Source organism: Uloborus diversus, chromosome 1 (genome assembly GCF_026930045.1).
Source record: "Uloborus diversus isolate 005 chromosome 1, Udiv.v.3.1, whole genome shotgun sequence".
Classification (NCBI taxonomy): Eukaryota; Metazoa; Arthropoda; class Arachnida; order Araneae; family Uloboridae; genus Uloborus; species Uloborus diversus.
In genome coordinates, this window is record NC_072731.1 from 52,111,108 (window position 1) to 52,244,988 (window position 133,881).

General features: G+C 32.2%; 2 protein-coding genes across 5 annotated transcripts in view; both read right to left on the bottom strand.

Annotated features, from left to right (window-relative positions):
• The window catches only part of LOC129234568 (retinol dehydrogenase 14-like), a gene marked incomplete at its 3' end in the record, with an annotated part of 60,670 nt that extends 55,051 nt beyond the window's left edge, over positions 1 to 5,619 (bottom strand). The window contains 1 exon segment of the mRNA XM_054868591.1: positions 5,519 to 5,619.
• Positions 5,620 to 30,812: 25,193 nt separating this feature from the next.
• On the bottom strand, positions 30,813 to 104,111 carry LOC129229607 (spectrin beta chain-like). 4 transcript variants are annotated; one of them, XM_054863951.1, is made up of 50 exons: positions 103,851 to 104,111; positions 98,817 to 98,965; positions 96,849 to 97,000; positions 93,420 to 93,593; positions 92,033 to 92,205; positions 90,533 to 90,648; positions 88,722 to 88,834; positions 88,402 to 88,589; positions 85,236 to 85,418; positions 82,709 to 82,966; positions 82,334 to 82,472; positions 81,620 to 81,776; positions 80,836 to 81,080; positions 79,422 to 79,622; positions 79,213 to 79,329; positions 79,052 to 79,129; positions 75,592 to 75,756; positions 75,120 to 75,322; positions 74,388 to 74,484; positions 73,481 to 73,609; positions 72,568 to 72,618; positions 69,752 to 69,817; positions 68,022 to 68,297; positions 65,521 to 65,688; positions 65,190 to 65,362; positions 61,379 to 61,469; positions 60,698 to 60,844; positions 59,745 to 60,017; positions 56,576 to 56,706; positions 55,218 to 55,404; positions 54,246 to 54,446; positions 53,960 to 54,168; positions 53,203 to 53,407; positions 51,518 to 51,781; positions 51,328 to 51,438; positions 48,533 to 48,777; positions 47,416 to 47,554; positions 46,628 to 46,712; positions 46,393 to 46,484; positions 45,864 to 45,968; positions 45,653 to 45,765; positions 44,778 to 44,851; positions 43,255 to 43,311; positions 41,527 to 41,580; positions 40,684 to 40,794; positions 36,525 to 36,630; positions 36,345 to 36,420; positions 36,151 to 36,254; positions 35,170 to 35,212; positions 30,813 to 31,936 (listed from the first exon to the last, which is right to left on the bottom strand). In XM_054863951.1, exons 2-50 carry the CDS (start codon positions 98,944 to 98,946, stop codon positions 31,778 to 31,780), a joined length of 7,134 nt encoding a protein of 2,377 aa, XP_054719926.1. In that variant the 5' UTR covers positions 98,947 to 98,965; positions 103,851 to 104,111; the 3' UTR covers positions 30,813 to 31,777. The 4 variants fall into 4 exon arrangements, with proteins under 4 accessions (XP_054719926.1, XP_054719935.1, XP_054719943.1 ...); XM_054863960.1 differs by lacking the exon at positions 43,255 to 43,311; XM_054863968.1 differs by lacking the exon at positions 40,684 to 40,794.
• Between the last annotated feature and the right edge of the window lie 29,770 nt (positions 104,112 to 133,881).

A 133,881-nucleotide genomic window follows, 5' to 3' on the forward strand; every position in this document is an offset into this window, starting at 1 on the left:
TCGCCTTTTTCTAGTTCTCAGAAAGTAAGAAATTCTTCTAAATGCTACACTGTCGAAGCCTCCCCTTTCCTCCGAAATTATTACAGAGCACCTCAAATTTTGTTTTCAAGGCTCCAATTCCCTGAAAATTGCCGGAAGAGAGTCCCTGGATACCTTGCCCTCCAATAACATGGGAGATTATGTAATGTTCCGTTTTTGGGACTTCAATTTAAAAAAATTGCTGGGCCCCTAACGCCAACGAATATGATCCACAGTCGCGTGTTTTAGCGACTACAATTTCGAAAAAATTAACGAGAAGGAACCTCTGAACCTTTTCTGATAACATCATTGAAAAACGCTCTCTAGTAGGACTTCAAGTTTAAAAGTTTCCAAAGTAGAGCCCTAGTACAATCTTTTCCTCTGACATCATTGAAGGTTGTCTACAATTATGTTTAAGACTTCAAAATCGAAATATTGGGCGGGAGATGTAAATCGATTCGAAAAATCGATCGACAATCCTTCGAGTCATATTTTCACTAAAGTCAACAAATATGGTATACAATCGCGTTTTTAAGACATTAATTTCGAAAAATTTTCAGGGAAGGTATTAAACCTTTTCTCCCCTTAACATTGCCAAAGATCGCCTAAAAATTCGTTTTTAGAACAAGAATTCTGAAAATTTTCCGGGGGAGGATCCCCAAAACTCCTATATTTCTACGTGCTCATCATCGAGTACTGACTGACCATCTTTCAAAACCAGAAGTTCTATCACCTCATTCTCTCCACAAATAATTGATACAAGAAAAAAAAGAGATGGAAGCTTCGAAGCTAATTTCATATGTGGAAAAAAAAATTAAAGTCCCCCCCCCCACCAATTATTTAAAGGGGCCACTGCTTCTGCCCCTTACATAGCAGACACTTCTCATAATGTGTCCCAGCTCCCCCTACTTCTACAAAGTTCCTACGCCTCTGACGTTTAGCCTGTAGAACGCCACATAGAAACGGACATACATACATGCGTCGCGCACGCGCAGTCGGGTAAAAAGATCTTCTTGAAAAGGACTACGAGCATAGCTGTTTGATAAGGATATACTGCGCAAATTAATCGTTTGATTGATCGAGAATTTTCTTGTAATTATGCTATAAGTGCGGAGTAAAATGCGTATATTAAAAAATAACAGAACCTTCTGTTTTCAATATACGCATTAATATACGCATTAACAAATATTTTTAAGCTCACTTACTACAAAAGAGAAATTTTCTTCACAAATTTCATAAATTCCTTATTTACATATAGCGCAAATTAAGTTGCATATGATTAAATTCCGTTTTTTTTTTTTTTTTTTTTTTTTTTTTTTACTGCTTGAACCTCACACTGCCAAATTTTCACCCACGAAAGTTTTCTAAAGTAATTTATTTTTCGTGAAAATTATAGCAACAAACAACAGCGTGATCTCACTTCTATGCATTTTGGACTCAACACAAGAGAAGGGCTCTTCGTCGGCATCAAATGGTAAAGGAACAAAACATCAAAATATTTGAGACACTCGCATATGCCCCATGTAATGTTTTCATGCTAAGAGTATCGAATGTGCGAAAGACAAATGAAGAAGAAAGGAGCAAAATTTGCTTGAAACCGTTTGAACATTAGACTTCATCAGAAACAGGCATGTTAAAACTCCACCATTACAATATTTTTTTTTCGCAAAACCCCCAGGGGTTCGCGAACCACCGGTTGGGAACAGCTGAATGTAAAGTAATGAGCATGCATAAATAGAAAAATCATTATATTGCAAAGTTTTTAAAGTTATATATTAGGAATATTTTGCTATGGTAATTTAAAGTGACGGATTTACAGGTTCGAGGCTCTTTACATTGCATTTTTGGAAACCGCTTAGAGATGAACATAACTGCGTAAAAAACTTTCATCCGCCTTTTTGAACCGTCTTCGGGGCCCCTCGCAATTGTGACATGGTAAATCAGACACTCGTAATTTAAGATCAATTTGTAAACTGTTTAAAAGCATTTTACAAATCGCGGGTGAGCCAAACTCTCTCTCTCTGTCTACTAAATGGATAATTTAAGCAACAATTTGTAAAATAGGAATTTTTACACAGTATACTCCACTTAATGTGATCACGATTAATGCTGTCAATCGCTTATTGTTATCCAAGTCACTCAGTTCTCATTTTTTACCCGACTGCGCGTGCGTGACGCAAAGGAACGTATTGTGTTTATGAGTCTATATGTATGTTGGTTCCTATGTGGCGTTCTAGAGGCTAAACGCCTTGGCCAATTTCGATAATTTTTACGTCAATAGATTTGTTTTAACCTTGGGAGTGTCACTAAACACATGACAGTAATCAAAATTCACCATGATAAATATTCCACCGTATCAATAACCAGTCGCCATTAAGTCAGTTCGGGATCGTGTCGCACGCTACCTGCGTGCCACACAGCGTGCGACAAATGCAGGTACCGTTTTCTAAATCTCATAATTTGTTTAAATGTCTTTTGTTTTCTAAATCTACGAATTCGATTTTCATCTCTAACATTTTTCATTTGCTTTTGTCGTTATTCAGGGGACTGAGTTTCGAAAGGTGTACTTTCTTGACGGGCTTTTTTAGTTCTGTATCTTAGTTCTATATCTGACAAGCGAGAAAGATTTGACTGACGACGTTTCCGAGCCAGGCTGTTTATATAGCTGGGCTGTGGTTGATTTAAGTTCGCGCATTTTTGCTAAAGGTCAGCATATGTAAAGGGTGTTTTTTTTATAGGTATAGAACTTTAAGTTGGCAATACTGTTTGATATGTGTGCCATTTTGATAGCTGTCACTTGGGGCCGTGGTAGCCCGATCGGTAGAGTGTCGGATTCGGGGCCAGAGGGTCCTGGGTTTGAACCTCGATGGTCGAAGACCCACCGTCGTCATTAAAGGGAACTGGGCGACGTTAAATATGCTCGTGGTCTCAATGTCCTCCAAGTGAAACGATACCTCTGGGGGTGCTAGCACCAGGTTGCTATTAGCTCCTGGACTAGTTCTAAATTCTCATTAACTGTTCGATCCGGTGATGGTGCTGCCAACTATCGGTATATAAAATAATGGAGGCAAGGCACTTAGTATGCAGTCCTCGACATAAATACAGTTGTAGTCAGTTGTGACTCTGAATAGGAATAGGAATAGCTGTCACTTGTTTGTGTTCAGTTCGGTTTGCTATTTCATCATGAATAGACAATAAGGCGGTGCAACATGGCACACATCGCGCGTCACAATTGATTTATTGAAAGAAACGTTCGGTGAACGAATAATTTTGCGTAATGGGTCCGTGCATTGGCCTGCAAGATCATGCGATTTAACACCGCTGGACTACTTTTTGTGGGGTTATGTGGAGTCTCTGGTCTACACCGATAAGCCACAGACGATTGACGTCTTGGAAGAGAACATTCGCCACCTTATTACAGTGAAACCTGTGTAAGTTGACCACTTGCGGTGCAGTACTTTGGTGGTCAACTTAGACAGGTGGTCAACTTATAAAGGGGGTAGTGATTTTTTATTTTATTTTATTTCTTTTTGTCACTTCTTGCACCATGTATTCATTTTTTGACTAATTGACACTTACTCTTTCCGTTCAACTCACTTTCATTGTTTAACATTACTTTGAAACAACAATTTAAAATGTTATTCAAATATTTTTAGAGGTTATTTTCTCAGAATGACTTATAATGTGCCATATAAATTTAAAATTTCAGTAAATTGATCAAAAAAAAATTGTTTATAAAAAGTTATTTGATATTAATAGTTCCTAAAAATTCATAGCTAATCAAAAATAATATATTTTTCGCTTATTTTTTTTTCTCATATACATTTAATACATTTATAACCATGATGATCTACTTTTCAACAAAATAACTCCTTATTGAAGTTTGGCGCACTTATTAGACAATAGTTTTGGAAGTTCCATATGTGTCAGCTAATTTTCTCTGGATTTCTCCCTTTCCAGTTAATTTTAATATTTCATACTTTTCATCAATCTCAAGTTCAACCAACTTTCTTTTTGAAGCCATTTTATGTAAAACTATAACACAAAGAACAACAAGCTGGACTCTCATATTTCTAAAAGGCAGTTAAAAATGAAAATGTCCTATTTCTAAATCCCTTGCACCAGAAATACTGCAACGCAAGTAACTTTTAATCTAGCACAATTCCAGTGTTGCCACAAAATATTGCAACCGGAAAAAAATACTTTGTACTTTTCTACAAAAAAAATGTTTTCATTGAACAGAGAGTACAAAAGGTAATTTCAAATAGAACAACAAAAGAAAAACAAGTTTGGAGAATAAAAGGGTTCTTAGTAGTTTTTTAATGTGGTTAAACTTACAAGGAGGTTTAGTATGCTACTGTTTTATTTAGTTGGTAAAATGCTGGTCTGGCATCAAAAATATTCTTGGAAAGCTATAAAAAAAATAATAAAAAAATAAAATAATTTGCTAAATTAAGTTTTAAAAAATAAACCAAGTGGTCAACTTACAAAGGGTTTTTTACAATACTCCAAACCAAATTTGGGGTACATTATTGGTCAAGATAGAAAGGTGGTAAAGTTACAGAGGTTTTCCTTCATTATACAAGATAGGAATAATTCCGTTCCTGACAAAAGCGGTCAACATAAGACAGGTGGTCAACTTACAAAGGTGGTCAACTTTACAGGTTTTACTGTACTGACATAGGGCCTCTATTGTTGCAAAAAGTGAGAAAATAGGACTTTCAGATTAGACTTTCTCCGAGCCATCATCATCTCCGAGCCATGGCCTCTAGGTGGCCATATGCCAGAAATCATATTTAAATAAAAATGGCAAAGAATCATCTTTCGAATAAAGCAACTTTCATGGCAATTAACAACATTTAACTGTGTTTTATTTGAACCTAAAGTTCTCTACTTCTAAAAAAAAAACACTCTTAAGCTTTAAGCCCAGTTAGGTCCCTAGAGAGACTAATAATCACTATTTAGACCACCGCAAATTATTTAATTAATATCATCATCTCGCAATGAAATGACAATAATGCGAAATTTACCGTCTTATAATCTTAATAACTAAGTCAATGAAAATTAAGTAAAAAGCGTAAAATAAAAAATAATTATTAAATAAAAGTAAAAAACCCGACTGCGTGAAACCAAAAAAAAAAAAAAATAATAATAAATAAATAAAATAAAAAGAAAAAAAATATATAAGCCCAGTAGTTAAGAACGTTATAAAGTTTTTCTGAATAACTACACCATTGAAATACTTTTATAATCTCTCGATATATATATATGCACACATAAGAGAAATCATAAATTCAAAAGCAGAATGTGATAAATTAGTGCAGGAAAACGCATTAAGGATATATTTGGATTGTGTTTATCTGTTCAAATCTACCATTACTAGGTGAATTGACAAATTTTTAGCTCTTCGTCTATATAACAATTCGGATAATAATCAGTAAACCTAAATAGCGCAAATAAAATATCATATGACATAAATAAAAATCTGTTCTAAACATACCACAAGATATTTACAGATGGATGTAGCAGTGCTTCTTACAGAAGTGTTTAAAAGCCATTTCATAGAGCCACATAAGAGCTTAGACGTTATTTTTATCTTTTCAATTACAAAGCAGAATTAAGGACCGTGATTGATAAGAAAACTTCAGATAAGAAAAAGAATAAGCTTTATGAAAGATAAAGCGTCCCCCCCCCCCCATGTTATCTTGCAAAGTTCATTTAAAGAGAGAGAAAAAACAAGAAGCATAAAGCCAAACTGTCAGATTCACCTTTACTAATAATAAAACTGTATGTCTCCGGTCTATGTCTCCGGATTTATGTTACGCACATAGGGACACATAGGCTAATTTTCATGAAATTTGGCACAGAATTAGTTCGTAGCATAGGGGTGAGCACCTCGAAGCGATTTTTCAAAAATTCGATTTTGTTCTTTTCTGTTCCATTTTTAAGCCTATTTTACCGTGCGAATTACCATAACTTGGACGAGCAAATTAACATAGCATACTGGCGAGAAATTCTTCATCCATTATTTGTAATTCTACAGGTAAGCCAAATGACCTTTTAATTTTCTACTACGAGCAAAGCCGTGCGGGTACCACTAGTCAGTGCATAAAATTTTAATTCAAAGACGTCATGAACAAAAATCAAAATGAATTTATGTGTTCAGATACTTTTCTGGTAGAAAATACTGACATTAAACACTCGCTGAAAGATTTTTATTTACTTATTTACTGATGCGCTACATACCCCTACTCGCTGCCGCTCGCCAACCCCCAGAAATGCTGACAGTTTCCATTGAATCACTTCGCGTAAGGAGCTGCAGAGATGGGCAGATTCGTATTCATAAATCCGAATCCGAATCTGATTCACAGCACTTTAACGTGTCAATCCGAATGCGAATACATTCGTATTCACAAGTTTGAATTCGAATAGATTCACATTTGCAAGTGTAAATCCGAATACGAAATTCGGATTCATACCTATGAATCCGAATCCGAATCTATTCAGATTCAGACCTATGAATCCAAATTATTTCTGATTCACATCTGTGAATACGAATCTATTTGGATTCACACTTGGATTCACTGAAAAATTCAATTCAAAAGCTGAATATAAATAAATAAATGTCTGTCTGTACCTTGCTGCAGGTCTAGTTTTGGGTGTAAGTGAATTTCTGAAGAAAAATGACGATATTATTATGGGTCCAAAAATTTTAAAAGTGGAATTCTACCAAAGTAATGTAAATTGAAACTTTGATTTGTTTATATAATTTTACCACAGATATATACACTTAGTCACAAAAGTAAGTATGCAGAGTGTATGTGATAATGTCCTATGAAAAAAAAACCAGACCTACAATATTAGAGTTTTCAAATTAACGATTTATTTCGTTTACAGCAAAATCGAGCTTAATAACAAAATAAAAAATATTTTAAAAATACAAATATTTAATTAACAAGAAAAGTTTAACTTAAAATAAGATGAAATTTACATCATAAAAGTAAGTATGCAAACAAAAACAAAGAAATTAATATTGCAAATTTTACAATTTTTCAAAAATAATTAGTAAATATTTCTTTGTTGGATAGCCTTTGGCTTTAATAAGAGCTCTCAGCCTGGATGGCACTGATTTTACTAAATTTTGAGTGACAGAAGATGGTATTTTCTGCCACTCCTTCAAAAGGGCTTTTTTTTTTTAGATCATTCTTAATTTTGATCTCTTGCTTTCTAATTTGGCGATCGAGATAATCCCACAAGTGTTTAATGGGATTAAGATCAGGTGACTGCGGTGGGTTTTTTAGCTGTTTTCGCACGTTATATAGCAGTCATTCCCGAACAACCCGAGCAATATGTTTGGGATCATTATCTTGTTGGAAAGTGAAAGATACATCGAGTAACAATTTAGAAGCACTTTGGTTTAGATTATTCTTTAAAATATTCAAATAACTATATTGATTCATTATTCGTTCGATTATAATTAAATTTCCTATTCCAGTTGCTACCATGCAACCCCAAACTATAACCGAACCATCACCGTGTTTCTCAGTTCCTCGCATATTCTTTGGTTCTAGAGCTGTATTTGCTTTCCTCCAAACTTTTTGGTATCCATCTGACCCGTGGATGTTAAATTTACTTTCATCCGAAAAAATCACGAAATTCCCAAAATTTCTATCCTGCTTTTCATTTTCTTTCGCAAAATCTATTGTCTTTTTGCGATTCACTTTGCTAAAAAATGGTTTTCTTCGCATGTTTCGACCATGGTATCCTGTCTTCCATAACACTCGGCAAATTGTTTCAGAATTGCATGACTTCGCAAAATTGTTTTTCACATCAGTTGTCAATTTTGGTGCGCTAATCTTCGGATTTTTTTCACATTTCCAACAATAATTCGCATTTCTCGATCCGTGAAAATAGGCGGTCGTCCTGTTCTTAGCTTGTTTAGAGTATTTCCCTCAGCCTGGACCTTTTCAATGATTTCTTGCACTGTTGCAGGACTTTTGCCTATGATTTTAGCGATTAGTCTTTTGGGACTTGCTTTCCCCTTATACAGCTTTATTATTGCATCCTTTAGATCTTTTGATAACACTTTTCCACGTGGAGGCATTAGTGAATTGTTAATTTAATTTAAGCTCAAACTTACAAGCTTTGTAGCAGAACTTCTAAACTTATCACTGAAATACGAACAATCACTCAAGAAGTTTCATTCAGCCTATTTAAAAGTCAAAAATTCAGAGTGCATACATACTTTTGTGATTTTAATTCCTATTAGTAGTTAATAAAATTACTCTTAATGTTTTTTGAAAATATAATGATTTGGTTTATTTTTCATTACTTTATGACTTGAATCAGAAGCGATGAACAACACTCTCCAAAATAATTTTTTTCTTATATTTATTACAGAACTAGAGCTTTTTCACTTAAGCTTTGAGTTGCATACTTACTTTTGTGAGCAAGTGTATGTAAAAGCTAAAAACGAACAGTGACACAATCATAGGTAAAACATTTAATGACCGTTCTAAAAAATAGTGAAAAGACCCGCGGATAGCTCGAATTGCGGATAAAACAACCGCCGATAATCGGGAGTTTACTGTATTTGTCATTAAATTGCTAATTAAATGGAATTCATTATAGAGCAGCCTAATTATTGATAACTGTTAATTATTATTTGTTATTGTAAAATACAATACACTCCTATTTGTGATTCTGAGTATTTTTAAAGAGAATAAATGACCTCAGAATTTATGCATGAGTTACTCGATTCATTTATTTTTTTTATTAGGAAAAGAATAAGTAATGTGTTTCACCACCAATTGTGTCAATAATTCACATAAATTTACATCGAAAAAAGTTTTTAATTTTTTAGTTAATTATAAATCAGACTTTGTTTTCACTGTGTGTTGACATTGGAATCACACACAGCTAGAACAGTTAGACGCTCTTGACTAGTACTGCCGTGCTAAGCACAAAAGTCGTATCTGCAGTCGAGCTCAAACTGCTTTTCAAAGTTTTACGAACATTTTGAGCTCAAAATAAGAAACTGCTTTTCAAAGTTTTACGAACAATTGATTAAAGTTCCACTTTTCCAGGATTTTTTTAAAAATATTTCTCATCCACAAATAATCCCAAAGCATTGTACGTAGGTAAAATAAGTTTGCGAACCACGTCGTGACAATAACTCAGTTTTGATAAAAAGTAGATATGACTTTTGTGCTTATCACGACAGAGTACTGCTTCTTAAACTGGTCCTCACTCGTTAAATATTGAAATTGTCCTTTCAACTACCGTCATAAATACTGAGAGAGTATAGCTAGCATGAAAAGCAGAAAATTTGAAACTGACGTAAAAACCGTAATTTTAGGCAATATTTTGTAATGTTGTAGGGAAGGGAGTTTGGGATGCCCTCCCGAAACTTTTTTAACATTGAAGTCACTATTAAACTGTCTGTTGTGATGTTCATGAGTCAACAGCTTCATCCGGTATTTTTCTCAAAACTAAAGTTTTTAAAACGCATTTTTAGGTTACTTTTGAAGCCATGAGGTGAGAAGTGCTGAGTAATAATGCTTGGATTAGTATACCAAAGGAAAAAGGAATTTATTTTCAAGTTTGAAAAGGCATTATTTTTATCTATTTTTTAAGTTAAAAACTTTAAATGTATGAAAAAATAACATTCAAGTCTCATGGACCCCCTGAGAGACCTCCGTGGAACCCTGGTGTTCCAAGGAACACAATTTAAGAAACGCTGTGTTACAGAATAAATTAATAGTTTTCTTATGAGGCTTTGTGAGTTGAACTTTGATAAATCAGTTTTATGGGTTATTTTTATAAGTTTGAAAATTTCAAAAAAAAAAAAAAAAAAATGCCATTTTTAAGTATGGACATAATTTTGGTTACCTACCCAAACTGAGCAGCATTAGTTTGAATTCGTTTCACAATTCATCTCGACTATGTAGCTGTGTCTCTTATGGGCAAATTCATTTGCACCCAACTAATTCAGTTGAACTTATTTATTCATAAATTTGAGAAATTGCAAATATCTTCCACACTTGGGACACTGTTCCAAGTTAAGGCATTAAACCATAAAGAGTGTCTATAAAGAATATTGAGGAAAAAACTGTATAATTGTATTAATAAAAGCGTGTGGATACAAAATTGTATAAATTCAGTGATATTTTGATGACCATAAATATGTCATACCATAACAAGACAGAACAGTTGTCACTGGTAAAAAAAATTAAACTATTCATGAACAAAAGATGTTTCGTCAAAAAAATACATTTGTTACTTCTAGAAATGAAAATGAGTCTCCTAGCACAGATCAGGCTAATTCATTTGAAGTGAATTTAACGTTACTATGAAGGAATGAGAAGGAATGTGAAATGATGTGAAATAAGGAGCATTAAAAGCTAAAAATAAGCTGTGCTAATAATTATTTGGGTTTATCAATTGATTTTATTTTTCCAAGAGGGGAAAGCAGAAATATTAAATTCAAAAGAATTAAGAAGGCAGGGGAGATCTTCAATGTTTTCAGAGGCAAGTGTACATTCTGATCATCGTTAAAAGTTAACAAGATCATACTATTTCTATCTAATGATATTTTTTTCTTTATTGAGTTGTAAAATAAACTTCTTTAAAATGACAGTCGGTGTCCCTAACTATTATCTTTTGCTGAATACATGAAAGAAAGATCAAAATAAAAAGTGTCCCAAGTTAGGGAGGGAAGTCCCTAACTTGGGACAATCAACATTTTTTGTTTTATTTTTTAAAGGGACAAATCTACACACTTATACCTTGTCTTAAAGGGACGTAGTAAGGCACATCCTGAAAATAGAATACTTCGTTCGAATGGAAAACGTATGATTAATATGCTATTGGAGGTAAAAGTTCAAAACTGTCCTAAGTTTGGGCACTTGACTGTACAAAAAATTAGCTGAAATTTTTAGCGTTTATGACCATAAAATCATGATTTTTAACTTTTTATGGACTTCTAAAACCTGGATCCAGTCATATTCGACTTGGGGCTCCAAATAGTAGGAAGTTCATTTTCAGGTCAATTACTTAGTTTGACGCCAATAAATATATATCAAAAAACTCGCTAACACCCAAAACTCGAACTGTAGCGAAGTACAAACAAACATTTATTTATTTATATTGGCCTTTCAAATTGAATTTTTCAGTGAATCTAAATGGATTCGTATTCATAGATGTGAATTAGAAATGATTTGGATTCATAAATCTGAATCCGAATAGATTCAGATTCGGATTCATAGGTATGAATCCGAATTTCGTATTCCGATTTACACTTGCAAATGTGAATCTATTCGAAAACAGACTTGTGAATACGAATGTATTCGTATTCGTATTAACACGTTAAAGTGCTGTGAATGTGAATCATATTCGGATTCGGATTTACGAATACGAATCTGCCCATCTCTGAGGAGCTGCTCACTCCGCTAGGTCATCAGATACTAAAATCAAGGATGCCCATTGTCCCCCCCCCCCCCTTCCGAGCATTTACATGTAAATACATTACTTTCTCAAAGCCGGCGGCGTGGCAATTAACCTCCTTAATAATGTGCCTGGTGTTGTGTAATACAATTTGAATCTTTATTCAACTGCTTCCTGTTTAGTTCGAATGAAGCAGAATGTTAAGAGAAGATGGAATTCCTTTGTTTTCTTACTAGGCAATTTATCTGAAATTTTAACTTTTAGTTACAGGAACACTAATTTGAAACTTAAACAATGCTCCGAGGTGCACCCCCCCCCCCTTCCCGGGGTCCAAAATAATTTGATACCAAACTTCAAGGCTGTAAATGCGATGGGGTTTCAAGTCTTTGTGATCGGTAAAGATTGCAAGTCAGAGGCGCACAGAACTTAAATTTTTAAGAAGAGGGAAATCCTAAATTCACTGAACGAAGCTCCGAATTTTACGAAATGATAAAATCCCAACATGCATACATAATGCTATCTAATGGGAAGAGACTTTAGACATCATTACATGTTTCAAAAATTGCAATATTATATCAGTATTGTCTCAGATTTTCCAAATAAAGAAATTTTTTGGGAGGGACGCCTCTGAGCAAATCACGTGACCCTTTTCTCGCCTTGTGATTGGTAGATAGTGATCTGCTGATCTGATACTTTTTAATGCGACGTACCTTGTCCTGTGTTGAGGCACGGTAAGTGCGAGAGAATGAGAATTCTTTAACTCATATATAACTTGGGAATTTCGTATACCAAATACTTGTGCCAACCATAGATATAGGAACCGGTTCGCTCCACTAGCGAACCGGTTCCCAATATGGTGCCAACCTAATTTGTGCTTTTTCAACGTTGTGCTTTCCTACTGTTACAACCCTAATACCTAGCAAACACATTTTTTAAAGATGTGATATAGCACACTGTAAATATGTTGTCAAACACTGAAATTGTATTTCTGGTCTAGTATTGCAATCACTATTCTTAAGTCGATACTAGAGTCGATACTAAAGTATTTGAGCGGCAATCAGGTCGAAGCTTTTCAATGCAATTTTATCAGTCTTCAATAAAGTTTTAGTAGTCCCCTCAGTCTTACTTAAATATGTTTAAAAGTGCATTCACTGCCATAAGACAAATTCATGCAACTTAAACTAACATTCAAAGTGAAAAATGCTGTTATGCCTGCTTATAATATCAGGAACGCCCCGATGGGAGATAACTGGGTGACCTCCCAAAAATTTCCTTATTCGGCACATTTTGTCCAACGCTTAGATAAAAATTTAATTAGGCGAATTCGAAGTTCCATACAGCAAATTGAGAATTTGAGTCCTCCCGAAAATTTGTGTTCAGGGGCCCTTAATCCTGTGCAACAATATTGGTGTTGAGACGGAGGAGGGATAAGACTTTCTCAAGATGACTCCATGGTTGTTCCGTGTTTCGGCAGTGTGGTTGCCAATTTAATATACTTAGTAAGATCTTTGTGGCAGAGGTTCCCAAACTTCTAACCTCCACGGAACCCTTCCGAAAAAATTACGAACTTCGCGGCATCCCCCTGGCGCGCTCCGAAAAAAAAAAGTTATGACACAATTAAATTTTTTTCTTTCTAATATATTTTTACAAATTTTTTTTTCCTTTAAACAATTTTTTTTTCCTTATTTCGAAACTAAACACTAGTTCAAACACAGGGGAAAAGTTTCATTGCTTTAGTTCAAATATTGAAAAAGTTATGAGTGGTTTTAGGTCATGCTCGCTATGTGTTCTTATGCAAAAAGAAAACTTTAACTTGATTTTTTCTCGATGATCTTTTTTTTTTTTGTGTGTGTATGTGTGTGTGTGTTTTTGTGTCATAAAAATCCCTAAAGATTTTTTTTCTATTAAAGATACAGCTTTAAAAAGTAATACTTTTTGCAATTAGGATAATGTATTTAACAAAACTGTGCATTCGAAAAGCATTTTATAAATTACTCAAATGTTTAGAGCATGTTATATCTTTAAAAACCAGATTTTTTTGGAAAAAATTACGATTTTATACGTAATTAATCACAGAAAATTTCTAGTAAACACAAAAGCAAATGAATGCACAGATTTTTAGAGATGATGATTGTGATCGTTTAGCAAAAAGCTTTTTTTTATATTAGTTTAAAAACAAAAAAGCCTTAAAGATTTTTAAAAATTGAAATTTTTCCAAATGTTTTGAATTTTTAAAAAAATTAAGCAATATTTAAAAAATTTTAAAATAAATTATTGATTACAAAGTAAGTAAGCATGTTATGGTTTCAATGAAAAATGTAATTTACTTAAATTGAAAAAAATTGCTTGAAAGATACTGTGACCCCTTAAATTGGTAAATTCATTGTTCTCTGTTCTGTATATTTTTCAGAGCTTTTGTCAGATTTTCATTTCTTACATTATTATTTTGAGTAATGTAAGTAAAATTCTATTTGAAATTCAAATACGAATGAAAATGTTATCACCAAATTTCTACAAGTTTATTAATAAAAATGAACTTATGAAGATAGTGAACAAAGCACTGTTAGCCTAGTTTTAGTGTGTTGATTTTTCGTATGAGTTGTATTTTTATGGCATATGAGGATTTTAATAATTGACTATGATTCGGGCAAATCTCAATTAAATTTAATGTTTTTGCTGGATAGCGCGACGGACCCCCGGGGGTCCGCGAACCACAGTTTGGGAAACTCTGCAAATGGCCCTAGCGATATTCAAGCTACTTCCCTCTCAGATTTTGAGTGGTATGTTAAAGATGGGCAAAGAACTCAAAATTTTATAACATGAACTTATTTTTGTACTCCAGGTGCCGCTCAACCTATGGCCAACGAATCTGATCTATGAGGCCCTTTATTATGTTTGTTGTTACGAATCCAAAACTGTCAGGTGTAAGAGTATGAAATGCAGATTTCTTCTTTCCTAAAAAAAAAGTGTTAAATTCGGAAGAAGGATAATAGCCCAGTAAATTTAGGCCGAAAATAGGGTCGATGCACCAAATTTATAATTAAGAAATATTTTCAGAATCAGTTCCTCATAGAATGTAGAGTAAATCCTAAAAAGTCCCCTAAGATCCCATGTGAGCTTCCATCCAAAATGGCGCATCAAAGATGGCCGCCTAGTACTTTTTGTTTTCCTTATAACTCGGTCAAAAATAAAAAAAATTCCGTTGTGAAAAAAAAAACTGTAGGTTCTAGAAGCAATATTGTTTCGATACAAAAAAATTCCGAGTCACAACTGACTACAACTGAATTTATGTCGAGGACTGCATACTAGGTGCCTTGCCTCCATTATTTTTCATACCGGTAGATGGCAGCACCATCACCGGATCGAACAGTTAATGAGAATTTAGAACTAGTCCAGGAGCTAATAGCTACCTGGTGCTAGCACCCACAGAGGTATCGTTTCACTTGGAGGACATTGAGACCACGAGCATATTTAACGTCGCCCAGTCCCCTTTAATGACGACGGTGGATCTTCGACCATCGAGGTTCGAACTCAGGACCCTCCGGCCCCGAATCCGACACTCTACCGATCGGGCTACCACGGCCCACATAACTTAAAATGAAAAATTTCTAATATTTGTTTTGTCTCCAAAACTGAAATTTCTATGTTCTATGTAACATGCAGCAGAACACACTAGCTACTAAAATAAATAATATTTTACATTTTTTGGGTCACTTTTTTAAAAATATTTTCCCTCATGCATTAGACAATAGTTATTTTTCAGTTTTAAAATATGCTATGTGTGTTTGAATTTGTGCTTGTGTTTTATTGACATTTCCCCATAAAAGGCTCTAAACATATATGATCTGCATATTGTGTTTTTTGTCTGAATTGCAAAACTTTTGGGGTGTGAAAATTCAATGCTGATCTGTTCAGCTCTTTGTGAATTGAAAAAAAAAAAAAAAAAAAACCTCACTGCAACGATAGAAATTCGTCAAAAATCGTTCAAATCTTTTTTTCTTAATAAAATGATCATTGTTATCTCAAAATGGTATTTTTTGTGCATTTTAGGTAGCAAATAAAACTCAAGAATGTTTCTTTTTTTTTTTTTTTTTTTGTAATATGTTTCCATATAATTAAGTGAGAATGGAAAAAATATCGGTGAAAGATCACTGCCTTCAACTTTAGGAAGTACTTTTGGGGAAGTTAAACTTCAGAAGAAAAAAGGGGTTATTGTTAAGAAACAAGCGTTGTGTTTAGTCTTCCACAGTTTTTGACCAGGATGCTGTTGTTTTCAAATCAAACGATAATTTACGAGCTATCTCAAATATGAATTAGCCCCTCAACTACCCTCGCTTTTTGGTTGAGTTTCTCTGAGGCAGGATAAAATCACAAGCGTGGCAGCTAGCATTGAATCAGTAGAGCCTTTTGTTAGCTACACTACCCACCACCAATCTCTTTGCCCATTAAAGATGAAGGATTTATTATGCACGCATTGGCATGGGACGAATCAGACATATAATAAAAAGACATATGCCTCAAATACTTCAGGTGACTTCAGAAAAACTTCTTTTTATGTGAAGCAGTGGTTTTTAATGGCTACACTGGTGCATTATCAACTAACATTGGGAAGAAACAAAGAAGGGTGAAGATGTGGAAAATGTTTGAGACTGCTGCTTTTTGAAGAAAATGTAGTGGGAACTACTACATAGACTAACTTTTTGCGGAATTCTGAGAACAAATCAAGATAAATTTAAATTATAATGGAACACTACCGATTTGGAGGAATGAGTTGTACAATGGATTGGAAAGCCAATGTATTAATTTGTTCAATTGCAATAAAAACATGCCAGAAAAGCTCCAGACCAATTGCAGTAATAGGTACTGATACAGATCTGCTCTCGATTCTAAGTGAAAGAGGTATGTATGGAACATCACGGTATTTTTTACCCCTAAACCAATTTAATACAAAGAAAAATGTTACAGACCCCGAAGTCATTTTTTGGGGGGGGGGGAGTAGGAAATAAGGAATAAAAAAAATGAAAAAGTAGGGAAAAAAATCACTTAAAAAAGTATGAAAAAATAGGAAGAGATGGGACTATACACACGTAAAGAGGAAACAAATTTAGAGTAAATTTTATTTCTAATGTAAAATAAACTAACAGTATTTTTGATTTAAAACTGTCCCAAAAATAAACTAACAGTATTTTTGAAGTATTAAATGGATGTAATGAAAGGCCGAGACGCAAAAACAAAACGAAAGAAACAAGCTGACAATCATCAATATGAAAAATAAATTGGTGAAAACAAAGATATATGAAAATAAAATCTAAACAAAGAAACACTTTTCCACAATACAGTAATAAAATTTTTAAGTGTAAAAGAATAAAATGCAATATAGCGATTGGAAAAAAAATAATAAAACTCATACTTTGGTGCAATAAAACCATTTTTGTCCAAGATTTGTTTTGTCAAAAACAAAAACATTCCTTCTAGAGCATCCATTTATCATTTGAAAATACTAACACTTTCAGCTCCTGTTGTCATAAACTATGCTACAAAAAGCAAAGCGAATATTAAATTAGTTTTAGTTAAAAATAATCAGCAGCTGACATGCATTCTTGCATAAACAGGGGCAGAAGTTTGAATTTGAAGAAAAGGAAAAAGGCTGAAAATGCAGAACTAAAACATAAATTTGTTCTTAAATAGGGGACATAAAATTTATAATAAAGTATAAAGTATTTAAACTAAATAAATAACGAAATAAGTAAACTATAGGTTTGTATTGTGTACTTTTAGCATTCAACATAAATTTTTGTTTCAAGCATGTCATTTATGGGGGGTCAGTGGGGTCAATTTCTCCCCTCACTGACTTTGGCAAATTAAGTTTAACTAAAAAAAAAAAAAAAAAAAAAAAACGGTTTTTGTTGTTTTCAGATAATATATGCATTCAGTATACATCCTTTGCTACCCACCCTCGGGGGAAAATCAGAATGACGGGCCAGTTTTTATTTGAATCAAGCAATAAAAACGAATATTGTTTTATTGGTTTGATGATTTTTTACCTCTTTCTTGTTCCAAAATTTGTCACTGAAAAAAAAAAAAGAAAAATACTTGCATGGTAAACATAAAATTTTTATCAAACCCAAAGATCAGTTACTAATGTTCTCTACGCAGAAGACATGTAGTTTCGTTCGATCCTCATCATACGACAAAATATTCATTCAGACATTGTTCACGAAATTGAGAGTGAGGGGGAGCACCTGGTATAAATGCCAGCATGTATCTCTTCCACTCCGCCCCCCCCCTTGATCAAGCGGCCTGAGTACAATAACTTACAGTAGATACGCCACATTGGTGTAATTGCCGCACCCCGAAAAGAGTAAGAGTCTGTCAAAAAAGTTTTATATGTTCCGAAATGCCGCATTGCCATAAATGCAGCATATAAAAATTATGAGCAACTTCTCGATATTGATGATATATCAGAGTAGAAAATACGCAGCAAAAAGAGAAAAAAATACAGTAAATATTTGCTTGTGGCTCTTTCCCCCAACTTTTAAAAATGTAAAGAAATAAAAACGGAATCTCGCATTTAAATTGATTTCCGGTTTTTCTCCAAAAATTGGAAACGTTTTGCCCATCTAGGTTTTGCCGTTTTTTTTTTTTTTTTTTCAAATACTCTTTGCAAGGAAAGAAAATGAAATTTTATAAATAATTTTATAATCATGTTTACGATTTAGAATGAACAATAATCATATTTATGTATGAAAAAGTTTGTTTCCGCGATTATTTTTGAAGTGATCCGTTTTTGCGAATTTCTGTTATCAGTGCCTTTTATTTTGTACTAAGATCAATAAAATATGTACCGTGTACAGGTTTTCATTTTTTGCTTCCTTACGTTCCTTTTATGGTTTTTCATTGCTTTTCTGTTTAAATAGAGCTCCGTTTCACTTGTAATCAACCAAGGGCGCACCCAGGATTATTTCCTGGGAGGGGCTAGAAGTTTCGCGAGGAGCTCCGATAAGTGAAGTCAAAGACAAAATCAATGAAGCTTCAAAAGGCCCTCCCCCGTAATAAAAGTTAAAAGTCTACAAAACACTAAAAGTACCGAAAAAAACCTAATTTCCGGGAGTTCTTAGTGACTTCAGAGAATAGACAGAGAGGTGGGCGTTTCGTGAGAACTGCCCCGAAAATTTTCTGAAGTGAAGAATTAAGAATGAAATTTTAGGGACATTAAGGGGAGATGAGAAAGCTTTCCCCCTCAAGAACATTGCTAATTTGAAATTTCTAAATTCCAAAATTTATTTGAAAATTGAAGATTTATGAAATTGTGGTGACGTGAAAGTGAGGTTAGGGGGCTCTCAACCGGAAATTTTTTGAAATTCATGTCTTAAAAATGCTTTTTTTCTACTGCTCAGAAATGTTTTCAAATTGAAGTTATATAGAAACGCAAATGTAGACTATTTGCTGATATATTAAAAGATTGATGAGGGGGGGGGGGACTGTCGGTAATGCTTCAAAATTGAAGCCCAAAAAATATTTTCATTCTATGTTTGGTGATTTCAAGGGTTCTCCTAGAAACATTTTCGACATAGAGGGTCTAGAAACACAATTTTCAACTATCTTCAGTATACCAAGGGATATAGCATGGAATATACGAGAGTTCTCCGAATTAAAGCAGATTTTGCAGCTATCTTTTGGAGATGATACACAAAGGAGGGAAATGCGGAAGTTCCATACTGGAAATACTTTGAAAATAAAGTTTCCAAAACTCACTTTAGGCTATATTTGTACCAGTTAGAGGAGAAGGAGAGGGAAAGTAGCTCTCTCTCAGAAATTTTTCGAATTTAAAGTCTTTAAAAAAAAATTGAAGTTATCTTTGGTGAAATTATGATGAGAATTGGAAAATGAGTGCTCTCTCCCGGAAAATTTCTAAAACTCAAGGCTAAAAAACGCAATTTTAGGCTCTCTTTGGTCAAGGGGGTTCGTCTTCCTGCTTCTGGGAGGGGCTTAAGCCCCTTAGCTTCCCCCGTGCGTGCGCCACTGTAATCAACTATACAAAAAATTGGCAAATAGGAAATTCGGCTTTTCGCGCACTTTTTGGACAGTCGGCCGTTTACTTTAATTAAAGCTTCTAATTGAGGGGTAAATAATATATAATTGCATCAGAATGGGTCAGTATCTGTTTTTTATTGTTTCGTTAAAACAGTAGGACTGAAGTCGGGGCGATAAAAAGGTCGATCATAAACGCTGCAACGGCATATAAGTGACTTACGAATATTTAACTTTGAAACACGCAGACGCCGCAGTGTTCCTTCCAGAAACTACTTTAGTCAGTGAATTAAAATCTTAGGATTCGCTTGTTTCTTTTGTTTTTTAAAATTGAAACATGCAGAAAATTATCGATGCGGCATTGTAAAAAAAATGCACAATTAGAAGTGCTATACTAAAGAAAGAAAAAGTAGGGAAAAAAAAAGAAAAAAGTAGGAAAATAAGGAGAGAACTCTAAAAAGTAGGAAAAATAGGAACTCTTCGGGGTCTGATGTTACAACAGTGGCGGATGGGGCAACATGAACCGGCCCTGGCATTTACAGGCCAGCCGGTCCCCTTAAGACTTGCTCCTTGAGGAGGAGACGCTCCCACCGTCCTTATTTATTTATTTTTTTCAGCTATAAAAGATAGAGCGGATACATCTTCTAGTTTTAGTAGGGAGTCACCATTAGAATTTGAGTATTCAAATTAGGAGAACTGCGTTTACGAATGTGGAGAAAAAGAATCAATAATAAGAACACCTGCATAGTAAAAATTAATATTCTTGCTGATGATGGGAGGTTCGGGGGCACTCCCCCGGAAAATTTTCAAAATTATAGCTTCAAAAACGCATTGTTAGACTTTTTAAATGATTTTGGGCAATGTTTGCGGGAGGGGGTATTTGGAGAATTCCCCCAAAACTTTTTCAAAATCAGAGCTTTAAAACGTATGCGTAAGCATTGTTTTGAAACACTAGGGGGGGGGGAGGCGTTCAGGAATTCTTTCAGGGCAAAATTTCTCAACTGAAGTTCCCAAAACGCCAATTTAGGTGACAATTGACGATCTCTGGGGGGAGAACTATGGTTTTTGAAATTGAAGTTCTTCAAAAAGTTTGTTACCTATCAATTGCCTACCCCCCCCCTCTCCTAAAGTCAGTATCTAAAGGTCTTATGTGCAATAACGATTGATGAGGAACTTTTCACGCGATATCGCGTGAAAAGAGAACGTATAATTTTGATGAACGTCTTTAAACTATCTTTGACAATGTTAATGAGAGCAAAGATCCGGTGTCCTCCCCTCCCCTCCGGGAATTTTTTTTCAATTAGTTGTCTTAAAAAATGCATTCTAGGTGATCTTAGGTAATGTTTGGGAGAGAAGAGGCTCGAAGGTGCTCTCCAAGAATTTTTTCGTAATTGAAATCTAAAGAAAGGGATTGTAGGTCTTCTTTGATAACGTAAAGGGGACCGACAATTCTGGGAAACTGAAGCTTAAAAAACGTTATTTCATCGACTTTCAATGACGTGAGGGCGAGGAATTTTCGGGACATATTTTGGAATTGAATCCCATAAAACGAAATTTGAGAGGACCTTTAGTGATGCTGGCGAGCGTGTAGGGAACAAAAAATTTTCTAAGTTAGCTTTTAAAACGCAGTTTTTGACGATCTTCGGTAATGTTAGTGGGTGAAGATGTTCGGGGACATTCATTCGGTAATTTTTCGAAATTTGAATTCTAAAACGCAGTCGTAGATGATATTTGCTGATGTTACCAAGGGTTCAGGGGCTCTTCTCAGAAATCTTTTCGGGATTGAAGTCCTAAAAAAGAAATTTCACACTACCTTTGGTGATACAAGAGGGAGGAGAGATTCGATGACCTCTGAAAAATTTCTTAATTGTAGTCCTAAAAAGTAAATTTTAAATGATCCTTAAAGATGGGGTGGAGGCACTTCTGCAGGATTTGGGTGATCACTCTCCTGGAAGCTTTTCGAATTTGAAGTCCTAAATACGAATTGTAGGCCATCTTTGATAACGATAGGCGATATGAGATGGGACTGGGTTCCGATTTAGAAACTTCCCCTGCACTCTTTCAAAATAGAAGTTTTAAACACGTTTCTAATCTACCTTGGAGGTGTAAAATGAAGGGTAAGGCTAAAGGATGTCTCTCCCTTCCGTATTCTTTGCTAAGTCTCTATCTTTTTATTAAATTATTGATACAAATGTTATGGAAAAACCTCCCTCAGTATATCTTTTCCGAGATCATTTTAGTTCTTTGGTTTTTTTCATAGTGAAATTTTCAATTTCCAACCTGATGTTTGAAGTTGTTTGAAAATAAAGAGTTTGAGATTCGTTAAAATATTTTTTAACATTTTGGACTGATGTGGTACTTTTCAGGGACACCAGATCTTCTTCCAACTTAATTTTACTTTAAATATCCTCCAGCTAGAATATCTTAATAAAGTTTTATTTTACTTTCGTCTTATACATTCAAACACTTAGTATTCATTACGTTGCAATGCTTTAAATCTCCCTTACTGCATTTTAACTTTTTTTCTATTTAAAACATGCTTCGGCGGCCCCTATGAAACCGCCATTATTATCCAGCTATTCATTCATTGTATTAAATTAAAACTTGTCACAGGGTTTTACTGTGTACTGAATACTTTTTTGGTTGATTTTTTTTTTTAAATTTGTCAGAATGTCTCGAAAACTTTTAGCTGCCTTTAGTTAGGTAAATTATAATAAAGAACCGTGGATGTTCCTAAATAATATTTAAAGGTTTAATATTCAAGGGTTGCATTTTCTTTCAAAATTTTGTTGAGAAAATATTTTTTGTCACGGGAATTCCACTTGGTATTTTGTTACTTCTATTTATTTTTTTTAAATATTGAGAAGGTTTTCTTTCTTTTTTACTTTGTTCATCCCTAAATTAAAATTGGCAGCCACGGTTCTACGCCACCCCTGCCTTTACGTGTTCATTGTCCCCTACAGACTATTATTACAGGCAGCTGTTAGGGCCTTAGAAGGTCCGGGACAGTTATGCAACAAAGTTATCTTATCGGCCGATCGATGAGTTTACAGACACACAGTAAAGCATCTTATTACTCACAGCAGAGCTTTTTTAAAGGAATTTTTACTAGGCGACACAAGTTTATCATAAGAGTAAAAATTATTGAGAAGGTTACAGCCTTTTTCTCAACAAATGTATGCATAATCGTCGTCTCAAAGTGGTATTTCTCTAAGTACTGTTTGTTCTGTGGCAGCTGTATGGGATTTCTGATTTAAAAGGAAGCCGATATGAGGAGGCAAGGCACTTAGTATGCAGTCCTCGACATAAATACAGTTGAAGTCAGTTGTGACTCTTGAATAGAATAGAATAGAAGCCGATATGAACAAACCTTAAGCATAGTATTAACTCCGCCCCGGAAATTTTTCGAAATTTTTAGTTTTGAAAACGCATTTTAGACGATCTTTGGTAATGTTAGGATTGAAGAGGTTCGGTGTCGCTCACCTGTCTATTTTTCGAACTTGTAGCTCTAATGCAGTTTTAGGCGATCTTTTTGATGATGTTAGAGTGAGGAGAGATTTGACGGTCCATATCCCAAGAAATTTTTCTTGATTTGTAATCTTAGAAATGCATTCTAACTGTCTTTCGTAATATTATGCGCTCGGGTGCGACTCCCTCCCCACGCCCGTTTTTTCGAAATTGAAACGTTCAAAACGCAAACATTATGTCCAAAAATGTTCAGAGCAGGGTGGTTCGGGGGTTGTCCGGCGGATTTTTTTCTGCAATTATAGTGCTAAAAACGGAATTCAATGCGCTCTTTTTGTGATGTGACGTGGAGGAGTGATTCTAGGGGCCGCAACAAGAAATTTTTCTAATTTGCACTCTTAAAGATGCATTCTACTTGTCTTTTATAACGGTAGGGGAGAAGAGGTTTGGAGCACTCCCTCGGAAATTGTAGCTCTAAAAAATAAAAGATTAAAAAACTGAAACCCGACTACGGCAAAAAAAAAAAAAAACCCTAAAAGATAAGAAACAAGGTAGGTGCTGTCTAAGATCATCGTCCTATTGAGTAAAACCAGTAACTTGATAGGTTAGATATTCCTATTTATTTTGTTCTATTGAAATCCTCTGTCACTTTCACATTAATAATATTATAATTCAATTCAAATGCCGTTGTCGTGCGTTCTCAACTATAGTTCTACTATACCGCACGACTACGGACTACCGCACTACCGGATAACTTGGTTTTTTCATATTGGCACTAGTATATACAAATTTAAAAAAAAAAAATCTTTGACTCCATTTTTTGTAAGCCAAGCCCGTTTTCTTCTACCTATTGACTGGACTAATCTTCAATTTCGAAGATATTTTTAAAAGAATTAGGACTGTAAGTTTCAAATGTAGCCTATTTTAGGCAGGTTACAATTAAAAAACAAAATAGGATGAATAGTTTTGACGCTGCGGTGAAACAACTGTAAATACAAACATACATAGACTGCTAAAATCATAACCCTTTCTTTTGACTTTGCCGTAGTCGGGTGAAAACGAATAATACAATAGCTTGAGCACTATATACCTGCAAGCAAGCATCTTAGTTTGAAACACATGAAAGATAAATTAAATTAGTGTTATTACCTTAAACTGGTAGACAACTTAGTTTACAAAAGATTGCTCTTACTTAATAAGAATATAATAATAATCAACACCTAAATTGTTCTTTACCTAATAATGTTTTTTCAGTAGAATGGTTACAGATTTTGTTATATTTATTTGAAACCCGTGCTAAAAAGAGAAAGGAATGAAATTGGTTAAAATTAGGATGTATAAGTTTAAATCAAATTTTCCTATTGCTGAAGTCTGCAAAAATATAGCCTATGTTACCCGGGTCTTAATTACGAAACGAATGACACCTTATTTATCAAAATCGGCCAATCTTGAACGATGCTGGCGAAAAGGAGAGGTGGGGGACCCTCCCCTGGAAACTTTTAGAAGTTTTTTTTTAACTCAGTTTGTAGACGATCTTTGGTAATATTAACAAGAGGAGTGGTTTGGAAGATCCCATATTAAAAAGAATAATTACATAGACTAGCATATAAAGCCAGTTTTGTTACTATTTCTAAAACATTTATGATCAGGGTTGAATTTAGACTTGACGGAGCCTTAAGTTATTTCAGGTATGGGGCCCTTTTTGTAATCCGGACCACTTTGTCGGTGGCGAAAAAGGAAATGCTAAAGTGTTAAAGTGTTTTTTTTTTTTTTTTTTTTTTTTAATGAATATTATTACTTTTTTTTGCTCTATATTTGCCTTTTCCCCTGAGACACCATAAAGTTATGCATTATTTTCTTTCTTCCTTCCTTTCTTTTTTTCTTTCTTTTTTTTGTGTTTGTTTTTTTAATGTGTGTTTGCCTGCCTTTTTGGATTTCCCTTAAGAAGGGGAATAGCATCGAGAGAATGATGCAGGGCTCCCAATTTAGGGGTTCCCCCAGAGGGAATTTTGAAAAAAAAAATATATAGTAAAATTCTGCAGTTTGAAGCCATAGAAAGGAAGATTGGAATCAAAAATACTCGGGGGAAAAGTAGGCAAACAAAACTTTTTTAAATTATGTACTCTTGCAAGTTGAGATAAAACACAGTAAAATTTTTTTAGGGGTCGACACATCGATGAGGCAGTCGACAGAGAAATAGAGCGAGGGAGGAGAAAGGATAATGTAGTTACTTGCGCTCATGGACTTTCGATACAGCTAGTTTTTAATCATCTCTGCAACCTATCTACAAATTGCTTTAAAAGAAATAGGGTACAACACTAAGAGAATAGGTAGCAAGAGAGTAATATACTGCCCATTTGAACAATTCATAATTTATACTCTTAGTAAGAAATAAAATTGAAGCATACTTTGACGAACATACATTGAAGCACACACTGAATTTAACATATTTTGGCACTCCTCCCCCTTATCAACTCCAATTTGTTAGAAATTTTAAAATTCAAGGCTTGTAGCCACATTTTTGCAAAATTTCAAGCATTTGAAAATGAAATTGATTTTTTTCAAGTATATTTCCATTTTTTTTAGGAACGACAATACACAACTTTTCGTTATAAGCAATAGCTTTCAACTAAAATGTAAATCCGGCCCTGGAAATGATAGTATAAATAACAAAGTCTCCAAAACATTTTTACAAATTAAAAGCGGTAACGGATAACTAAAGTAAAAGTTTTAGAAATAAGTAAATTCTTTTACGAACCAAACTTGCTCTCAAAATCCTTTGTTTGAATCATCAAAATGAATTTAAATTTCATTATAACTTTAAAAGGATTTTTAATGATAGCTAAAACGTGTTGCAAATGACTCCATCATTTTTCAGTCCTGTTGCCTCGAAACTGGAGAAAAAATAAATAGATTGCCTGTGCCTAGTGCCTACAAGTTACAACGCGCGAATCCCTTTTATTCACAAAGCCATAAAAAAAGGAAGTGGTAGGTGTGGTATAATCCTCAGTTACCCTAAAGCAAAAATTACGGAAAAGAATTCCAGGAAACAATCCCGACCCTTCAGCCTTAGGCTTCACTCTCGGAAAAATACCTCTCTCTTTGCATCTTCGAATGAAAAACAGCTGTTTCCGTTCGGAAAACTCCTTTTGCCGTCCCGTCCCAAGTAGTGTTCCTGTACTGGTCCCTGTCCCGTCGTACCCTGTACACAGATGGCCGTGAAATGGTTATCGGCTATCATCAATGAAAGGGCTAATGAGGTGGGGTGCTAATCGATTGCTTAGTCTGGCGCCGAGTGCGTGGTCGGCCGGTCCACAAGGGAAGAAAAAGAAGGCTTTCGTCATGTATCAGTCGACAGTTTTTTTTTAAAAGAAGGCAAGGGTCTTCCTAAGATTTTTACGAAGATTTGAAGTCTGTTTACAAAAATGAGTGAACCAATTTTAGATTTTCTAGTGTCGCAAAGTGGTTTGATTTCACATCTTCTAGGCGACAGATTTTTTTCACTAGTTTTTTTAAGGAAAAAAAAATTTTTTTTTTTTTTTTGTACTATTCAATTGAAAGATTTAATGCGGCCCACCGGGCATTTGCCCGGCTGCCCGCCGGCCCCATCCGCCACTGTGTTACAATATATTGAAAGTACAAGAAGCCTTGGGTACCTTGAAGGATAATCTTCTTATGCTCCACGCACCCACAGGATGCGACTCTGACTCCACGTCAGTTATATTCAGAAAGAGTAAACTTGAGATTTCAAGTTGCTAAAGGAAAACCTCAAACTGCTTTCTCTGATCTCACAGCTCAGTAGTTTTCAGCTTGATCCATCCAGAAAAGCTCGCCCAGATTGTAGAAGTGTTGCTGAACTATTTTTTGGTGGGAGTAACACTTAATTCTCTAGACATCTTATGATACAACCGCTATAATAATTAACCAAAACTTCTTCAAAATTTAAAGCTTGGCAACTCTTCCACACAAGAGCAGTTGCTTCACAGCATCCATTTCATGTTTATTCAAAAGTACACCAGCGGCTTAAGAAATATATGAATCCAATTAAATGGGGATGTGTTATGAAAAAAGGTGGACTGTTTACAACGCTTTTGTCCCTTCCCGAAGCTTCTGAAGGAATTCCGCATTTAATGTTTTGTGACTACAAATTAACAGTAATTATGTGAGACTGATCTAGATGCCAATGAAAACGCACACCTTTGACATTCCAAGTTTTGCATGCAGTTTAGGTGAAACATGTAAAAATTCAATTTCTGAGCACAGTTTCTAAGATGAGGATATTGAATGTTTATGCTTGTTTTTTTCTAGATTTTTACTGACATTACTATCTTATCTTTATATATTTCACATACTTTTCAAAACTATATTATGCTTGTTTTGAAAGTACTAAATAAATGATACTTGGCAATTTTTTTGAAAATTCATTATAAGTTCACCTTTTTTCTCTTATCCTATTCTTGTTCTAAAGCTAGAAATAGCAAGATTTCTTTCAAAAATGGAATGAAAGTTACTTAATTATTCAATAAATGGAATATCAATAATTTTGCGACTCATATTTCTAAAAGAATACCATAAAAAATTCTTTATTTCAGTAGCTTATTTGTTCTGCTGCATATTACATAGAAAAAAGAAACTTCAGCTTTTAATGCCAAAAAAAAAAAAATTGTTTGAACATTGTTATTGCTTATTTTAGGGTATATATCAAAACAGTATTACTTTTAGAGCATACAGGTTTTTTTAGAACTGAAAAATCTTCATTTTTGACAGAGTTATAAAGAAAACAAAAAGTACTAGGCGGCCATCTTTGATCCGCCATTTTGGATGGAAGCTCACATGGGATCTTAGGGGACCTTTTAGGATTTACTCTACCTGCAATGAGAAACTAATTCTGAAAATATTTCTTGATTATAAATTTGTGGTGCAAAAAATCCTAAATTTACTGAGCTATAAGGAGTTTGTTATCCAAAATATGCTTCTTGGCTTGTTATACATTTTCTTCAATCATCAACATTTTTTGAATACCACGCAAGCAAAAATCCTGTTTTGCTGTGAACTGTTCAAGCTATTTTTTCACAATTTCATATGAAACTAAGCACTGCTCAGCAAGTGCATGACCAAGATTAATACAAACAAGTGGTAATCAAAAAGAGCCAAGTCTGGTGAGTAAGCCTCCATAGGGTAAATGTGGAGAGCTTCAACGGTGTCGTGAACTTGTTTTCCCACATGTGATGGAGCATTTCACAGAGAAAATCGGCTTCATGCAGCCTTTTCCGATTAGTGAACGATTTCAATTGGTATTGTTGTAACGTTTTATTATTAATAAGTTTCCCCAGGTTTTAACAGCTCATCACAGGCCATGTCCCTCTAACCCAATCAAACCCGGATCATAGTCTTTCTACCAAATTCATCACCTTTGAGATGTTGATATAACAACATTCACACTTATCTTTTAATTAAGCATGTTCATCATAAGCTTCTCAAAGAAAGTGGTGTGATTCGGGAGGCAGTTTTCTTCAAATGAATACAAAGAAATTAATGCTGTCCGCAAATGCTCTTTGTTTGGTGTAAACTTCAATATAGTGACCATAACGACAACACTATGCATACACTTTTCCAATTTATCAGCTGTGCATATCTAACACTTGCTGGTTACACAACAAAATGGCACAGTATAAAATCTTAATAACAAACTGAATTAATGCAGCATTTGTAGTCTGAAATCGGCATTTCATCCTTGTACAACTGGTCTGCTCTCTAACCATCCAAAACAACCGATCACATTCATTCCATATTAAAAATGATAATTTCAAATTTAGAACCTAATTCTCAGAAAGTGGTGTTACAAATGGTGATGAAAAAGTGGTGAAGGGAACAAATTATAATTAAATTTAAGTTTTACGTGTGTTCTGGTCCACAATACCAATCTAAATATGAGGTGCTGTCCTCAAGTTAAACAAGAAGTTCTGCCTAGAACTAGACGAGCCTACTTTCCCGTATACCCATACTACTTTCTAGTACCTGATCAATATTCTCAAAAATAGCTAAAATTGCAAATTTTTTCAAACATACTTTTAAAATACTTTAAGCTGATTTCTAGGAATAAAATATTCCTCACTCATAAAAAAAAAAAAAAAAAAAAAAAAAAAAAAAAAAAAAAAAAAACACGAACAAATAAAATAGCAGCAACTTTTAAACAAAGCAGCTAATACACTTTTTTAGATTAAAAAAAATCTTTAATAGCTTTCAAAATGAAAAATTAATAAGTAAAATTAATAAGCTCATTAAAATAAATACATCATGTCAAAAAAAATCGTTTCTTTTTGCCCTGTTGCCAAAAACATTTTTTAAAATGAATTAATGCAATTACTAAAAAAAAATAAAATAAATAAAATAAAATAAAATGTCAACTTAAAGAAATAATTTTCTTTGTCAAAAAAAAAAAATCGTCTGCGCATATCTTATGTAGAAACATAAATGACTTCGAGTTGATTCGCCGGTAACTGAATACCTAAATTTAAACTTTAGCGTGAAAATAAAAACAAGTCATATCAACAATAAGTATTTCACAGTTAAAACCATAGCTGAGGAGTCGGAGTCAATCTCATTTTGAGATAAAGGAGTCGGAGTCGAATATCCAAGAATCGGAGTTAGTCATTTGTCCATAAATTTTTGCCAAAGCTACGAAGTCAGAGTTGAAGTCGGGGAGTCGGAGTCCAATTAATTGTCGGGCACAGGAATCTGAGTCGGAGTCAGGTGCCCCTAAATTCTCGGAGTCGGAGTCTGGAATTTGTGGCGTCAAGAGCTATTTCTAACAAAATTTGTTTGAAGTAAATCCGCCTTCAAGTACGGAATCTACATTGACTTTCAGTTTCCCCGTAGGCGCTAATGTTAAGGGATTTGAACAGTTCAAAATTGAACGGAAAATTGTTCAAATCAAAAAGATATTCTATATACAAGTTTTTCATCAAAAGCTTTTTCCTACAAAGTTTGTTTGAAGCAAATTCACAGTTCGGAATTACCTTGAATTTCCCCGTAGGCGCTAATGTTAAGTTTTTTTGAACTGTTCAAAATTGAACAAAAAATAGTTCAAATCAAAAAGTGAAATATGGGAATGAGGTGTCCTCGCCGAGATCTTTCGAACAAAAAAAAGTTTGTTCGAATCGGACTATTCATTCAAAAGTTATTAGGGGGGGACAGACAGACAGACAGACCGACATTTTTCCCCATCTCAATACCCTACTTTCCAATTTTTAATTTTTCGATATTTATTTAATTATTTTATTTATTTTTGAGTTTTTTTTTTTTTGTTTTTCGGGATATTTTTAAGATGCATTAAGCCTTCTTTCATGCTTTTTTCTTCTTTTTCTGACTTTTACTGGGAAAGTAGGCTAAAAAGGGGTTGGGCATCACTGCTGTAAACCATAAAAAGAAGTTCACATTTTCTAGAGCAATCGCAGTCGAGTTTTTCTCTGAAGAAGACTATTAGCTGAATTCAGAGACATTAACAGCAACACACATTAACTTTAGTCTATTTTTACTTTGGGTGATGTGACAGTTTGAGCTTTATGTATGCAATCTGAGCATGTAGTAGAGCTGTGAGCTGAATTTTATATATGCAACCTATGGTTGTTAATAGCTGGGGTATACTTTCAAAATTTAAAACTTTTTTGAATTAGGAGTTATCCATTATGAGCAAAATTCTCATGAACGATATGGCCTACTTATATGTTTTATTTTTCCTTAATTTCGCATTTTAATTTCCCAAAGTCAATATGCAAAAAGAGGGGCATATTTATACTACACAAATATGCAAAAATGTGTATTTCAAACATCACAAAAAATAAAACAAAATGTCAAGTTGTATAATGCATTTAATTTTTATTTTCTTAAAGTATGTATACAATAAAATACTGTAAGCTGCCAGAAGCATTTAAGATAATCCTATTTTAATATAGTTTTAAATAAACTTTAAAGCTTAATATCCATTTAAAAGGCAGTAATTCAAAATATACAAAGATCATAGCAAAATGAAATGGACAAACACACAATTTTTAAAAGGTCAGTGCAACAAAAATTACACTAAGGAACATAGCGATAAAACGAAAATATAATTTTCTAGTCAGACTTTACATTCTTTACTCGTTCAAACTTTAATGAGAAAAAAGAAAAGAATATAGAGGGATAAAACTCTTTTCAAAGAAATTCTGACAAGGACACCGAGTTTAAATTCAACTAGAAATAACAATTAAAGGAATAAACTACAAAATCACTAACTATTCATAAATTTTTCTTAACTTAATGATCCAGTGTCATTACAGATTTCAGAGTGTAAACTATTCCAAGAAAAAAAATTCCACATCTTTTCCCCCGATTGCAATTATTTACACTTACAACAGCACTTTCGTACTGAGGATACCACAGTGCAGACAACTAAACCTCCAATGATTTAATGATTTAACAACAAACATGAGGTGAAACAGATTAAATGCAATAAGCAATTGGAATGACAGTCAAGTTACGATTCGGAACACTATCATACACGAAGTGAGATCTGTTGCTTAGAAGCAGGAAAAAAAAAGGAATATTTTAAGAGTCAACAACACTCTTCTCCATGCTACTTGTACAGTTTTTTGTAAACCAGCAGAGAGAAAAAATTGGACCGCCTAGAAAGAAGGAATGATTGCAGATGAGAGAGCTTTTTTTCCTGCACTGATGCAGTTCTTGTGGAAGATGTCGGTACAGTAAGCTGATTGGTGTATTTTCTCCAACGATTGTAGGGGTTAGATGACGCCTTAAGAAAGTTCATGGTCAGGGAAATTTATTTCTTTTTCAGCGTGAAAAAGCCTCGTTTTTTATGTTCATCTTTTCTTTCTCCGGCAGGCAGGGTTTGTGAACGAGAGGGTCCAGCAGAGCCCTCGATCCTCTCCGCAGAAGTGATAGCAGCTTGCAACTTCTGTAGCCATAAATTCATTTCATCCTGAAAGATGAACAGCCAATTTTTAAAAAATACTTATACCAGAAACATCATAATAAAGCAGTGTTTGAAGATAGCATAATATTATCCAAAACATCAAAAATATCCAATATTTTGATACACCTCAGATATTTTCAATCACAAACACAAATCTGTAAAGCAACTGCATGCTCAAATTACAGTTGCTTATTTTCCTACATAGTTATTATAGTTATAGATTTAATGAATACTTATCTCATTATTTAACTATGTATTCCATACATAAAAATATAGATTTTGAATGGTATTTATATATGGATGATTTTTATAGTTACTTGTGAAATGTAAAAAGTTTGAGTTCTGAAAATAAAATGTAAAAATTAAATTTGACTATTATATACATGTATTCTTTAAATGATCATCATACATGTGTTGGTTATTTCAAATACATATTATATTGGATGTTTTAAAAAATCATGTGTATATATATATGTATACAAGGTACGATCCAAAAGTAATGAGCCTCACGTCATACTAACGCATGCACACCCTGCAGCTAGCTCCGCTTGACAGCTATGGTGGTAGGAGTTGTTGGCTTTACAGTACAACGCAGGTCAGTTGCCTCACAGCTTTCGGAGCAGTATCATCAGCTTCAACAGTAACCCCTATACGGTGGTGGGCGACACAGTGATATGGAAAGTTCGTCAAAGCAACGCAAAGAGATCAAATTTTGCTTTCGGTTTCCTTCCCAAATGTTTGCAATGCTTCAACAGGCATTTGGGATTGAGTATCTGTACTATTTGTTTGTAAGGCCGGGAAGTGGTTACTGACGAACCCCAGTCTGAACGCTCGTCCGCGGTCCTTACTGACATAAATGTGCAACAATTGTGTTAATTTTTGAACACAGACTTGTGTTTGATTCTCTACAAGTAGCAAATGCCCTGGACTTATCGGAAACAAAGGTCCAACACATTGTTATGGAAAATTTGCACATGCAGAAAGTCTGCGCCAAACTTGTGCCGACAGTTCTGACTAAAGAAGGTCAAAGTCAACGCTCCCGTGTTGCTGTAGCCTTCCTACAGTCAGGGCTTGTGGCCTCTTGACTTCTTGTTTCCACTATTAAAATCAGCCCTGAAAGGGAAACTTTTAGTCTCCATCAAGGACATCCAAGCACATGTCAAGGAATCCCTTGCAGATATCTCGAAAAAGTACTTCAGGGATGCCTTTGAGTCATGGAAAAGCCGCCTACAGAAGTACATTGTTTCAGGAGGTGCCTATTTTTTAAGATTATTAGGCCGTTGTACCGATCAGCTCAATAAATATTTTTTCAAACAAAGGCTCATTACTTTTGGATTGCACGACGTATATATATATATGCCCCCACCCACCCTAATAATTCACAGGATAATTATGAGTAAGCGGTTAACTTGAAACCAACCTAATTATTTTTTTGAGCTGGTTAGACACTTGTTTTTCTCCCTAAATTAGTTGATTATATCATGATATGTATCAACCGAAATCTATCAGGGAACCCTGCATTATACTATCCAAAAATCTTAAGTGTTTAATGCATAGCTGAAATAGAGCAATGGAGTGTAAAGTTAGGAACAGGAATCTAAAGAATTGAATTGAACAGGTGATTTTTTTCGGTCAATTCTGAAATATTGGTTTTGCACTCTGCATAACTTAGATAAAAGTTTTTTTTTTTCAGAGAAACATTGCTAAAAAACCTTATGTGGTCATCCTATGACTTTCTAGTGTGCCTAATTCATGACTGTTTTCAATACCTGAAAAGAAATAGATGCATGTACACATGCAGGCACATTAAGAGCAATACTTCTTATGTGCATAATTTTTACCTGAATTTTTAGTTCTTATAATTAGTCCTTAGACATGTTTCTACACTTATAATAAACTAGAAAATCACCCGTCAAGGTATGACAGGTGAAAATTGCTTCTACATTTGAATGCATCAATTGCCCGTTTGGTGAGATTTTGAAAGTTGAAATTTTAACCCTAACTCAAGTGGATTAATCCTAAACTCCAGTAGATAGTGTAAAATAGTTAAGTTACCGGATCCAGTTCAGCCCTGTCAAAAAAAAAAAATTCCTGCATGTCAAACATTGCCAAAAAATATTATCAAATTATCATACCACGGCGCAAGTTTAGTTGTTGATGACGTCAGCGTTACTTGATCATTCGCTATAATATATATGAGGATTGTGGCAAATATAAAGTATAACTTGTTTCAAATTTGAAGAAGTGTTTGATATTTTTGTTGGTATTTTTATTTGCAATAAATAAGATCTCATCTTTTCCCCATTGAGTTTAGAACCTAAATGTCAAAAAATTTCACAAGAGAGTTCCAGGATCCTTTTACTTTTCTAACGTCACCAACGATGCACACCCTTAATGCTTCAATATGAAGTCTAAAAAATTTAATGCCAAAACATTTGTGTGGGACGCCCCCCCCCCCCCCCCCCCCCCCCCCCCCCCCCCCCCGAATTCCTGTACTGCAATGTCTTCAAAGATATCCTAAAGTAATATTAGGCCTTCAATTCCAAAAACTCTTCATAGAAGGTCTCTTTCTCCAACATTATTACTAAAGATAATCTATAATTGGGTCTTTACAATTTTTCAATATGTGAGGAATATCCCTAAATCTCAGCTTTAACTCTCACTTAACATGTCCAAACAAAGGCAAAAACTATTAATTATTTGGAAATTAAATAAAATACTTTCACTAAAAAAACAAATAGCTCAAGAAAGTACTTTAATAAACAATATCAAGATGTGCTTTCCGAACGTTCCTCAGCATTCAAATATAATAGCACAAAATCTTTAAACCTGATAACTGTAGCAAAATAGATTAATATGTCTACATTCTGTACATGTATCCCAACTTCATCATTCCATGCAAACAGTCCCAAAGAAACAAAACCAGTCAAAGCTGCAGAAATTATTTTTTGCACAATTGGGATGAATTCATGTATATTTGAACCTATTTGTCTTCCAAACAGTGAAAAATAATTTTCAACAGTGAGACTATTCAAAAGATCTGCTTTAATGAGCTGTTCAGTATTCGCTTCAAATTCTGCTTCAGCGACAGGTATGGAGCTGTTATTAGTAGCTTTGTTTTCATAATGATTTCCATACAAACATAACTTGTGACTTCGAGACTAGTAAAAATCATTATGTATCATTCATCACACACTAAGTGCTTTTCAACAATTAAATGAAAACCGAACAATACTCACATCATCTTTAGCTTGAAATAAATAATCGGCTCCATTAGATAACCTGCAAACAATAACTCACTTTAGTTACAACTCATTATTTTAAACTAAGCTATAAAAATCAAATAGTTGGTCACTAAAAAATATTTTAAGTAAGAAACAACCAAAATTATTCAGTTTTCAACACATGGTTTTTAGCAGCAAGGAAAAAAATTGCTTATTGATATTTTACATTCAAAGGTGCAAAATATCGTTGAGAAATAACTTTTCCTTGTGAGTGAGAAGATTCTTAATGCTCAATCAATAAGGAAAATTTCCCAAGTTTACTAATTTTGCAATGAAAATAAAAGAATAAATGTAGTTATATATTACATCTAGGAATGACAACTTAATTTCTTTTTTGAGAAACAATATAGTAAAGAACAAAATAAATAAAATGAAATGATGAAAATACATATTTAAAAAATGACAAGAAATATGGGTTAAAAAATAAATTAAAAATCTGTCCCATTTAAGAAAGAGAAAAAAACCACGCAAGTACGTTTTATTAACGGAATTCTAATTTATTCTACAGTTCAATTATGAGTGATGTAACCCCTTGTTACATTACTCATTCGGATATATGGCACTTTTCTTTTGTCTCTCAAAAGTTTTTTTTATTTGCATTTGACATCAAAGGAAAAAAAAATTTTCTTTTTCCCTTTTTGAATCAATGAACAAACCTCATCTGATTTCCATACTATTCATTTGTTGAAGTTTAAACAGTAACTTTTTATTAGCATTCCGCTATAAAACAATAGAAATATACAGAGCGCTTTTTTGTTGTCTCCTGAGAAACACGATACAAGAGGTTACTGTACTTGATACGCAATATCAAAATTTCATGCTTCTACTAACTATTAAAAGTTATTAAAATTTGTTAAAAGTATCACTCTCATATTTCGCACAAATATACAAGTTCTATTCTACTGACAAAATTCAAAATAAGAAAAGAACACTCACGTAAAGCGGAATACATGCTTCTTTTTGGTGTAGTCGGATGCAATTTGTGCTTTAGCGCCCCTCAGTTCATTAGGGACTTCATTACGATAATAGTTTTCAGGTTCCTATTTTTTTTAAAAAAAAGCCAAAATTTTATTTCCACATACTTACATCTCAGAAATTGGTTAAGAGTTTCCACAACTGAACATATTTACCTGTTTGTAATGTCTTTGATCTTTGTAGGCAAATAATTTATTGCCCTGAAGAACAATATATACTTTATCCCAAGATCTGAAAGGAAATGGAAAATGAAGTATAGTAAAGGGAAAATAACTTTTTGGTTTAAGAATTTAAAATATGTTGAAAATGCAAAGTTTCTTAAAATGCAAACTTACCGACTTGATGCCTTCTTAGTTGTAGACTCCCATTCATGCTTTCGTCCTAACAAGCCTTCACATTGAACCTCCTCATCAGGGGAGGTAGCTGTTGGACTACCTTTCTCTAAAAATAAAATTTATAAGAAAGTTGCGTAATATTCATATTTTGATTGGAAAAATACACTGATGCTTTTAACAAATTCGAAAATCACATACATTATAGCAGCAGAATATTAAAAATTTGGATATAGGGTAATGCCCCTTTATAGGCAAGCCAAATATAATGAATTTATGGCTATATAGGCCAGTGCCAATACCTTTGAAAATGGTAAAAGGTTTTAAAAAATTAGAACAGGTTGAAACCCATCGGAAAAGTAAGAAAATATAAAATTAATAAGAAAAATAATTTACGGGCGATCTGAGTTCGGGAAGGGGGGGACGAGGGGGGTTTAAGGGGGAAATAGGTTTATCCCAATTTCCGGCAAAACTACGAGTCCTATCGAAAAAAAGTAAATGACTAAGTTGTTGGTAATAAAAAAACTACAACTTTTGTATTTGCACTTTTTTCACAAAACCTCAAAATTTATGCGAAAAATTCAAAAAACCAACTTTTTGGTTTTTTATTTTTATCTCCCATAAAAAAACGATTTTTTTCATGAAATTTAGTGAAAAGTTACCTTTTTATGTCTCAAATACACAGCAATTTTTTTTACTTAAAATAATTATTTTTTCTTCTATTTTTGGTTAAGTAAAAAAAAAGCATTGTAATTTTCAATCCTAAAATCTCACATAATTTTTTTTTTTTAATCGGAGTGTGTCAAGTTTGAAAAACTCATTTTTTTAATGGAGAAATCGACTTCAAAAATATTTAATAGGATAAGTAATTTAATCCCCTTGGGCCACAAAAGGTTCCTGCCCCCTCCCACACAAATATGTAGTTAGTGTGATATAGTTATCACATAATTTTTGCATTGGTTTGCATTTTTTTCTTTTTAAATTTGTTTTTTCCGATTTTGATATGTAATGGCATTTCCCATGATTTTGGTGGCCATGTTTTGCGATCATGTTTTGCGTTCTTCTCCCCGCTACGTTGTTGTTTTGCCGCCTTTCCCCCCATTGGCTGTAGGAGTGTCCACTGTTTAGTGACATTATTTTTCCGGTCTCCCATTGGCTGTACATAGGACACAGCAGACTAATACGTTTGTTTTCATGCGACCGCGTCGTTTTTGCTACTGCGTGTAGGAGATTTTTGCAATTAGTTGGAGTCTAGATCGAGGGATGAACAGACGTGCGTCTGGAGTGGGTTGATCGTTTCAAGTGAATTTGGAGAGCATGATGGCTGATGATAATCTCCTTCCATCTTCTGTGAATGCAGAGATGCAAATAAAAATCATAAAATTGTAATTAAACAACATAAATGGCGCATGCCGTAACCATATTTTCCGTTCAGGATGTCTTAAATAGTCAAGATTCGAAAAGATAGTAGCATCTTTTTGTTTATGTCCGCATCATCACAAAAATGTTTTTATTCATATAAGTTTTCCAATCTACTAAAGAATCAGATGTCCGAGGCCCGCACTGGAGAAGCTGCGATTGAGATCAGTGATCCTACGAAAGAAATGCATAAAAGGCCACGAGCATAAGTCCTAGCGATCACAGATCACGACGGCGTCCGAGCTCCATTTAGCTTACTGAAGTGAGCCAAAGGCTTTGTTTACCGTCTGATGATCTTCTGTTTCACGTCGTGAATCTTGATGTCATATCTCTGACCCTCGCCTTTTTGATCAAATTCATCATTTGAATGCGATCTCATGTCTGAGTGCCGAGCAGTGAACTGGCGTCGTTCCCTTTCGACATCCCTTCTCCCCTGTGTTAAAGTAACATCTTCAAGGACAGTCAATAGTTTTTTTCCTTTGAACTCAGTGTGCTCCAATTTTCATTTGATGTTAAAATTGTGTGTTCGTCAAAGTTCTGTACCATGTATTTACCCAGGAGCTCCCATTTCAAAAATAAGATTGATGATCAAAATAAACAACTGGATGCAGCGTAAAAGGAGTTCTGTGTTCTTTTTTGAATTTTGCTACCTTGGGGTAAGTCTGTTTTAATTATTATAAGTAAGCACCAAACTCTGACGTCCTGGAGTTATTGCGGAGGCACTTTTAATATGATCGTCCTATATTTTTTTCACTTTGACAACTTAATCGTGTTTTTTTCTTTCGAAGTGGTGGTCTCTTTTGTCACTCTGCCTAACGGAGGTCTAGTCTTAAATTTCTCCCCCACTGATAACTAACCCATTTCTGCCACTTTTATACATAATAAAAATGTGAGAAAGGAAATATAAAATTACATAAAAATATTTCTCACATTATTATTCTATCAGATACTTACTTCAAATACATTTCATTTATTTTTTCTACAATTTCATGCAATCTCACATCTGAAAATTTTGTCTAGGTTATAAGCATAAAAAAAACTGTTTACATAAAAAAGTACAAATTTATGTAGAACCCCCCCCCCTCTTTTTTTTTTGCTAGTTTGTTAGTTTAATTATGATTTGACTATTTGACTAGCAAAATTGGAAACATTTAAGAATTTATACTCTTATTTTCACTTAAACAACACAGTGGCTACAAAATATTTAAAAACATACAATATGATACTACCAGGGCCGACGAGAGAATAGAGACGTAGCGAGTACTCAGTAACTACTCAGTACTTGGCCAATTTGCCGAGTACTAGGTAATCAATCAAATTTTGATAAAATACTCTGCCAATACAGAGTAGTTTTATAAAAATGGAATATTGTTCAAGACAGATTTTACACTTAATAAAAAAGTGCAAGCATATAATATACTGCAATCATTTACAATTCAAATTTACAAGTAAAATTTAAATTTTGAGAATAATGAAGTTTGTTATGCTTCAATGGAGTAAATCTTTATTTTAATGTCCCCAAAGTTAAAACTTATTTATTAAAAATGGGGCAAAAAAAAGTAAGTATAGAAAATATGAGATTTTTATATAATTAAATGGATTTTTGCTACAAACAAGAATTATTTATAAGAAATATAACCTTTGCTTAAAAAATAAAACATTAAAAGCACAAACGTGCAGGAAGACTGCAGACAAATTTTGTCGTTAAAAGAAAGCCTTTTTCAATGCATTAAATATAAGCTCATGGATTTAAAGACATCGACAAAGGTTGAATTTTTTTGTCAGATGTCTTTACATTCATTAGCTCACATTTTATGCACTGAAAAAGACGTTCTTTGTAACACAGAAACACATGTCTGTAGTGTTCCTGTACATTTGTGCTTTTAATATTGTTTTGTTTGCTTTTAAAAATTTATGTTTGGCGAACCAGAACTATAATTTGTCTTAATTTCAACATGATTGATCTTTTATTTATTTTTAATTTTAAAAATAACTTTTTGTAAAATTTTTGACACAAACAAAATCTAAATCTCAGCTGGAATTTTCTTTGAAAATTATATGGACATAAAGGTCTATAATACTATTCCAATGAGCTCAAAATTCATCAAGTGTGTGTCGGAGGTTTTTTTAAAAACATTATTGGTGCTCTGTACTTCGTACCTCGGTCGAATACCCAGTACTCGGCCAAAGTGCTACTCGGTATGTCTCTACCAGCGACCAGGTCAGCTTAGTTGGAAATTAGGGTCCCGGATCAGGATGGTTGCGATATAAGTTTGATCAGTTATCTGGTGGAAGGAGCGCCAGTGACCAAATTAACAAGGAGTGCCCACCTTGGCTCTCGGCAGCCCTGGATACTACACTTTCAAATCACTCTCACATCCCTTTTGTATAACTGCAATATTTTTCATGCAAACATCAATTTTAAATATATTAACTGTCAGTAACATTCCAAATAACTAAGGCTAAGACCAGAACAGCAAAGGAAAAAGAAAGACTTAAGACAAGGATTTTTTTCAGAGCAGGTCTCAGAAAAATTCAAGTAGAAAGAATTTATGAAAATTCTGTCTTGAATTTCTGAGAATGATAGAGAAGCTACAATGAAGAAATTCTTAGCATTCTTTTTAAAAACTAAGAGGAATTCTTTTGGTTCTTCAGGCTTGTTGAAATCACTTATTTTAAGACCAACACCTTATACCACCACCAGATCACCAGAATCAGATCACCAAAATCTAACAGAATTTACCAAAAAAGCCTCCTTCATAATCATCAGCAACTGGTGACTTCTTTTTTCGCCAACTACTAAATGGTGATTTTGACCGCGACCTTTTTTTCTTGTCCTTTTCAGGAGAAGGGGCTTACAAAAGGCATAAAAATATGTTATACATGAATATTTAAAGCTTAAAATTTCATAATGCTTTTCTCCACTATTAGTGGATGTCTTAACAACCACAGTATCCATAAATAAAATACGTTTTAGTGATTTTTTAATTCTAAATCTAAAAGTAAAACACTTAAGCAAAATAAATTCAAATTTTGGAAATCTTATAATTCCTAAACTATTTTAACAGCACAGGTACACAATTTCAAACACGTCACAACAGCATTAAAGGGAAACAAGTTAAAAATTAAGTCCTATTTTCATAAAGTATAAACTTTGTTTTTATGGATTTCAACAAAAACATTAAAAATTATAAAGTTTTAAAGAGAATTCAAACACATGAAAATAAGTACTAAAAATTGAACATGGGACAACTTTTTAAAACTTAATTGCAAAAATCATTAAGGTTTTTAAATGAATACCCTGAACAAAACTATGTAATAGATAACGTAATGCGCAAAAATATACAAAAATGTAAAATATCTTTTTTCTCAGAAAGTGTTTTTTTAGTTGCAAATTTAAAATATTTTTACATTCTATTAATCAATTTTAAATTTCATCAGGAAAACTGATTGATAAAATAGGAATTGTAAACTGAAGCGATAACAAGTTTGATTATTAAATATGACTAATAACTAATCAAAACTAAAAAGGTGAATAATAACAATGTTGGCAATACAAATACTTTTTAAATTTTCAAATACTTACTGCTTGGTGCTGACTGAGACTCTTGGGGAGCTCCACTTAGGGATGTTGTTGCAGCTAAAAATAGAAAAAGAGAACCAACATTAAAAAACCAGTATAAATAAATTGGAAATGTTTTCAGTGTGCCTAATACATTTTTTCTTAAATCCATTACTTCAGGTTTTTAAAACATAAGAAAAAAAATAGATGTAAGAAATGTTTTTTTTTTTTCCTTCCAGAAACTGCCGACAGTAAATTAAAAGATGACTGATAGCCTTCCTTTTACAACTTACAACCAGCTTCATTTCAGATCACCATGACTTCAAGATAAAGAAAAATTCAAATGATCCAAGCAAAGGTTTGGAATATTATCATATACGTGCAGACACGTAATACACAAATATGAACCTTTAACAAACAAAATATTTTCATTTATGAATTTACAGTTTGCACCCAGCAAATTTAAATTTTTTTTGAACATAAAAAAAAATATCATAGGCATATATCATATATTCTTTTAAATATATTTTAATGTATTTCTTTCAGACAAACATTTTTTGTACAATTTAATCATCTTGAATTTAAGGACAAAAAAAAAAAGGTCAAGATAACAAAATGAACATGTGGATCATCGGCAATTTAAAAAATTAACTTTTAAAAAGAACATTTAAGATTCTTTTACTATCAAATAACATACCATGAACAAACATTCTAAGTCAATGAAACAAGAAAGATTTTTCTTTTAAGAAAAGGAAATGCAAACATTCACTCATTCCTCAGAGTTCAAATAAATCAATAAAGCAGCTTTTGAAACCAAATCTTTTATGCTTGCTTTCATACATAGCCGAAATTCAAATAGATTAGTTTTGCATGCAACTTTCAATTGAAAATTACCTATCCATCCCTAGTCTTACAGAAAACTTTATTCAAGTTTAAATCTAATATAAAAGCATAATCAACAACTTTTATCTGTAGTTAGCTCCCATAGGTAACGAATAATATTAATCTTTGTTCAATTATCTTGCATTATTAATTAGTTTAGTTTATTTGTAATTAAACAATTTCATAATGAACAGTCTAGAGTTCCTTTTCTTTATTTGTTGGAAACCAACTTCATGAACTGCACTGTAAATAAGAAAGGCATGCTTGGTAATTAACAATGGAAAATACACGTAATGACTACTAACTTTAGACAGAGTTTTAAAATCGTTTAATGCTTATTATCGCAACCTTACTCTTGAAATTCCTTATTTGGGGTTAATACAAATTTGTATGTATACAGTGTTAAAATTTTTTTAAATGTAGATTGTAAAACAAAATAGAAAAGTAGAAAGAAGGACAGTTAATATAATCAAACCTCATAAATCCTAATACCCCTAAAATGTATTATGGTTAAGGCTAATTACATTTGTAATCTAAAATCATATTGTATTTACACATAACGCTATTTGTTGTTATTTGGATAACACAAACTATGGTTAAGAAAGAAGAATTAATTTTAAAGGTCCATTTTAATTTGCTTTATTGAGGTTCAACTGTAGAAGTACTTTTTTGTGCGTGTATCTAAATATATATTTCTGTGAAGTTTTGTGTAGCAGAAGTACTTGATTTCAATGAATAGTAAGGATCATTAAATTCATCAAAAACAATTTGCTCAGATACATTGACTAATTAAAATGATCTGAACACATTATCTGGCAACTTTTCAGCACAATTCTACTTCTACAAAGCTGCAATAAAAAGCTGCTATACCTGTCTTTGCTTTCACAATGGGAGTTTCCTTCTTAGCAGGCGATGCTCTTTTCATCACTGAATGCAAAATAAATATAAGAACATGCATACGTGCAAAAAAAAATTTTATACAGGCTCAGAAAAATCATGCATTTAGAATGACAAGAATAGAAATCTTAATAAAAACAAAGCAGGCAAATTTTAAATAGACAAAGAAAAAAACAACAGATTTCAAAAGAACAAAAGTTACATCATTTTCTATGGTTTTCTTAACTAATAAAGTACCGTTACAATGTATGAATGAATCTAAAGATATATTGCTTAAAAATAGTTATCACGTACTTGTTCAGCATGCAATTTTATACATATCTTTTAAAGTCAGTAAGTAATTGCAATGTTGTTTAATATACATAATTTAGTGTTATTTATACATAATTTAGTGTGTGTGTAAACATTAACAGATGTTTTAGTTCTATTTATTTGTATTTTTTTATGAGTATGCTATAAAAATTGTACATAGTATTTTTAAAAAATGTACCTCTATGTATAACAAAAATTAGGACGGTTATACATATTTGAAAATGTTTTGAGTTTATTATTTAAATCTCAAAAGTTAAATATTAGCTGCAGATTTTAAAAATAGATCAGTTTTTAGTATTCTTAGGCTATTGAGAGCTTTCAGCAAGTTTTCAAAAACTTGAACACTGAACTTAAAAACTTGAAACAAGTTGAAAAATATAACTTAATGACTGCAAACAAAACAAATAACATAAGCTTCTTTGATTCCTCCCCCCCCCCCCACCTGAAATGGATTAATTTTGAATTTGCAGAACATGTTATTATTTTGTGGTGAAACCTGAGGCCAATCCAATAACTACTGCAGAAGGATTTAAGTATGTAGAATACATGAACTACATTTCCCTTTTTCTTTTCCACAAGACACAGAACACTAGCAAAAAATAAATAAATATATAAATTAAAAGAAAAAAGTCTATCTGAAATTTAGAAAATGAATGTTTGCAACAATTTAAAACTTAAAATAGTAACCAACAAATTCTTACAATTTAAAAACTAACTACTAAATACATCCCTATGTCTCTATTACCCTCTTCACTTTAACTCTGCTTAATCAAATGTTTAAAAATTTGTAAAATGTATTAGAACATATGTCAAAGTTTGTCTGAACCAAACCAACAAAAATGATGCTTTTGAAGAAAAAAAAAGTTAGATGCTTTGAAAAGAAAAATGCCCTTAAAAAAATCAGAAAATACAGTGTTTTATCAAAAGTAATTTTAAAAAAAGTACATGTTATACAGAAACCAAGATATACTTTGAAATTGAAAGTGGCTAAATAGGAATGTTAAATTAGCAATAAGCGAAGAATTCTTTCAAACATTCAAGTAACAAAATTATCAAGTAACAAAATAAAAAACATACAATCTCTGAAGTCACAATGCAAACCTAAGCTCAATGTTACCTAACTCACAATGCGAACATCAAGGCATTACTATTTCTTTGTAAAACCATACCCTCAACAACTTTACCTTCTTGTGAACTTTCTTGTTCTCCATTGACTGCTAATAGTGCTTCTCTTTCAGGTGATCGTTCAGAATCGACTCTATAGGAGACAAAAAATTACGGGATTAAAATAACAAAAGAACACAATGAATACACCTCAATATACACATTGCACTTTTGGAAGAGTGCCACAATACGAAATTTTTAATATTCTTTTCTTTTCGCTGAAAGGGCTTCAAATGACGTTATCTTCTTTGGAAAATAATAACAGATTTTTGTTTTTGTAACCACTGAAGATCACAGCAAAAATTTACTTTTCTTACAGCATTTTTCCTGAAGAGTTCAACTTCAAATGCTTCCCCTGTAAAATCTCATTTCTTTGTATTGTGGCACTCTTCTTTCAAATGAGCAACATATACTCATTTTAAGACCAAAAAATATCAGGTAAGTTTGAAGACCATTGTGGACGTTTTTTAACGATTTGGTTAGAAATCAAATATATTTAGATCACTCTCACTTTGAAAAATTTTTTAACTTCTTCCCTTACTCCCATTTAATGCTTTTGGGAATCGAATATCATTGAGCTCTTTCCTTGAAAGCTAAACTTTAGCTAAAATTATATTGGAAATTTAATTCATTTCATGTAACAACTTTCTCTGTAGAAACATTTTAAAATAAAATAACGTAACTGATGTTCCAAATATTAAAGTTTATTTATTAATCCTTTCAAAGTTGATTTTGTTCCAGCAGAGCAACAGTAAGATATCTAATCCCAGAAATAACAATAAGATATCTACAGTTGCTTTGAAGCGACGATTAATAAAATCTCTGAAATGAAAAACTTTAATAGTTATTTTACAAAAATTCGGTAATAACTTTAGGTAGTAAAGAAATATTTTACCTGTCTGTAGGAACATCTTGAGGAGGTTGTTCTAAAGCTGCAAGTCTAGCTAGTTCTGCTTGCCTCTGCATTTCTTCTTCCTCTTCTTTTCTTCGATGTTCTTTTAGTTCGAACTAATACATTAAACAAAATTAGGAATTACCAATGAACATAAAATTAGCAGTTTTATATCTCTGGATATGATCCATTAACATATATATTTAAAACTTACCGTAGTCATTCGTTCTAATGCAGCAAATCTTTCCTCTTGTGCAGCAGCTGACTTTTCAAATGCTTCATGTTTCTTGATGAGTGTTTCTACGTCATCAATAGAGTGCTGAAATAGTTATTTTAAAATGGAAAATTTAAGTAAAATTTGCAAATGATTTCATACAATAAAGAATAAAAAATACACAAAAGCAAAGTATTTTCTTTTTACACATACACTCAAGCCCGCTTACTGGAATATTGTTTAAAAGAAAATATCCTGCTTAATTTTTAGTGTACCAAATCGTTGTAACTTATTATTTTTATCCCGGATAATGGAATATCCGCTTATTAGAATATTTTTTAACGGCAAATTGACTATTCCATTATGCGGGCTCGACTGTAATTAAAACTGCATTTATCTAGCCTTCAATCAGCAAAAAACAAATTTTTAGCAAAACTTTAATAAAAACTAAAAGAACTTAATCTTTTAGTGTTTAATTTAGGCGTTAAAACCTTTTAAGTGTAATATTATATTAAGGAATAAAAGTTACCCCAAGCTCTTGGCTAAGCAGGTACGGTTCTTGTGCAACAAGCCAAGCTTCTGCAACAGCAGCATCTCGAGCAAATTGATATACTTCAAGAACTATAAGAAAAATTATTGCATTTAAGCATTTTCAAATGTATGATTTTTTTTTCTGCTCAAAATGAAAAGCATAAAAAATATCAAGTATTCTTTTGAAACAACAAAAGATTAAAAAAGAGAACAACCGCAATATAAAGTCTTACTGAGCTGAAGATGTTCCCATCTTTCATCCCACCTGTTCATCATCGAGGTTTGTTGATTTGTGAGCGAAAGCAGCTTTTCTTTTATCTGCAGATAAAAACAAAAAAGTTGGGCTAAATACATTAAGCTATATTATTTATAGTAAATAGTTGACTTATAAAAGTAATTTTCTATACAAAAAAGTTGATTCCTTTAACACTTTAAACAGTTTAAAACTAAAGCATAACTTATATTTTGATAGATTGAAAAGAATACTAAAAAGCAATTTACAAAACGGGCATTTTTAACAGACTTCAAAAAGGAAGCAGTTATCAGCTCATACAGTATCTATGCTTTCCTCTTTTGTGCATCCAAACCCTGATATGGCTTTTTTGATTTTTTTAAAAAATAGATAGCAGTTAGTCTAACCTAGGTCTCATATCTTTAATCATATTTAATTTATACAAAAACTTACAAATAGAAATGTTAATGATAAAGAAAATCAGAACTTTCATGAAAGAATAAGATAAGTACCAGTAATAAGTAACAGCTTTGAATGAAGGCTTCTTTGAAGATTTATTTACCTCTTTGCTCTAGTGATATGTTTTTATCATACTTACATAAGTTCACTAATATTTCCTTAACTTGCCTAACACCATAGAACCTTAAACTAACTTTAAATATATCAGCATAAAAATTGGATTCTTGACAAGTTTCTTCTATAAGATTTCAAACAAAAATTACAATACATCATTTACCTGAAAAAGAAAAAATATATTGATTATTGAAAAAACATTTTAAAAAATCTTACCTCGTTAGAGGCATAGTGATTTCTGTCTAGTAGTTCTTTTCCCAAATTAACACAGACTCTAATATTATCTTCTCGTGCATCAATTTCTGCTTTCAAACTCTGATGATTGTTCATCAATAGTTCAACACCGGATACATCCCTAAATTAAAAAGGTACATGCTCATACAAAATATTTAATTTGCACAGCATTCATAAAATATTTTAATTCCAACACAAAAAAAAATTGCTTTACAGATTAAAGGAAAAGTTTCATGGTTTCTAGTCTTTAAAATATTTTAGGTAACATTGCTTAATAAGTTTAAAATTAAAACTAGAACAATATAGTAGATTTAAAAATTTTATTAAAAACAAATATGTTTACTTTATAAAACTATGCAGTAACTATGTTTTTTAAATAAGCTTATTCTTTCTTTGTTACATTTTAAATGTACATATGTATCTAATTTATACTTAGCAAAACTTGAAATCTACCAATGACACTAGTTTAATACTGAAAACTTTAAAAAAAGCAAAATGAAAAGTCATATTGCTACACATTATTTTGGAATGGAAAATAAAATAAGTACACAAGAATAATAGTAAATGAATCTTAAACTATAATTTTATGTATTTATTTTTATTTATGCATTCCTTATTTTGGCTATTTCTTACAACGAAAATTCTTAATATTGCAATACATGCAGTTTTCATGGATTTTATAGACTAAGTTCAGATTTGTAAGTGCTGTTCAAAGAAAAAATTTCAGTATTTAGCCTTGTGTAAAAATTCATCCGTCAACTTCGTATCCTTTTTTCTGTGCAAAAAATTTATTGACCTATACTCAAGTATTAATGGCAAAAAAAATCAATTGATATATTTCACTTTTAGTGAATGCACGTTGCAATGGAATGGAGATCAGGGAAATCCTTCACAATAAAAGAGTCTGGAGACTTCTTACAAACTGAGAAATAAAAAATAGCAAAAATGCTAGCGTCTCCCGCTGAAAACACGACTTGGTAGGTAATATATTTAATGACATTGCAAAAATGTAGGAGTTTTAATCTTAATGCTTCAATTTGATCTCGGTAAAAATAAAGAACATTTAAATTGAACAGCATAAAACAGAACATAAACTCACCTGGGTTTTTCAGATGTGTTCATTTGACGCACAATATCTTCCATCCATAACATTAAGTCTCTAACCATGTTTAAGAATTTGAACAAATCATTTGTATCAACAAGTTTCAGTTTTCTTTCCTCGCACATTGATAAAAGCCTCTGCCATGCTCCTACAACTTCTCCTTCACGATTTGTTATTTCTTTGGCTTTGTCACCAGCATAAGCACTTTGTAAGTTTTCAGATTCTTCTTGAATTTGCTGTACCTATGAAGAAAGGGATTTTGAACATAAACAACTTTCAAAGTCTTATTTAATTATCATTTTAAAACTACAGCTGAGTCTTCTAATAACAAAATCAGAAACAAGGAAAAATAGCTTATAATAGTGCAAATTTTGTAAAATATAGTTTTAAAGGCATTTTCTGAAACATCAGTTTTAAGCTATTTAATGAAAGAAAAAAGAGTTATCATTTGTTTTAACCCTACAAATGTTCAACCCCTCAAACTTATCACTATAAGATAAGTTTGAGGGTGATGAGCTTTTACCTATTTTAAACTCCATTGATCCTCATATTCAGTTTTCTTGTGAGAAAGAACGGAATAATTACATTTCATTTCTTGATGTACTTGTTTCTGGTACTGAAATTGGTTTTGAAACTAGTTTATCGCAAACCTTTTGCTGTTTCTTTACCTCCTCATAGACTATTGTCTCATCCTCCAAAATCAAAAATGTTCTGCTTTCAATTCTTTTGTTTATCGCGCAATTAATATTTGTTCTTCATTGGAACTTCTTAAAGTGGAACTTAATAATCTTAAAGCTGTGGCAATTGATAGAGACTGTCTGCCAACTTTGATTCCATTTATAATAAACTTTCAAATAAATCCCAAACTAATGTTCTTAACCGAACCTTCATTAGAAAGAATTTGGTTGTTTTGCCATTCTTTCCATCTGTAAGCTATCAGGTTGCTAAGATTCTAAAACATTTCCTATTCCAGGTGGTGTTCTCTCCTAATAATAAACTTTCATTCTCTTCTCTTAAAGATCCTATTCACCCTCTTAATTGTTGTGGAATTTATAGAATTAATTGTAGTTGTAAACTTGCCTATATTGGACAGACTCTGCATGCTTTAAAAATTCGCTTGAAAGAGCATCAAAATTATGTGAAAAAACAACAATTAAATAAGTCTAGTATTGCTCAACATTGTTGGGATTCGAATCACTCTTTTGATTTTAACTCTTATCAGATTATCTAAAAATGTCCCAATTCATCAGATCTTGACTTTTGGGAATCTTTTCATATTTTGAGGAACAGTTCTAACTTAGTTAATGATCTTAAAGCTGTTCCATATTTTTCCAACATTTGGCTCCCATATCTTTAATACTGTCCTTTCCCCCCCCCCTTTTTCCCCCATTCATTTTCATATATCTTCCTTTGTTCATTTTTGCCTTTTTTGTCTTGTTGACATCCCCCCCCCCCCCCGCATTTTCTTCTATTTACCTTTATTTTTCCTTTTTTCGAATATTTTTGTTTCTGTTTATTTCATTTTGTGTTTTTTTTTTTCCTTCCATTCAGCTTTTCCTTTCTTGCGGTTCACGGTTACCGACATTTTCTTTTTGTTTAAGCTTCAGCTTAATCTTCGTCTAATTGAATTTCTTTCTTTCTGGGTTCCGTACCTAAGAGAAAGCTCTTGGCCTTTGCATGCATTCCTATTGGTTCCAGATCGGTTTATATTTTTCTCATTGGTGTTTGGCTAATCCACTATTTTTATCTTTTAAACTGCATGCTTATTTGCTCTTGGCTTTTGTCGGATGTCTTTTTATCCATAAGCTCATTACTTTTTGCATTGAAAAAGGCGTTCCCTGTAACGCCGAAACACGTGTCTGCTGTAATTAGCAAATTTGTGCTTTTTTTAACGTTGTTTTTCTTATTTTACCCTATCACTATGTTTAATCCAACCACTGTAGGGGAACTTAATTTCATTAGAATAAGTTATGAAAAATTCAATGGTTTGTTACTTACTGACTGTATAGTAACAAGGATATAAAAACATTGTGTCGATGTTAATTTCAAATGTTACATATATTATATATATATATATATTTAAAATAAATAAAGGCAAACAATTGTAATGTAAGTATTTTGCTATTTCTCTGTCAGATAGGATTTCAAGTGCTCGAAACTTGGATCTAGAAAATTATCATTTTCAGGGTGTGCTCTGATCTGGCGAACCAAACTTCCAGTATATTTTTTGCATTATGTTTTTTAATTTTTCAGTATCATAACTAATTTTTGGTTGCTAAGTAAAACATGTTATTTAAGAGTGAAATTTATTGTTTTGATACTTTTGTGAGAATTATATATTATTTTTAATTCATAAAATATAAACATTTTAGATGTTTATTCTGCCATGAGCAGGTAAACGAGAGTATCTGCAGAAATGAGTTTGAGATATTTGAAGAAATGTGTGTAGGATTCAATGCGAACAGGGAAATGTTGGAAATAGATGTTTTATTCCAGCAGAAACAAAATAAGCAAGCTTGTACAGTAAAGCTAACGCACAACAGATGACAAAAATGGGGGGGAAAAATGCAGTTACTGCCCTTTACCTGCCCACTGCAGTATTTATTTTTGTATTTTTCTAACATAATTTTCAACGTAAATTCTAAAACAAGTTCTTCCATACTAAAAACCTACAGCTATACATAAATGTTTCTACTTCAGATTATAACACTATAAGAACAATAGAAATAATTTTCACACCGAGAAAGATAAAATGACAATCAAAATTGCTAGAAAAATATTTTTTTAAATACCGCTGTTCCTAATGTTTGAAGATCATTTTCGAAATTTGCATGCTTCCTCTGCAAGCTAGAGACACTGACTCCATCTTTACCAAGTTCATCTGACATAGAATTTTGTTTTTCCTTAAAAAAAAATCAATTTTTAGTTAGACTAAAAATAGAACTGCAACATTATTAGCACACATTAAAACGAATATCTTACCAATATTCTGCCAAGTAGATCTTTGCAATCATGGAAGAACCTATGTAGTTTCCAAGATGCAGCAAGCATTTGCGTCCTTGTGTCAATTAATTCCAGCAGGTCTGCCCAAGCTTCATTCAAAGTATCCTTAAATTCTGCAATTAGTGCACTATCTGAATGGCCACTAGCAATTAGCTGGTCTGCACTTTCATTCACTTCAGCAACTCGTTCAGTTCCTATTACTTCAGTTTCACGAGCAAACTCCTTGAATCGCTCTTGCAGCATCTAAAAAAAATATTGATATTAATTATTCATATTATATCTTATTTTTGCAATCCTTATAAGAACCTAATAAACATTAAAATTATCAAAATAAAAAATCATTGCTCTGTTAAACTTAAAACTACAGAAAATAAAATGTTAAACTAAAAAACTTGTTTTTCTACATCAAAGAATAAACTATATTTTATTTTAATAAAAAAATACTTGAATGAAAAAACTTACAATTGCAGCAAGTTGTCAAGTTGTTGGATGTAAGAACAGCTAATCAACAAATCAGCATCAAGTCCAAAAATACTCCACTTCACTTGAGTACCCTTGTTCTCAAAAAATCACTTTGTTGTGATTACAGAAGTAAATGCTACAGAATCGATGGCAGTACTTTGTGAGATGGACATAGCCTTATATTCTACTTTTTTTTCTTTTCCATTATTAGCCTTAAGCTTATTTTTAAAAAAGCTTCCACATGGGAAAAAAAAAGCAAGAGTTCAATAAAAACTCAAGATCTGATGAATGGCAGATGTTTAGCTCCAATGCATTAGCTGGATCCACTTCAATGTGAAGATAGTAGATGATTCAAGTCTAAATTTATTCTTGGTTACAAATGATAGAAGACGGAATGAAATCAATTTTAGCAGGTTAAATTCTCATTTACTTCCCTTCATCTTCAAACAATAATTAAACTTTTGACATGATTTCAATTTCTGGCCCTTAAGGTTTTTGTACTTTAATCTGATAATACATTTTAGAAGAGTGGATAGCTTAACTATTTTCCATCACAATAATTTACTAGTTTATTTTTATAATGCTTTTTTTCCTAAAAATCAGAATCAAAAAGCTACTTGCATGTATCTGTGTTTCTTTCAGTTAACTGTGTGTATATATATATATATATATATATATATATATATATCACACAAGGACAAAAAATTTAGAGCATGATGACGGGATTTCTGTCAAAGTTTCTAAGATCCTCTGCTAGAGAATTGTCTGGGTGGGAATACATAAAGCTTGGACGGTAGTCTCCCCTCCAAAAGCTACACTAAAAACTTTGAATTCTAGCTGAACTTCTAAACAAAGTTTGAACAAATGAACAAAGATGCGAATTGAAGGTTAAAAAAAATATATCAATACATTTCTTGAAGCAATTTTAAAATATACTACATAATGTGCAAGTTTTAATTAATGATAAAGACTATTTTCAAAACTTAGTCACAATTACTAAATGATATAAACATCAAAAACTGAAGATATATTTCATTTTTGATCGATGTTCAGACAATATTTTCATACCAAAAAACTAAGTGAAAAAGCTAACATTCATATCAAAATAAAATTAAACAAGAAACAGAAAGCATGATGCTTTCAATCACTCTAACAATAATAAATCATAATCAATTAATCAATTCACAAAATAAAATACCAACCACAACATGATCATAATCTTGACCAAGCTCATGTGAGCCAGCAACCATTTCTCGCTCTGAGATCCATTGCATAATGTCATCAACCTCTCTGTTCAGTGAAAATAATTTCAAACCCTCATCAAGTTTTGCTCGACGTTCTAAGGCCAAATCCTTCAAGCCAGCATACAATTTATCAACTTGTGATTGCCGCACAATTATTTGATCACTGGAAAAGTACATATATTTATAAGATACATTTGAGATGCACCTCATTTAAGAAATATTATTTCAACAATAGGCATTCTAACTTCATAGCAAATAATTTTTTTCATAAAAAAGTAAATATTACAGAATTAATATTAAAAATATATAAAACAGAAATAGGCCACAGAAAATTTTCTAACAGGGGTCTGATTCTAAAAGTTTGAGAAGTAAAAAAAAAAGCTTAAAAGAGGTCTTTAGGTACGTGCACCTACAGTAGATACTACACCAGAAGCGGATAACGTCTTCAAAAATAAAGATAATAAAAATTTTTCCCCGGCTAGGTGATATCATCCACTATAGGTGCACTACGATATTGTTTTAAATTGATATGCAAATTCATAAACAATCTAATAGCAACAAAACATGAGAGGAAATATTTAATGCAAAAAAAAAAAGAGATTTAATTTGTACACTGAAATAAATAAGTTTAACAAACAAAACAATTTCGGAAAAAACTTCGAAATGAAAATCAATTTGATGCACAAGAAATGTTTAGGCTATTTAACCGAATTACCTCTCAGGATGACCCTCTGAGGCTAGTTGTTTTGCAGTTTCTCCAAGTTGTCTTACTATTTCTGCATAATCTTCCACAGCATTTTCTAAGCTTTCGTGCTTCTTCACCAAGTTTTGCGTACTGATTTCATCTTTTCCTCTATCTTCTACCATCATATATAACTCCTGTTCACTCATCCATGCTTCTGCTTCGCTTGCATCAAAATAGTACTGAAAAGGTTTTTAATACATTAAATTCCCGAACTAACCAGTAAGAGTTAATATGCATCAAAAGAAATAATAATCACCTGCTGAGCTTTAGCTGACTCTAATAATTGATCTTCTCTGTCATCAAGACTCTTCTTGAGATTAGCCCAACGATCAAGCAAGTCATCAATCAACCTCTGGAATTCTGCAGAATCTTCATGGCTTTCACCGATTAATTTTTGTCCATTTTCACAAATGTTCATTATTCTAGGCTCATGGTTTTCAATCTCAGTTCTTAAAGACTAAAAACAGAGTAACCAAAAGTTAAAGGAAAAACGACTTAAACACTATTTAAGAAATATCTTTACAAATATACTTGAGCAATTTGTCTAAAAGTAGTATCCCTCTGATTATACAGCAAAGTTGTTAACTATTTGCATAATACAAAGTAATAGTAATAATGTTAACATTAATTGTGTTAATAATTACTCAAACCATTAAGCTTTTCAAATTTATAATTCATGAACAAAAAATAAAGATAATTTATTACATTTATTGTACAAAAAATCTTTTAAGTTAAGTGTTACACTTTAAGTTTGTACAGTTCAGGGGTATGTTTTAGTAATCATTAAAGCAAATATGATCTGATACAAAAAAAATTAAGTTTACAATTATTTGCTCTTCATTCTTTATTTGTATTTCTTATAAATGTATCACGTTCATACAACAAAAAATTAATGAATGAGACTGTTTTGAGTTGAGTCTACAAATTAAAAAAAAATATAGTAAAAAAAAACAAAGGAATTCAACTTAATATTTGTTTGGCATTTGAAAACTATCCTTTAACTAAAATTAAGATATTAAATGAATAACAAATAAACATACAGAAAAAATATATTAAGTAGGTTTTGAGTATTTGTAATAAGTTTATAGTTTTAACCTTTTATATTAAGCAATTTCTAAATAAAAGAGTCACATTAATAGTGATCTTTTATTTTCTAAATAAAAGATCACTATTAATCTTCACATGAAAGAATATGCAGTTTATTTATAGAATTTCAAAAACAAATTACTTGATTTTTCTTTTTTAACATTTGAACACTGAACAGACTGTTGCCATAATCAGTGGATTTGGTTAAAGGCATTTTCTCATCAATCCATAACTTTTCATCCTCAATATCTCTCCTGAACTGATAATCTTCTTTCTTCTTCAAAAGCAAAGCTTTTCTTTCCAGCAATGGTTGCTGTAATCTCTCAAACCTTTAAATAAAAACATTAATCACAATTAATAATGTAATTATGCTCCATTTAATTTCATCTTTGGTACTTAAAAACTTACGAAACACTAAATTGAAAAGTTTTGGGCATGCAACGCGTATCAAGCTATTCTTTTGCTTTAACCGCCTGAACAGTATACGCTTTGCATATCAATCTTTTTAGGCATCATTAAACTGTTGCACTAAAGAGAATCAATGCAATATCTAAAATTTTGTTCTGTAAATATAACACAGACTAACTGCACTGCAAAATAAACCATCTCAAAACAATTTAAAGCTGAGATATGAATCTAGTTTTGAAAAGCTACTATAAAACAATTCACAGATAATGAAGAGGCAAACTTGTTTCATAAATACAAACACAGCGTGTGCGGCAAGCTTAAAGAAACATTTTCTATAGCAATAGCAAAAGATTCTCCCCCCCCCCCCCCTAAAACTCTTTTATTCAGTGTTCACTATTCAGAGTAATAATACGAATAGCCTATATTAACAGACTGAGATTCTAAGAAATATATGTTATATAAGGGGAAGGGGGGGGGGGGTCTTTAAGGGAGGTTTTACTGTATTTATACAATGTTCATATTTAAATTCTCTTTAAAGGTGCAAAATCCTAAATCTATTTTTTTGCTAAAAATCTATCAAATGATATTATTATATTTAAAAGACATTTTGTTCCTAACGTTTAGCTGAACCATTCAGTCAAATAAGACTGAAGCCACAACATCAAATGAACATTTGTTGCAGCTCTGGGAAATATTAATGACTTAATAAGTCAAAGAATTTTAAAAATTATAAATATTATTGCAACAGTAAGGTTATAAATAAAACAAAAGTTTGTGAGAAAGAGTAACACAAGAAAGAGTTCGAATTTTCCTGAAGAGAAGAGGTAAAAGAGTAGGTAGGGGTAAAGTAGTTGGCTGGCGTTACTTATTTTTATGTCAGTACTAGATGAATAGCCAGTTTGAAATGAAATTAATAGTTAAATAGGATGTTCTGCAGTTTTAGTTTAAATAAAAATTGAACATTTAAACAAAAAAGCTACAATATGTATTCAAAATTTCATAGAATAGATTATTTCAAATAAATAAGTGAAAGCATGATTACTACTGAGAAAATGTTTAAAACATATTGATTGATAACTTTTATAAACAAACCTTTCTTCCACATAAGATTTCTTGACAACAATTTCATCCTCCTTTTGAGGATCCATTTTCTTTAGGTATTCAGCTTGACTACCGAGTTCAGTGACTTGTTGTGCTTTAACAGCCATTTGTGTTTCGATTGTCTGCAGGATTTAAAAAGACACTTTAAAAATGTATACTTAAACATTTCTGTCAAGCCTTATTTTACAGGGCACTATAAATTGAAAAGTTAAAAATAGATGATTTTTAATTCATTTATTAATCCTAAGTTTTATTATTGTTAAAAGATTAATAAGCTATCACTAAATTGGGCATACTGTTTGTTTTCCTTAGCAGAGACTAGCGCCAATTTGAGCATGCATCAGGTCTGCTCAGATTTTTTCAAATTAGGGAGGGGAAACCCGGAAATAAAAGTTGCAAAATAACGTATTCAGTAGTTCTTCCAATGTACCGTCAAAAGACAGAGTACGAGTGGAATGTGGCCATCCTTAACCTATTGCCCTTTTTAGCCTACTTTCCCAGTAAAAGTCAGAAAAAGAAGAAAAAAGCATGAAAGAAAGCTTAATGTATCTTAAAAATATCTCAAAAAACAAAAAAAAGTCAAAAATAAAATAATTAAATAAATATTGAACAATTAAAAATTGGAAAGTAGGGTATTGAGATGGGAAAAAATGTCTGTCGGTCTGTCTGTCTGTCGGTCTGTCTGTCCTCCCCTAATAACTTTTGAATGAATAGTCCGATACGAACTAACTTCTTTTTGTTCAAAAAATCTTGGCGAGGACACCTCATTCCCATATTTCACTTTTTGATTAGAGCTATATTTTGTTCAATTCTGAACAGTTCAAAAAAACTTAACATTAGCGCCTACGGGGAAATTCAAGGCAATTCCGAACTGTGAGGCGAATTTGCTTCAAACAAACTTTGTAGGAAAAAGCTTTTGATGAAAAACTTGTATATAAAATATCTTTTTGATTTGAACAATTTTCCGTTCAATTTTGAACAGTTCAAATCCCTTAACAATAGCGCCTACAGGGAAACTGAAAGTCAATGTAGATTCTGTACTTGAAGGCGGATTACTTCAAACAAATTTTGTAGGAAAAAGCTTTTGATGAAAAACTTGTATTTAAAATATCTTTTTTATTTGAACAAGTTTCCGCTCAAATTTGAACAGTTCAAATCCCTTAATATTGGCGCCTACGGGGAAACTGAAAGTCAATGTAGATTCCGTACTTGAAGACGGATTTACTTCAAACAAATTTTGTTGAAAATAGCCCCGACGCCAAACTCCAGACTTCGACTCCGAAAATTTAGGAGCACTACGACTCCTGTGCCCAACAATTAATCGGACTCCGACTCCCCGACTTCGTAGCTTTGGCAAAAATTTATACACGGAGGACAAATGACCGACTCCGATCTTGGATATTCGTCTGCAACTCCTTTATCCCAAAATGAGATCAACTCCGACTCCGGAACCATGGTTTAAACTGTGAAATAATTATTGTTGATATTGCTTGTTTTTATTTTCACGCTGAAGTTTTAATTTAGGTATTCAATTTTCGGCGAATAAACTCGAAGTCATTTATGTTTCTACATAAAGATATGCGCAGATTTTTTTTTTTTTTTTTTTTGACAATGAAAAGTATTTCTTTAAGTTGACATTTTATTGTTTTAATTTATTTTGGTAAGTGCATTAATTCATTTTAAAAATTATTTTTGGCAACAGAGGAAAAAGAAACTTTTTTTTTTTGGATATGATATATTTATTTTAATGAGCTCATTAATTTTAATTATTATTTTTTTGTTTTGAAAGCTAGTAAAGAATTTTTTTAATGGAAAAAAGTGTATTAGCTGCTTTGTTTAAAAGGTGCTGCTATTTTATTTGTTCGTTTTTTTTACGCATCTAATTTTTTTAGATGAGTGAGGAATATTTTATTCCTAGAAATTAGCTTAAAATATTAAAAAAATATGTTTGAAACAATTTGCGATTTTAGCTATTTTTGAGAATATTGATCAGGTACTAGAAAGTGGTATGGGTATACGGGAAAGTAGGATCATATAGTTCTAGACAGAACTTCTTGTTTCAAATGGAATATGTCCTGAGTGGTAGTTTTTGATTTTGAGAACGGATACTATTAAGTTAGGAAACACAGATGTAGCTGAAAACAAAAAAATGACAATTTTGTAAATTTCCAAGAATGTCAAACCCTTTCATGCATAGGAGCCTGATACGTGTTGTGTATCGTAAATGCTACTAGTAAATGATTTTACCATGCTTTATTATATTCCAACTCCTTGCTAATTTTTCCCTAATGAAAAAAAAAAAAAAAAAAACAAGTGTTCAGCTATCATTTGTCAATAGATTTGTCTTTGGAAAAGTGAGTTACTTCACTTTTACTCTAAAAGGCATAACTGAAAGTGATATCATTAAGCAGACAAATGTAGATTTTAAAAAATATGGATATACACCACTTTTACAATAACCACATGAGCTTATCCACCAAAAAATTGAAATAAAAGTTATTTAAAATTGTTTTGAGCCTCACTTCAACTTGTGCAGAATTTTTTTAACATGTTGCAACAGTTGGAAATACTTGCTTTACAACAAACAAGTAACAAACAGTGTAACTTAGGCATCAAAATATATATTCCTGTTGAATTAAGGAAAATCACTGTTCAATCAAAGATGTTTTGACGTTTAAGTAAATACAATCAACTCTGAACCAATAAGGTTTATCAGATTGAACAGTCATTAAATGAAAATTAATGTACATTGATTTATTACTATTGTCAGAAATTTTATTTTAAAGCTATTGAATAAATTATTATTGGAATTCTTGTTTTACTGAAGAGTAATGCTTAAAAATAACAAGCAAATGTTTTTTTATCTTAATGATGGTAAATTTTTTCACAACACATTTTACTCAAATTTTAAATTACAGACTTTGTAGGAGCTAGAAAAAATAAAGACTTTAAAAAAAGCTTGAATCGAGTTCTTGAAATATCAAACGATTGCTAGTTCTGACAATACTAAATCATTTGCATAATTTTCAAATGATTTCGTTGCAACTCATTTCAAATAGAATATATTCTTACCAATTTTATTATTTTCTTAACTCTTGGCTTTTATGTGTATCATTTATTTTTTCTAATTTTTCCAGTATATTAATTGACAAATAAATACCTGTTGTTTTTGTAGAATGCGATTAACACTTGTAAGACTGATGACATCTTGACCAGGCTCAGCAGACAGCAGTTGATTTTCTAATTCACTGATCCATCCATCAATATCATCACAAGTCTGTTCATACAAAACTTGCCTATTTGCATCAAACAGCTTTCCTCCCTTTTCTGAGGTAGTATTTTCTAAATCTTCAAACTGCCTAGCAATTTCTTGAAGCTGAGGCTCAATTAAAGTTGCCAATTCAGGTTTTTCAGCCATTAGATCTCTACCAGCCTATTTAAAATAAGGAATAAATGCCTATGATTAGAATTTAACCATTGGAGGAGAAAAAAAGTAAATAGGGAATAAATGTCAAACATATGAGACATGTATGAAGAAATGGACAGCAAAAAATTAAAATTCAATTTCGTCATAAGCATGCACAAAAAATGTCAGCTTTGAGCTAGAGACTAAAATTTAAGTGAAGAGTCAATAGTGACGCTTAAATTAATCAAGAATAATGTTTAAAAAAATCACATTAAACACACAAAATGAATAAATATAACTTAAGCCTAGCCATTCCAAATTTGAGGCATAATTGTAAGTTTAGGTGAAAAAGAGATTCCCCATTAAAAGGAGAAAGGTATTGAATTTATTTTATCGATGATGAATCTTGGATTCATAAAAGTCAACTATGGGAACAACAATAATATATATAAGTTGCTTTCCATAATTATTCAAAATTTAAAATTATTAATGAAACAATTTCAATCATAACAAAGAAATGTAATAAATTACTCTCATATTTAATCCTTTTTAATTAAATATAAAATTTTCAAAAGTTTCGTATTTTTGGTATAATGCAGCAACATTTATTAATTTGAAAACCTTTTTTGCTGCACAATTTTTCTAAGAGAGTGTTAAATAATGTATTCCTTAAAATCAAAAATTGAATATATTTTTAAAATTTATACCTGTTCCACTTGATACAATCTGTTCTTATTAGATGCAACTTCAGCTTCAAATGCTTGATGGCGCATCCATTTGCTATGAATGGTTTTTGCACTACGATAGGTCTCATCTTGTGCAATTATTGATTTTTCCTGAATCCATTCATTCAGCTAAAGGAAAAATACACACATTACATTAATAATGAATTTACATACAAACTGATTCAAAACAAATATATTTTGTTTAAGAATGTGACTTGGATGTTTACAAATATTTTAGAAAGTGCAAAATGTTCAAGAGTTTCAAAAAAATAATTGTACAAAAAAATCTATTTTCTTTTTTTCTACTAGTTCCATTGTGCATGTTACTCTTGTGAACTCTCTTGTACTAAGTTAGTTTAAAATAGTATACATTACTATGAAATTTATAAAGCAATTATTTTAGTGAAATAACTGAGCTTTATGTATATTACCATTTATCCAATTTTGAAAAGGTCCAAAATATTACCATTTTACAAACTTAAAATTAAGATCATTGGATCACAAAAATATTTTTTTAGTCCAATTAGTTTAACTAGATTAATATGTTAATCTAGCATTAATTAGTAATGCTATTACTATCACTATGCCCCAAAGCACCACAAACAGGGGAAAGGGGCAAAATGTACAGTCAAAATTCCTTCCAGAAAAAACAGAAATTCTCACTTCTTCACAATCTTGAAGGAAGTGATGAAGCATCAGTTGATCTTTCAGTTTCTCCATCATTTCAGCTGCATGGGCATGATTAGCGTTTCTCCTACATAGAAGCAAATGAAAATAAATAAGTAAGTAAATACTTTAATTAACAAAATATATGAAATTATTTTCATGAGAGTATTTACTCAAGTTGCACACTGAAAAATTTTGCAACAAATTGTTTCACACAGACAGGGGTGGATACAGAAATAACTTTTGGAGGGGGCCTGGAAATTGAATACCCCCCTTCCCCCCCATACAATGCCTCATACCTAAGTTTTTAAGACATACCTTTTAATCCACTTTTAGGTACATAAATATTATGCACTAATGTGCTTTGAATATGGATGTAAAAATATTTTTAACATTTCAAGCGAATTGAATACTGAACCAAATATAATACAAGGTGAGTGAAAATGAATATAGCTATTACAAACGGCTACAACTATTTAATGAAAAAAATTGAACAGTAAGATTTTCACAGAATGTAGATGGAACTTCAAAATTTATTTACGACAAGGTGAATGTGCTTCCTTTGCTCAGCACAATTAAAGAACTTGCATCAATTACTTAATGAATGCTTCAGAATGTATGGAGTGAAATGGACTTCCGCTTAGATGTTGTTCGTGTAACTAAAGGAACGCACATAGAAAATCTCTGACGTATGTATACAAAATTTTGAAGTTTCGTCTACATTCTGTAAAAATCTTACCAATCAATTTTTTTCATTAAATAGTTATAGCCGCTTGAAATTGCTATATTCATTTTGACTTACCCTGTATTACGGGGATGCAATAAAATGAATGGTTTTAATTAGAAACGTTGTCATAATTATTATAACACGAGGGCAAGGTTATTAAATAAACCCATACCTCATTTGGGTTTTTATAAATTAATTTATATTTAAATTATAAAATAGTATGTAATTAAGAAAATCATAGCTTCATATATAAAATTTTTTTGAAGAATTCGGAAACTCAGGCCCGAATCTACGTACCCACAGACTCCAGAGCACTGAGGGGTTTAAGGCCCAAGAAAGCATAAAAATAAAAGGAACCTAAGCTCAAATTTGAAAAGTTAAAAATATTTTTGTAATGTTTCAGTAAAATTTTGAGGAAAATTAGAAACTCAACGCATTTTATGCATCAAGAACAACAACCAACATCAATTAATAGAAATAACTTACTAGGAGCTGCTATTGAAATTACAAGATTGCTTGAATCTCGGGGGTGGGGAACAATGTAAAGTTATGGGAGACTTGTTTCCTTGATGACATAATTTATAAATAAAATTACCCTATTACCCCGCATTATCCAACATGCCGTAAAATTAGAATTTTCCGGGATGCCGGATAATTCAAGGCTTATTTTGCAACAAAACAAAAGTAAATTTCCTCATTCAGTTCCAATCAGAAAGCAAACCACTGTAAGGAAAAAATAAATAAATCCCGCAAGTAATCTTCTTTCAAAAAAAAAATGTATTGCATATAATATGAGCTTGTTATTTATGGTAAGTCATTATTAATGGGATAAATAAATACCTTTGTGCTGAACAGTAAAGTAAGACAAAACAACGTTAGAAGAAGCACAAATTTGTAAATTACAGCAGACACGTGTTTCGGCGTTACAAGGAACGCCTTTTTCAATGCAAAAAATAATGAGCTTATGGATGAAAAGACATCCGACAAAAGCTTTTGTCGGATGTCTTTTCATCCATAAGCTCATTATTTTTTGCATTGAAAAAGGTGTTCCCTGTAACGCCGAAACACGTGTCCGCTGTAATTTACAAATTTGTGCTTCTTCTAACGTTGTTTTGTCTTACTTTATTATTAATGGGTTTAATTATATGCCAATAAAGTAATCAATTCAGAAACAATCCCCGTTACTACGGTTTGTTCATATTTTTTTTAATGAATTATTTCAGGTTCCTTTTAGAGAGGTAAGTTTAATTTTTATTTATTGAATAGCTATGGTAAATTCTTTAGCACTGGTTTAGGAGCAGTAACTTACTGTTTAAATGTTTGCTTACTTAGTTTTAATTTAATTTTTATAAAATTATTTGTTACTAAACAATATTTTTCTTGTTGAAATAACAAATGACATTGTTAGTAAATATTTTTTACAAAATTAAACTGTTTATTAATTCTAATAAGATATGTATAGAACTTATATCCATTTTTAAGATGAACATATATTTCTTATAGTATTTTTCCCCCCTAACCTTGATTTTCAGGCATGCCGGAAAGGACCAGGCAAGTGTTATTGGAAATCTGGTGACCCCTGAATTTTGTGGCATGCCGGATAATGTGGGGTAATATGGTAGTTTTCAAAAATCAGGATTAAAAAAACCCACATATCTAGAAGCATTTAAACAGGAAAGTTAAAAAGCTTAAATTAATAATAATAAATGAATAAACATATTGAAACAAAGGAATTCAAAATACAGGTAGTAATATTTAAGCAGTTAAAAATAAACAATCACTTTTAAAAATTCATTATTGAGGAGGGGAGGAGGTGAGCAATTCAGTAGGTGGTTAGCGGCACTGCTGATTTTTTGCATGCAAGGCCTTAAAATTAATAAACCCAGACCTACAAAAACTTATTTCTTTGTGAATTTCAAAGCAGTTACTGATTTGTTTTTAAAGCCATGATACAGTTGAGGCAACATTTTGATTGTACATGCCATTTCCATTAGTATTATGATTTTGCAAAGGAACTAGTTCTTTAATTTTGTATTTTTTATGAGCTGAAAAAGAAATCTAATCTAACTGCAAATGGCTTCCTCGCATCCTGGATCTCTATGACTCTTTTAAGCATGTACACACATTTAATTTTAAACTTTTAATTACTGATTCTATCAAAAAAGAATTAATGGACTAATCGAGGCATTACGTTCCCTTGAATTCGAAACCAGCGAGTTAAATGTATTTTGCAGCTCTGACCTCTGACTCTAGTATTATTTCCATAGCAACCAAAAGTGTTTTTACTCAAAATATACTGTGTATGTTTTGTGTTCTTTTAGACTAACTGTGAAAAAAATATGTTATAGAGAAGTCAGTTAAAAACAATAAATGCAATAGTTAAATTTGCCTTTGGGGAGGGGGGGCTTAAAATCTGCTACTGCACAGAGATATTTAATTATAGACTACGATTAAAACATTTCTCGTTTTTACTTTCCAAACAGATGTTTCATTTTCATTTCATGAATTAAGAAATTTAAAATCTTGAAATCTTATAAAAATAATAGCACTTGGACCATTGGATTGTAATAGACTGACAATCACAAAGGAAGAAATGTCTTGTTGCTTAAAATAAGCTTTAAACATTTTTTCAAATGGTGGTTATACATTACTCAAGTTTATTATCCTGTAATTTAGATCAAAATATTTAAAAAACTAATTATAAACAAAAGGTAACTGTTACGAACTAACACAAATTATTATTTCTGTAGACTATGCTGTTATATTTATGCCTTCTATGCTCAAAATAACAAATATGAAAAGAATTACTTAACAAGAAAGGGGTTTAAAAGTGATTCTCTCACAACATTAGCTGAGTACCACAAAATAATTATAAAGAAAAAGAATTTTGCATCATAGTAACAGACTAATATTCAATCCATAACAGATTAACAAAATAATTGTGAGAGTAGAAATATAGAAGCCTAGCAGAAGCATGTTAGAGAAAGAGGTGCAAAATTCTACCCAATGTCACAATGTTGGTATAATGTTTATTAAACATACTTCGAACCCACATCAAAAGAAATTGAAAATAGTCCATACCTTTCTGTGATATTTTCGGCTTTTTTATGAACCTTATCAGCCTCAAAGTTGCCTTCATCACACAATCGTTGAGCAAACAGAACTACTGCATTTATCTTTTCATCGTTCGCTTCCATAGTAGCCAAATATGTTTCGTGCCTCTTAATCAAATCTTCAGCTTGTTCCAAATTGGTCTAAGTGAAGGAAAACAATTTTAGCATGACAGAATTTAAGGGAGAGAATTTTTACTAATGGGAAAAAATCTCCAAAAACTTGCCAAAGAAAATTTATGGAAAACAAAATACACTTGAAAATAATTATACAGAAACATATAGAGAGATGGTGCACATACTGGTGTTTCATCTTTGGACAGATAGTGTTCTTGTTGATTAAGAATAACTTCAGCCTGCTTAGCATCCCGCATAAACATCTGTAGATTCAGGCTTTGAGACAATAACTGCTGTCTGTTCTCCCACATCTGGTGTAATTCAGTCCATCCATCTTGTAACGATTTCAATCTCTGTAAGTAAAATATTTGCATTAGTAGTAATACAGTTCTAGTTACTATTTGTTTCATTCTGTTGTCACTTTAAATTAATTGATAAAAATATAGAAATCTTAATATTCTACTTTAGACTTCCGTTTCATTATTATTTATTATTATTACTTACTTGATTCTTGCTAAATTGTTTTGTCACAACTAGTGATTGAAATACCGGTATACCGAATACCAGTATTTCGAGCAATTTTGCTATGTCAAAATACCAGTTTTTGCTGAGGTAAAATACCAGTATTTTCAGTATTAGGTGAAAATTAAAAAGTAGTTCAATTAAAGAGTTTTGATTTAACTTATTAGATATCTACTTTTATTTTAAACGTAGATTTCTTTTCCCGTGATACAATACCAAAATTGATATATTGATGTAAAAATTTGGCTTCAAAAGCACAAACTAATAAAATATCATTAAAGAAAAGTAGCAGAAAAATTGTAAAATGATAACGTCATTACTAGATAGTGAGATGAATCTCATTTCCGTGCGATTTTCTCCACCATGTATTTATTTTTTTCACTTCCCTGATCACTCACTTTCCATTTTATGAAAGTTAATTTCGAGTGTAATTTTGAATGCACTTGCCCTATGAACAATTTATTCCAATCATCAATTGCAGAAATATTTTATGACTTTTTTTTATTATTAGTTTCAACTGTACTAAATTATGACAAAAACTTTCTTATTAGCCTAACAAATGGTAATATGTTGTCACCAATATTGGTTTGTTGTACTGTCTCGCTATTTAGCTTTATACTTGGCAAGATAATATTTAGAAATTATACAGTGCCTTAAAAATTTCCATAGAGGTAAAGCATAATCAATTGAAACAAATTTTCAGATATTTACATGATTATAATTGTCAAGAATTTTAAAAAGCAAAAATGAGTAATTGAAACTAACAAGATCAAATTAGTTTATCATAAATTTCAAGAAAAAGGGGGCTCATAAAAAAACAAACATAACCTCTTCTGCTCAAGAGAAAATGATAGAAGGATGGTAAAATTGGAACAGCATCAACTCTCGGAAAGAAATTACGGCTAGCTATAAATTGTTTAAAAAATAATAATACACACCATACAAAAGAAACATACACACATAGAATAGGATTAAACCAAAAATATCACGCAAGAGACCGAAGTATTTTAGGATGAATGACTTCTACGGTGTATCGCGCATTGTTAACAGTACCGCCAACCTGCATGAATTCAGAAAGAGTATTTTCAACTGCAAGAAATTTGAGCACTAAAATGAGTTCCAGGCTTAGAGATAGTTCAATTATTTCATTACGTTTTTTACTATTATTAATTTTTTATTATAACATTTATTCCTTTGCTTTATATATGTTCACAATACGTTTTCACAAAAAATACAATTTGGGTACAAAATTATGAAATGTGACAAAAAAATATGTTTTCAATCATTTTTTGCAAAATTCCAAACTCCGGTATTAATACTGGTAACACAGTTTTAAAATACCAAATACCGGTATCGCATTTTTGGTCCAGTTTTGCAATCCCTAGTCAACTTTTGAGAGAAATGTCAAAAATACCAACAGAAAATTACTCTAAAAATGAATGAACTCCCACTAAAAGTATTGTTTTTAATGTCATTTGCATACGTTTTCTTTCTAATTATAGAAAGAAAAAATAAACTTCAATTTTAATGCATGGAAGTCTTTTCAACCAAATTTTCTGTTACATAACAAATAGGCATCCATTACCTCAGGGCTACTAGCATATGAATTAACTAAACACGACAATGAAAGTCATTTCAGAGCTTCAATAACCCTTTACACAATGTTTATAAAAACACTCATGTAAATTAACATGTTGAAAATATCTTTTAAAATGTTTTAAGAAAGAGAAGGCAAAGAGAAGCTTCAATGACAAATGATTTAAGTATCTCTTTTTGAAGTATGACTGCTAGTCTCTGGAAAAGAGAAACAAAAATATAGGAGCCCTTATTAACAGATGAATTGAAAACGATTCACATTAACCATGCACAAGAAAAATTATAATGAATACTGCATGCTTTTAACGACAGACATATTTACATATATTTATAAGAAAATACACATAATTCACTAGATTGCTTGGCAAACTCTTATTAGTTAATCGTTTCCTATATCTTCCAGCATTTCTTATTACCCATAAAATAGTTGCCAAAAATTATAAAACCCATCAATAAATTTAAATTTATACTGCAAGTTTGCAACTAACTTCTTCCGACCAAGCGAGTTCATAAGAGCATGATCACAGAAGTAAAGCCAGAAAAATAGTTCCTTAAACTGTAAACTTACTTCTCGTAAGAACATATATTGAGCATCAGTCTGATCTTGAGTAACTTTCTCTCCATATTCTACCATACTGTTGTAATCATCTGTGTAATTATCAATTTCATCCCTGATTTGCTTATGCTGACTGAGGAGTTTTTCTGCTTCTGATAAGCTGGATGGGATGTCTTCTGAGGCAACATCTGTTTGAGTCTTTGTAAGCCAGGCTTGGAAGTGATCTAGATCTCTCAAGAAGCAGTGCAAGTCACCAGCCTCTTCAAGCTTAGCATCTCTGTCTTTAAGCTGAAAAAAATAATTTTTTAACAAACTTTTTGCAGAATAAAAGGTACTGGGACTTTTGGGTTATTTAATACCATGGCAAATGCAACAAATAGTTAATTCGGCAAAATAAATTGATTTGGTAAAAGTACTGACAAATCAGGTTTCAATACAGGACAAAAGTCCAAATCAGTTACAGTGAAACCTGTGTAAGTTGACCACTTGCGGTGCAGTACTTTGGTGATCAACTTAGACAGGTGGTCAACTTATAAAGGGGGTAATGTTTTTGTTTTTCATTTCGTGCACCATGTATTCATTTTTTGACTGACTGACACTTATTCTTTCTGTTCAACTCACTTTCATTGTTTAATATTACTTTGAAACAATAATTTAAAATGTTATTCAAATGTTTTTAGAGATTATTTTCCCAGAATGACGTATGCAAATTTAATGATGTATGCAAAATTAATGTCATGCAAATTTTCAAACTTCAGTAAATTGATTAAAAAAAAGAAATCTTATTGTTTATGAAAAGTTACTCATTTGATATTAATAGTTCCTAAAAACTCATAGCTTCTCAAAAATTACAAATTTTGATCATATACATTTATAACCCCATGATGATCTACTTTTCAACAAAATAACTCCTTCTTGAAGTTTGGCGCACCTATTAGACTAGTTTTGGAAATTCCATATGTTTCCCAGCTAATTTTCTCTGGCTTTCTCCCTTTTCAATTAATTTTAATATTTCATATTTTTTATCAATCTCAAGTTCAACTAACTGTCTTTTTGAAGCCATTTTAAGTAAAACTATAACATAAAGAGCAACAAGCTGGACTCTCATAGTTCAAAAAGGCAGTTGAAAATGAAAATGTCCTCTCTCTTAATCCCTTGCACCAGAAGTACTGCAATGCAAGTAACTTTACTCTTTAGCACAATTCCATTGTTGCCACAAAATATTGCAACTGGAAAAAAAATACTTCGCACTTTTCTGTTGACACATGTTTTCATTGAACAGAGAGTACAAACGGCAATCTCAAATATATCAACAAAAGAGGTCGTGACAAAAGCAATCAACATAGACAGGTGGTCAACTTTACAGGTTTTACTGTACTGATTTGGCAAAAAGGACATTCTCTGAAATTTTTACAGAAAATGAAAGGGAGAAAAAAACTATCAATCTTTAAAATTGTATAAAAAAATTATTAAAACTACACATGAGAAATAAAATGAATAATGCTTATTTCATTAAGTTTAATTGCATACTACTGAAGCTTTAATATATTAGTACAAGTTTTATATTTTATACTTCTTGAATTATACTTTGTTCTTTTAATACTTAGAGATCTCTAACATGAACCCTGAGATGCAGCACTTTAAATAAAATAAGTTTCTTCATGATTTAAGTAAAATTATCCAAATGGAGTCAAAAAATGTGCTACTAATAAAAAAAACCCAAGAAAGAAAATAAAACTTACCAGTTGAGTTAACTGCTCCCAAACAGCCTTAATTTGAGTGATTCGTTCTCTGATAGCTTCAGCTTCCTATAAAATGATTTTTTTTTTAAATAAGTACTCAAAAAAATCACTAACTTCCAAGTTAAATAGAAAGTGAAAAGCAATGCAATTTTACAAAAAAAAAAAAAAACATAAGTGGACTATCTAATCTGAACACTCATGGGACTGAACAAAAGTGTTCAGATTATGGGGGTGTTCATTATAGAGGGAGATTGTATAATGTATGTATATGTATTCTACTGCATTAGTGGACTATGTTCAGTACTTTGCCCAGAGTGAGCTTTACCAATTACTGAGATAGAGGTGCTGAATTTTGGATTGGTGGTTAGTGCATTTTCTAATTCGACTCAGTAAGACCTAAACTCTTGCATTAATTTTTAACTTCAAATGTCTTACATAACATTCAACATTAAGATATTACACTCTACCTTTCGATACAATACCTGAAAAAAAAAGTAAATTTTAATCTGTTTTTACATTGTGTATTCCAAGCAAAGAACGTTCTGTCATCCAAGTTTTTTTATCAAAAATATTTTTTGATGATTTTCAGCTGAATATTGTTTGAAGGTAATCGTACTTTAAAGGTCTTGAATATTACTTGATATAAAGGTCATATTCTTCAAATATAATTCAGTTGCAGAAAAATTAGGATCATATTGCTCAGATGAATGCTTTTTGTGATGCAGTAATATGCAGGAAAAAGATTTTTCTTCTTCCTCTTAATGCCCTTTGATCACTGTGATAAAATTATGAATGTATTTCAAGCTTTCCAATCTGATTCATAAGAATTTTCAAGTACGATTATGATTATACTCAGTATATAGGGAGGTGATACTCGAATGGGGATTAAAAATAGCGTTCATAATAATTGGGTGTTCATATTATAGGGTGTTCAGGGTACAGAGATGTTAAGTCTGGAATTTCGCTGGGACCATCAAACTGTGTTCAGAATATCGGGGTGTTCACATTAGGGGTTCAGATAGAGAGAGTCCACTGTATATACATATATAATGAGCATGATATCAATAACTTTGATATAATAAATTGTAGTAGAAATTAAAGAGATCGGTTCTGAAACATTTATGCTCATCAGTGTGACGTTTACAAAATTGTAAAACACCTTATTTGTTTGATAATCAACACATCTCTTTTTTTTTTGTTTATCAGACACTCAAATGCAGTATAATACAGAACATTTTTTGTATTTAAATGACTTAAAAACAGAGTTTCAATTGAATATAAAATAATATAAAAAAAAAAGAAAATATCGAGAAGTTTTTACTTCATTTTTGGGGGAAAGGTTCTAAAATGAAATGTTATACATGTTTCCAAAATTACCAGAAAAAAAATGTAATTTTTGTATAAGAAGAGATTTTGTTCATGCAATTGTAATTTTGAAATGAATCCTTTTCCATGATTTAAAAATTTGCTAATAGTTGTTTTCATGCTGAATTAACACCAAAACGCTTTGCTTTTTACTTTCTTGTAGTCTTTTTACTTTAATATCTTCACAATTAACTATACAGAAGATTTGCGAACACAGAATACAGCGCTTCCTGCACTTTTCATTAAGATTTTAGTGGAATAAAAATCTTTAGTTCAAGGTCAGAGAATACAGACCTCTATTAGAAAGTGTCAGCATTGATTTCTTTAGTAATTGGGTCAAAAGTATCAAAGTAAAACTGAGAAAACATTTCAGTGTTCAATCACAATTTGGCAATCCTTCAATTATGAACCTTTGTTTTGGGACTAAATGTCTTGATTTATACAAGAGTATGCACAATTTAATTTTCATTAAAGTTCATGAACTTTCTAAATCGCTCATTAAGATGATAGTCAGGTAAGATTTTACTCCTACCATGTTGAAACTTTCGGTAGCAGTTCTAAAAATTGCTAATTTTTATTTCTTTAATAGTATTGGTCACATGTTGCTGAATTAGGGGCAATATAATAAAATAATAATTGTAAGCAAATCAAATAGAAATGTGTCAAAATAGAATTATTGCACTGATGGATTTTGCTAGATTCCATTTTTACTTCAATTAAAGGGAAATGAACTTTTAATTTAGGGAAGGCAAATGTTTATACCCAACATTTTTTTTAGTCAATTTCTTTTAACATTCCATCTTCAGTACGGGAAAAGAGGCAACCATATCTGTGCATCAACTTCAAGAAATAAATGAAAATCTGAAATTTTGATTCGAAAGATATTTAAAATTATACATTAACATTTCATGATTAGTTGCTGGCTGTTTATATATATTTTTTTAATTTGCTCAAAATGGACCTCCAAAGTAAAAAAAAAAAAATACCATGAAATTCATCAAACTAAAAAAGAAAATATAAAAAAAATATTTCATAAACATACTAGAAATTACAGAATTTAAAGAAAGTCAAACTTGAGATGTTATTTACATGACTGTTTCTAGAGCTCTATTTATCATTTTTTTTTATTCTAAATCATTATCAGGAGCATTAAAATTTATTAAATGTTTTATACATAACAGCACTTCAAGTTAAAATTTAAATGCAACAGGTAAATGTTAAGCACAATAATTAAATGTAATATGTAATTGTGTACATTTAGCTACACAATTGCTCAAAACAGCTTCCCATCAACAGAAAAAAGTTACAGCATTGGCATCATACATAATATAATGCCACCAAACATATTTAGAATTAGTTGTGGAAGATAGAATTAATTCAGAACAGAAAAGGTTCAAAACATTAGAGGAGGAACTAATATAAATGGAACTAATACATCTGAACAAAATTACCTCAGGGTGATCATCTTGGATTTTCTCAGCTTCTTGTTCCAAAGAATCGAGCTGTAAAATGAACAAGCAATTTTAAAGAACAAAATTAACGGCAAAAAATTAGAGCAATAAAAATTAACAAGATTTTTATTTATTTATTTATTTTTTTTTTTTTTTTCAGGAGATGAAAATGCTCTTCCAGATTTTTAGAGTTGAATCTTACTTTGGAGGAATGAAACATGTAAAAAGAATAAAGACCGGAATATGGATTAATTCCATTAAAAGATAACTTTCTAAGGATAAAATGGAAGATGGTAAGGAAAATAAGAAGCGTACAACCTATTTTTTTTCATTTTTTAAATGCTTTCAGTTGTTTAAATTAATCAAAATGAAAGATGCTAATGGTTAAAATTTTAAATGGAAAGCAGGACAAGGGATCATTGTTTTAAGCTATTCAAATCCCAAGCTAATCTACGAAGAATTGCAACATTAGTAGGGTTGCGGGCACTTGGGGCAGCTTGCAAGTATAGTAAGAGCCTGTAATGAGCAAGGGGATAGATAGCTTAAGCAGGGGCATTGATCTTTGTAGGAAACTAATAAAAAGACTATGCTTAGTCTAACTGGAGACAGAGCCTGTAGCTCGTAGCAGTAGCTAATACTACAAGGAATAACTTTATCAATATATAAAGTTCAGATTCAATATTTTTTGCAATCTGTGCAACAATAACATTATTTTTCTCAATTGATCAAGAAGTTATTAATAAATGATAAGAAAAAATAAATGTTACAATACAAGATGTGATTATAATTCTTAAAAATTTCTTAGTTACTTAAATTTTTCTCTGGTTTATTTTTTAGTCATAACATTTGACTTAAAACTTGCCTCATATAATGAATTTAGGATTAAAATATGTGTATAACTTTAAAAAATTACTTTAGCTTGAATTGCAGCAAGATCTCTCTCCATTCCACTAAGGCGTCTCTGCAAGGTCATAATGCCAGTCAAATCATTTCCAAGTTCTTCAGTTGCCTGAAGCAGCTTTGTTTTCTCTTCAATCCAGGTCTAAAAAAAGAAAGTATCACAATTTTTATACGTACAAACAACTTAAAGTTGAAAAAATGCATAAAAAATTCTCTAAACGTAACTTTAACATTTTAAACTAAGTATTAAAAAATAATCCTAAAACTTAAGTTGCCTTTTTTAACGTGACAAGTTTGCATACTTTTTATTTAGTAATCTTGATTCTCTTAGATTTACAGTGAAAGTACACATTGAAAAATAAATAGCTTCACTAGTTTGATCTACATAATGTAAAACATTTCAAATCATCTATGCTAAATACAGTAAACTCCCGATTATCCGCGGGTTAGGGTGGCACGGTAACCATGGATAATAGGTAAAAAATACTTAGTGCATAAAGTAACTAAAAATATTAATAACACCCACACATACACTTAAATTATAACTAAAAACATTGCTACTTTGCATCTATTAACATTGAATGTAAAAAAAATATATGTAAAAAATAAAAGCAAACAATAACACAACCATAAGTTTTTTTTTAAAAATGTGAAAAGACCCGCAGATAACCTGAGCCGCAGATAATCTGACCGCCGATGATCGGGAGTATAGAGTATATCATTTAAGCAGTTAATAACTTTTATATTTTAAAACATCTATTAACCATTGAAATTTCTAACCTCTAACTTGAAAAAAGAAATTATATGTTACATAAAAAAAGAACCAGTAACATTTATTAAAGATACATTTTAGGCCTGCACTGAAGAGAATTACTAAGTATTGTTGAAGAATAATTAAAGTTACGAAACATTTAACTTACGATTGTCTCTTTACATTCAATATGGAAAGTCTGTACTCCATGCCCAGAGTTGATTTCTTCTTTCTTATGTTCAGCAACATCGCGAAGAGAAGACCATCTGAAAATGAAATAGCATTTGATATCAAATTGAAAGTAAATTTCACAATTCTTTTTAAATTAAGAAATGGGCTATGATCATATTTTTAAAAATTTAAATTGCTTTTAAAAGGCTTACTTTTGAAGCATTACATTATTTCTCATACTAACTATCTATCATTTAATAAGATGTCTAGTTCTTTGTTTATTTCAGAAGTACAGAAAAATACTAAATGTCTTAATAAAGACATAAGGGGTTAATGTGTTTTCTCAGAAACAAATGTGACACCAACCTAAATCTCATGTTCTGTTTTTGTAAACTTTCAAGAAGAATTTTAAAGAAAGGTGCCAATATTGTATATCATTTAAGAACGAAGATATTTTCTTAAAACTAAAGACTACAATGAAGCTAAATTTAAGTTATTAGTAAGCTATTTATCTGGACATTAAAGTGAAATTTGAGAATTCCTTGGCAGCCTTCTGTCAGTCGTGTAAAGTAGAATCTTCTTAAGTTTCATAAAACTTTATACATTCAAATAAAGTTAATATCATTTGCACATCTATAAATGGGACATTAAGAGGTTAACAGTATTGCAAACTGAATGCTAACCTTCAACATTGATAAAAGTGGTTAGTCTTAAATAACTATCTACTCACTTTTCATTAAGTTGATTCTGTCGAGCTAAAATTTCTTCAGAGTTGGGATGTTCAACATGCAGCAGTTGTTTAGCCAATTGATTCACAACAGCCATTCTTGTAGCATTAGCATTCATTTCTTGCTCAAATCCTTCGAATCTATGACGCATTACCTCAATATCCTCCATGTCTCGACTCATTACCATGCTATCAATCATTTTTTCCTAAACAAATTATTTTAAAACAATGAATTAGACAAAATAAAAACAAAGAATCATTTCTTTAAAGTTTTTTTATACTTTATTTTTTCAAAAGGAATATTGATGATTAGCCTCGTAATTTTGTACAACATACAATGAGTTTTAAAGCAGAAAATACTGACGAAGAATAACATCAAACAAAATGATTTTTTTTAAAAGAAATTTATAGGCGGAAAGTAGAAAAAAAGGTTGACGCAATGTAAGAAACCAATTGAAACATCCTTTAGACATACCTTTTCTTCAATCCATTGTTCAACACCATCAGCTTCATTGAACAGTTTGTATAATGACAAAGCATCCAGCAATCTCTGTTTTCTAAGTTTAGCCAGTTCAACGAGATCTTTATAGCGTCTGTCAATGCTGGCTAACCGTTCCAAAACTTCTGGTGCTTCACGGTCCTACAAAAAGTTTATTTAAATAATATCAGGGTTCATACCCTTTAGGCAGAAAAAAATTCAAGCACTTTTCAAGTACTTTTCAAGGTAAAAAATTTTGTTTTCAAGGCAATATCATAAATTTTTACTAAAAGTATTGTATGCAGATTTCATTTACTACAAACACATAGAAATAAGGCAATAATACAAAAAAGTATAGGAAAACAAAATTGCTTTTTCTACAATGAGAGATGCTTTGACGAAAGATCTACTGCGTCGAACGTTTTTCTGAAAATGTTTGAAAAGTTTGGTCATAAAGAGAAGCAAATATCAAGAGGTTTAATTTTGAGGTTTTTCAAAGGTTGCAGCAGTCAGAGGATTGTATATTTTCTAGAATCAGCAAATTAATACTTAAAAAACAAACCTTTCATAAGTGCTTTTAACTTTCATGGGAAGAAACTAAAATACCCAAGTTCAATGGCATTGCCAGAGAGGAGTTTTTGAAGTCACTCCCCCCCCCCTGGTTTCAAATTTATTTCTAATAGCTATACAGTGGTTTATTACAATATAAGGGCTGTTAGGACAAAAACACTACCCAGAAAGTTATTTCAGTTTGCACTATTAAGTTCTAAAAATATTAGGTTTGCAAATCATTTATAAGTATGCAAATCAATTATTCGTATGAATGTATTAGCTGTTCAGCCAATAAGGCATTTCAATTGTCCTCGAGTAAATTTAAAAATTACGAAGTAAGAAAAGTTTATGAAAGTCCACAGTCCAGTCTCTACACCTCAAAATATACAAAAGCAAAGCTTAAGCAGTGATAAATACTCTGAATGCAAACTTGAGCCTATTCAGCTTTCATTGATTAACTTGCAATAGTCAATAAATGTGCAAGTTCAGATTTATAGAGTCATATTTCGAAATTGAAAAGATTCACAAGAAGTTGACATATATTATGATAAAAGTAGTTTTATTTTGGGAACAAATGGGTTATTGTTGAAATTAGAATTTAAATTTAGAAAGGCAATAATATTCAGGTGTGATTGTGATTTGTGAGTTCATAAAAAATTACCTGAAAGTTTCAAAGAGCAAAATGGAGCGAGGGGGGGGGGGAATAATTTTTAAAACTAAGACCCCTATTACTTGAATGTACATATGTACAACAATAACTTTTGCTGTGAATACAATTCATAAAATAGTTTATTAAGTCAAAATATTCTGCATAGAAATACCATGCCATACCTGCCAACCTCTGAGAAAAAAAATCCGGAAGATTTATTTTTATCCACAAGATTTTAACGCAAAATTATATCAAACAGGACACCTACCCTCTTTACATTCAACAATGTATTAGTTATGAATTTTATATCAATTGAACTTACTTTCGTTTAGTAAATATTACTGTTATTGCTTTCTTTAAAAGTTTGGAAATAACATTTGTTACTCATCTTAAAAAAAGAACAAAGCAAAAACAGCTCGAATTGAGAGAATGAGAAGATAATTGGTGCCGAAATTGTGCCCCTAGTTGCCCGCCGCGACGCTTGCTGTGATTGGATCCCGATGAAGTCATGCGCTGTATCACTCAGTGACGTCATAATCTTGCCTCGCTTCTTCTCCTACCATTCTCTTACGGCAACCTTTCCTTGGCTACTTGGACTATAATGCGGTGCCCGCGTTCCACAAAAGTCTCGTTAGCGCCAAAATTGGAGAGATAATTATTTTTTCTACAAAACGTGAAATATCCGGAAGATTTTGCTCCTAACCGGAAAAACGGAAAAGGACATAAAAATCCGTAAAACTTCCGGGAAATCCGGAAGGGTTGGCAGGTATGCCATGCCCAGTGCCTGTTGATAACCAGCAACAGGCACCGGGCCTAGCTAGGCTGGTCCTGGTCAATTTATTAGATCCGAATGAAAATGAATGACCCTCCTTAAGCTATCTACCCCTTTGCTGATTAAAGCCTCTTTCAGTAAGCTGCTCCAAGTACCCACAACTTTAATAAAATAGTAATTTTGAACATTTGAGGAAAAGAGGAAAATTGGAGATATAGAGAGGTAAAAGCATAAAAACGAACACTACTGGATTTCAAGTGAATAATCATAACACAACCACCCTGAATTATTTTAGCAGACATAGAAAAATGATGTACTTATAAATAAAATTCAACTTAATAAATTATATAAATCAACTTTATATTTAAAATACAAACTTTAAGTTAATTTGTTAGGTGCTCAACTGCTGAAATTTAAACTTTTTTCAAAAAATCTGTTATGACCAAAAATTAGGTAAAGATAATCAAATTCAAAATTGCAAAAATAAATAAGCAAATAATTAAACAAGACCAAGGTAATAAATTCTTTAACTCTTTAGTTATTAAAATAAAAAATAAAATAAGCTAATCTGATGTAGCAGTGTCAAAATAACTACTAATTGCCAAAATATAAAAATATTTACAAAATGCAAAAGGATTGAAATCTTAAACTTTAATGTTGTCATGTTTCCCATAAAATAAACTTATATTTTACTAAAATTAAACATAAAATATGCTAATCTAAGGTAGCAATTATGAAAATAACATCCGATCAGTGAATATATTTAAATATTTGCAAGATGCAAAAAGATTGAAATTTCAAACACGAGAAGCAATTTTTCCCGAAGTCCGAGTTCGTTCGACGTGGCATGTTTCCCATGAAATAAATTAATTTTTTTTATTAAAATTAAACAAAAAATATACTAATCTAAGGCAGCATATGCGAAAATAACATTTGATTAACCAAAATATTTAAATATTTGCAGGATGCAAAAAGATTGAAATTTCAAACACAAGAGCAATTTTCCGCGAAACTCGAGTTAGTTCAATGTTTTCATGGTTTTCAAATAAATTTCTTTGTTAATTAATGAAATTAAACAAAAAATAAACTAATCTAAGGTATGTCAAAATATCTTTCGGTTGTAAAAAACATCAAAATATTTACAAGATGCAAAAGGATTGAAATCCCAAACACGGAAGCAATTTTTCGCGATGTTGCATACTGAACACATGTTCAGAAAATTGCATTGGTGAAATACTTTTTTAAAACTTTTAAGCACAATTCGTTGATTTTTGAGAGAATTTAGGCACTGAGAAACTTTTTCAAGGTTTTAAAACTTTTTCAAGCACTTGAAAATGAACTTTTTTTTTCAAGCACTTTTCAAGGTTTTTCAAGGGCGTACGAACTCTGAATATTTATCAGAAAAGAGCAATATACTTATAATGAATCGCACATTAATTTTTGATATCAATAATTATCTTTAAAAAAATAGTGCCAGAAGTTACCTTTTCTCCAAGACCAGCAGCTTGAGAATGAAGAGCGTCAATAGTATTAGCATAGTTTTTCAGCTCATCAGTAACATCCTACAAAAAATGGAATACATTAAATACTTGATTAAAATCAAAGTTCAGTATTTTCTTTTTCAAGTTAAGACTACATTCCTTACTTTGTGCTTCTTCAACAGAGATTGAACATTGGCTTCATCACGACCAACGTCTTCACTAGAAACCAATCTGAGTGCATCCAACATCCATGTGTCAACATCGTCAGCATCAGCAAAGAACTTTAAGAATGAAAAGGAAAACAATTAGATTTCAAAATACGTATAGATAAAAATCTATGGACAAAATTTTGATAGCTGAAAACTAGACAAACCTGATGGTAATCCACAGCATCGTAGAGTCTTTGTTTACGCTGGGACTGAAGCTCTTTTAAGTGTTCCCACATGCTATTAACTTCACCAATTCTGTCTTTGATTCGATCTGAACCAAAATGATTTGCAGTAATTAGATCTTCACCAACTTGAACCACATCTTGCAACTGTTGTTCATGAGAAGCAATCTCATCCTCCATCGCCTAGCAAAAGTAAACATTGAAAATGATTAAAATACATAAATTTTGAATTAAATCTTATCAACGGTATCCAGTGGTGCTTGAGACTCAACCAAAACCAAGTCATTGTCATAGTAAATACAATCTTAACAATTTCACATTAAAAACTTGGGTCTCTTTCTTTTTGTATCCTAGAGCCTTACAAAAAAGTTCCTACTAACTTACATCCCTCTAAACACCCTTAAATTTGCATGATGCCTTAATTTACTGTCATTTCCTCACAGAGGTTAGACTTATGAAGGATTTTAAGTATGTTGAAACTTTTGAACTGCAAAAAAATCTGAAAATCTGGATTTTTAGGGAGCATATTTACTCCTGTACCGGGATCACCAAGAGGACAACTAACCAAGAAAAACATAGATATAAGACCATCTTTGATAATTTCCCTGATTTATTCTTTCACTTTTAACAGAAGTTTTTGAGAATTTTAATTTTCAATTACATACTTAATAAATAAAAACTGACAGGCCATGAGGAAGCAAACTACATAATAGCTAGAAAAACTATTATTTTCCCTAGCAGCTATATTTCACAATATACCTCATCCTCTCACAATATTTCAGCTTGATTAAATACTGAAAATGTAAAGTCAGCATCAAATCCAGATGTATTGAATAGCCAACAGGGAATTATTCAGGCTTTTATGCTAACCATCCTGCAATTTTCAATGAAGGAAAAAGTTAACATGCAAGTTGCAAAGTATGAGGCAAAATATTTCTTAAAGCTTTCCTTTCTAATAGCACAGTATAGAACATTTGAAGTATTTTCAGCAAACAGTTCTTGCATGAAATTATAATCTTTATTTTTATTGAAACATGCAAACATGGTGTTTTATTTCTTTCATGCAGGGTATTTGGCATAATTCTTCATTTAGATAATAAATTGTGTAATTGTTCTCTACACACAACACATGTCAGCCAATCACATGTATATGCAAATATTAAGCAAGATTTGTATAAACTATTAATAAAGAACCCTACATAGTTCAAGTAAGTTTCTTTTCTGTTTAACGAAAATTATATACCAATGATTTTCAATACAAATTTCCCAACATTTGTAAACTTTAAATGGACAATTCTTAAAAAATTATACAGATTACACAGCATTTATCTTATAGATTGTCCTCGCCTGCCCAAAAAATTATGAATTTACACACCTTGAGAAAAGAATAACATACCTTATTTTTACTAATAAGCAAATGCACAGTTGTCAAGTCATGGCCAATTTCTTCTGATGATAGAATCTGTTCTTTTTCCTTTATCCAGGTTTCTTCTTCCGTCATATCCCAGTAGAACTGCCATAATTTCCTGGATTCATCTAGCCTATTGCGACGTTCCAGAGCTAAATGTACCAATTCTGAGTAAGCTGCTTCCAACTGATTTATTCTTTCAGTCACTATTTTAGGATCACATGGTCGGTATCCTTTAAAATTGGGAAAAAAATCAATTATTTAAACAGCACAGCTTTTATCTACTATATCATTAAGGAAATGGAGGACAAGAGAACTAACATGTTTAATATAACAGTCAGGATTCCATTTTGAAGGTGCTTCTAAAGAAACTTGGCAAATCGGAAAAGGAGAGCTTAACAAAGAAGCTAATAACAATTTAGATATTAAAATTTTATTTTACTTTTAGTACCCTGTCACAAGGCTCACAAGGGGTCCTGTTTTTCTTTGAAAACCTCTCTTACTCTCAAATCCTTATAGGATTTTATTTTTTAATTTGATCCGTATTCTTCAATGGCTTTTTATAATTTTTTTTCTTTCCTCCTCTTAATTTGATGATGGACTTTTTCCTTTTAATTCATTTTAGCTTAAGTACAATTGAACCCTCAGTATGGAAATTTAATCTAATTATTTTTAGCAAAGAGTTTATTGATACATAGTTCATTATCCTAAAACAATACAAGTACCCTCTCACAATGTTGTTTATATATTAGATCATTTAATAAAATATTACCATGTTCTTGCTCTGTAACAAACTTCTGAGAATGCTGAACAACTGCTTTTACTCTTTCTCCCAAAACATTTATATCTGCTTCAACTAAACTATGTTTCTGCAACAGATCTTCAACACCCATTAAGTGTTTTCCGTAATCTTCTGACAGTAAGCTTGCCTGAAATACAACATAATATAAATAACATAACTGCCCTGAGACAATATGAATACATACATATACAGACACACAAACAGTAAGATGAAAGAATAAAATTACTCTTTTCAAATTTATACTAATTTCTTTTTAACTAAATCTCAAGTAAAATTTAGATCTCAATTTGCCTCATACAAAATGAATTAAAAACACCTCAGCATCTCTTTAAAGTAGGTAACAAAAAAAAAGTGAAAAAGAGACTCATAGATCCAAACCAACAGATTTCAAGGTGTTAGTTTAATTGTTGTACTAAGCTCCCAAAATGAGAACAATGCAGAATTGCAAAACAGCAACTATATGCATTGTTATATAACATAGATATGTAAGTAATCTGTTTATTTTATGGTAATCTAATATTATAAAGATATAATTCAAATATTCATTGATTTTTCAATAAAATTTAAGGGTGTGTGTTTATGTGCAGAGCAAATATGTCTCATCACAGAAATCATTTTTTTTTAATTAAGTGAAACTATCACATACAAAATTACTGCTCAGACAAATTGCAAAAATTTGTTAACCTTTATCTCTTCCATTGAGTCGAGAATGAAGATCATTTCTTGGAATGTTTGTTGCAAAGCCATAGATTTCTCAAGTCGACTACGACGAGCTCTGAGAAGTTCCAGTAAGTAATTCCACAACCGAAGTACATTATCTTTCCTGAAAAATACATTAATTACACATTTAAACATCGATTTAATATAATACTCGTATAATATTCAATTTAAATACCTTGATTAGATACATTTTATTTCTAGACAATTGAAATCGACAGTATTTAAAAACTAGAATTACCAATTAAAATTAACTTTAACAAATACTGAAACCATTTCATTAGCTAATAAACTAGTAATGTGACTGAAAATTAACTACATGGTTACATAAATAAAAGTTACCTTGCATTAATCCTGTCAATGTCATGGTAATTCTCAGTCTCGAGTTCTTGAGCTACAGCAACCACAGTTTGGACTCTTTCTTCATATGCATAAATATCAGTTTCAATTGCCTCATGCTTCTTAGCAGCTGCTTCAACAGATGCTAAATCAAATCCAAAATTATCCTGAGAAACCAATCTTTGATTTTCACTAAGCCAAGTTTCTCTCATTCCAGCTTTACGATCAAATCTGGCAGCAAGCTGTTCCAACTTTTCTTGCCTGAAAATTAATTGTATTTAAAACTTTATTATTAAAATTATGGGCAACACCATTATATAGAAATATACAGAACTCTACTGATTTGATTTAATTGAGGTTAAAACCTGTAATGATATTTGGAACTGTACAAAATATTTGGAAAACAAAAAGATTTGTGCTTAAAATTAAATTATTAACATTCAGTACTACTATTACTTGGATTCTTTGGTTCAAAAGCAACTGAGTGGGGATACATTTACTCGATTCGTTAGAGTAATGAAGGTATTTTTGCATGAAATGACCTAGTCTTACAATGAACTCTGGTAGCATCTCACTCTTGTGAATGATGTGCAATGGATGATGAAGTATTGCATTAATTTCTCCAACATGCTTAAAATTATGCATAGTGAAAACCCACTGTTTTGTTTTTAGCATTTAAAGCTTTACTAGTAATATTTTCAAAAATAAAATCTGTTTGAATTAACAGAAATTTCAGATTTCCGGGATTCTACTTAATATTTTTTCATCTTTTAACTCTTTAAATGCCGCTCTATGTTCCATGTGTAAAATATTGAATTGCTTCATAAAAATAGGACTCGTAGGCATCCCTTTACACAAAGAAAGAAGAAATTTGACAAAAAAAATTCCCATATAATATTTTGGTCATGCCCCGTTTGGGAACATTGGCATGTAACCTTAAGTTTTCTGTTAAGCTTTTAATCGATTAAGCTTTACGCTTGCTATAGCTTCAGTTTTGTGTTTATGCAGAAACGCTTGATATACATATTATTTGCCACATTCATTTCAATTTCAAATGTGAAATATTTCAAAATATATAAAAATGGAAGAAAAAATCAATACGTATTTATAAGCAAATTTATTCAAAGTTTGATACCATTTACATAAAATCTAAGAGTCTGAGTCAGTCATATTTTTTCTTCCGTGGATAATTTGTTTCCAAAGCTAGGGAATCGGAGAGTCGGAGTCCCACTAACTTTCAGGTACAGGAGTCGGAGGGACTGCTTTAAAATTCTAGGAGTCTGAGTCTGGAGTTGGTCAACAAGAGCTATTTCAACAAAATTTGTTTGAAGTAAATTTGCCTTTTTGTTCGGGATCAAGTTTTTAGTTTCCCTGTAAGTGCTAAGTTTAAAGGATTTAAACGGTTCAAAATTGAGCAAAAAATTGTCCAATTCAAAAAATGAAATATGGGAATGAGGTGTCGATGCCGAGATTTTTCGACAAAAAAAAAATGTTTGAATTGAACTATTCACTCAAAAGGTATTTGAGGGGGACAGACAGCAGACTGACAGACACACATTCCCCATCTCAATACCCTACTATCCAATTTTAATTTTCAAAATTTATTTAGGTATTGAATTTATTTTTGCCCTTTTTTGCTTGTAGCGATATTTTTAAGATGCATTAGCTTTCTTTCGTGCTTTTTTCTTCATTATCCAACTTTTACGAAAGTAGGAAAAAAGTTAAATAATTGATTGGGGGCCAAATCTCTGGAAAGTCTCATGTGACCAGGGAGGAGAATTTATTTTTAACAGTTTGAAGCCTAAACGGGGGTTTTAGAGAAGAGCTGTAAACATCTTTATTTCTACATACAAAACCATATTTCGATATCACTCCCATCCTAAAACAGAGACGAAGGGGAGGGGAGGAAGTGGAAAGGGGAACAATGAAAGGTTGAAATGTCACCCACCTGCTTTTAGATGCATCAATAGAGGTTGTTGTCAATTCTGAGGCTTTCACTAATCACATAACAGAACTTAAGCAGTGGCCTAAATTGCCCAGTTCTGTAGAGTGGTTGTGACAATGTTTCTGATCGGGAACAATGAAGCTTGTTTGCTTACAGGATCTACAATTTTGTTGGAAATTATATCGGTCATGTTTGGTTGTCAAAAAGATCCCTAGATTTATTGTTACTCTAGAATATCAAAACAGTTAAACATTTTTATAAAGAATTATAAATTTTTTAATCTGTCTCTGTGAAAGTCGGTAAAAAACACATTTTTACGAATGTTTGTATAAAACAGTAATTGCAAATTAGAACTAGTTTTTCTTTCAAAAATTCATGTCTATTTTTGCCAATAAATAGAAAAAAACTTAAGTCCTCACAAGCAAAAATTTATTTTTTACGATTTTTTACAGTTGATATTCCCATTCGGAAACATTGGCGCTTAAAAGGTTAGGGAAAAAAATGTGAGATGCATTTAAAAAGTGTTTATTTTAATACGATTTTAATACAAAATTAACATATACTAGAGCTATTGAAAGGAAATACCTGATTAATTCTTCACGTAAAGCTAATTCTCTTTCATGCTCTGCTTTTTCCAGGTGTTCCCATGCTTTATTAATATCAGCAATCATCTGGCCTTCTTTTGGAAAATATGGTTTCTGATTATTTGCTCTCATTTTGCTTTGCAAAGTAAAAAGCAATATTTCCAAATTTCCTTTCTCTACAAATCTAAAACAAACACATGTTGACTCAATAAAAAATCAAGAACAGTTTAAAACATTTTCAGTATTAAAACTACACTTTTAAACCAAATAAAATTAAGCAGCACTTATCTTAAAAAGAAACTTCATTTTAATACATAATTACCAGGAAATAAATGCTACAAAAAAAAAATGAAGAGCAAAAAGTTAACATGGGAACAAAATTCTTTAATAACCAGAAACTTCAACTAAAATTATCTCCCAAAGATGTCAATCATCTATTAGTAAGAATCTGAGGTGGGAGATTCCACTGGGGCGAGAAATTTTTGAATTTCTAATACCTAATTATTAAAACATCACTGTTTACAAATCAAATTTTTGAGTTCTCCCTATTCCTTTTTTTACATCTTGGACTTTCACATTTCATATAGGGGAAAAGGGGGCTCATGTGAACATGGTGTGTTTTACCAAGATCGATCAAGGAAAAAATCTTGAAAAATTCTCAAATAAGGACAGTACCAGTTGAACCTCTTGGACAAACATTTAGCACAATGGGCCATTTTATGTGTCTGTGGTGGCAACTTTGTTTCAGCAGGTGTTGAAAAAAAAAATTCCGCTGTTTTCTTCACATGAAAACATTTTCAAAACTAACTGCAATGCTAAACCTAAGTATTATGAACCATTGTATGAACATTCAAGTAAATTTATGACGTTTAAATTTTTTTTATTAAATTAAAAATTCTTTATTTTTGCGAGTTAGCTCTAAAGTTGACAATGCGGCACTTGTGAACACAGCATCTAGGGGTACAAGAGTTCTCATAGCCTTTCTCCGTAATATTATTATTAGTGCATGATATTGTAAGTATTAAAAAAATGTGTTTTATTTATAATTGTTATTTTCCTGTACTTAGTTTGTAAATTTACTGTTAATTGTTAATAATATTATTAAGTATTTATTTTTTAATGTTAATTATTATATTAATTGTTATTATGTTAATTGTTATTTTTATTTTTAAAATCTTTTGTTAATTAAATTTTTAATTAAGTAAATGATTTAGTGTTATATAATACTTACATGAAACAAAAAGACAAAATATTTTCATTTAATTAGAAACTGAAGTTCAAAATCATTTTAAAATACATTATCAAACAGTGTGTGAAGCTTAAAAGCATAATATATATACAGAACCCTTACATAATAAGTTCTTTGTATTATGCAGTCATATTAGTTTTTTTCTAGTCTATTCAGTGATCAGAACAGGCTATGAGGCTTTAGAATTTGACAGTTAGCAGTTATATATTCAGAAAAAAATATCTTCATAGTGGAACAATAAGATAAATAAATACCTTTGTGCTGTAAAGTCAGACCAAACAACGTAAGTAGAAGCACAAATTTATAAATTACAGCAGACACGTGTTTCGGCGTTACAGGGAACGCCTTTTTCAATGCAAAAATAATGAGCTTATGGATGAAAAGACATCCGACAAAGCTTTTGTCGGATGTCTTTTCATCCATAAGCTCATTATTTTTGCATTGAAAAAGGCGTTCCCTGTAACGCCGAAACACGTGTCTGCTGTAATTTATAAATTTGTGCTTCTACTTACGTTGTTTGGTCTGACTTTAGTGGAACAATTGCTGCACTATTGAAACTGACGCATTATAGGTTACAAACTCTTCAACTTATTTGTTATTTAAGTATTGTTTCATGTTGAAGAATTTTCCTTCAAAATGTTATGCTTCTCCTGCATTTTTTACCAGTGTACATATGTGCCCCAAGCCTGTTCACTTGTGCCCATCTATAGGGGCACATGTGAACAACTGATGACGTTTCTTAAAAATACCATAAATTATAGAAATTTTTTTTTTTAATCCCCAAAAAAATTCATGACACAAACAAAAGTTTATTCAATCATAGAGACACTTTTGCATTGGGAAATTGATAACATTTTTTGAAAAATAAGGAATTGAAAAAAAAAATTGTTCACGTGCCCTCTTTCCCCATGTTTTATAGTAAAAAAGAAAAAAAAAGAAAGAAAACAAAGTGCACACAATTTAACAGCAATAAAGTTCTTTAATTTCTTTATATACTTTTGCATTGAATTTAAAACTGAAGATTTTGCAACATATGCACTACAACAAATAATCAGCAACAAAAAAGCATTTTTTTAAGCACATACTAGTTATCTAAGATAGTGGCTCCCTAAAAAAACCATTTTGGAGGTACTTATGAAGGCATAACAGAGACAAAGAAACCCATACAATGTATCAGGGCTTTCCCTCTCTAGTAAGAGAAGAAGGAAAATTATATAAACATTCAAGAACAAAATACTTTTAGCTGAATGTAACAGATGCTCCTACCTGCACCCTTTAAATTTTCATTAAACAATTATTCAATTTTGAACAAGTCAGAATTTTAACAGCATTCTTAAATATAAACAAATAGCATTAAAAATAGAAATTTATCATACTATCTTTATTATTAGAGCATAAGCTTCCAATACATTAATAAATTCATTACTATAGTTATTCATTAAACATTAAGTTCACTAAATTCAACAGGACCTGTTATTACATACATATAGATTCCTTGTGTGTTTGTGTTTACTGCTCGAAGCAGCTTGATGCCTCAAAATGAATGTTCATTATAAATGTTCTCGAATAGGCATGTCAAGAAAAAAATAGTTACAGCACATAATCCAGCTTATAAAACCAGGGGATTATTTTAACATTATGTCCCTATAAATATTTTACATTTATGGTTATCTTTAAATAATATTTTTGGACTAATTCAATAGCAAAATATCATTGAATGACTTCCATCAAAACCACGAGCTTGACTTTAACTACACAAAAATTTTGATATTGGAAAAAAGACCGAAAATGAAATATAAATCAATAATTTATTGTTTAAAATGTTTATTGAACATTAAATAAGTCACAATATGCTTAATACTGCTTGTTTTAATGCCTAGGTATAAAACAAAGATTTCAAGAATGGGAGAAAATTTACTTTGGAGGCTTTTCAGCTGTTCTATAGTTATTAAAGGCAGCCAACTGTTGTTGCACTCCTGTCAAAGAATTAGCAAATTTTCTATCTGATAAAGCCAATATAGTTTGTTCAATCCACTGGAGCAAATCAGATGTGAGTGTTTCATATTCTGTAATGAGTTGATCATTTTCCATAGCTAAACCAACAACCTAAAAGTATATATTAGTTTTAGAACACATAAATAAACCACACTTTTATAAAATCAAGTAGATTTTCACTTTTGAAGGAATGAAAGTTTTGGAAGAATGGTAGGTTCATTACTAGTAAAAAAAGTTACTAACTTTTCCTATTCTTCGCCCTTGTACAGTTTCAGCTTTCATCTTGGAGAAATAATGATAGTAAGTAACAACATAAGTAATGATGGATTTTTCATCTGGGCTCTCCACATAAACATCTGCAAAGATAGCATAAAATAGTATTCAAACAGAGTAAAACAAATACCTTCACACATTCACATTTAAAAGAAAATTCAATGACTAACAATTTTTTTTTTTTTTTTTTGAGATATATACATTATGTTGGTTGAAAAAGTTATAGGTAAAATTATGATATCCTTCTTTACGCATGTAAGTCTTTTATAACCAAGCATTTGTATATAAACCCATCTGCAAGTATCCATATTCATTTGTCTGTTTTCAGTATTAAAGTAAATTAATATAAAGAAATAAGTTTCCTAGAACCATTTGACATAAAATTTCATACATGTTATGGATATTGTAAAAAAATAACAATTTTTAAGGGATATCACTGTTTATAAGAATGAGTGGGACTTGGAATTCCAAGGTTTTGGCAAAAGTATCAACATTATACTTGGGCACATTAAATCTTTTGAAAGTGAAAAAAATTACAGAACATATGAAAGTAAAACTTAAAAGAGTATCTTTTGATGAGCAAGTATTTCAAGTGGACCACCACAGCTAGTGTAATAGAGTAAACTTAAGTACCAGACTATAGTAACTTTGTTATTTGAACAGTTCAGCGAAAGGGTCAACTAATTTAGAAGCCTAGTGTAGACCATTAAAATAAGTATTCAATAAAAATATTTCCAATGGATGCAGGACAATTTACAGTTGCAACTTTCAGAATTTCAAAATAATACCTTGACTCAGATAGTATGTGTTTGTCACATTGAGGTCAAAAATTTGGAATGAATTGGTTTAACAAAAAAAAGAGTGCAATTATGAAGAGAAATTTTGAGTACTTGGAACAGATTACCCGATACATTTATGAACATGAAAAATCTAGCTATAACTGTTTTTAAAAAAAATTTCCACAACATATGAGCGGTTAATGGCATTAAAACTGTTGAATGTAATCGCCTTCTCCATTGGTTTAAAAGAAAGAACTGTGCTTACATCTTATTGGAAGAGACATTTGCAGCTTTCCACGGAGTTCGCAAAATCTCTTCTTTAATCCACCATCGGACTTAGGAGAAAGCTTATTGCTATTTGAGAAACATCATTGGATACTGAAAATCTGCCCTCTATTCTATTTAAAGAGCCGCAGTCTGTTTATCAGGTCCTTCACTACTTTCTCTATGTCTTACTGTATGTGTGTCCCCATGTTTCGTATTAAACGTATTTGTTTATGTTCAGCTGTCTGAATCTCTGCTTTACACAACCTTTCAACAAAAACGGACATAAGAAATCAGCTAATGAAGTTTGTGGCACCTGCTCGCCATGAAGTGACTAAGCATAAACTCATACATTAATTTTCTTACAATACATATGCTTTGTTTGATTTTTTTTTTCTTTTTTTTTTTTGTTAAGTGGTATTTAAAATACAGAAAAAAAGCTATCCAAAGTTTTTTCTTCCTTTTTTAACTGTACAAATATTTTAGAAAATAAAATATTTCTTCATGTGACATGCACCAGATTTAGTTTTCTTTAAAAATTATGACACGCTGAGCCAAAAAGGTCCGTCATCACTTTACTAGTCAAATTTATTATCTTTCACTTTTATTTTTACATCAATAACCCAGTTTTGAAAGAGTGCAACCAATTGCTAATTCAAAGCAATATCAAATTATACAATTATAAATTTAAGCATTTTTTTTTTTTTTGGCATAAAATTGGTTTGATAGTTAACTTACCTTCAGCATCAAGTAACCTTGTTACACCGAGGTTTTGCTCAGCAGTTGAAAATGCATTGTTCAAGTTATATATAGCATTTGACTTTGATAGTTTATCATATTGTATCAAATCAGGTCTGTAAATGAAACATATATTTAAATAAATGGCTAAAAAATGTTGAAAAAAAATTAGAATACACAAAAATTCTAGCAGAAAAATCAAAAAAAAAATCTAAGCAAAATAAAAATTGAGGCAAAGACATTACTTTATTTTTTACTAAACAATCGGTTGATTCAAAATATTTGAAACTGCAACTTGTATTCAAGTTTTAAACATAGAATGTCCCCCCCCCCATTTAAATTTGTTCAAGTAACAGTACTTTTTAGTTATAGGTTTATATTTACTTTGAAGTTCTTAAAACAGTATTTTTTATCATGGGTTACATAAGTTTCTCAACCCTTTTTGGCCAACAAACTGGAAAAAATTTAATAATTCCGCGAACTAGTCCCCCCCCCTCTCCCCCATAATACAAAAATCTTACTATGTATTAAAAACTAATATGCAAGTTGCTTGTGACATTTCTCTGATCATACTCTAACAATATCTTAACATTTGGATAAAAAATTATTCTAATTAAGTAAGTAAACTTTTGAGCAAAATCACAGGAAATATTTATGAAAAATTCGGAAAGTTTAAATTTCTTATTCATTAAAATTTGATGCCATCTATCTTTTGATCTATGACACTCAACTCTTTGAAAACGGCTGTGAATTGAGGGTCAAACCAGGTACTAAAAATTGGAAATATCACAAGGATTACAAATAGCCCAATTACATCTTTGGACAATTTTAATTAATGGTTCTTAGGACAACTTTAATTAATGATCCTTTGGACAACTTTAATTAACAAATAGATGCAACTAAAACGTTCATTTTTATTCTGGAATTGCCTGGTGTAGCTGAAATTGGTTTACACAAGATATTTTTTTGAAGTGATGCGTTACTTTTTTTCATCTTTTCCTATGAAGGAATAATTTGTCGCAACTTTGCACAACTATAATCAGCAGAGATATTAAACTAGCAATTACCATAAATAACAAATACCAACACACTCCAGTGCTACTAATGTTCAAAAACAGAATTATGGATTGCAGATCTTAGAATTATTGCATTAATGTAAAAAAATCTTTAAAAGTTATACCATTTTCAATACGGAAGTTTAATACTAACAGATAAAAACCTTTGAAAACCGGTCTACTGGACCAGTTGTTGAGAATCCCTGGTTTAAGCTAAAGAGGTAAACTCATGCTTGCAAGTCCATTACAGAAATATAGGAGAGAGAACAGAAGAAAAAAAAAGATTTGATGTAACTTTACAGACATTAGCATTGACAAAATTTATCCAGAATAATATGATCGTAAAACATCCATTTTTTAGGAACTTTTTGCTTACAACAATGCTAAATCTATAATACAAATGAAATTATACCAAAACAATAAAATTTAGTGATGTGAAATATACCTGTGCTTGTGAATAATGGCATTAAAGGCTAAACCATCTCGCCAACTGGTAGTGAAGTTCCTTATGTTTACATTTGGATATCCGGCAGTTTTCATTTGGCACCACAATAATAAAGCATCTTTAGCTGATTTAGTTTCTTGATTATCAACTTCTTCAATTGTAATATCTTGAATCTATAAAGGTCATGTCAAAAAAAAAATTCACTCATAACATTTCAAAACAGTGGACAACGTCAAATCGGAATTTTAAAGATATTAAGGTTAACTCAAATCAGAAATAATGCAATTAAAATGAAATTAAGTATCAAAAATTGAATTTTGTATGCTATTTCTTAACACAAAAGAATAGTAAAAAGGGTCATGACTCAATTACCGATCTATTTCATTAAATGAACTTCTAAATATTACCATACTATATTAAAGGAAAAGTTATGGTAAACCTAATATGAATTTTAAAGCAAAATCTAGCACAGATATTTTAAAGGAGCATATAAAGCAAAAATATTCAAAGGGAGAAAATTTTTATGACTTAAAATTAGGTGACTTAAGTATTGCAAAGCACCTTTACTTATGAAAAACTTCAAACAACTAATCAGAAATATGGTTAACTACATCTAATTTATGTAGCTCTTACAATAATAACTCTGATCATCAAATTGAAATAAGAATGTACTGCATTAACACAGACTTGAGCATTGAACAAAGAATATTTTAAAACTGGCATTAATTAAATGTAATACAACTACTGATATATTTTTAAAGCACACATTAAAACTACAAAAACTAAACTGTTGCAACAGCCCATGAGGGCCAAAGCCTCCTGTGCCCATCTCAGTTTACAAGACCGAGGACTATGGGTGCAAGGCAGATGTTTGGTTAGGTGATACGCACACACACAGAACCATCAGGGTTTGGTTCCCAAGCATACTTAGTACTCATTTTATCGACCCACTGAAGAGACGACAGGCTGAGTTGACTACACTCAAGCCGAGAAGCATACATTATCTTGTAATAAAATAAATTCTGTATCTTTTGCATCTGACTATTTCTTCCAATACAGCATTAATTACACCTCATATCAAAATAAATCTTGCAAGACAGAACATGTCTAAAAATTTTAAATTGTTAAACATTTTCTGGATAACATGGGAGAACATGGAAAATGTAAGAAAATTACAAACAAAAAGTTGTTGTCATCATTATTTAATGATGAAAATGAGAATGAGTTAATGAGGAGTTTGTATCTGTTTCGCAGAAACTAGTTTCTAGGCATTGGACTGTGAGAAAAGCTCTTCAATTTTAGCTCTTAAATACAATGAGATTAAAGTAAACATATGCAGAAAAATTTAAAAAGTTTATACCATGTGTTTAAATTATTAAATATTTACCTGAAATCTTAAAATGATAGTCCAAATAAGGCCCAATGTTAATCGAGGATTGCCATCTACAATATCATGAGAGCCTAAATTTTCTAGATGCACTCTCTGATCTTTAAGGAACTGAAGAGCTTTATCGACATTTTCTAGGCAGTGAATTCGCATTTTTCCTTTGGTAGGTTTAGGCTACAAAAAATACATATGCAAGTTAAAATTACGAAGTCTTGGTTAAAAAAAATTAATCATTTATTTAGAAACAATTCATATTCTTGAAGATTTTGATGAAATTTCCAGACACAGGTTCATACATTGGAGAAAGGGGAGCACTGCTTTGTCCAGGGCTACAGTTGGAAAGGGGCTCCACATTTGAAGAACAAAATAATTTAAAAATATGAGCGAGCATTAAAAAATTATGATGGGCCCTAAAATTTCTGTAGATATCCCAGTCGATCTTTTTTAACTGAAACTTGTTTTCAATGGTCGCCAATATTTTTTTCCTCACTCCATTACACAAGTGTTTTGCCTGAATTCGTACACAAATAAAGACAAGAAAAAGAATTTGCTGCAGAAGTTATATTCAACTAGCAGTACTCGTGGCCTTGACGAGGTAACATTATTGAGATTAATTAATCAAATTAGCAAAAACAATATTTGACAAAGCATAATTTTAACTCAAAACCAAATGATTCACAAAGCATAAATTAAACTAATTGACAAAAATGTACTAAAACTCAATGTACACTTATTAAGCTAAATAATATATACAGGCACTCCAATAATACAAGTACATGCTTTCACTATTGTATGTATATATTTTTTTTCTTTTTTTTTTTTCAATTGAACATGATGAAAAAAAACTAATAACTTAAAAAATAACATCACATATTACTTCCTTTCACCAAAATATTCTCCCTTTTAAACACAAAAAAGAAAAAGTTATATGGGGTCATGTCTCAAATGCATGTTGGATTTAGGGTAAGAATTTGACGTCAAATAGGTCAATAATTTTTAGATCAAGTTAACAATCAAAAGGAATATGGGTGAGGTAAAAATATCAATTTTAAGTTAAAAGAGTTTTTAGTTTATTATGCTACAATAAAGTTTATTCTACAGAAAGTTAATGGAACAAAATCACACCATGCTAATCAACAGTTTCCTTACTTACTGGTACAAGAAACAGAGCATAATGAATAAGTGACCTACAGAAATATATTTAATAAATAAGTCTGGTGCAAAGTTTGATAACAAAAGATTTTTAAGTTAAAAAGGAAATAAATTTAAACATGGGACTTGATTCACAGCCCAGAATTACAATGAGAAAAATACTTGAAATTAAAAAATGTACAAATTAATAGTAAAACATGTTTACCTTAAGTTTAATTCCTCAATTATATTAATTACAGAGTGTCAGAGAAATATATTTATCGTTCTAAACATTAATTACAAAAATACTAACAAGCGAAATGAAATGCAGATTGCAGCAAAAGAATGAAAATAATGAAATTTTTTCTGGTATTAATTGTCTGAGTTAGGTGGCTGTAGTTGATAGCCAGTTGTGTTAAGAGTAGGAAAAGGTAGCTGTACAGGACAAAGCGTAGTTATGTATTGTGGTTCGCAGAAACAAAATCACTCATAACCATACAAAGAAAATTTTGCCCCATGTACCATAAAACTCCATCGTCACACTTTGTGGATCTTTCTGGACCAAAATTATTGTCAGCAGTTGTTGGAAATGTTATTTGGAGTTACCACAATATACAGTGCTTGTTCCTATGCAGTATCAATCTCAAATGGCTAACAACTAGCGCCACTTACTTCAACCAAATAATTCGGTACAGATGTGATATACCCCCCCCCCCCCCATTTGGCGACATTCGATTTTTTTTTGCACAAAATTAAAATATTTTTCTCGCCAATGAGGCGATAATTTTTTATGCATGGCATCCCTGGCCAAACTAACCTGTGTTTAGCAACCCGAAGGCAATCTTACAGATCTGTTCAAACTTGTTTACTTGGGTTGTTTAGGTTTCACGCAGGAGAGATACGTGGTGTTTCGTGCAATATACCTTACAGGAATGCTTATTTTGTGTTAGTTTAAATTCAGTAGTTGTGTTTTGAAGTAAAAACATTAGAAAATGCCAGTTTCTTCAAACTTGAAGGTTAATTAAAAGTTAACTCCAACGTGGTGTGTATCTGTAACGTGCCATTGTCATACGATGTATTGTTTTAGACCGAGTGTGAATATTTATACGATATAAAAAGGTAAGTTCTTTATTTTAGAATTCAAAAAAAAACCTCTCACTTCCAAAATTCTTTGTTTTTACAAATCCTTGAGGGGTTCTTGTAGTTTTTAACTTTATTTTTACTGTATGTAAATTAATTTTACAGAAATAGTACGGTTATTTTGTTCTAAAAGTTAATTCTTATCGATGCCACGAATTATTTAGACATTCTATTAACGTGCCTTCTTTAGGTACTGAATTTTATGTTAACAATTGAAAGTTCTTTCGGTTGTACTCTTAAAAATGCTGAATTTTATTAATAAATCTGCACAATAATGGTGCATATTTCACACTTAAAACTGTGTCATTATTGTACACTGAACGGAAGGAGCCACCCTTGGGTGTCTCCATGAAAATATACATAACCGTGACCATACTCCGACTGTAATGTATATTAACAGTCGGAGGGATAACAGACCGAGCGGAGCGAGGTCCTGGCGACCCAGAGGTCTCATATCCCGGAGAAATGATGAAAAAAAAAATTAATGCATTAATTTCAACTTGTAATTAATACAATAATTTATTTCATTGTATTTTAATATGTTTACAAAAAACCCCGGCCCTGTACATTTTTGAAGCATATATTCGTGATGTTTTTTGTTGTGCTTTTATGTTGTTTTTATATATATTGTGCTCTGAAGTGCTTTGATCATGTTTTTTTATCTGATTTTTTCCTGTTGGCGCTAAAAAAGCATCGCTAAGAACGATGTATGACATATGTCGTCATACATCGTTTTCTTGGCGACGCTTTCTTGGCGCCAACAGGAAAAAGTCGCCAAGGGTGGGGTATATCACATCAGTTCCAATAATTCTTTTAAAAAACATGCAGAGTTTATCTATTGGCACAAAATTGATTTTCATTTCATCTATTATAATTTTTGTCATTGATGTTTGGAATAGTAAAGATCTTTCTTGGACATGCTATACTTAGGGTGTAAAATTATTTTAAAGTCAATATTAAAAATACACTTTTACATTTTAAATGTTTCAGAAAAACCAGAAGCAACTTCAGAAAAATTAATTTCTCCACTTCAAAATACATATATCTTTTTGCTTATTTTTATTTCTTCCAAAAGCCTAACAATTTTTTCTTTAACTTTTTTAGCTGAGACAACTAATATCCTAGAAAAATTCCTATTAAAAACTCTTAAATTCATACCAGTCTCTCTCCAGACAAAATTTCCAACAGTTTTATGAGCATTTTTCCATCTCTGAGATCTGTATATAAATCTGTGATTCTACAATTGGCACGAACAAGATGAGAATTAACCCATTTACAAAACGTCTTCTTCTGGACAGCTTCTCTTTCATCTGTAATAAGTTCATTTATACAAGATTTGAGTTACAGCAAAAAATTAATTTACACAGATTCAGATTTCAAAATAATTTTTTAATAGACTATGAATAAAAAGAATGATGCATTATATCAGTGGCGTACCTAGCATGGGTGACACCCGGGCGGTAATTTGTGGTGTTACCCCCCCCCCCCCCATACACGCAAAAAGAAAAAAAAATATGCAAACATGAAATTCATACAATTCAGAAACTACATTTGTGTTATAACGATAGCTTAAGTCGGCTAATGTACAAAAAATAGATAAGAGTGAGTGGTCCAGGGATTTACACCCCTGGAAAATTTTCAAATTTGTAGCCTTAAAAATACATTTTAGCTTCATACTTTTCAAAAAATTTTAATTCCACTTGGGGTGGATACCCCTTTCCTGCCCCCCGTAGTGACACCACTGATTATATTAGGCGGACCCTGATTTAACGAACCCCTATTTAACGAATTTCGAGATTTAGCAAACTTTTATTTTTCTCCAACTAAAATGAAAGCTAACACCACTATTTAATGAATAATAAACCTCAAATTAACAAATCATTTGAAAGCCAAAAAAAAAAAATGTTTTGCTAACTTGGGTTAGGAAACATTGGATTGTTTTCCAAATGACTTATCCATATTGTTTGAAGTAGAAAAACACTTTAATTGGAATCCGCAATTTCATACGGGCAAATGGGCACAGAATGAATAGCGATTCTGATGCAGAAAGCGATAATGAAACTCCCATTAAAACTTACTTTTTCAAAAGCCTTACATGGCCTGCAAAACTAAAAATGTTTCTCATGTTTTTGCAGCAGGTTGTAAACGACACAGTATTTCCTTCTCTCAATAGAGTCGAAAGAGAAATATTTTAAGTAAAGTATCACAGAAATTGTCAAACATCTGGAATGCTGAACAAAAGTGTACACTTTTTTCTTTTGGATATTTATAGCAGTTGCTTATTAGGGCTCATAGATAAAATAAGTGCAATTTGTTTCACACCCCAATATTACAAATAACCTCGATTTAACGACTAAAAGTTTCGATTGCGATGAATGTTAAATTGGGGTCCGACTGTACATATTAAACTTATTAAAATGTTTTTTTCACCATATTTAAAATTTAAGGCTCATCAAAACTTTAATTATAACTTTTTGAGGGGCTTTTGGGATAACAAATAGTTTATGAGTGTAAAATTTAACTAAGTTACAACTGAGCTTTAAAATGCAAATTGAAGTGTCTTCTTTGAAGAAAGCAAAGAAATCATGACTTAATATTTAGTTTTCAATCAAAAATTGTTTTCCTTTTTTTTCGCCATGCTGATCGATCTCAATTTCACACATTTTGTAAGAGAAATTAGCCCAATGATGAAAGACAGATGATGTGCTAATACTTTTAATGAAATTATGAAGGAATACAATGTGTTCCTTCATAATTACTCAAATTGAAAAACTAGCTGTCCCATAATTTATTATTACAAAGCATTATTTTATTTGTGAAAGAATTAAAAGAATGCTCTTTCAACCCTCCCCCCCCCCCCCCCCCGTGCATTTGATGTAAAATAATCTTTTGAGTAGATAAACATCAAAATTTATGAAAACTTGATAGAAGGAAGCTTAGCGCAATAGAAATAGAAACTAAGTTTAATACATATTTAAAATATCTCAATCAGAAAAACACTAAATTTGAAGATTTCCTCAGGAAATTCTAGTTTGTTTCAAGGCATAAAATACAAGTTAATATTAAGAGAATTCTACATCATTTTGGAAAGAAAATTTTATAAGAAATGCTTAAAATAATCTTCACCTGCAAGGGCTTTTATCCTGGATCTTTCAAATAATCTGGAAGAGCTGTTCCCTCCATCATAGTCATAATCGTCTATCTCCTGCTGGTTTACCGGATCCCACCGAACCGCAACAGATATATCTGTTGTCATTGTTCAAGCTTTGCTTCACCTGAGATTAAAAGATGACAAATTGTTAATATATGAATTTTCAAAACTTCATTAAACACATAAACAGAAATAAACCTTTGGCACTACATTGAGAACTTTGTCGAAGAACTATGTATGGAAGTGGAGTTCAGATTTTAAGGGAATGAAAAGTTAATGTTTTTTCAAGTAATGTCACATTCCGCTCATTATGATTAATTATTTTGCTCGTTATTCTCTTATCATAACTTAGTATATAATTCTGAAATGAATAAAAAAATACTTTTACAATTTAACAAAACAATGTTCAGACATGAATGATTCATATTCTTTGAGATAAATCTTAAAGTTGGCAAAGGGTTGATAAGACATTAAGAAGCTATGACCTTGATATTATATTATTTTAATTATTGTTATTAAACCACAGCTTAAGATCCTAAAACTTGCCCCCCCCCCCCTTTTTTTTTTTTGCCTTATAAATCTAATGTTTTCCTCCGAGTCTAATTATACTTTTTTAAACACTATACAGACTAGGGTGGGTCAATTTAAACTTTTTTTAAAAATTGAAATCACCTGTGGTTGGAAAAGTTGCGTATTGGCATCAAAAGTTTGTGTAAAAAAAACTTTTGGAAATCAAAATATACTTAGATCCTACCAGCCTCTTGAAATTTTGCTAAATATATAAAAATTGATGTTTAAAAAAAATGCAGAAATGTTTCGGAGGCAATAGCCTCCTTCCTCAGTGCGAAATGAACAAATGGATGAATCAAGGTCAAGGGAGAGTTTAAATATGTAACCAGAAAAACATTGACCAATCAGCTATCAGCGAGTGCCGAGGTAAAATATGACTTATTCTAACAGGTAAGATTGAATACTGTTCCACATTTTTCTCCAATCTTATTCAATCTTACATGCTAGAATACGTCATATTTTGCCTCGGCACTTGCTGATAGCTGATTGGTCAATGTTTTTCCGGTTACGTATTCAAACTCTCCATTGACCTTGATTCATCCATTTCGCACTGAGGAAGGAGGCTATTGCCTCCGAAACATGTCTGCGTTTTTAAAAACTTATCCTTTTTGTGCTTTTAAACGTTGTTCCATTTTTAGTTAATTTTAATGGGGGCATGCAACAGTTACTAACTTTATTTTTAATACATACGCAGAGAAAAATAAATTGGTGGCAGAAAATCAGATTAGTAATGTATCTTTGTTACCACATTAGGATACCCACACTTGAAGAATACATCTTTTTAGTTGCAACATGGTTTGAGAAAATTTGTGCTCAAAAGCATACCCACCCATTGCATTAACATTATAATACAATTAGCAGGTATTAATCTTTCAACTTTGTGGCATTTTAAACATCTGTTTACCTGCAATTTTGTATGAATTGTAAATAATATAGTAAAATCATCCCTACCTATATTACAACATGATAAATAAATAAGCTCTGGCATGTATAAAAATCATTTTACATTAAGTATTGTTTTTTTTCTTAACTTATTAAATACATTTTAACTCGAAGATAACTTTTATGAAATTGGATTTTTCAAGAGACACAAAAGAAAGGGGGACAAAACAATTTCTTAATGAAAGGGGGGGGGGAACATAGGTATAAAATATTTGGAAACCACCAGTTAAAGACATTATGATCTATAAGCATCCTTAAAATTTTTCATTTAACCTCAGTCCTTTTCCAGTAATAATAATAATAAAAGATAACAAAGCATTGATGTAAGCCAGACAACAGAAACAAAAATAATCTTTTCTACTTCCTATATCTAATTTTCTATGAGTCATGCCATCTAAGCTAAGGTCATTTGCAGACGCTCTTTATTAAGATAATAGCAGACACTGGGGCACATCTTCAAAGTGCTATGCAGTAATTTAAGCACTAAAATTCAATACAATTTTTTTTTTTTTTTTTAATTTTTCCTTCACAATTTATTTTTTTTTACTCTAGATTACTAAAAACTAACTTTTTCAATCATGTTGAAATTTTTGAAACTCAAAAAGTAAATAAGCAATTCCTTTCCATAAGAGTACTTTTTGAAAGGAAGACCAGAACAGTGAAGACCATTCACTGTAGGTAACATTTTACTGATGCAAATCGTTCTCAATTGCAAAATGAACAGACATAAAACCAATTTTAACAAGACAATTTTAAGGGCACTTTACTCTTAACCAGAAACCATTTCATCATGGTCGCAAACTATGATTTAAGATGAAAAATGGTACACAGAATTATACAAAACAGAACTACAATGATTTTTTCATTGAAATTATATACTGTAGGAATAGGCAATGTCTTTATTTTCAATGATTCTTTCTTCAGAGGACCTTTTATCTTACCTTTAACCTTTTAACTCATACATTGAAATTGTGCATTTGAAGAACTTTGTTTATAAAAAAGTTGCAGTTGATATCTCTGCAAGAGTCACTCAGATACATTGAAAATGTTTCCTTGGATTTGTTATGTTCTTTTAAGGACAAGTAACTAAAATTGCTTAAACAAAAGAAAATATGTCAATTCATTCAATAAAAATTTTATCAAAAAATATTTTATATACATGAAGATGTACAAAACATTAATAGTGTTTCAAATTCCAAAGCATTCAAAAGAGAGACCAGGGTTTACGCTACGGTTGCATTTCTTGCAAAATGTGAAAATATAATCTAATTTGCGGAAATGAAGCAATGCATTTTCGCTTCTTTTTTCTCAAATAAAAAATGGAAAAAAAAAGATGCACATTTGAAAGAGCTCATGATATTCAACTAAATATTTTTTTAAATCTTAGTTAAGATGTTTAAATGACTATTTAGTGCACCAATACCTAGTCAAAATGGGCATTGTGTCCCTCTGAAAAATGAATTATTGAGACAGTTTTGAAACTTGCATGGTTTTAAAAATCAAACTTGTATTCTCTATGTGGTAAGAAAATTTCTAAAGTTTTTCCATTTCAAATTGAATGCAGAGTTAGGAATTTAGTTTTCCATTGAAGATGAAACACATTGAGGCATTTAGAAAGAAACACCTTCCCAAAAAATTAGCATTATGGGAAGATATTAACTTTGGACATTTCAACATTTTGCAGCTTTTTTTACTAATTTTAGCTTTTTCGATTTAAAAAAATCTTTTGATCTCAGCTTAAACCCTGAGAGAAACCACTCAATTTTTGGGGAGATTGTACTGCACAGTTCATTGAAGGGAGCTGGATCTTTTTTCATGCAACAGTAAGTAGGAAGAAGACGGTACAACAGACCAGTGGTCTTAGTGCTCGTGCTCATTTCAAGCTCCCGCTTTTTCACTTCAAGTAGGAAGAAGGAGGATTCTTTCTACAGTTGGCTCTCAATATAACAACTTTCAAGGGACCACGAAAAATGAAAAATCGTCGTTAAAAAGAATGTTTCTAAACCTAAAGTGGAACATCTGGGTCCGTGAAATAGAGAAAGTTGTTTTAAATAGAGCATCTTTAAAGATAGAGCCAACTGTATTTTTCCTGTGAAAAACCTCAGAGGTCACTGTGGCCTCTCATCTATTCAGTTACACAAGTAAACTCCTGATTATCCACGGAATATGGTGGCACGGTTACCTTGGATAACCAACTTTGCAGCTAATCATCAAAGTTTGTAAAAAACGACAATAGTGTATGCATTAACTTTAAAAGGTCAATAACACAAAAAACTCATACTTAAACTATAGCTAAAATGATAAGTATGTAAAAAATGTATGTAAAATCTAAAAAAAAGGATAGCTTATGATTGCAAATGGTGCAACCAAAAGGTGCAAACAGATGAACTGAAACAGATCAAGATATATTACACCAAAAATGCACAGGGATGAAAGGAATTTTTTTTTTTTTGAACAAGACTAGTCCGGACACTCAATAATGCAAGTAACTAGTGTTAGCGAAAATTTTTATTCTGCTGGTCGAATGGATGTTTTTGTGGTTCAGGACTAATAAAACACTATTGATCAAGAAAAGCCTTAACATTTGGCAAAAAAAAAAAAAATCTCAAGCACAGTGCAACTTTTTCTGTTTATATTGAAAAAAAAAGAACAAAGACATAATAAATATATACGCAAGCCCTATTCAAGGGGTGGTTCAAGGAGGTCATGACCCTCCTAAGGCAACCACAGAAAGCCTAAAATTGAGTTTGTATATACAATATTGTATAAGTGTTATCCATACACACTGAAATCCATAACAACTCTGAAAAATGATCAAATTTTCATAGGTTTTCAAAAATTATAAAGTTGTTTACAACAAAATATCCAAATATTTTTGCTTGTTCTTTTTAATTAAAAGAAGTCAATCACGATAGAAAAGATTTAAATAAATTTTATACGGCTAAGGATTAGCAGCGTCTGAGTGTACTTCATCACAATACTACCAGTTACAAACACATTAAGTAGATGAATATATAAATTAAAAATAAAGATTAAATTTTACTAAAAAAATTAATTACTTTATGAAAAACTAATCCTAATTCTGAAAAATCAACTGTTTCAGAAGCAGAACATATGTTTTGACTAATAAATATGTTTTAAATAATTCAAAAAGCATTATCGTATTTAAATGCCTCTCATAGCGGAAAAGATGATGTATACTTGACAATAATTTAACCTATCTACCGACGAAAGATGTGGCTTGATATATTAAAACGAGAAACATACAGGATCTGTATTACAGAAAACTAATTTTGAATACATTTTTAACACAATGCTATTGAGATAGATGCTTTATTTTAAACCCGGTGTTGACCCCACCCATTATATCAAATGAGAATACAGAATTATCAAAAACTTTAAGCCTAACATTTATACATTATTAAAGATAGCCATGTATGATATATTCGGACAAATCACACTGTGCAGAGTTTAATATTTTTAAAAATTCACATTACCTTTCGATGACAAGCCCTAGTAAAAGCGTCCACCGTGCACTAAACACTGAAACAACACAAGCATCAAATCAGAAAGCACTGCGGTGGGATCTTGCCGCTGTTGCGGAAGGATATTTTTGCCCCACCCAAAGGAAGGAAATTATAGTTTTCGAAGAGCTACTAGTAAATATCATCCAGCATAAAGCGGAAATTGCCTCACAGAAAGACTAAAGATAGAATAATATATTTTACAAGTACAAATTTTCTCAGCATTCATCTAGGTACCGCACAGATTTTAATGGGGGAGATATGACGTCACCTTTCAATATAGCTCTCGACCTATAATAGCCTACTTTCTTGCCGTCGGCTGATGACGTATGTGTGGATTGTGTATAGATATTTATTACTGTGATGTATTTTATACATTCATAAAATATGCAGTGAGAAAGTTAAAAACCAAGCACATTTCTATGGGATCAGTAAAGGCAACATTTTTGAGTTTGACGGTGGGAATTTTTTTTAGAAAATGTAATATAAATCGTTAAGTTTCATTTGGGGAACCATTAAAGGTTTTCAAAGCGCAATGGAAGAACCCATGGCCACTATTAAGATCTAATATTAATATCATGATTGAACTTGATAGCGAAACCCTCAAGTCAGAAAAAAAATTATTTGTAAACCATGATGCTGCAATTCAATACACATTGTATGCAGGCCCGTTATTTGAGCGATCAAGGGGGAGGGGTATCCCCCTCTCTCCCTCCCTGGATTTTAGAAAACTAAAAGAAATTAGGCATTTTTGTACGTACTTTGTTGCTTTTTACCTAAAAAATCTCCTTACTAAAAATTTTGATGTCAACAAGCCCACCTCCCGCTCCACATTCAATTTTCTATAAAAAATACCTACGAAAATTTCGAAAATTGGAAAGGAAAAGCAGCCCTGGGACTTCAAAAGTCTTTGTTGATGTTTTCCTGAATAATATTTAGTAGTTAGAAAAGAAGATCATGAAAAATCCTTTTTTCCAAAAAAGAATTGAAGAGGAGTGTCTTTAGAAACGCTAGTCCTTTTCAAATGAAATGGATCACATCCTCCAATTTCAAGGACAATCCTCAGGCTATTACATTTTCCCCCCTTTAATTCTATGTCCTCAAAACTAGAATAAGCTTCTTATCAGGAGACGCAAAAAATGTACCTAAATTAAACTCTTTTGACTCCAAATTTGAAAATTCGCTGCTACTGCAATATTTACAATTTGAAATGGGTTTTTTTTTTCTGATGATCTACGAGTTGATCCAATATGTTTTATAAAGCTTTTAGTTTATTTGTCTTTCTTTTGCGATGGGTCACGTTCTTTTGATGAGGGCATTCTCGCTCCATTGCATTTGAGATGGTGCGTCATCTCAATCTCATCGCTCTTGGGGGAATGGACAGGTGTCCCCGTATATGTTGGATGCAATCTAAATATAACCAACAGTGGCCAAATTGAAACCAGATTTAAAAAAAAAAAATTCAAATGCATCAAAGATGCATTTGAATAAAAGTTTTGTTCAACAATGGTCTGATCAGCAATGAATTTCCAATTGAAGGCTCACCTAAATTTTGGCATGAAATTAGTTAAAAACAATTATATTTCATGTTCTAATTACCTTGGAACATTGGAACAAATTTTGTCTGATGCAGAAAAATTAAAGGTTTTTGTAGGTATTTTTAAATAATTTTTGCGAGCATTTTTTAATGTATTTTATTAAAATTTTTCCTTTTTCACATTGTTGGATTTATGCCAAAATATTGATTAAAATTGGAGGAAACTAACAATTAAAAGAGTTAATTAATTAATTTGATTATAGAATATTGCATTGTCATCGGGTCTGAGGTCGCGTGCCAAATTTCAAAAGAATCCGATCGCAGGAAGTGGGCGAAATTTGAGCTGCAAGATTCCGTTACAAGATACATACATACATACATACATACATACATACAGGTGAAGCTAATAAAAACGTGTTAATAAATATGATTTCCGCAAACATACATCGATGACTCATAGTACCCATCGGAGTGCCTAAAGTTAAAGGTCTTAACTTTAAAATATTACCTCGCACTCGTTTTATAAATAATTTCGTCGCCTGATAATTCTCCAACATAAGACTAAAAAACAGAAAAATAAAATAATAGTTAAAATAAAATAATAGTTTAAAAAACTAAAAAAACACGCTTTCATAGCAGAATGAACAAAAAGTGAAAAATAATCTTTGGATGATAGCAGTTGACCAATCACTTAATTTTAATGTAATACAAAAAAGCGTGGGGTGCTGTCTATTTACATTTTTGCGTGGACAACAAATGGAAGAAATTCAAGACAACTGATAAGAAGCCCCCCACGCTTTTTGTATTACATTAAAATTAAGTTGATTGGTCAACTACTATCATCCAAAGATTATTTTTCACTTTTTGTTCATTCTGCTATGAAAGCGTGTTTTTTTAGTTTTTTAAACTATTATTTTATTTGTTTTATGGTTTAAGAAGGTGTATTGTGCAACTATGCAAAGCACTCTCAAAACTGGGGGGGGGGGAGGTATCATTGCCTCCACCCGTAATTCCGCCAATGGTCACCAGCAAGGCCTGATCAATCCAAAGGCCCAGGTCTTGGGAAAAAATTGGTGACCCTCTTACAAGAAAATACGTAAATTTTCAAAGTTATTTTTCAAAAAAATGGAATAAAGGAAAACATTTAACCTATTTTGGGGCTACTAAAATAATGGTGCCACAGGTTCACGGCTCCCGCCTCCTGATTTTTGTGCTTATATTCTATAGTTAAGGCAAACCTAACCTGGAAGAGTCGTAATACTGTATTAAGATCTGCGTTAGCCTTCACACTGTTGCCAGGTTAGCTTTTGCCGTTTGCCCCAAAGTGATGAGACTCTTCTGCTCTGAACCAGAAACTGCATCTGGCTCTTTCGCTAATAGTATAGGTTTGAAAAAAATAAATAAATAAATAGGGGTCATCAAGGTTACCAGTTTTTAACCTTGCGACAGCCCTTTTACCATAAATAGGAAGGACCACAGAAGAGTCTCAAAGTGAAATTGTTCCTCTTTAATAAACTATTTCAGGAGTTCCCTGCCATGCAAATCAATCGCTCGACCTCTGCGGCTTTGTGGGACACAAATGTCTTCTATCGTGTGCCTCCACTGTATTATGTAAAAATTATTAAACTACTTGAAAATCTCCCGTCAAGGTATGACGGGTGAAAATTGCTTCAAAATTTGAACGAAGCAATTGCCTGTTTAGTGATAGTTTGATAGTGGAAATTTTAAACCCTAACTCCAGTGAATGAACCCGAAACTCTAGTAGATAGCATTCATTTTTGACCACCTTTTCGTTTCTTCATTTTCCTAAAATGAGTCATTACCAGTAAAACAGTTAAGATACTGGATCCAGTTCAGCCTCGTCAAAATAAAGCATTTCTCTGCATGTCAAACATTACCAAAAAATATTATCAAATTATCATGGCGTTGAGCGAATTTCATTGCTGATGACGTCAGGAGCGTTACTCAATCATTGGCTATTATTATATTAGAATTGCTTAGCAGCGATCGGCAACCATTTATCCATGGGGAGTCGTTTTGACTGATGGAGGGGCTGTTAGACGCACTAAATTTACATTGAAATTTTTAGAGGCGTGTTTTCCTCTTTTTGAGGGGCTCCCATTCTTTGTGGTATTTATGGTCGCGCATTACTCTTAGGGGAACATCCTGACTTCATGTTATGAAATCAATTTTACAAATATATTTTATCATGCTTTCTTGCTTGTTGATACTTGTATATAATACAGTGGCGTCGCTAGGGGGAGGGAATCAACCTGTCTGGAGGCTGACACCCAAAGTTGAGTTGCAAATTTTTGAAAAATATAAAGCTAACACGAATTTTTAAGACTGCAAATTTGAAAATTTACCGTTGGGGGAGGGAGAGCCCCCGGACCTTCCACACGCCCACCCGCACGATGGAGTGAATATTATACAAAAGATTAGGGTCATATTGTCAAATCTTAGACCTAGTAGTGACTTCTTCTTAAACCAAAAAAACTGAAAACCCATTATTTTTTACTGTGCTTGAGACATGTTTCAAGTAATTAAGGGGCCATAAATTTCATACACTCCCTTACTTTTCAGACCTTTCAACGGCTCTGCAATCTGCATATATGCGTCTAGGGCAAGTTATACAAAGAACGTTCATAGTTTTCATTTGTCTTTTGTACATTGACCCACTTTTCAATTCGGAGTAACACAAATGCAGTTGTTTCTGAAAATTGTATGAATTTCGTGTTTTCATTGAACATTAAAACCCCCTTTTTTTTCGCGTTGTAGGGGGAGGGCGTGACACCAAAAATTATCGCCTCGGGTCTCACCTATGCTAGGTACACCACTGTATAATAATATGTTCAGTTTCGCGAGTGAAAACTTGGTAATGAAACAGTTACTGCAGCAGATAATTGTTTTAAAGAATCGCAACGTAGAAAACAAAGAAAATATGAATGAAGTTCTCCGCACACTTACCGTGTGTGATATTCAACAGGGTTTCACCATGCAATTTTGAATTGATTTTCCACTAAAATATCCGCACACGAAGTTCGCCCAGTAAAAGGTACTATTTGATAGTCGTTCAGTTTACATTGCTAATACAAATTGAACAAGCGACAACTTTTAACATCCAATTTTAACTTGAGTTACCTGATGCTGGTTACCTTTTTACGCCCTTATAATGACTGATGTCTATGACAAAAATAGGTGTCAATTTTTTAGGAAACTCAAGCGGTTAACCACTCAATGAAATTATCTCTCAATGAATTTAACTCTAACGTGTCACATTTTTCGAAACATTTATGCAATAAAAATTAGGCGAAAACTTCCTCATCGACTTCCTCGGGAAATGACATTAACGTTTCGTTACGTAGTGAAAATAACAATAAAACAAATTTTCATTCCTCGATTTATGTCTGAAATAAATCCATCTTATATATTTATTGTTTGATGAAATTTTATAATATCCTAAACTTTATAAGGATATGAGATTTAGAGCAATCAATTTATAAGGTTGAGAAAACATCGACTGTCTCGCAACGAAGCTGTAACGGGAGCTGGAGGTATAGAGTATGATTTATTATGTAGTAAGTTACCGCCCTAAAGCCAGGGCTAAGGCAGAAATATATTTTAAGTATGATTTATTATTTTGCTGATCTGAAGGTGTAACTGAAAAAAGTTTGTTGTAGGAAAAAAGGAATGGTAGTATTATCGGAAAAGGTAGTTTCAAAAATTAAAAATGGATAGGGGACTCATATCTTTTTCCAAGCTAGTTTGTGAAATAAAAAATATATTACTGTAAAAGAACTTATTTTCGTGAAACTAAAGATATCAGTGAATTCGCGATCTTAAAATCTCGCGATTTTCTCAACTAACAGAACCAAAAGTTGAAGTAAAAATATTTTGCGAGGCTTAAATTTTCGCGATCACGACGGGTTGAAAATCACGAAAATTAAAGCCTCGCGAAAGTAAGTGTCTTTACGGTGTATGAAGCACTCATGTCTACCTTTCTCAAAAAGTTGTTAGATAAAAATACACAATCTACTATTTTTACAAAATAATTTTAAAAATAAAAATATACTAGCTAAGGAAGGTGCTAGCATCTACCTTCCTTAAATGAAGTTTTAAAAACAAAATCGGTACTTAAATTTTTCTTTCTGAAAAAGTAGTATAGAAATAAAACATTTATGGATAAAAACACGAAAAGCCTTTAAGCATTTTATTGACAGATGAGACTTTCTGAGTCAAAAGAGTGCTGAAAGAGTGATCCGAAAGGGGGCGTACCCCACTCCACATCCCCTTTAATTTCAACATAATGTTAGTAATAATTGAATGTTTGTTATACACAACTACCTTGAAGGCTTCAGAGTCATAAACATCGGCAGAACACCATCCATGTCGTGACAGAGCTGAATTCTGCGCCAGGTTTGAACAGAAATTCTGCGGAAAAGCAGGGATTCGGAGAAGTTTTCTCGCAAAACATCCGCAAAAACATAGCGCAGAATTAAGCAGTGTTTACGACAGTGTTTAACCGATGTTTATGACTCTTAAAACTTCAAAGTAGTTATGTGTAACAAATATACAACCATAACTAACATAAGGCAGAAAATAATCGGGGATACGCGCATTTTCTTACAACTCTGTCTTTAAGTAAGTTTTCAGAAACCAGACTATGTTTCCGAATTTTAGAGAAAAAAAAATTCAAGCTTTTTATTTTTAGGCAACAGTTTCAGACTTCAGAGAACATTTTTGGATTTCTGAGAATTTTGTTAGGCCGTTGTTGTTATTGTCCTGTGCCAGCTAGGTTGGAAATTTGACTGCGCTGCTTAACTTTTTTCTATACCGTAATTTGTATTGGTGTGAAGTCCGACTTCCACAGTATCAGTACACACATGCCATTAGGACCCGATTATAGGGTAGGCAAATTCACAGCACAAAAACATTCACACAAGGGAATGACAAGGACAGGAGTGAGAAAGTACATCCATGCCCAAGCCGGGATTCGAATCCGGGATCGCCCCACCGTAGTCAGACTCCTCTTACCACTAGACAGGGTGAGAGGCCTGTTCAGACCTTAAAGTTGTTTTTAAATTTCAATTTTTTAATGCGATTAAAAACACAAAAATATTTCCAACTTCGTAAGATGTGAAATAGGAACTTCAACTGATGTGAAACAGGGATGATTACGGAAAGCATCCTGAAAAATGAACAAAAGAGTGTGGTTTTTCGAAAATGTGTTGAATTACTTTTTGAATTATAACGGTCAGTTTTTTTTTTTTTTTTTTTTGGATAAATTGCTACATCAAAATTTCGAAGATATTTAAACAACATTTTATAGAACCAGAATGCATTTCGTAGCAAGATGATGTCTTTTTTCCAATTTTTCGACAAATATGTCAGTTGTTGTTTCTAATGAGACTTCGTATTTGCTCTCCACCATTTGTAGATCTAGAGGGGCTGGTACTGTTTGACTACTAATTGTATGTAATTTGGCAATCTGACAAGTAAAGACGATTCCATCTGAATGAATCTAGCAGGGGAGAAGGGAAAATAACGGTGGGGTTTTAGTGCACGCGTTTTATAATATCACCAGTACCTTATTCCTTTATTGCATTCTCAAAAATAAAATAAGGGGAAACAAGAATAGTTACCGTGGGAACAACATAAAGAAAATAAAATATTTTCATTTCGTTCAGGAATGTAAAAGCAAAATGGTAAGCTCAAAACTTTTTTGTGTATAAATAAATCAATTAATTTTTGCCGTGAGAAGATCGATCAAATATACTTTAGATTTAAAAAATGTTGATGTGAGCAAATTTTCATTTTTACAAAACTAAGGCTAAATAATAGGGAGACAAAAGTGCACATCTAAAATAAACCAATCTTGAAAGTTTGAACTATTGACTCCCAACTCCGACTCTCTTACTCCAAAATTCATCCGACTCCGAATCCGCTGCCCTAGTTAATACAGCAAATGGAGTTCGTCAATTTCTTTCAGTTTTTTTTTTTTTTTTGAGGTGGGGGGGGGATTTTGCAAGTGAAAAATGGTTAGGAATCGCTACTTTTGTGTACAGAAATTAAGGGTCAAGTCCCCAGTCAGTCCATTTGAACTGACTCACGAGCACATTAAAAGTCAAAAAGTCCTTAAACAGCGCCCATGAGTGAGACGAATATATCTATACATACTATATCTGACATATTCTTCTTCATTTCATCTTAACATTCCCACACAATCTTTTTATCAGTGACACTTTCAAACACTCCTCACTGGAGGAAGTCCCCCCCCCCCTTCCAAAGAGAGAGAAAGAGTACGAAGAAAAGTTTCGAGTTTCGAGAACACTTATCAAAGCTAATCACTGAAGTTAGGAAGGCAACTTAGGTGTTAATTTCAGAGATGCCTTTTCAGTTAGAAAAGCGGCAAGAGACATTAAGTTCCAAACATTATTACACGATTTCAATTTTATTTGTTCAAAACACTAGATTACCCTCTCGTTCGGCACGGCTGAAGCCTTTGTTATTCCGTATGACTTCGGGGCTCAGTAATTTAGATTTAGGTTACCGAGTTCTTCATGTTTCCCAAATACAACGAACTTTTCAATTATTCAAAAACTCTGTGATAGGCATTTATCTAATCATTATTATTATTAATAATGAGCAATGACGAATTGCCATTTTTCCTCACTTGATTGTCTTTGATTTTTCAGATTACCATGCGGACGGGAATAAGTCTAACTTGTTGTTTTTAATATTTATTTAGACAGACTAATTTTGGTCTTCGTGGTTACAAATCGTTTTGCGTTCATTCAAGGCTTAACTCAAGCAGATTACAAACACGCACACACACACACACACACATATATATACACGTGTGTGTGTGTGTGTGTGTGTGTGCGACTGACATCACGTTTTTTAAGGAAAAACACGTATAGAGATGAACTCAATTTAGAAAAACTTCATCTACGTACAAAACTTCCAGATTACTAATCCCCAAGACTTCAAAGTAAAATTGAAATAAACGAGCTGATGTGTGCCTCACATGACTTCCTTTTACTCCAATTTAATGTCATTTTCCCATTATTGGCAATTTTAATGTAATTCAATAGTTTACTGTCTAATATCACCAACAATAGCCAAATTAAAACCAGATTAAAAAAAAAAAAATCGTCGCCAAGTTGGCGAAAAAACTTGGCGACCAAAAGCTTGGCGATACGTCACCAAGTGTTTACCAAATTATAACACCACTTAAGTTTGCATTGATATTAACAATGATTTCCCCCCAAAAAGGTGCAAAGGACCCCCTTAGGAACATCCGAAAGCAACCAAAAGGGGAGGTGCACAACTAGACCCCACTACGAGTCTATGTACCAAATTTCAACTTTCTAGGACATACCATTTTTGAGTTATGCGAGATACATACGCACATACGCACATACGCACATACACACATACGCACATACATACAGACGTCACGAGAAAAGTCGTTGTAATTACCTCGGTGATGGTCAAAATGGATATTTCGTGTGTCTATACATTCTTAGGCACTTTTCCGCATGTGGTCGAATCGAAAAAAAAACTCAACATTCATTTGGGGGTGAGCAAAATGGAAATTAAGGGCGATTTTTGAGTGTACTTCCTTTTTTGTAAAAGGAAGTAAAAATACCATAACGGCATACGATGTAAATATAATCTTTATAAGTGTACTGTTCAAATTGGCTTCAATAATTATGTAGCTTTATTATCGCACCCTAATTATCATTTCTTTTTTCTATGGATGCTGCTCGTATTACCTAATCTAGGAAACTACCAGTCATAACATGACGGGTGCGAATTTCTTCTCTGTTTCCATTTGTAGAAACAAGAAACTCAACCAGTAGGATCCTATCGGAATTCATGATTGCAAAAAACATAATATGAATTCAAGACCTCAAAATTCAAATGAATTCCAGGGACTGGATGCTGGATGTTTCTATTGTTTATTGTCTCATTACTTTACCTACGTTTAACTTGCACGGAAAGTCTTAATTGTGACAAGGCTCAACTCGATCCGGTAAGTTAACTGTTTTACTGGTAAGTCTGTCATTTCAGGGAAATGAAGAAACGAAAGAGTGGTCAACAATGAACGCTGCCTACTGGAGTTTAGGGTTAATCTACTGGAGTTAGGGTTAAAATTTCCAGTATCAAAATATCGCTAAACAAGCAATGACTTCGTTCAAATGCAGAAGCAATTTTCACCCGTCATACCTTGACGGGTGATTTTCTAGTTAAAAAATAACAAAACAGAAGTAGAAATGTGCTAAAGTACGCAAAAAATGGGGAAAAAAAGTAAAACATGAACTTTTTTTTTTTTCATATTGTTCAGCACGGCTATATTCACAAATCATTATGTCCGTGATGCATCTGCAATCTTCACAGATGAATTAACGCGTTGAATGCTAAAGATTTTCTTGGATTTGATTTTATTTGAGGTTTTAGTAAAATCTGCAATATTCTTGAGTCAGTTTCTTTCCCTCTCTCTCTCTCTCTCTCTTTTTTTTTTACTTTTTAGGTTACAAAGTGCAGTAGTACCGCAGAGTCACTTTGAGAAACTCTGCAATAGAGCACCAGTTATCTGGAAATAGATAGATAGTAACATCGGTTAACGGAAAGCGTACCAGTTGGCAAAAAATGTCAAATTTGCATTCTGTACAGATAGATGCCTACTGTTATAGCCATTAAATTATCAAACAATGGTAACTAGTTATCTTTATTTGCAAAAGGCGGCTCGTGCCTTGAAAAAGTGAGGGGACCGGATCATGGGTGCACTCCCCCCTCTCTCCGCAGTTATTGAAAAAAAAATGGATTTTTAAAAAATATATATTTTTTTAATATTTAAACTTTTTTTTAAAATAATTATTGTGGAAAATTTTTTTTTAAATTCATTTTAGACAAAGGACAAGCTACAAAATACATAAACTACTAAATAAATCACGAAAGATATTAATATCATATTTATGTCCTTGATTGTCGGCAGGGTGAAGTACTTTCACCGCTTGACTTTCAAAAATAAAAATTTAACTAACCAATCAGATACGGAAAAGCTACAAAAGAAATCACGAAAATTATTAATCTCACGTCTCTATCCAGTACGCTTTCCGGCGCTGCAGTACGCCTCCCTTGCATCTCATTATTGGCTTTAAAATAAATAGAACAAAAAATAGATAAATTAAATTAAAAAAAAGAACTAAAATTAAATAAATTAAAAACTAGTAAAAAAATCTTAGCGATTTAAACTAGGGTGTACCTTTCTGCATATGATTCTGCCCACCCCTATGGGCCAGATTCAGAATTTTTATGCAGACAAAGAAAAAAATATTGAACTCTTTACTACATGAGCAGTAATTTAAAACAATTAATAATTTCTGTGTAACAATGGGACGACATTTTTTTAAAATCTTGTAACGATATATCGTCGCCTCAGAGAAACAGTAAGATATCTTAGTGTTATTTCTGGGATCTGATATCTTACTGTTGCCCTGAGGTGACGATATGCACATACGCACATACAACACAACACATGACAGTGGCCCAATAAGCAAAGGAGAGGGGTCACAAGAGGAAAAAAAATCCCATCATATTGATTGATTTCCTCATCCAATCTCTGAATTTTGAAACTTGTAATTAAAAAAAAAAAAAAAAAAAGAAATTCAGACGGTCTTTGGTGATGTTAGGGGAAAGAACGGTACAGGGGACTCCGCGGAAATTTAGAGAAATTGGAGCCTTAAAACGCGGTTATTGGCCCTATTTATTGACCTCAGGGTAAAGAATAGAGCTCCGGGATTCTCCCCGAACCGTCTTTTTTTTTTTTTTTCGAAAAGTAAATAAATATCAATTCTTAATTCCTCCCCCCCCCTCCAAATTTTTGAAATTGCAGTTCCAAAAGTTGTAGACAAAATTTGAAGATTTTTATAAGAAGGGGTTCGTGAGCTCTCCCATGGAATTTTTTTTCAAAACTGAAGTCCTAAAAACTTAAGCACGTATTCTATGACATTATGAGGAAAGACTATTCCACATAAATTTTTCATAATTGGCTGTTTAACACAACCTATTTTTTGATGATATCAAAGAAAGGCGGTTCGGGGGCCCTATCCCGAATATTTTCTGAAAATCAAGTCGTAAATATCCGATTGTAGGACCATACTTGGTAACATTATTAGGGACAGCAATCTTTCGAAATCGAAGCTTCAAAAACGAAATTTTAAGCGATTTTCGATCGCAAAATTTTAAGCGATGTTACAAGGTATTCGGAGTTTTTCGCTGAAAATTTTACGAAATTGAAGATCTGGAAATGAAAATTGAGATGTTCCGTAATGTTTTTGGCGAAAGAGGAAGGGGGATTTGGAGGAGAGACACTTATTTTCAGACGAACTTGGAAAAAAAAGAAGAAAATAAATGGGGGGGGGGGGGCAACTAGTTAACCAATTAGCTGTAACTATTGATAATTTTTAATTGAAAGATTTCTTTTTAAAAGAAATCAAGATGTACTCTAAAATTAATTTTTTTTTTTCGAATTAAAATCTTTTCTGCCCTTTTGTATTTCTCAGATACATTTTTTGAAGTTTCAAAGAGCAAAATGCTCTTTAATACAAGACATTTATTTGTCAGTGATCGGCCGGCTTCGCGCCGATCGTTCTTAAAGGAACATTGAGAATATTAGAATACACATATTTCAGGGAAAAAATGAAACAAAGCAAACTTTGAAAAATATTTTTTGAGACCCCTCCTTCCTCTTCCCTATATACAATCAATTTTTTTTTTTTTTTCATTTTTTTTTTTTTTTTTCATTTCAAGCACACACGCAAGGCACAAAAAAAAAAAAAAAGATGGGGGAGGTATAAATAAAAAGTTATAAATTATTGTCTGAAAGTGAGGGGGCCCGGTTCCCCTCTGGCCCCTCCCACGAGCCGCCACTGTGTATTTGTAAGACATTGGTCGGAAGAACATATGTTGTTTTCTTTGCATTGACAGTGCGCTAGCAAAGAAACAACTTTTACAGAATTCAGTTTGAAGTTGAAGAAAAGCAAACTCACGAACAAAATTCTTGTTAAGTTGACCCGACAGAAGCTAAGAGATAACTCTAGAAAAGCAGATAAACTTTAAAATAACGTCTCCCCATATTTCTAAATATCAATATGGTGATGATTTCTCAAACTCAATGATCGTTTGAGGGAGCCAGTGAAACAGGGGATATTTCGATAATTGAGAATCTGGCGCGGTCGTCTTATTTTTGGCGAAAATTTTTTTATTTTGGTAACCCTGCTTATTTATAGTAACCCTATGTGAATAGATGTTTCCTTTCTCTTTGTTTAGATTTGTAATGAAAAATACCTCTCATGCAGGTGCTGGAGCCAAAAATTGACGCCAATGAAGAAAGATCGCCAGATTCCCAATTATCGAAATCTTCCCGTAAAACATTTCGGAGGACGTGATTTAGACACACGGCAGTGTGTCAGCCAAGTTCGGAAATCAGGCGACACATCTGCCAGTGTGTATCTTACACGAACCATTTCAAGCTACTTTTGACCCCCTGAATTCTCAAAAACTATTAATTCTACGTGCTTGAAATTTTGTATGTCTAATAGAGCTGCATAGTAGACCTATAATCATAAATTTCATGAGTGTACCTCTTATAGTTATGGAATTATTAAGATCTGAAAAGTGTCATTTTTAACACTGACTCACTCACTCACTCATCAAAATGTTTACGAACTTCCAAGTGTCTCACATACTTGAAATTTGGCATTAAGATAGATTTTCATGCATATGTAAAGGGAAAAATCTAAAAAGTCAAAAAAACTACATTAAAGTAGCAAAAAATTACGCTATTTTTTATGAGCATCACGGCGTAATCACTTTACCGCGCGATTGCAAAATATTTCGCCAAATAAATCAAAACAAAAGGGCTCGTCAAACGTTGCCAAAACAAGATTGTTCATGTTTTAAATTAACAATTAAATTTCTAACCAAAATGGGGCTTTAAACGATACTTTAAATTCCGCTAAAATGAAAAATGATCCATCAAATAATTAAAATTGCAAATCTAGAGCTAAGCCTTTAAAATAAAAAATAACCAGCTTTAAAATTTATAAAATCTTTAGACCTCAATTAAATGCAAAATTTTACAGGAGGAGCAAAAATGGCAGCAATAATTTCAACAATTGAGAAATCTTTTCTTCAATTCTGCATATTTTACGATCTACGTTATGATTATCCCCCTGAGCAATAAATTCCAGACAGATTTTGAGATGAGTCAGCAATTTTCCTAATTGTCGACAAATCTGAGGACGTCAAAGACCAAGAATTAATGTACTTTGGCCTTGCTGATAAATGGGAAAAACAGACGATTACTGCCTAAAATTGGCGATCGCACCAAGTCCCCAGCTATCAAAATATCTTCAAAACTTCTAATAAAGAGAAACCGCGAACCAGTGAACCGTAAAAGCAGGGGGGGGGGAAAAGGAAATCATATAGTTCTATACGCTTTTGCATTTATAATCGTCTGAATTAGAACATAACCTTTCATTTAGCTTTTCAAAAAGTAATGATATCCCAACAAAACATAAATGTGAAAAAGAAGCCAAGTTCGGTCGAAAGGAGGTTCGAGGTAGACGGTGTCCCCGACAAAAAATAGTTCAGATCTAAACTGTTACCAAGTTCCATAGCAGTTCCACATAGATGTTGGCTTTTCCCATGTTCTTCAATTCATTTAGAAAACAATTTTTTACTTTCTTTGAAAATGGATTTAAAACTTGGCAAGTTTGAAAAAAAAAAAAAAAAAAAATAGCGATGACTAGAACTTGCCGCAAGTTTAAAATCCATTATCAAAGAAAGTAAAAAATTGTTTTCTAAATGAATTGAAGAACATGGGAAAATCCAACATCTATGTGGAACTGCTATGGAACTTGGTAACAGTTTAGATCTGAACTATTTTTTTGTCGGGGACACCGTCTACCTCGAACCTCCTTTCGACCGAACTTGGCTTCTTTTTCACATTTATGTTTTGTTGGGATAAACCTAACACCAAACAACCAAAATATAAAAATTACTCTTATCAGTTGCACAGAAAAATGCGCTTATATATTTATGAATTATGCAATTATGCACACATATTTTCTCAATTAATCGACTGCTGGGAATTTCAGTACAGAGGCAATCTCTAAGGATGCCGCGAAGCGTTCAATATTTCACATATTTAGTATCCAATAATATACTATTAATATAACAAATATTGGACGCTTAAATATATTGGATACTATGTAAATAAAATATTAGTGTCCTATATATATGCATTATTATGTATCTATCTATCTATATATATCTATCTATATATCTATCTATATCTATCTATCTATCTATCTATCTATCTATCTATCTATCTATCTATCTATCTATCTATATATATATATATATATATATATATATATATATATATATATATATATATATATATATATATATATATATATATATATATATATATATATATATATATATATATATATATATATATATACAGTGCTAGCGAAATTATTAGACTAAAGAGATTTTTTTGTTTTTTGTAAACTATTTGCACTAAAATACTATTTATTTTACTGTTAAAGTACAGTACATACTGTACACTGATTATTACGTTATTTTAGCATAATTTAATGTTTTGCAGGTGGCAGCACTGTCTGCTTTGTTTATGTTCTTTGTTTACCTACCTACCAGGAACATAACCTCAATCAGCTTAAACAGTTCACTAGTTCTTTTTATTAGTGTATTCTGTTATATTTAAAGTTAGTTTTAGGTAATTAGTGAGTAGGTGTATGTGAGTATATATAATAGTGAGTATAAACAATTTTTTACCTCCTTTTTTAAAAAGTTAAGAAATGGTGTAAATCTTGTGAAAAGTATGCCAAAAAGACTTAAAATGCTCATCAAGAACAAGGGAATGCATACTAAATATTAGATAATTATTTCACTGTTTGTTAATGTGTCTATAGTTATGTAATCAATAAAAAATTTGCTTTTAAAACAGTCTTAGTTTAATAATTTGACCAGCACTGTATATACATAGTATCCAATTTATATACAATATAGTATAGTATCCAATATATATAGTGTCCAATATTAAAAAATATAGGTAGTATCAATATTTTATACTATATATTAGAAATAAACTGGAATTCCGTGAGAAAATTCCATTTCTCCAAAGGGTGCCACGAATCGGAAAAGTTCGGGAACCTCTGACTTTGATCATTAACACAATATAAGGAGTTTTAGGGTGGAAAAAGATTGGAGGGGTATTGTAGCCAAAGGGGTTAACAGGGGGATATGACGTCACCTTACTTTTTTCATTTTTCACTAGCGTCTCCCTACTTTTTTAAAAAATTTGACACAAACGTCCCTCGACTTTTCCATTTCAATATATTTTACTCGTATTTGTGAACGTTCCAACTCTTTTTCCTGGACTAGCAACTGATACAAGCACTTGAGTTGAACTTAAAAAAAAATAATAATAATTTGAATTTTGACCTCTTGAATTCAAATTATGTTTTTCGCAATCACGAGTGTGTGTGTGTTTATGTGGGGGGGGGGGGGGGTAATGTGTGTTTGTGTGTAATGGGGTATGTGTATGTGTGTGTAGGCATGTGTGTTTGTGTCTGTGTGCAGGTATGAGTGTGTGAGTAGTTGTGTGTATGAGTGTTTGTGTGTGTGGGGGCAGGGGAATGTGTATGTGTGTGTGTAGGCATATGTGTTTGTGTCTGTGTGCAGGCATGATTGTATGGGTAGTTGTGTGTAGGTGTAGGTGTCTGTATGTGTTTGAGTGTATGTATGTGTGTGTGTACGTGCGTGTAAATGTAGAATATTTACTCAACCTGAAGACGGTTTTCGCTATAGGAGCAGCATCGTGAGGCCGGCCGGCGGGCGGTGGTGCTGGGCAGAGGGTGCTGGCGGGAAAATAAAATGATAGGACATCAAAACAGTCAAATGAAAGCAATAAGCAATCGTGATTGCTCAAAAATGAGGGTACGGACTATAAACGCTGAAAGGAAGGGGAATTTCGTCCATCTCGATTACAACACTAACTTAAGCATTATGACAAAATGTAGCACAAAAAACAACGAAATATCGTAACAGTTAATATAAATCGCATACGGCTGGTTCCCATACTTTTTCTATTCACGGCACTTTTAATGGAATTAGGATGTTCTCACGGCCCCCCTTGTCTACCTTTATTATTCGTGTATAGGTTGATACCATGAGCGCAGTGATGGCTCTGTATTTACATCTGAGCACGGGAAATTCCAAGGAGAACCAAGAAATAACTATGTATATTAAATGGTGAACAAAATATGGCTAAATATATTTCCAGATATGTATTTGCAAATTTCTAAGAAGAAGCGCCCCCCCCCCCCCGATTTTTTTCGACGCATACGTAGCTAAAGTAATGGTATTTATATTTATCCAGGTCCGTCATTTGGACAATCAGGTGGGGTCAAAAGATCCCCCCCCCTTCACGGATTTTAAAAAACATTATGCAATTCGGGATTTTGTATGCACTTTGATGTTTCTTTCCTATAAAATACATTTAGTAGGTATATAATATATCCTTTGCTCCCCGTTCCCGTAAGGGTCTAGGGGGCCCCGGTCGAAAGGTCAGTACTCTGGAAGCCCTATATGGCATAGCAGAGCGGGGTTCCCTTTTGTGTACCCTTTGCTCCCCCCCCCCCCCTCCGTAGAAAACTCTGCATGAAAATAGCTTATGGGTTGCAAAAACGTACGAGAAGGCGCACACAGAAAAGAACCGAAGTATATTCTGATTACGCAACATAATTGTACTCATAATATTGAAAGGCTGCCATATGTTCGGTTACTTAAACAAATCTTTTGATATTTGGCTCTCTTCTAAATTTTACCGTCAAGTGTGCGTAGATGTTTGCAGAACTAGCTTAATGTACATTAAATGAATTTCGGTTGATACATTAGTTCAGCGGTTCCCAAACTTTTAACCGACTCACGTATTTGCACGTAATATCACGTTTTGTTAAAAAGCCCGCAAGACGGACTTGCACGTAGAAAACTGCCAGAGAAAAAGCTACCTCCAAAAGGCTCAGGCCGTGAAATTCCTTCTTGGTTTCCCCTCTGATCTCCCGGTGAGAGAGGCGTTGCTTTATCTTCCCCTTCTACACGCTCTGTTAACTCCAAAAGGACACTTGTAAACACTTTCATTTGTACCTTACTATTGAGAGATGTAATGGACACCGAGGTGGAGACATCCTAACTAACATTTTATTTTAGATTATTTTATTAATTTGTTAGGAACTTTGATGAAGTCATATTTGAATGTGTGATATGAAATCATTGGAATTTATATCATACAGTCAACTATGATTATCAGACGTAATAAATCAGTAGCTATATAAAAGAGGTACTAATACTGATGGGAAAAAGTTATTGAAATAAGTTTAATAGTAATCATCATCATATAAAAGCCAAAATCTGTAATCGAATAACGCTCTAACATCACCTAGACTGGAAGTCTCGCCATAGAATGCGAGATGGTGTTATTTTGATCTTGAACCACTTAAAATTCAGTAATTTTATTTATAATTTGATAATAGTTTTTGGCAACGCTTGACGAGCAGAGCAGTGCTCTATTTTGTGTGTGTGTGTGACAACGTTTTACTATTTTAAATCCAATAAGTGAATTTGTGAAACATTCAGAAGAGGTAACTTGGTTGTTCGTTTTCAGCTCATACCATTAGGCAAAACAAGACGCATGTTTTATTTTGCTAAGCGTTTTGTAAAAAGTCAACTTATACTACAGTGAAATCCCGTTACAAGGAACTTCAAAGGACCCTGGACCCTGCAATACCTTCGTTGTAACGGGAGTTTCATTGTAATGGAATTTATGCCTTGTAATGGCAATTAAATCAGGAATAAACATTTACTTTGCTGAAACAGATATTTTGTTGCATTGCTATTTGTAGTAACGGGATTTCACTGAATAAAAATTTAACTTGTAACTACAAAAGTATGTATCTCCAATTCCAATTTTTTCGTTAATGAGGCTGTTTCTCTCATTTCAACGACGTCATGAGACAGAGAGTTTCAAAGCGGCCCTCTATTTTTTTTTTTAGCGGCCCTCTAAAAGTAGCGCCAAACTTACTGCCCTCAAACCACAAGTGGCCCTCGAAGCTGATCAATCTGGCCCGAATCTAAAATTATATTTTGTTAGCTTTCAAAACAATCGATTCTATTTATTCGGCACTCTAAAAACAGGTGAAAACTCCATATCAATTAAAAAAGCTTGAATTAGTTGATAAAAGCAATTCTCGGTTTGAAAATTTCTTTCCTTTTGAGCGTTTTCCCATGGTATCTAGAAAATAAAATTGAGCTTTTGTATGTGTTCCAGGCCGAGAAATTTCTTTGTATGTGAATCCCTTGGGTTAAAAAGCGGTGGTTACCAGTGGTTTAAATAAAACAGAAAACGTTATTGTAACTCAAATCTTTTTGTAGCGACAGATATAAATTTTTTTTTTTTTTTTTTTGAGATACTTACTTTTGCAGCCATAAGTTTCAAATTAATTCCCTAATACATGCTATTTAACAAGTCAATCTAACTGGCATTTGACACATAAAAACAGCCATGCAACTTCGTATGAAAAAAAGGAGAAATTCGCACTCGTTAAATTATGATAGGAGATTTTCTAAATTGAGTAATACGATGTATATCCAGGGTTCGTGATTTTTTTTTTATTTAAATCGGATTTTTTTATTTAAATCATATTATTTTTTTGATTTTTTTAAAAATCTTCAAAAATTTGTAGGTATTAACTATTTAACATAATATATTTCATACTACAGATGAAAAAACAGCTTTTTAGCTATTTTCATTTCATGGCAGTAGCTATTTTTAGCAATAGTTTGAGTAGATCCGTTTACACCAATGCATGATTCAAATTAAAATTAAAGGTAAGCCCCCCCCCCCCCAGCTACAATCACTAATCCTTCAACTATAATTCTAGAAAACAGTAATTGTCAGTTGTATAATTCTAGGAACCACTATTTCCTAGAATTATAATTTTCATATTTTTAAGAAGAAATGATTCTTAAAATTTGGCATTTTTCTATGTTCCTCAGCTTAGAGTCAACAAAAGTTCTGAAATTGATTCAATTGTTCAATTAGGATGAAAGCAAAAAAAAAAAAAAAAAACTTTGATAATAAGGCAATCTGAACTAATGAATCCATTCAGCTTACTTTTAAAAATAGGAAAAGTACTTTAAATAGTCAATATTTTAAAAAGATTTATAACCATGTTATAATGTTTACATAAGATGTCATTTTGTTTTACGCTATGCTAAAAGATAAGGTTAACATCATCATTTAAATTTTTAGTGTAAAATAATATGTTGAACAATTACTTTTCTTGACTATAACATATTTGTCATGGTTTAACCAACTGTAAACAGTTGACGGAAAACTCTGCGTGATATGAGCCGAAAACCTTAAAATAAAATTGGCATTTTTGAAAGAAATGCTTATATCTTCGTAATCGTATCGCTTCACAAAAATATAAAAATAGATTCTACATAGTTTGCACAATGCTGGCAGAAAAAAAATACATTTGGTTATCAATTAAAAATTTTACATAACTTTTTCTTGTCGTGATTTTACTTGGCATGCTCTCTTGTGAATTGGCCGAATACCAAATATTCGGCCACAATCTAGACGAATATTCGGTATTCGACCAAATAACTACGGAGCATGCCAAGTAAAATATAAAAAGAAGTTTGCATGTAAAGGTTTTAATTGTCAACTAAATGTAATTTTTTTTTTGCCGGCAATGTATTATGTAGGTTAATTTGATTTGCTTTTTAGTTACATTAAAATTTAGCTCACAATACGTGCGTAAAAGTTAAATTTCCACTAAGACGAACAGAAATTTCTGATCCCTTCACTGAAAACATTTGTAATTGAATACCAGTAAACAGTGGTGGCTCGTGGGAGGGACCAGAGGGGGCCCGGGCCCCCTCACTTTTTTCAGGCAATAATTTCTAACATTGATTTATTTAAATTCTTTTTGCGCGAAAGTGCTTGAAAAAAAAAGAAATAAAAAAAGGATTGTACCGTATTTTCCTGCGTATGAAGGCGGGAAGGGGGGGGGTGCGAGTGTGCCCATTATCTGGCCCCCTTACCTTTTCAAGGCACGAGCCGGCACTGCCAGTAAATAGTACAATCATTAAGTATATCAGTGCTGTATGTACGGTGTGGATTTTTAGGGTTCAAACCACCTTCGAAAATTTTCAAGCCATTCCAAAAAATGCTTTTTATTGCTTTTTTTGTTAAAAAAATTGTTATTACTATATATTTCATTCAGTTATTTATTTTCGCACTTCACTTGAAAAAAATACACAATTGTTATTAAAAGAGTGTGAAAACTTACGACTTCATCTTCAGTATTTATTATTTATAATGTAATTATTGTGAACATTCTTTTGTACAAAACGATACAGCGAAGCAAATTTTCCTTCAAATTTTAAATACTTGACTCACGCTGACAAAAAGATTAAAATTATTTAAATTTGAAAGTGCATTTCTATTATTTAACGTATCTTATTATTAAAAAAAAATTGACTACAAGAGGCATTACTTCGAATGCGCGAATATGAGTACAAGCATCTAATCTATACTTTTGAGTTTTTATAAAGACATTGAATAGTTTATCAGAAAAGAAGTATAGTGAACGAATTGGATTTCTTTCCTTCATTTACGAGATACGTCATTTTTTACATTAGTATGTTAATGTCCTTAAGGCAGCATCTAATTTAAATAACCTATTGTAGCAAAAATCAATAAACAAATTAAATCAAACTTCATTGACCATATAAATTTAACGAGAAATAGGTTAGGTAAAATCCTCCCCGAAATAAATGCCTGACAACAAAAGAAATTAGACGGAATAGTGGAAATATTTTTATGGAATGTGAAAATGTTGACGATGTTTTTCTCGCCCGTTGTTGGCAAAAAATAAATATTTCATATTTTAAAGTAATTAATGTGCTTGCTTAATTTTGTTTTAACCATGCAAAATTTTTCGCAGAAAAAAAATTGCGAAAATTGACCAATATATTATTTGATTATCCGGGGAAATTATTTGATTATAAGTGGGGATTCTTTACATTGCATCTATGGAGAAATATTTGATCCAGAAAAGCTTTATTCGTATAGGCGGTGAAAATTAATAGTTTCTGAAAGGAAAAATTACTGTAATTTATAAAAATATGATTCAACAAAAAAATAAATATTACTGTTAATACTTTTCAAAATTGGCTATCTTTTCAGATGTAAAATAATTTATTTTGAAGAAAATTTAAGAATTCTAAAAGACCTTTTCTTCATTGCAAGGAAATACAGCTATATATTCAACTTCCACAACTCCACGTGGCTCCAATGAAGCGTAGAAGGGTAAGGAATGTGGGCGGAACTGAAACTTCACTTGTCATGATTCAAAAGGGATTATCTCCTTTAGACTCAACCTTGTTTGGTCTTGTTTGGGGGAAGGCATTTCACAGGTGAAAGTACGTGGCCACCAGAATGGCATTGTGAACTGGGAAGCCCTGTGCTAAAAAAAGCATTTTTTGGAAATTCCTCCTTTCGTGGGCGGGTTAAGGCCGCGGAACCCATTAGCGCTTTGCCTTTACCTCAAGGAGCCCCATCATTGTTTTTGACTTGAAGACAAAATTTTAACGATCTGAGAGTTAAATGATAATGATGAAATATCATTTGAATGTTTTCTTCTACATAGAAAAAACTGTTAATCACTTGAAACTTTTCTTATTTTGATAAATTATCGATCTTTAAGGTGTGCTGAACGTATTTTGACCAATTTTGGGAATTATCGGTCCATTTATTTGTTTTTGCAAGTATCTGAACAATTTATTGTGGCCGTTCTAGTTCAAAACGTAATGCATTGAGTTGAACTAAATGTGCACCCCCATGTGAACTGGTAATGATTAGTTTTGGCATCCATCTCTTCAGAGGGCGGCCAATCCGAATGATTTCCGCTATTATTCTGACTGCTGTTTTTGAAACAATAATACAAGGATTCACATAAAATTTGTTCCTCATGTGCAACACAATGGGAGAGGAGCTGATAAAGTTTTGCCGTCATTCATTTCCAAAGGGTTTCAGAACAAAAAGATGGCTTTTCTCTCGAAAAATAAACTGAAACATTTATAGATTAGATTTCAGTTGACTTTACGATCGATTAATTGCTCAAAGAAGGAATGTTCATTGAGTGCTTTTGTTGTCCTATGCAACTGATGTTCTCTTGCATGATTCAGCCCTTGTGCATTATCAGAACTAGAACTGTGGCCAAGACAATCTATGAAACATGATTGCGATAACAGATAAATTTGAAATTCCTCCAAGAATAAAAATTGCGTCAACAGGGTTAATATAATACGCAGAGTTCAAATGTCACCATAACTAAAAAATTTGGTAAATGCGTAAGTCCGTAAATATCCATTGCTCAAGTGAAATTTACAGAAGAAAGTTTCATGATGTCCACTAGATACTTCAATTCCCACTGCAAGGCTCTCCGATATCCGTTCCTATTACAGAGGTGGTTTTACCGGCTTATAGGGTCCTGAAGTAAGCTCTGTTTTTTGATCCAGACCAGCTAGCAAATAATTCCAGATTCAAAACCCCCAGAAGTATTGATTCGGAATGAAAACGTTGAATGAAAACGTGACCAATGGCGACAGATTTAACAAGCACAAGTCAAATTAGCTCACAAGGTGGATCTTCAACCATAGTTGTTATCGAACCTGTAATACAGTAGATCCTCGTTTTACATGGGTTTATTTTACGCGGTTTCAGTTATACGTGGTTTAAGATTTGACACCTTTATTTTATTTTACGCGGATGAGTTTCTGATGGGGCAATGCAAACAGATACAATTTTCCCCTCTTTCAAAATTCAAACTCCTAAAGATTTCAGATTACACGTAATAAACTGAATTTTGGCGTGCCAGTAATCGAGCTTGGGCCACTGGAGACATTTTATGCGATTGCTTTCAGAGTTCTTTCCAGAAGTAAAGCTATTAAATTCACACAGTTCAGAACTCACTGGAAGAAGAGCTTTTAGGAGTGACGAAGGCTGCCAAAACCAACGAGGATACCGACATCGGTGACACACAACCAAAACCTTTCACATTGAAACTTTTGAGCCATTCCTAGATAATAGAAATAATCGTTTTGATTTGTTAGTGAAGGAAGATTCTATCATTGAAATGATGTAAGCGGTCATGGATGCGTTAATGCTCTGAAAAGAATTACAGAGAAAAGTTCTTAATAACTGCCAAAAGACTATCATAGCCAGCTCCTCTTTATAAACAGAACACGAAATTAATTTATGTTTTCTTTATGCATATTGTGCATACAGATCGATATAAGTACACATTAAACTTATTCTACAATTAGTCAGCATCACTAGAATGAAGTAATTTTTTTGACTACGGAACCTAACCCCTATTTTAAAACTACTATTAAGTCTCAATTTACGCGGTATTTCCGTGGAACGTAACCCCCGCGTAAAACATCAGTTAACTTTGTACGAAAATCAATTTTTAAAAACTGAAGCTGTGTCAATAACAGATACCGTTTAAAATAATATTAAGTTAGGCCTATACATAAAATTAAATTTGCAAGAATTGTTTTAACATTCTACAGTTATAATTGTCTTTGCAAGAAATGATATTAATATGTGTGTGTGTGTGTGTGAAGAATGAAACTGTTTCATTGTATTACTGATAATGGCCGTAAACTCTGGCTTTATGTCGAAAAATTGAGAACGTACAGCAAGAGAAGAATGCATTTCAGAACTGAATTGTTTTTCATGTACACATTGGCTGGATAGCTTTAATTGTATTGATAATTTGTTATGTGTCAAAACTGTTTTTAGATATTAAGTTAAGAGTTTCTTAACCGGTAGCTAGTATTTCTCTTCAACACCAACCCAAGATTAATTGAGTGAAACAGAATCAAACTTTTTTAATTCAGAAAATCTCTGATGAAGTTCACTTCATGATTCAACTGTGGCATGAACAGTGTCATTTGGTAAACAGATTTATAGTCGATTCAGAGTCGTTATGAGTGAGCGGGAAGTATTTCGTAAGGATTTAATAAGGTCTCTCGAATGACCAATGAAGCATTTTTAAATATCACGAAATAGTTGCAGAACTTCACTTTAAGAGAGGAAAATATTCAACGTTGTTTTCTCTTAAGCAGACAACAAAAAGACTCAGCTTTCCTTTTTACTGTATCATTTTAATTTTATCTCTCACAACAAAAGAGATAACTTTCTCCTTGAGTGAAAATACAGACTTAGTTTAGTTCCCTAAAAATATGAGTAACAGATAGGATGACTGTACCAAACGGCCTCATGCAAAACGTTAAAAACTGCTAAAGATATTATTGTCTTTCGCTCCATCAGCTGAAAAATCTGCAGTTCATCTGTAAGTTTATGCACTTTTTAAAAAGTTTGTTTAGGATAACGCTATCGCATTTCGTACAAGAAAGTTATGATTTATGATAATTACTCAAATCTTCATAAATCTTGCTCAATAGTGTTCACCGGTGGCAACGACAATTGAAAAAATTAACTACTTCTGAAGCTTCAGCAAGATCTTTTTTAAATCAGATGGTGTTTTTTTTTTTTTTTTTTGAGCAATCACGATTGCTTATTGTTCTCATTTCACTGTTTTGATGTCCTATCTTTTTATTTTCCCACCGCCATCCTCCGCACCCTGTCACCGTCGACCGGCTCCTCACGATACTGCTCCTATAGCGAAAGCCGCCTCCAGGTTGCATCCATGTCCTACACACACGCGCATACATACGCAGCTACACACACGCACAAACACATACACACAACTACCCACACATTCATGCCTGCACACTGACACAAACACATATGCCTACACATATACACATACCCCCCCCACACACACATACACACATTCATATACACAACTACCCACACACTTATGCCAGCACACAAACACACATGCCTACACATACATACACATACCCCTACACACAAACACACATACCCCCACACACAAACACACACGCCTACATACACACACTTGTGATTGCGAAAAACATAATTTGAATTCAAGATGTCAAAATTCAAATTATTATTATTATTTTTTTAATTGCTGGCATTACGATGATACAATGACGCCTACTACTTCTATTTAGTGCAATATTTTTTATCCCTGAAAGTGTCTCTTTTTCTGTAATTACTGTGGAAAATAATAAATTATGCAACTCGCGTCGGAACCCTTCTACAACTTCGGTGGAACCCAAGGGTTCCGCGGAACACACTTTGGGAATCATGCATTAGTTATAGGATGGAGAGTTAAGATTATGCTACTTCCATTTTCAGTTTTAGTTTCATTCTAAAAAAGCCCATAAAACACTATTTTAAAGAATCACTATGACCGAAGCGTCAACAGACTGATATGAGTTTTAACCATCCTTTCCAACTGAAAAAAAGGGAAAATGTCATGATTACTTAAACCCTATGAAAATCTGCCTCAAAAATAAATAATTTAGTAAAAAAAAACGAGAGAGAACTTGTGAAAAGTCATACCTGCATATTTAAGTTTCGAAATTTGCTTCCATTCTTTTCTATTGTTTAAATAATTGTTTTAATATTCTTTTAAAATCTGCTGGTAAATAAATTTTGCATTTTTTAGTATTAATTATGTTATGAATGATTATTAAGCAAAATGTGGATCGATTTGAATTTCCATTTCAATGACTCACAAGCTACCATTGTCAACGCCATGGACACTTCGCGGCACACCTAGTCTCTCTGCGGCACTCACTTTAGGAACATTTGGCACATGGTGATAAAAATAAAATAGCACATTTTCAATACCATTTAAAGTTGCTAATAGTTTTATTCTTTAGAGAAAAGTGGTAAACTCAAGACTTGATTTTGCATAACTTTAACAGTGATTCATGGAACCCTGGTTGAGGAAGAAAGGGAGGTTAACAGTACAGCGCCAAAATTTTATTTTTTTTTCAAACAATAAATAAATAATCTCTTTATATTAAAAAAAAGTAAGGTCAAAGAAAATTTTGAAAGGAAGTCTGTGGCGGGCTTGCGTCCAGGAGACCCCATAGCACCTACAGCCTTGAAATTTTGTACAAAATCACTTAGATTCCCGATGGTTTGCACCTGGGGTTTTGTTTTTTAAAATTCGAATTAGTTTTTTTGCAATTAACTTTTTAAGCTCAAATTTCGTGCAAATTGCCTATTATAGGGGTGAAAAATTATTTGCACATACTAATATTATATATCGTTGGAAAGGGTAGAATTTTCTGCGTTCTACGCAATTTGTTTCAAAGATCTCACTTAAATACGTCGGGAGTTATTTGCGTTTTTAGCTTGAACTTTTTTAGGCTTTACTAAAATTTAGGCACTACTTTCTTTATTAAAGCTATCAGTAAAAAGTGAAGGCATTGTCCTACAGTTTTCTTTTTGACACCACTGGAATGAGCGGCTTTTTTTACTCCAGATCTAACTTGACCTAGGGTCGAAAAACTAAGCTTCTATCTCCAAAAGAAAAACAGTTAGAATCAGTTTTAATCAAGTTCGAAAAATCTCATTTCCATTCAAATTATTGATGTTTTATTTGGCGTTGCCATAGTTACGTCTTTTCTCGATTCGTTTGTTTCTTCTTTCTTATTCACAAATTTTAAGGGTTTCGATTTTAACGGAAAATCTTAGGCTCACCTCAATTTAAGCCCTGAGCTAAAAAGCAAAATACATTACTAGAGACTACGAATGTGTAAGCGACTTTTCAAACGCACACAACTGCAGTTTTGCAATGATCAAGAGCCTCCTAGCCCTTATCGCTCTGTAAGTTGGTACAAATTATTTTGAAAACCGGCGCTTTTTGTTCCAAAGGGAGCTCATAATACGTTTTTTAATCTGTTTCTTTCTAATTGACGATTTAAATCTGCGAATCAAACAAGAATGCGAAGCAATCTTCGGGGGGTGGTGAACGTTAACGAGCAGGGGCCAGAGCCCCCTAGTAATTAAAAAAAAAATGCGTCTACCGCTCTACCGATATATATGTTTATAGCTTTTTATACCTACTATATCTATTTATATGTAATCTTCTAAATATATATCTATTTATATATGTATACCTGCGTGAGCAAAAAAATAAATGAACATCCTCCCCATGAAAAATTTCTCGATACCATACTGTCGTGGAGGATAGAAGTATTTTTGGGGGCGGGGATAAAAATAACATCTGGTAAAAGCTCCGAAAAAAAGAAAAGAAAAAAAAAACTATCAGGGTCTCTAAAATTATCAGAAAATTTTACTCTAAAATCTTTTCTCGCCGAATGAGGGTCAGAGTCATAAAAAGGGTATAAAAATGAACCACGCCCTGTTTGCCGATGATGTAACATTCTGAGATTAAAAGAAAACTTTTTATTGTTAGCAGATCGCTGGCATTGATATCTTAAAGTTAGCAAAAAAAAAAAAAAAACTTATTGGGTCTGAATTTATTCTCAACAAATATTTTAAACTCTGATAAATTTTCAAAAAAAAAAAAAAAAAAAAGATCCTTAATATGTTCTAGAAATCTATTTTTGGGGCAAAGCTTGCCAGTATTGCAAAATTTGGCTTTGGGATCCTACTAAAAATCATATTAATCTGTATTTGTAGTACAATTTTTCAAGTTTGTCGGCCCCACAATTTATTTTCAAACACATATAAACACACACACACACACATATTATATAGAGAAGGGAGGGCGGAGTGCATATTGAGTTTTTAGTTTACGAAGGGATCATTGTCAGCAGAAATCTGGAGAGTTCGCCTCAATGAGGAGAAAAAGAATAAGCAATATGAATTTAATTGTAAATATAATACTTGTACAAAAATATGGGATCGGGGGGAGTTTTTAAAATTCTAGCTTAGCAAACGGAATTTTAGACTATAATTGAAATAATGAAGGTTCAGGAATCTTCGTCTTAAAATTTTTCGAATTTAAGTTTTCAAAGTCTGATTTTTTTTTTTTTTTTCTTTTCTTTTGTAACGTAATGGAAAGGGGTCAGTGACTCTCTTCCAGGAATTATTATTGAACTTCGAAAAACCCAACTTTAGAAGATCTCCGATGATGTTAAAACCACGATGTTTGGGGGTTATCCCCGGAAAATTTTCAAAATTGAACTTTTGAGAATGCAATAAGCCCCCTTTGAAAACTTTAGTTGAAAGGATGAGATTCGAAACTTTGCCTATAAGAGTTTTTTGAATTTCCAAAAAATGCCAATTTCAAACATTCTTCAGTGATGTTAGGAGGATGGATGGTTTGGGGGTCTTACCAGTAAATTTTATGAAAGTTTTTAAACACGTGATTGTGTACCACTTTTGGGGAAGGAGTTTGGACAAATCTGTTAATTTAATGAAACGGTGTCGGGGGCACTGCCTGAGGAATTTTTATTGATGGAACTTCTAAAAATGCAGTTGGTAGGCCACTTTTGAAGACGTTAGAAGAAGGGATTAAATTGAGGGGACTCTGCCCCAGAAACTTTCTATGTGGAACTGCTACAGATGCAATTGTAGGAGACCTTTGATGACGTTAGAAGAAAGGGTTAAATTGGGGACTATGACCCAGAATTTTTGAAATTGAAGTTCCAAAAAATGCAATATAAAAAGGGGAAAGTTTTGAGGACCTTCTTTGTAATTTTTCGAAATTGAAGTATTTAAAATGCGATTGTTTGTCATCATTAAATTACCTTGTTGGATCTTCGATTTCGGGACAAAGTTCCAATCCCCTTATCCCTTGCCCTAACAGCATCGAAAGTGGAGCATAAATGCGTTTTTAGAATGTTATATAAAGGAAAGGGGGTGAAAGATATGACCTCAGGAATTTTTTTGATATTAAAGCTACCAAAACGCAATTTTAGATGATCTTTGATAATTTTAAAGAAACGGGCGTTCGGAGGCTCTGCACCGGAAATGTTTCAAAATTGAACTCCTGAAATTGAATTGCCTTCGATGACCTGACAAGAAAGATAAGGTTCTGGAGCTCTACCGGGATTTTTTTTAAATCAAAGTTTTAAAGCCGCAAATTTTAGGCGATTTTCGATGATATTGGGATGACGGAGGGTTCGAGTCCCTCCCTCGAAGATTTTTCTAAATTAAAGCCTCAGAAAAGTAAACTTGAACCATATTTCAAAATTATAAGAAGAGAAGGTTTTCAGTACTTTCCCCCGAATTTTTTTTTTTTTTACTATTGCTCCAAAAAATCAATTTTAGACGATCTTAAGTGATATTATAGCTCTAGGGGGCCCCAAAACCAATATGAGCTTTTCAAAGCAAGTTTGATTCATGGAAAAAATTAATGAAATTGAAAA

Excerpts from the sequence above, each read along its gene's own strand:
- LOC129229607 (XM_054863951.1), bottom strand. The coding sequence starts at position 98,946 with ATGACAACAGATATATCTGTTGCGGTTCGGTGGGATCCGGTAAACCAG. Across the intron at positions 90,649-92,032 it reads GCCATTATTCACAAGCACAG|ACCTGATTTGATACAATATG; the intron begins GTATATTTCACA and ends TTTCATTTACAG. Across the intron at positions 81,081-81,619 it reads TGTTACAGAGCAAGAACATG|GATACCGACCATGTGATCCT; the intron begins GTAATATTTTAT and ends CCAATTTTAAAG.